We start from the raw sequence: 105,798 nt of genomic DNA, 5'->3' as shown, positions 1-105,798 counted from the left end.
TGGACTATGTGCCTTGATAAAGGAACAAACTGTAAAAGGAAACAAACAATATAGGTTGAAGATCAAGATATAGACCAAAAAAACATACAAAATACGTATAATATTCATACTATAAAGTAATTCAAATGGATTCCAAAAGCTTTTTTAAAAAATTATCTAAATTCACAATTCGTACACAAGTTAGCATAAAACAAAAAGATAGATCAATGTCTATTCTTCATTGTAATGTCAGAGTTTGTTTCTGACAAAGGGGAAGCTTCATACACAATATGATGACATTCTACATGTAGCCATCATATAGTAGAAGGGAACACTTAACTGGTGGATTTAATTGCATGTCTAAACAGGAATAAAAAGTACTATAATATTTATTCTCTGTCCTAACATAGTTTGAACATCCCGGGCAAAGCTTGTGAAGAAGACAATATAAAGCAAATCAGATGTCACACCCTGACCATAGTTTGCTTTGTATGTTTCTATGTTTTGGTTGGTCAGGGTGTGAGCTGAGTGGGCATTCTATGTTACATGTCTAGTTTGTCTAGTTCTATGTTTGGCCTGATATGGTTCTCAATCAGAGGCAGGTGTTCGTCATTGTCTCTGATTGGGAACCATATTTAGGTAGCCTGTTTGGTGTTGGGTTTTGTGGGTGATTGTTCTTGTTCCTGTCTCTGTGTTACTTTGCACCAGTATTAGGCTGTTTTGGTTTTTGTGCTACATTTATTGTTTTTGTATTTGATTCATGTTTACTTTGTTTCATTAAACATGGATCGCAATAGCCATGCCGCATTTTGGTCTGACTCTTTCACATACAGAAAACCGTGACATCAGAGGTATTGAATAAAGGCAATCAAATATTAGCTTGATCAAGCTGCTTATTTATTTGGGAAATTGTAGTGCAGTGAAACGTTAGCTAATGTGAGATGAATGTCTGAGGATGGAGCTAGAACATGATCTACACTAAACACACACAAAAAATATGACCTACCGAATTCAAAATATTAGCCATTATTAGCCATTAGAAACCTCAAAATATAACAAATTGAGTGTTGATAGCCTCAAACTGTGAATAATCTTGAAATACCCATGCCTTTTTTGGGGTGCACATCCCCTAAGTATAGAAATATATAAGTTATATAACTTACCCATTCCTTTGAGACTTAGAAATATAATTAACAGTGACAACATCTTTGAATATCCCATCTTGAGTGGAGAAAGTCTACCCATGTGTACAACACTTCAACAAAGTGCTAATGGGTGATTGGTTGAACTGGACCCGGTCTTCTTTGTTGACTTCTCATTCAGGCGACCATGGTCTTGTGGTCTATTGCACCATACAGAGTCACACAGTCTACTGGCTGGACTCACTGAGACACGGGAAGCTGTAGAACGCAAATAACTGTCTTGAAGGTTTTGCTTGTTTGGTGGTTCGTGGTTTTCTCACCTCCCTGGAGGTCCTTGGGTCAAAATATTAGACTATTTGTTTCCTCACCTCCCTGGAGGTCCCTGGGTCAAAATAGTATACTATTTGTTTCCTCACCTCCCTGGAGGTCCCTGGGTCATAATAGTATACTATTTGTTTCCTCACCTCCCTGGAGGTCCCTGGGTCAAAATAGTAGACTATTTGTTTCCTCACCTCCCTGGAGGTCCCAGGGACCACCAATACTCTTCCTGGAGCTGGCCGCCCGTCCCAACTGAGCAATCGTGGAGAAGAGCCTTGGTCAGGGAGGTGACCAAGAACCCGATGGTCACTCTGACTGAGCTCCAGAGTTCCTCTGTGGAGATGGGAGAACCTTCCAGAAGGACAACCATCTCTGCAGCACTCCACCAATCAAGTCTTTATTGTAGAGTGGCCAGTCGGAAGTTACTCCTCAGTAAAAGGCACATTGGAGTTTGCCAAAAGGCCCCTAAAGGACCCTGACCACGAGAAACAAGATTCTCTGGTCTGATGAAACCAAGATTGAAATATTTGTCCTGAACGCAAGTGTCACATCTGAAACCAGGCACCATCCCTACAGTCAAGCATGGTGGTGTCAGCATCATGCTGTGGGTATATTTTTCAGCTACAGGGATTGAGAAACTAGTCAGGATTGAGGGTAGGATGAACAGAGCAAAGCACAGAGAGATCCTTGATGAAAACCTGCTCCAGAGCGCTCAAGATGTCAAACTGGGGTTCACCTTCCAACAGGACAACGACCCTAAACACACAGCCAAGACAACGCAGGAGTGGCTTCGGGACAAGTCTCTGAATGTCTTTGAGTGGCCCAGCCAGAGCCCAGACTTGATTGAATATCTCTGGAGAAACCTGAAAATAGCTGTGTAGTGACACTCCCCGTCCAACCTGACAGAGCTTTGAGAGGATCTGCAGAGATGAATGGGAGAAACTACCCAAATACAGGTGTGCCAAGTTTGTAGAATCATACCCAAGAAAACTTGAAGCTGCAATCGCTGTCAAAGCTGCTTCAACAAAGTACTGAGTAAAGGGTCTGAATACTTGTTTAAATGTGATTTTTCAGTTTTACATTTTTTATAAATTTGAAAAACATTCCACAAACCTGTTTTTGCTAAGTCATTATGGGGTATTGTGTGTAGATTGATGAGGAAAAAACGACAATTTAATCAATTTTAGAATAAGGCTGTAACGTAAAAAAATGTGGAAAAAGTCAAGGGGTCTGAACACTTTCCGAATGCACTGTATACGGTCTACTAGTCAAGGCCTATCCTAATGAACTATTGCTGGAGATATACTATTCTATTCTATTCTTCCGGTATACTACATATTATATCCATATACTGTCCATATTGTCTATACATCCCATCATGCATTTATACTCCGCAATCTGACATTAATCGTCCCAACATTTCTGTTTCTTAATTCCATTCTTTTACTTTTGAGATTTGTGTGTATTGTTGTGTATTGTTAGATATTACTGCACTGTTGGAGCTAGGAAGACAAACATTTCTCTACACCCGCAATAACATCTGCTAAATGGTCCAAGCGGTACCGGAGCATCAAGTCTAGGTCCAAGAGGCTTCTAAACAGCTTCTACCCCCAAGCCATAAGACTCCTGAACATCTAGTCAAATGGCTACCCAGTATATTTGCATTGCCCCCCCCCCCCGTTCTCCACACCATTGCCACTCTCTGTTGTCATCTATGCATAGTCACTTTAATAACTCCACCAACATGTACATACTACCTCAACTAACCGGTGCCCCCACACATTGACTCTGTACCGGCACCCCCCTGTATATATTGTTATTTTTTAACTGCTAATCTAATTACTTGTGACTTTTATCTCTTAGTCGTATTTTTTTTAAACTGCACTGTTGGTTAGGGGCTCGCAAGTAAGCATTTCACATTTCACTGTTGTATTCGGCTCAAGTGACGACTAATAACAGTAACAGTAACACATGCAACAGTAACACGCGTGAAAACAACAGATAGACATCCTGCTAAAAACCACAGAGACACAGATAGCAGGTCCTGTGTGTACAAGGCCAGCAGGCCGGACCAAAGCCTAGATAAGGCCTTGTATTTAGAGCAGACCGCAAGTACCTGTGAACTTGTTAGATGTGTGGGTGGATGTGAGTGTCATGCTATCAACATGTCTAAAAGAAGGTCAAGACATTTCAAAGGAGATATGACTTGAAACAATAGGTTGTATGCCTTACTCATGCAAAGACTCCCTGGAACTCAATTACAAAAGTACACACTCAAACAAATGAGTCATTGTCTTCATCATACATAGATCACTCTACTACCGGTTTCATTTTGAGTGATTGTTGCTCTTTGTTACTGAGCTACACTTTATTATAACCATGTTGAGGTTAGTAGTAATTTACATTTTTGGCAAAAGTTTGACTGCCATTTAGGCTGGACACATGAACTATCATATAAAAGCACGCTGTTAATGATACTTCATCAAATTCGTGGACATTATGAACCCTTCTACAAGTTGCTGCCAACTCTGCTGTTGAGACAGTTATGGGGACTTCCACGTTCACTTCTGCTCCCTGTTGAAAAAGAAACGGATTGCAGTTCTGCAGGGTGCACTTATACATATTCACATATCGTCAATAGTTTGTGAAAACTGCTCAGTTACAATGTCAACATTGTCATATTTGAAATCAGTCTCTCAACCATATAAATTCTGTTCAAAGTATATTCCGCTAAGTTTATTTTTAGTTTACTTATCTCATGGAGCAGTGGTAATTCCTCAGTGGAGAAGGGATTTCATGAGAATAAAAACATTTCAAAAGTTGTAATTTTTTAGATAAAACTATACTAAATATAATCAAATCACCAAATAATTGATTTTAAAAAACGATTTCGCAAAGGTCTGCAGTAGCTTCAACAGCACTCAGTAGGGTAACACCATGGTGTAGCTGGTGGACAGCTAGCTTTCGTCCTACTCTGGGTACATTGATTTCAATACAAAACCTAGGAGGCTCATGGTTTTCACCCCCATCCATAGACTTACACAGTAATTAAAATAACTTCCGGAGGATGTCCTCCAACCTATCTGAGCTCTTGCAGCATGAACTGACATGTTGTCCAACCAATCAAAGGATCAGACGATTAATCTAAAACTGAAAGCATATGCTACAGCTAGCTAGCACTGCAGTGCATAACATCTGGTGAGTAGTTGACTCAAAGAGAGAGAAAGACAATAGTTGAACAGTTTTGAACAAATTAATTTATTCCAAAATGAAGGATTTTTTTTCTTCACTTTTCAGTTTCACTTACTTAGCTAGCAAATGGGGCTAGCTAGTTTAGCCTACTGATACACCCTGCTCAAACAGAGGGATGCTATGTTAGCTAGCTGGCTATGACTATCCAACACAATACTGGAACTCTTCCAATCTTCCAAGTCAAGGTAAGCTTTTGGTTTTAATAATTTATTGTCACCGGGGCCCGCCGGGGTAACTGCTTACACTGCCGTACACTGTAACGTTAATGCATGATTGTAGCTAGTTTACTAACGCGTTAGTTCTATTAGCTATGCTGACTATGATGTTACTTTAGCTAATATGGTGACAACAATGTAGGCTGTGTGTAGTCCACAAGTGATTCTGTTGAAAAACGTTTCTTAAATGGTAGCAAACAGAACAAAAAGTGGATTAACATACTTGAATTTGTCCAATAGAAACTCTCATTTGCAACTGTTGGACTAATGATTTTCTCCTTGTTCAGCTAGATGAAGGCAAGAGTGTGCAAGGCGTATTGAATGTCACTATCTGTCCATGTGTCACTGTCCATCACCTCAAATGTGTCTCTCGACCTGTGTGCACCTACGTTGTAAACTTTCGTTCATATGCTAGGTTGTAGCAACCTCATGATGGGTATAGAGACAATTTGAGTACCATGTAATTGCCTAAACCAATCGCTGTTACATTGAACTGGGTGAATGACAGTCACCCAATATGCTGTAATAGAAATAAGGCCATGCTCATGAAAAAAAAGTCTGAACGCCACTGTCATGAAGAGGCAGAATTGTGTTCTTAGTGAAATGGATCTTTGTTGTTTGGATGCACAGAGGTGTGTAAAGAGAGCGTGGTTAGGATTGACGGTCAATGCTGGGGGTTAGAGTTGAGTTTACGTGAGTGGAACATCTATTTAGGGCAGTCAGAACACCACAGAGAGCTATGATACAGGATACAGCTAAAAGAAGGCAGTTTGAGAGGCTAAAACACCAGCAATAGATACATATTTACAGTTATTATGCAACCAACCATTTTTTTTACATTGATCATCGGCTTGCTATGGTTGTTGCATGCTGAATCTGTGGGTGAAAGTGTAGAAATGTAACGACAAAAATATGAATGCTAATCAAACATTTCCTCTCTATGAAAGCAGTTTAATGTTTTATTTGATGAAAACAGTATCAATGTGAAAATGAGCTTGGCAGATTACAAGTCATTGTAACACACTGAAAAACCCATAATTATACATACAGTGTAGAACACCCAAAATCAATTCAAGTTATTAAAGAGGAAAAGTTAACGTTTCAGTCCATGTTTTGGAGTCACCCCAGAGTACACAGTGTCTGTCTCCATGGCGCTCCTCTGTCTCCCGGACTTTGGTTTCTTGTGGGCGACGTTCAGAGTGGCGTAATGGAGTGTGTCAACACCTTGATCCTGAGAGGAATAGCAAAAATGTAAATCCAATATTTGGTATTAGACTAAACATTGTGGTATTGTGAAATAAAACTTCTAATAAAATTTATATTTTCATATTTTGATTGAAGGAAAAATACATTGATTCAGCAACAACTAAACAAGTGTTAGATCAGGTTACCTGGTTATCATGACTGGGGACTGCAGGAGTACTTGGCTGAAGGTGGGTTCCTTTTAATCAAACACATTAATCAATATAATCATCATCATCATACAATGAAGAGCGTTTATGACCAATTTTGACCAAAACATGTCAACTAATGTAACTGTACCAATAATTGATAAGCATACTGGACCTTGCACAATATTGTCGCTTAAATATGCACTTGCTCATCTTGTACAAAACACAAGTAAGGACAATGATGAGGAGGACACACAGACCCAACGCTACGCCAAGGCAATACATGAACAGAAGATGGTCCTCCTTACAACCATCTGTGAAATATCAAATAGGGATAAAGACACTGAGACCCTGAGGGATAAAGCTATGACAATGTTAGAGACACCAACAAGACTCGGCTTGATCTGAGTCATATTTTATTCTCTCATATACAAAGATATCTAAATGATATAGAAAAACAATGATATCTGAAGGATATAGAAAAACAAGGATATCTGAATGACATAGAAAAACAAAGACATCTGAATGATATAGAAAAACAAGGATATCTGAATGACATAGAAAAACAAAGACATCTGAATGATATAGGAAAAACAAAGATATCTAAATGACATAGAAAAACAATGATATCTGAATGATATAGAAAAACAAGGATATCTGAATGACATAGAAAAACAAAGATATCTGAATGATACAGAAAACAAAGATTTCTGAATGAAAGAGAAAAACAAAAGTAACTGAATGACACCTTGCCTGCAATCTAGATTATAACAAAACACAATGTCACTTACGGTCAATGTCCAGCTTGGTCCCGTTCCCAAACAGTATCTCCCCACATGAGGCCACAGCACAGTAGTAAGTCCCAGCATCAGAGAGGCTGAGGTTCCTCTTGGGGAGGTTGTAGACACAGCTCTGTGTAGGAGACCCAGCCTCAGAGCTCTTCTCACACTGATCACTTCGGTCTCCAATGGAGTAAATTATTCCTGGATGGGATTTTCCTGAGCCATGTCTGAACCAATAGACACTATGTTCTCCTGCACAGGTCTCAGTGTGAATTATACAATTCAGAGACACAGAGTCTCCTGGCTGGACTGATTTAGAGACAGACTGATGTACAACTGTCTTACTGTTGGACTCTGAACCTGAAAAGAAGTGAATATGTTTTATTTTTGTTATTATTTTATTATTCTTTTACCCCTTTTTCTCCACAATTCCGTGATATTCAATTGGTAGTTCAGTATTGTCCCATCGTTCCGTAGAGGGGTGTGCCATAACAGTTTGTAGGCCAAATTGATCGAACACTACAGACGATTTTGTGAGAAGACGGATTTTCAGAATGTCTCATGGTCTGACAAACACCGCTCTAGCTCTGTCACCTTTCACCACAGATGCGGAAGAGCGAGATACGCAGTTGCAGTGGATTGAGACTCATCCAATGCAAAAAAAAAAAGATATCTCAGGCTTAAACTGAAGGATTTATATATGTTTTTGTGTAATATGCTCATTAGAAGACATCAACCTTTTACGTACATTTGATTGTCACAATAATTAAATTTCCTTTAGCTATTATTCTACACTGTTTGTGTACAAGGCGAAGAGGCGAAGGTCGAGAGCCATGCGTCCTCTGAAACACAACCCCGCCAGGCCGCACGGCTTCATGGCACAATGCCGATGTCAGTAAATCTTTTGAATATCCAAAACATCCCTACCTAACATTTGTTGAATAATGATAGGATCTCGTTATGACAATACTTAACCCATAAGAGTCCATTTATTTACAACCCGTTTCTTTTATTTCGGTAACGTTTTTTACTAAAGCCCTGTCTAAGCCGGGGAAGGGGTTGGGGGATTCTACTAAGCTGAATGGACTTGTTTTAAGAAGGTTATACCAAGGATCATGTTGCTATTTCATTTTTAATGTTAAGACTCCTTGAAGTGTCCCACAAAAAATATGAAACAATTATTTGATTGAAAATTGTACTTGGCTTTATTGCTATTAACACATACAAACACATTGAATAACATATTCACTACATGGAACAACAGATAGTCCCCCCCCCCAAAAAAAAAAAATCTTAAGGAAGTTTGTTCTGAAGTGTCTGTCCTCTGTCTAAGAGATATAATATATATATATATATATTTTAACATTTATTTAACCCCTTATTTTTGGCAGTAAACAGTCTCCATATATACCTCCATGCTCTAGACTCAGACGAGTCTAGAGCAATACAACCGACATGTATGTTTTCGTGAAAGTCAGAGGGGTGATATCAGTGAGGACATCAACCTTTTATTTGATTGTCACAATAATTCAATTTCCTTTAGCTACACTCATTGTGTATAATCTAAGATTTTTAACTATCTGAAAATAAGAATTCTCTCTGTACCTTTCACAATGAGAATGGTTCCTTCTCCAAACTCCACCTTGTTTCCATAAGCGCTCCCACAGTAGTATAAGGCTGAATCAGAGAGTTCCATGTCTGAGATTCTTAGGTGATTTTTTCCTTCGTCACTTTCCACTGAGAAGCGAGGGTTACCTTTAAACTCATGGTAGAATGTAGCGCCACTATCATACTTGAAAAAAAATGTTGACATGACGCGAGGAATATTTCCAAAGGGTTGCTTGTACCAGGAGAATGTTACTGCCATGTCACCTTCATAGAAACAGTGCAAAGTCACTGCAAAGTCACAGTCTCCAACATTGGGTGATATGAGATGAATGGCTGAGGATTGTGCTACAGCTGGAACATGATCTATAACACACACAACAACAAAAATGGCTTAGCTACTCACATATATTAGACAGCACATACTTAAAAATGTTATCATGATAGGTGGATTGCCTGAAATCGACTGTAATATCAGGACCCAATAAAAAATCTTATAGTACACGTCACACAAGCAGAGAAATAAAACAATTTGACTTACCTATTTGTTTAAGGAGGAGAAATATCACACACGGTGTGATCATCTTTGAAGGTGTCACCTTGAGTGGAAAAAGTCTAACCATGTGTACAACACTTCAACAATGGGGTCATTGGTGATTGGTCGAACTGGACGCGTCATTTTTGTTTACGCCTCACTCAGACAACCTTTGGTCTTGTATTATACCCTGACTCCTGCAAGAAATTGTGGTTTGTATTTCTCCAATTCACTCTGGTCAGACCTTTGTCAAAATGTAATTTTCTATTTGTTTACCATTTGTGTTCTCGCAGTCACTTTTTTAGGTGCATTTGATGTAGGCTATCTTGTCTCCATTGCATAAGTGCCGCTAAAGATAACATATACTCTTTTGACCAAGTCATTTAATTAGATGACAGGATGAAACAAATCAATTGCATGGCAGTTTCATTCCCTATCATTCACAGAAACATCCACTGCATCACTGATTGGAAACCTCAGCCAATCACTCTCTGGTGAATGTTGTTCTCATAGGAGGGAATCTATCAAAAGGAGGTTCCTCCTCTTTTGGTCTTCTTCCAGAGGACCCTGCAGTAGTCCTTGTGCCTCACAATAGATGTCTGATTGCGAATGTACTGAAAATTCTCCCATGACATCATCACTAACTTGTCCCTCCCCCCTGGACTGAGATTGTTAACTCAGACGGTTGAAACAGAGTTCATTAGCAGGTCGTTGTGGTTTGGAACTGATTTCAGATAACTATAGACATAGAGTAGGTTTACGGCTGCAAATTGTCAGTGGCAACAAGTAAAGATTGTAAGAACAACAAACTTACATCAAATAGACATCCTGCTGAAAACCACAAGGAGACACAGAGTGCATGTAGCAGGGTAGATACGGCCTCATCTTGCTTAGAGCGGACCGCAGTGTACCTGTGATCTGGTTCTGTGTGTGTACAGTGCCTTGCGAAAGTATTCGGCCCCCTTGAACTTTGCGACCTTTTGCCACATTTCAGGCTTCAAACATAAAGATATAAAACTGTATTTTTTTGTGAAGAATCAACAACAAGTGGGACACAATCATGAAGTGGAATGACATTTATTGGATATTTCAAATTTTTTAAACAAATCAAAAACTGAAAAATTGGGCGTGCAAAATTATTCAGCCCCTTTACTTTCAGTGCAGGAAACTCTCCCCAGAAGTTCAGTGAGGATCTCTGAATGATCCAATGTTGACCTAAATGACTAATGATGATAAATACAATCCACATGTGTGTAATCAAGTCTCCGTATAAATGCACCTGCACTGTGATAGTCTCAGAGGTCCGTTAAAAGCGCAGAGAGCATCATGAAGAACAAGGAACACACCAGGCAGGTCCGAGACACTGTTGTGAAGAAGTTTAAAGCCGGATTTGGATACAAAAATATTTCCCAAGCTTTAAACATCCCAAGGAGCACTGTGCAAGCGATAATATTGAAATGGAAGGAGTATCAGACCACTGCAAATCTACCAAGACCTGGCCGTCCCTCTAAACTTTCAGCTCATACAAGGAGAAGACTGATCAGAGATGCAGCCAAGAGGCCCATGATCACTCTGGATGAACTGCAGAGATCTACAGCTGAGGTGGGAGACTCTGTCCATAGGACAACAATCAGTCGTATATTGCACAAATCTGGCCTTTATGGAAGAGTGGCAAGAAGAAAGGCATTTCTTAAAGATATCCATAAAAAGTGTTGTTTAAAGTTTGCCACAAGCCACCTGGGAGACACACCAAACATGTGGAAGAAGGTGCTCTGGTCAGATGAAACCAAAATGGAACTTTTTGGCAACAATGCAAAACGTTATGTTTGGCGTAAAAGCAACACAGCTGAACACACCATCCCCACTGTCAAACATGGTGGTGGCAGCATCATGGTTTGGGCCTGCTTTTCTTCAGCAGGGACAGGGAAGATGGTTAAAATTGATGGGAAGATGGATGGAGCCAAATACAGGACCATTCTGGAAGAAAACCTGATGGAGTCTGCAAAAGACCTGAGACTGGGACGGAGATTTGTCTTCCAACAAGACAATGATCCAAAACATAAAGCAAAATCTACAATGGAATGGTTCAAAAATAAACATATCCAGGTGTTAGAATGGCCAAGTCAAAGTCCAGACCTGAATCCAATCGAGAATCTGTGGAAAGAACTGAAAACTGCTGTTCACAAATGCTCTCCATCCAACCTCACTGAGCTCGAGCTGTTTTGCAAGGAGGAATGGGAAAAAATGTCAGTCTCTCGATGTGCAAAACTGATAGAGAAATACCCCAAGCAACTTACAGCTGTAATCGCAGCAAAAGGTGGCGCTACAAAGTATTAACTTAAGGGGGCTGAATAATTTTGCACGCCCAATTTTTCAGTTTTTGATTTGTTAAAAAAGTTTGAAATATCCAATAAATGTCGTTCCACTTCATGATTGTGTCCCACTTGTTGTTGATTCTTCACAAAAAGATACAGTTTTATATGTTTATGTTTGAAGCCTGAAATGTGGCAAAAGGTCGCAGAGTTCAAGGGGGCCGAATACTTTCGCAAGGCACTGTAGGTGGGTGTGAGTGGTATGATATGGAGACGTCTGAAAGAAGACAAAACATTTCAGAGGAGGGGCCTCCCGGGTGGCGCAGTGGTCTAAGGCACTGCATCGAACCCAGAATCTTTACTTCTGGGTTCGAGCCCAGGCTCTGTCGCAGCCAGCCGCAACCGGGAGGCCCATGGGGCGATTGGCCCAGCGTCGTCTGGGTTAGGGAGGGCTTGCCCGGCAGGGATATCTCTGTCTCATCGCGCACTAGTGACTCCCATGGTGGGCTGGGCGCAGTGCAGTGCTTTGTTGGGTTGTGTTTCGGAGGACGCACGGCTCTTGACCTTCGCCTCTCCCGAGTCCGTATGGGAGTTGCAGCAATGAGACAAGACAGTAACTACTACAGATTGGATACCACGAAAAAGGGGGCAAAATGTTTAAATGTAAAAAAATAAACATGTTCCATGGGTGATATGAGGATTGTGTGCAAAGACCTCAATTTAAAAACAACACACAAAAATTGCTGTCTTCGTCATATCGCTCTGTTTCATTTTGAGTGATTGTGGCTCATGATTACTTATTTGACATAAGTAGTTAGATTAGATTCAATGAGGAGGACAGTTTGACCTGTCAGATCCTGGCTATTCTATGAAGCTGAAAGAGATTTATAACATGTTATAAATGTGTAAAACAATTGTTAACATTTAAACTGCATTTAAAAAAAAAATGGTTTTCCATTAAAACAATAAGAAAAATTTCCCAATGCAGCATTGCTGTTGCCAGCAACGCTTTGGGTTCACGGTGTGTCCCTTTCAGATGGCTAAGCGTTGCACCTTTACTACTATTACAGTATCTCAATTCCACCTCGCAAAGTTAGCATTTTCTTCTCGTTAAACCTCTCAAATTATTGTCATACAGGACTTTGCTGCTGTCGCTTGCCTTTCTCTGCGATTTTTCCAACTGTTAATGACTTTGACGTAGTGGTGGAGAGTCTACACCAAAATAATTGACTGCTCGACTCCTGACTTCCGCTAGGAATCGACTCCTAAGATTCAGTGTTTTTGGAACGGAGGAAACTGATTAGTTACTGTACTTCTGATGCCTGTACACATTGTGATGTATTTCATTACACCTTATGTCATCTTTACGGAGTCTTGCCCCACTATACGGAACGGACAAGTGTAGTGTTTCTAACGCAAGTCTCTTGTCAGAGATCACATTTATTTTGGGAGATTGCAAAATATTACCTTTTTCATTCAAAACAGGAAAAATATATTGTTTCATGTGATAATAAAACATGTTTTGTTTAGTTAATTATTCCTCGAGCTAGCTTGCACGGAAGAGCAGCTAGCTAAAAGCTAGGCTAGATTAAAGACACCACTAGTAGCTAGGAACCTCTACCTAATAATTATCATCAAAAACAAACATCATTACCATCACAAAAAAATTAAACAGGAGGCAGCAGTCATATAATATAATTGGCATAACGGCCAATGTGTATTTTTTAAAAATTAGTACTGAAAAAATAACTCACTTATAGGAATGGGTAAATGTTTACAAGTTGGCAGCTATCCAATAAAACCCATCACCGAAAACCACATATTTTCATCTTCTTCTGTGGTTTGGTAACTTCCTGTTCTTAAATATACTCTGGCAGGACGGAAGACGACGCAAAGTTTGAACATTTCTAAGTATGCCGTGTCTGTCTCGCAACGGAATCTTCAACTGTCTCGCAACGGAATCTTCAACTGCAAGGGTGCGTTGCGATTCCACTCCATTGTGGATGTTCCCATTTAAATGCATGACAACCGGCGCAACCTAATAGAGTTCTTATGGGTAATGTGAACTAGGCTTGAGAACATAAACACTGGCATCTTTCATAGCGAACTAGCGAGGGACAGAGAGAGAGGGAAGGCAGGCAGACAGTCAGGCACCTGAATCCATGCACTAGACCTATCTATGGGAAAATCAAAAGCTGTAACTCGCAATGGAATGCTGTATATCACAATTTCTTGGCTTGCAGTGTCTAGAAACTTCAGTAAAGCAGGGCCTATCTTTGATGAATAGGCTAGAAAAACGCTGAAGACTTAACACACTCACTGAAGACTGAACACACTGGCATTATTAGTGAAGAGAAAGAGCAGGCAAGCCAGTTTGAGGCTGTATCGCATTAGTGGAAAGCAAGGCTGTTCTCAGGACTGGTCTGCAGACTTTTTGTAGCAGGTTAGGAGAACTTACGCAGCAGGTTAAGATAATTGACATGGCAGGTTCGGAGTATTAATGTGGCAGGTCAGGAGAATTAGGTTAAGGTTAGAAAAAATGCCCCCAAAAAATCCAGATGACGTGACTTCAGAATAATATTGTCTATTGTATAATTTGTTGGACCACTATTTCTACTAGACTCATGAGATTCCACAGGAAAGTGAGTTCAATGATTGTTCATCATCTTAGTCAACTTTTTGACAACTTCTACAAGTTGCTGCCAACTCTATTCCTGAGGCAGTCATGGGGACTTCCATAATAGGACACTGCTGCACCCTATTGAACGATACATGAATTGCAGTCCTTCATTCTGCACAGATACATACACTATATGTCCACAAGTATGTGGACACCCCTTCAAATTAGTGGATTCTACTATTTCTGCCACACCTGTTGCTGACAGGTGTATAAAATTGAGCACACAGCCAGGCAATCTCCATAGACAAACATTGGCAATAGAACGGGACCGGCGAGTGCAATACTCACTACCGAGTTCCAAACTCCCTCTGGAAGCAATGATCGCACAAGAACTGTTCCTCTGGAGCTTCATGAAATGGGTTTCCATGGCCCGAGCAGCCACACACAAGCCTAAGATCACCATGAGCAATGCCAAGCGTTGGCTGGAGTGGTGTAAAGTTCACCGCCATTGGACTCTGGAGCAGTGGAAACGCAGTCTCTGGAGGGATGAATCACGCTTCACCATCTGACAGTCCGACGGACGAATCTGAGTTTGGCGGATGCCAGGAGAACGCAACCTGCTCGAATGCATACTGAAAACTGTAAAGTTTGGTGTAGGAAGATTGATGGGCTGGGGCTGTTTTTCATGGTTCAGGCTAGACCCCTTAGTTCCAATGAAGGAAATCTTAATGCCAGAGCATATAATAACATTCTAGACGATTCTGTTCTTCCAACTTTGTGGTAACAGTTTGGGGAAGGCCCTTTCCTGTTTCAGTATGACAATTCCCCCGTGCACAAAGCGAGGTCCATACAGAAATGGTTTGTCGAGATCGTTGTGGAAGAACTTGACTGGCCTGCACAGAGCCCTGATCTCAACCCCATCGAACACTTTTGGGATGAACTGAAACGCTGACTGTCAGCCAGGCCTAATCACTTAACATCAGTGCCCGACCTCACTAAATCTCTTGTGGCTGAATGAAAGCAGGTCCTCGCAGCAATGTTCCAACATCTAGTGGACAATCCTCCCAGAAGAGTGGAGGCTGTTACAAAGCAAAGGGGAGACCTACTCCATATTAATGCCCATGATTTTGGAATGAGATTTTCAAAGAGCAGATGTCCACATACCTTTGGTAATGTATTGTATGTAGGGTGAACATGGGTGAAGCATTACTGTGAGGGTATATGGGGGAAACACTTACAGAGAGAAAGTCAGTCTCATCCCTGTCATTCATGTACTAACTCAAGTGTAGGCTACTAGTTGAGCGTTTGGTAGGGGTGTACCTCATGGATAGGCCTCTTCACTGTAGCCTAATATACATTAATACAATTGTTTAACTCAGTAAACAAATGATTGTAGTTTGAATTAATTAAACCTATGATCTTGTAAGTGACAAGATATAGGCTACATGACATACAGTATACAGTATATCTAAGTGGGCTGTGTTGCTAATTGTCATGGTTGTGAACAACAATGAAAGAATGAGAGAAAACAGACTGCCACCACATAGACATCCTGCTGAAAACCACATAGAGACACAGGGTATGTAGGCCTGTCCAAAGCGTAGAGACGGCCTTGTTTTGTGTTCACAGCAGACCACAGTGGGCAGGTTGGTACTTGTGAAGATTTCGCTGTGTGGGTGTATGCATGGGTGGGTTTTGTATTTATCAGTAGGTTGGGTCTGCAGAAGCCCTCTGCACACATTCATACAGACATACTGAACAGAACACAAGAGAAGAAACAAGTCTATTTTAGTCAGTCAGTTGCTTAAATGGATATTTATTAGTACTAAAAGAAGAAGCATACTCAGGGATTTCTGAAGAGCTATTTATTCAACTGACATCAACTTTTTAAACGAGGTCGCAAGTCATTAGATTAAAAAAAAAATGCAATATTAAACAACTCAGAAATCTCAATAAATATTCATTTTCAATACATAAGGGATAAAATTTCCAACATTTAATGCAAAAAGTCGATCAACATCTATCTTTGATGTATTTCCTGGTGGTGTAGATGATGATGAAGATGGTCAGACAGTGGAGGAGAACTCCAGTTCTTATGACAGAAAGAAGGACCAGGATTCTCATCTGTGGATCGTCAGAGTGACCACACTCAACATCCAGCACAGTTGTCACGTTCTGACCTTAGTTATTTTGTTACTTAGGTAGCTTTTTCCCACCTGTGTGGTGTGGGTGATTGTTTTCTGTTTCGTGTATTCACCATACAGGACTGTTTCGTTTTGTTCGTTCTCGTTATCTTGTTTTTGTGTTCATGATAATAAATTATCAATATGGACACTTACCACGCTGGGCATTGGTCCTCCTCTTCTTCCACCATAGATGAGCATTACAAAAGTAGTAAGTTCCAGCATCGGAGAGGGTGAGGTTCCTCTTGTGGAGGTTGTAGACACAGCTCTGTGTAGGAGACTCAGCATCAGGGCTGTTCTCACACTGATCACTCCTGTCTACATGGGTGTATTTGTATTTGTCATTGATCCCTGTTAGCTGCTGCAAAGGCAGTAAAGGATTAGTCCTTCCAACAGGACAACGACTCTAAGCACACAGCCAAGACAACGCAGGAGTGGCTTTGGGACAAGTCTCTGAATATCCAAACAATTTTTAGAAACATCTCAAGGATGATCAATGGAAACAGGATGCGATGCACCTGAGCTCTATAGCAAATGGTCTGAATACTTGTGTAAATAAGATATTTCTGTTGTTTACATTTGAAAACATTTTCAAAAACCTGTTTTTGCTTTGTCTTTAGGGGGTATTGTGTGTAGGTTGATGAGGGATTTTTTTTTAGAATAAGGCTGTAACGTAACAAAATGTGGAAAAAGGGAAGAGGTCTGAAATCTTTCCGAATGCACTATACAAATACAGGTGTGCCAAGCTTGTAGTGTTTTGGCATATAGATTTGATATTTCAGTCATTTATTTCTAATACATTTGCAAGCATTTATAAAAATCTGTTTTTGCTTTGTCATTATGAGGTATTGTGTGCAGATCAGGGTACTGAAAAAATAGTTTAGCTTGTTTGTTTCCAAAAGTGTTTTTTTAGCTGTCCCAATAGGATAGCCCTTTTTGGTTACAGCTAAAACCATTTTCAAAGAGGGTTCAACATAGAACCCAAAGGGGATCTACCTGGAACCAAAAAGGGTTCTCCAAAGGCTTCTCCTATGGGGACAGCCAAATAACCCTATCAGGTTCTAGATAGGACTTTTTTTAAAGAGTGTACTTAGCACATTTAACTGAGGGGGAGAGGTCCGGAGTTATCGTCCAGATGAACAGATGAAGCGAGGTGTGAAAAGAGCGTGTGGTTTTGATGCACTGAGAGGTGTGGTGAGAGCTGAATGCCAGTCTTCCTGTAGTGCAGGTTGCTTGTCTTCAGCAGAAAGAGAGAGAAAGAGAAAGAAAGAAAACGTGAGAGAGAGAGAGAGAGAGAGAGAGAATGACGCATGTAAGGCTCACCACAGTGGAAAATAACAGTTGGTCAGTGTCACTGTCTAACCCCCTTAAATCATCCCCTCATTTACAGTCACTTAAATACTTTGCCCATTAAAAAAGAGATTCAACAGCGAGAGAGAGCGAGAGGAAATACTAAGGGACGAATAACATCATGACAAAGGCAATTTAAGTTTAACTCTTTATTTATCTTTAGAAGTGACAAATACTGCTGGGTACTTTTGGCACTCAGGGTCACCCTATAAAAAAATACCAATTCACTAACACACACAACAGAGATCTAAGTTAAGAGAGGTCAAAAGAGGCATCTATTCCCCTGTGACCATTAAACAGTTGTGTTTTGACTTCTAACTCCTCTCTAACCACACCCTGAACCACTGAGCTGTGTGACCTACCTGCGTTGGAGAAGGCTACAGTGGCCCTGAGGTACAACTCACAAACACTCCAGAGTTATTTTTTTATTTATGTTTCAAAACATTTAATTTATCTACACATACAATATAGCAAGATTTAAACTTGTATTCAAAGATATGGCAAATCAATGTATTCAAAGATATGGCCAACCAATTTCCCTCCCGTTCCATCCTCCTGTACTATGGAGCTGTGTGGCCTAACTTAGTTGGAGAGGGCTACAGTAGCCCTGAGGGACAACTAACAAACGTACACTGCAGAGATTGATTTATTTACATTTAAATCCATTTAATATAACTACACAGATTCAATATAGCAAGATTTAAACTTGTATTCAAAGATATGGCAAATCAATCTATTCAAAGATATGGCCAACCAAACTTCCATCCTCCTCCACTTTGTCATCTTGTAGCAGCATACACTACATGGGTGTCCAGCTCCTTCTCTCTTCTCCTCTCCATCTTCCTCTTCTTGGAGGTGAAATTCAGGGTGGCATAATTCAATGAATCTGGATATTAGTTCTGTATAACATCATGAAAGTGGCTGAAGTTGTAATTTTCTGTTTCTGAATTGCTTACAAAATAATGTCATTGAAAATAGAGTATTTAACAATACAGTATTTACCTGATCATTTTGTGGTTGTCTTTGAGAATCAGGTCCTGAATATGATATAAAAGAGAGACGAGAGAACGGATTAATGGATCATTCCATTCTAGTGAGCACACTGTCTCTTCTGATAGTCAGTGTGCAGCATATAATAGGAAAACGTTCACATTCGAAGTGTAGTTCACAGGTCGCATATTATCATGAAATGGGTTTCTACCTGTGTTGTGTCTGTTTGTGTCTCGTCTGATCTTGAGGACCAGGATGAGGATGACTATCAGTTGAACAGCATTCACAACACCCAGGATCACAACCAGGGGAAGGAGGTACATGGTTCCATCATCATACTGTCCTACCCGACCAATAGTTAAACTAGACCCCATTAATCTAACAATTACTAGCTCACATTAAAGATATGGGTTGAAATTGATGTTTTAAATGATTTTCACCATACAATAACAGACTAAGCATACCTTCAGGACATTGCTCTGGCTCTTTGTCAGAATCCTTGTAACCTTTTGGATGAATAGGAGAGTTTAATAGAGTTTAATATTCCAGCTACATAAAAGTTGATTGAACGCTAACTTGTTTCCAACTCTTTTATGTGCATCCCTATAGCACAACATTTCATTGCATCCAGTTGTCACAGCTGAGAAATTATTGAAAAGATTACCTTGAACCATCAGGAAAGTCATGTTGGTGAAGATGAAGTACTGATCGTACATTCCACAGCAGTACAGACCAGAATCAGCTACATTCACCTCTGTGATTTTGAGGACGATTGTTCTATTGCTGATGAACATTTCCATATGGCTGGGCTGAAAACCATTGTGATGCTTGACAAAAGGCTGAGAGCTGTACATCGACGCGATGCACAGAGGCTCTGAGACGTAGACTTGTTTGAACCAAGCAACGTGTCCTGGACCTTTAAGGCCATTAGTGCACTGTAGGGTGACATTATCCCCAGGATGGACCACCACTGAGGGTGGCGGAGAGACCAAGATGACAGGGGTCAAACCTGAAAGAGAGAAAACAAATTTAGAAACATAACTTTCCGTGTAATTCTCATGGAATGTACAGCATATCTGGTGTGATTTAATAAAAAAGCTATTGTTCACACACAAAATCATTTTTGCACACATATACTACATACACACCTAGACACAGTCACACATGTTTGAATGACCAAATCTATTAAAATCTGAACTGAAGATAGAGTAACTTACAGAAGCCGTAGAGGACCAGAGCTGGTACATATATACGTGCCATTCTGTGTGTATGTCTGCATTGAGATACCATTAAGGAAGGACTGAATCTTCAAATAAGAGAGACAAATGTAATTTCTGATAATGGGCGGGACATAGTGTAACAACCATATAGCTGCATACACCACAGATTATTAACAAGTCACTGGTTTTCCACTTTTGCATTTGGTTTGAGAGAGAGAACGATAAGATATTTTAATTGTAGACTGACTTATATCATTATCATAGGGGTTCCCAAAATTTAAAATTGTAAATATTCAAAATTGATCAAATGCATTTCAGTAGACCAGTTAGTTAAACATATTTTGTTCATTCAAATTAATAACTTTGGAAAAAAGAGTCTGTATTAGAGTATATATTCCAAGTATGCTGGGCATCTCAATGATGATGCCCAGCATGGCTGGATCTAATAATTGTATTGGTCATAAGACCCCCTGGAGTGGGTAAGTATTGGCTGGAATTTGTGGTGGTTAACCAATAGGGGGCACTCTTCTGACTGCACGATGTAGATCACTTAACTTAGGAACTCTTACTGTTGGCAGGAGCCGAGGGCGGACAAGCCATCTGGCATTTCGGGAAAATGTCAGGTGGGCTGGTCCATCTTTAGCCCAATGGGCCTGTCTTAAGTTGTTTTTTTTGCACAAAATGATCATTATCTGGCTAGTAATGAAATTCATGACACTGACAACTTACTAACATCAGAAAACATTCAATTTCTGGCCATCTCTGAAAGACACATAGATAATTAGACGATGCAGTAGCAGCTGTGCATGGTTATAGCATATACAGGAAAGATAGGAATGCAAAAGAAGGAGGTCTTGCTATGTATGGCCAGAGAGACATATGTTGTTGTTTTTTTACATTAGATAAAAGTATAGACTCAGAGCTAGAACATGTTTGAGAAACAATGGGAAGGTAATTCTGTTTTGGAAGTAGATAAACTTGAAACCTCCCTTTTGAGAAACCCTGCCATTAATTGTTTCAGTGCACCTACTGGAGAGCTCTTCTTTATCCACACCCATTAGGCATTGTTCACACCCGCTAAAGCCTTAGCCCCACCCATCTCTTTAAGGATTCACATGTGTGACCATGTACAGAACAACCAAAGACTGAAAGACTTAAAATTGGTTTATACTACAGGTGTGTTCGTAAATTTAATCTGGAGTGCCAGAGTGTGCTCTGGGCGTTCGGAAACTCAGAGTGTTGTCAGATTGTCCGTTTAGAAATTCAGAGCATTTCGCTCTTGGAGCGGGCATAGCGCACACTGGACGCTCTGGCCGAGGAGTAGGGTTGATCCGAGCGTTCTGACTTAACAACAGCAGTCAGGCACTCAAGCTAACTGGCTAACGTATACTAGCTACTTCCAGACACAAATTAGAGAACAGTTCACTCTGACCATTTTACTTGCCCTAGCAGCGTTGGTTAGGCTGTTCTTATGAGCATTGGTGACTGCAACTATGCTGCGGGCAACAATTGAATTATGAACTTTTGTTATCATTTACTGACACCAGCCAAATTCAACGGGTGTTGAGCGTTCGTAAATTCGTCAGTTATTCTGCGCTCTCGCACATTCAGACGAGAGTGCTCTGAAATCGGGGTTGATAGCCAGAGCGAATTTACCAGTAACGTCTATCGACAGTTAACTGGTAAGTTCATGAACATTCTATTGAAATGGTTACTTGTAGAGTGGATTATTTTGTCTAGACAAGTAGCTAGCTAGCTAAACAATTAAAAGATAATCCCAACTCATAATGGTACTACCCTGCATGAATATTCAGGTAGCTAACCAACCAGGTTCAATGTTAGCTAGCTAACATTAGGCTATAAGTAGCAATGCAAATGGCTCTGAGATATAAATAATATTACTACTCCGTAACTTTAATGTATCGACTTGACTCAGACTCGGGAATCATTGACTTGTACTTTATTTCTGGTCTCTCAAGCATAGCCTTGTCAGCTCGGGTATTCAATCTCGCAACCTTTCGGTTACAAGTCCAATGCTCTAACCCCTAGGCTACCTGCCGCCCCTAATCTATGCATTATAACGTAACAAAACATTATCTAGTACTCAAAATAAAGTATCTCTTGTATACAGTATTAACGAATTTTCCAACAACAACATACTGTAATGTTTATTTTCTACTTTCTTTAAACTACCAACCATAACTCTGGATACATTGCTCTGGCTACATTGCTTAACTCTTTTGTTAACAATGTTTATTTGCCAAGAATTCTTGCCGGAACTTTCCGTGATGGCTAGGGGTAGACTGCCCTACCATTGAGACTGTGCCAGAGATTATTCTGCTCCATTCTGGCAACATATCTATCTAACATAGTCCTTCAGGTGCACAACTTGTTGCATTGACTTTTCATGGTCAAGACTGTAGTTGAATGGCCTCGTCAGGTGCAGTCACTTGTCTAGGCAGTGTGTCAGACTCTGCCACTTGTAGTCCATTGTCCTGACTGTGGTTGTATCAAAAGTTTCACAAAATAAACGTCTCATGATGCTTTTGTGAGTCTTCTCAGTGGTTTAGATATGGTTGTCAGATTAGGGTTAAATCTACCACAGTAGTTTACTAGCCGTTCTTCGAGGCAATGTAACTCATGAACTCTATCTCCTTCAGTTAGAATTCACATTTGTCGGTTTTATAATTTTGTATGGCAGGTGTGTTTGTGACTTGATTTACATTCAGTTTTGTCTTTGTCCTGTACATTTTGGAGAAATGTCCATCTCTGTCACATTGTTTACCTTGTGTGATGGAACATGCCCGTCCAGTATGGCCCTCCTGACCACATCTGAAACATTTAACAGTTTGGTCATCATTAGATGGCTTGATGGATGAAGCAAATATTGTTTTCCTTTTTTATATTTTGCTCCATTCCCGTCTGGGTTGTTTTTGTTCACTTTTCCCCTGTTGAATTGCATTGACATTTAGTCTTTCCATTCTGTCCACCTGCTGGTCAACAGCCTCCATTGCTCTTGCTTCATCCATTAGAGCGGTGAGAGTGAGGTCTCTCATGCGCAGAAACCATTTGCGCAACACATTTGAGTGACAATTGTCAATCACTTGGTCCTTTATGTAATCATATTTCACATCTCCATAATCACATGTAGCAGCCAACTGTTTCAGTCTGCCCACAAACGTGTCCAATGATTCCGCCTTTGCTTGTTCAGCTTGCCTAAACAAATGTCACTCGAATGTGTTGCGCAAATGGTTTCTGCGCAAGAGGGACCTTACTCTCACCACTCTAATGGATGAAGCAAGAGCAATGGAGGCTGTTGACCAGCAGGGCTGCATCTTTGACTCCTGAAGCAGTGATGAACAGTTTGAAACTATTAAGACATTTTTCCCATCGCAAACCAACACTGGCTGGGTTGGAATGCACATCAAACAGCGGGAGAGAAGGTAAGCTCAGTGCCTTTATTCTTAGTTTCTTTTGCAAGCGCACTTGTTTGCTTGTTAGCTGTGTTAACTGAACATATTCACTTTTCCTGCACTCTCCCAGCTTCTTGAGTGGATAAGGTTTATTTTAAATCCATATCCTCGTCGCTAGTTGTAATGAATCGACTTGACTCAGACATCATTGACTTGTACTTTATTCCTGATCTCTCAGGCTCAGCCTCCTTCTGTTCCTCCAGTGACTCCTTATGCCCCGCTGGTATTGCACTACTAGGTGTCGCTAATACACTACAGTAACGTTAGCTAGCGAGCCAGCCAGCTAACATTAGCTAGCTAGCTAACAGTACACTTTAACTTGAAAATAAAATGACTTTCTGACAAAAATAGAAACTTGTAACATCTGATTTTTTTTAATTAATATTTACAGATGGCATACACGTTTGTTAATAAGGCACATGAAAGTTCACATGTTCCAGAAGGCATTTCTGCCCCAAAAAAACGCATTTTGATGAAACAAAAGAAAGGTTCACGTTCAAATGGCTCTCCTGTGAAGTAGTGACGTGCAACATTTCCTGAGCCTCGTTTCCTGAAACAAGTTACATAGTCCTTATAGGCTGAGAAGGGACCTGATCTCAGATGATGTGGATGTAATATTTGCCTCACTCAGGTTCATTTGCCTCACCTAAAACCTATTTTCGTGGGAAGATGCTATAGACCGCCAAGTGCCAAAAGTCAGTATTTGGACTTTATGTGTGAAATGCTCAACAATGCATGTGATATCAACAGAGAGTTATATTGTCTGAGTGACGTAAATGTTGACTGGTGGTCATCAAGCTGTCCACTCAAAAAGAAGCTTCAAGCTGAAACCGATGCCTGCAATTTTGTTCAGGTGGTCTGTCAACCTACCAATGTAATTACAAACAGAAGAGGAACTAAATCCTCCACGTGTATTAACCACATATTTACTAATTTGGCAGAAATCTGCTCTAAATCAGTATCCACACCCATTGGATGTAGTGATCAGAATATAATAGCCATATATAGACTGGGACTAAAATTGTGTATTAGTGATCAAAGGGTTCCAAAAGGGTTCTTCAGCTGTCGCCATAGGAGAACCGATTTTGGGTTCCATGAAGAAACCCTCTGTGTAAAGGGTTCTACATGGAACTCAAAAGGGTTCTACCTGGAACCAAAAATGGTTATTCAAAGGGTTTTCCTATTGGGACATCCGAAGAACCCTTTTAGGTTCTAGATAGCACCTTCTTTTCTGAGTGTACAAGAGGTTATACAGTGATTCCTATGTCAAAGACATGAAACATATTTGTTGGTTTGATGTGTGTAATGAGGGACAACCTGACGATGCACTTGAAGCATTTACTGTATGAAAATGCTCCTTCCGGTTACTGAAAGGCATACGCCAATCAAGAAACTGACTATTAGAACTGCCAAATCCCCATGGATAGATGATTCATTAAAAAACTGTATGGCTGAGAGGGATGAGGCAAAGGGAAGAGCAAATAAGTCTGACAACATAGCAGATTGGCAAACATTCAGTAAATTGAGAAATCCTGTAACTAAACTAAACAAAAATAAGAAGTAACTATAATATGGAACAAAGATACAATTATATAAATAATTCTTAATTGAGACAGATGGCCTTTTCATCACAAAGCCCTTTGATAATGCAAACCACTGTAATTAGTGCGCTGAGAGTCAGGAAGCAACTTCAGGTTGTGAGTGTTTTAATAAATAAATGAAACAATTAACACGTAACACAAACAAAGCACCGACATGAAAACAGAGTAAATAACAGGAAAGGACAAAGGGGAGTGACAGATATAGGGAAGATAATCAAGGAGGTGATGTAGTTCAGTTGAGTGTCTTTAGGAGCAGGTGCACGAGACGATGGTGACAGGTGTGCGGGACAATCAGCAGCTTGATGACCTAGAGGCCAGAGAGGGAGTATACATGACAGTACCCCCTCCCCGATGTACCCCGTCCCCCAGTACCCCCTCCCCGATACCAGCTGAGGCACGGGAACCTGTCGAGTCAGCTGGGGAGTGGGAACCTGACAGATCAGTTGAGGAAGGGGAGCCTGGCGATCCGGCTGAGGCATGAGAACCTGACGAGCGGGTGGTAGCAGGTGTCATGACGTTAGCCTGGGGGTAGGTTTATGACAGTCATAAATACCTCTTCCCCTCTTTTTCCTCTCTCTATCCTACTGATGTTACATTTGCAAACCCCTTGGTTAACATAGAGATTATGGGAACATTAGAAGGTGGGGGGAAATGAACTATATTCTGGTAATCCGACCTATTGAACATATGAGGTGGTACTTAATGAATATGATGTCAGTTCGGTTGTCATCTGAGACATTCTCATCAATGATAAGATGACATAAACGCTACAGTGGGAAGTCTAAACATCAGAGTTATCGGATTCACATGGAATTGTTGTTCAATTTATATGTTTGAATATGAAATTATTCGTGATGGGATGAAATGTGATTTTATCTTCTAAAATGTGAGAATTGGAATGATGTCAGAATGGTTCAGATAATAACTACAGAACGAAGCCAACATCAGCGTGAGCTTTGGTTGCAAATGGTATGAACTTTGAACTCTTATTCACTACAGAAGTGATACCTCCAAGCCGTTGAGTTAGCAACAGCAGCTGCAAACGAGGGTTAGGAAGGAACAGACAGAGTATCCGGTCTATCACACTACGACGTTACTACAACGGATCCAATTGACCACCAGAGACATTCTTCAAAGGACAAAGGACAAAGGTTTGGCAACACGACCTTCCATCTATCACCAACCTACCGAATATTTATTGCATTTTCCTTTTCCAAATGGGCAGTAATTTAGAATGCATAAGATACTGTATTTACGATAGCACAGCTTCTTCCTTTGTTACTCAGTCTTCCCGCTCTTTCACTCAAACCCAGCCCTTTTCTTTTGTGTAACAGGCTGTCATATCTGTTCCGCCCGCCAGGGACGTTTTCCTTTATGACGTAATTTGTAATCAAGTTATGATTAATTATGTGTATGTGTAATTCTGTGTGATTAGTTAGGTATTTAGTAAATAAATAATTGAACCCAATTTTGTATTGCTGATTCAACTTGTTAGCCAGGGTTCATGAAGATAACCAAGAATTTACAACTTTCAGATGAGACTGAATTAAGGTGGCGATTAATATTGACTGCTATTGATGTAAAATATTACTAGATCTTTAAGAGTTTATTCAGAACATAACAGCTCTATAAATATTATTTTGTGGTGTCTCGACTCTCTAGTTAATTACATTTACATGATTAGCTCAATCAGGTAATATTAATTACGGATAAATTATTTTATAGAATAGCATGTCATATCACTTAATCCGGCAAAGCCAAAGACACGACACAGGGGAGCCTGACGAGCCGGCTGAGGCAGGGAAGCCTGGCAATCTGGTTGAGGCATGAGAGCCTGTAGAAGTTCCCGACCCGACGTCATTACTCTGACACAAAAAATAAAAAAACACTTCCCTGATTACCTTCCCTATATTTGTCACTCCCTTTGGTTCCTTCCCAAAGGCGTCATTGTTTCTGTTTCTGTGTCATGTCTGTGTGCGGGTTGGCAGCGGAATACTTTATGAATTCTATTTTCTTCATCTTCAATTTAGGCCTAGCAGACGGTGTGTTCCTTTAGGCCTGGAGGGAGGCAAAGGTCATTCCACTGCCCAAGAATAGAAAAACACCATTTACTGGTTCAAACAGCCAACCAATCAACATGTTAATGGTGTTGATGCAAACTTTTAAAAATCCTGTTTGACCAAATATAATGTTATTTAACAGAAAACAGAAAAACAACAGACTTTCAGCATGCTTACTGGGAAGGGCACTCAACATGTTTGGTTGGCACTGACACAAATGACTAATGATTGGCTGAAAGAAATGAATAATAATACGATTGTGGGAGCTGTTTTGTAAAACTTAGGTGCAACTTTTGATATCATTGACTACTTTCAACCGATTGCTGAAAAAAACATAGGTTTTTACAGGCTCTGCCTTGTCATGCATTGACCATTACCTATCTCATAGAAAACAGAGGGTTTTCTTTAATTGAACTCTCTCTAATACACATTTGGTATGGTGTAACACAGGGCAGCCAGGCCATTATTGTTTTCTGTTTTTAATAATGACCTTCCAATGACCTTAAATATAGCCTGCTTGTCTATGTATGCTGACAACTCAACCGTATACACCAGACCTGGGCAAAGGCTGGCCCGGGGGCATATGTGGCCCGCGACCTGATTCAATATGCCCCGTGGAATCATGCTCAGATCACATTAAGAATTTGCGATAGTAAAGTTTTGAAAAACGTATTAGTTATTCAAATTAAAAGCCCAATTAATACACGCCTTTGTGTAATGATTTATCTCCCACCGCTTGTGGGACATTTATTTTGAAGACACGTATAAATAACAACTGCACAAGGACAGACAGTGACTGACAGGCTGACACACACGTCACAGTCACAAGTAGTAGCTAGCTAGAAATTGCGCAAAAGAGTTTTTCTTAGATTTCAAAGAAAACAAAAGTAGACAATGAATTTAGGGTGTTCCAGCAAGAGTGGACATCGAAATATTTCTTTATTGAGTTATCAGGGAAAGTTGTGTGCTTATTGTGCAAAGAGAGCATCGCTGTCTTGAAAGACTACAACTTATCCCGACACTTCCAGACAAATCATGCAGAGAAATATAGGAATATGTCTTCTGAGCAGGAGGCAAGTGCATTGAAAGAGTTGCTTTTTCAGTTGCAAAATCAGCACGGACTTTTCACAAAAGCGCATTCAGCAAACAACGGAATTGCGAGAGCTAGATATGTACTGTCCCACAAAATTGCTAAACATAGCAAGCCATTCGCTGAGGGCGAATTCATTAAAGAGTGCTTAATTGACTCTGCAGCCATAATTTGCCCGACAAGAAAGAGCTGTTTGAAAATGTTTCCCTGTCAAGATGAACAGTGACACGGCGTGTTGAGGACATTTCAGAGAATATGGAACAACAGTTGAAAAACAAGGTAAAGGATTTCACCTATTTCTCCTTGGCCCTGGATGAGAGCGGTGAGGCAGGTGACACGGCTCAGTTGTTGATATTCTTACGAGGCATAACCCCAGACTTTGTTATTACAGAGGAGAGTGCTTCAGTGCAGTCAATGAAGAGCACAACCACAGGGAAATATTTATTGGAGGAGGTTAATAAGTGTGTGGCAAAGCTGGTACTGAGTTTTGAAAAGTTATCCACTGCGATCACTGATGGGTACCCAAACTTGACAGGAAAAAACGTTGGCCTTTTGAAAAGGATACAACATCAAGTAGCTGAGCTGAACCCAGATCAGAAAAGGATTTTCCTGCATTGCATTATTCATCAGGAGGTGCTCTGTAAATGTGTTCTGAAAATGAGCCATGTTGAGGATACAGTCACTGAAGTGGTAATCTTCATAAGAGCAAACTCTTTAAACCACATACAGTTTGTCTCGCTGCTGGAAGAAACAGTCGGGTCATGCAGGTCTCTCCTACCACAATAACGTGAGATGGCTGAGTTTGGGGAAGGTGCTTAAAAGGGTGTGGGACCTGAAGTCAGAGATTGCTGAGTTTTTACAAATGAAAGGAAAATATGTGGATTTCCCTTAACTGCAAGAATAAGAATGGTTGGCTGATTTTGCCTTCACCGTGGACATCATGACCCTCATGAATGAACTGACTTCCAAACTACAAGGGAAGGGCCTTTTTACACATCAGATGTACAGCCTTGTCAAAGCCTTCAAGGGAAAATGACTCCACCTGACCCGCCAAGTAGAAGCCCACAATCTCATCCACCTTTCTACACTACTAGTCTGTTCCTTATCAGATGACCAGCGGGAGAAGTATACATCGCTGCTGCATGCCTTGAACGGTGAGTTTTCTTGTCGTTTTTGGGGATTTGGAAAATGACACGCTGTTGGTTTCCTTTCACCTTCAATGTGGATAACACTCCCACTGACCTGCAACTTGAGCTTATCGATCTTCAGTCTGATGCAGTGATTTGAGAACTATTCAAAACAATGCCACTGACGAGGTTCTATGCGTCTCTCGATGAACAAAGCTTTCCAACTATTAGGAGTCATGCTCAGAAGATGTTTGTACTGTTTTGGCAACCTATGTATTTTCAGTGATGAAATGTACCAAGTCAAGGCACAGACCATCTCTTACTGACTCTCACCTCTCAGCAATCCTGCGCATAGCGACATCAGAAACTATAGCCGACTTCACTGCTCTAGTCAATGCCCATCAGAGGCTTCACTCCTCACACTGATTGAGTAGTTTACATGTACTGTTGAGCTCTCTCTCTTTCTAGTGTTTTTGTGCACACCCATTGACAAGAGTTCTGTCCGTGGTGCTGAATGCACAGTGTAGTTTTCCCTCGGTGTAGTTCATTGCATGTTTAATAAAAAAATACTTACCAAAAGGAGAATGTGGAGGTGGTTTATTTCTGTGCATGTTAAAAAAGGTAAAATAAGTTGCATACCTGGATGTGATTTACAGTAGATATATCTGTCAACACAGTCAAACACATGATGTATAATCCTGTAATATCATTCTGGCCCGTGATGGCCAAAATATATTCTAATGTGGCCCTCCATGGAAAATAATTGCCCAGGTCTGGTATACATGTTTGCTATGACAGTAAAAAAATAACTGCCACCATTAAGTGGGAAGTGGTCTGTACATTATAAGGCATTGCTCAGCTTTCTTGACATCTCAATCAACCAAATTGGTCCTACAGGCACTAGTTTTGTTGAACCTGGACTCCTGACTCGTTGTGTGGTCATGTGCGGCAAAGAAGTACAAAGGCAAATTGACGTTGGTCCACAACAGAGCAGCATATATTGCACTTAGACGTACACAGAGGGTGAATGTCAACAGCATGCACGTCAGTCTCGCATGGCTCAAAGTTGATGGGAGTTTGACTGCATCACTATTGGTCTTTGTGTGAGTTGTCACACAAGACATGCAACTAGAGGTCTCTTCACAGTCCCCAGGTCCAGAACAGAGTTTTAAATAGATCCATGACTGCATGGAACTCTATGCCACCTCAAGTACCTCAAGCTAGCAATAAAAACAGATTCCAAATCCAGAAGAAGAAAAACAAATTGCTCTGTGAAGGGAGTAGTACACAGAGTTGTACCAGATCTTCAGTTTCTTGCTAATTTCTCACAAGGAATAGCTTTCATTTCTCAGAACAAGAATAGACGGATGAGTTTCAGAAGAAAGTTATTTGATTCTGGCCCATTTGAGCCTGTAATCGAACCCAAAAATGCTGATGCTCCAGATACTCAACTAGTCTAAAGAAGGCCAGTTTTATTGCTTCTTTAATCAAGACAACAGTTTTCAGCTGCGCTAACATAATTGCAAAAGGGTTTTCTAATGATCAATTAGCCTTTTAAAATGACAAACTTGGATTAGCTAACACAACGTGCCATTGGAACATAGGAGTGATGGTTGCTGATAATGGGTCTCTGTTCGTCTCTTATAGATGTTTGATTAAAAATCAGCCATTTCCAGCTACAATAGTCATTTACCACATTAACAATGTCTACACTGTATTTCTAATCAATTTGATGTTATATTAATGGACAAAAGACATTTCTAAGTGACTGTAAACTTTTGAATTGTAGTGTATAGAATGGTCCTGTATTTGGCTCCATCCATCTTCCCATCAATTTTAACCATCTTCCCTGTCCCTGCTGAAGAAAAGCAGGCCCAAACCATGATGCTGCCACCACCATGTTTGACAGTGGGGATGGTGTGTTCAGGGTGATGAGCTGTGTTGCTTTTACGCCAAACATAACGTTTTGCATTGTTGCCAAAAAGTTCCATTTTGGTTTCATCTGACCAGAGCACCTTCTTCCACATGTTTGGTGTGTCTCCCAGGTGGCTTGTGGCAAACTTTAAACAACACTTTTTATGGATATCTTTAAGAAATGGCTTTCTTCTTGCCACTCTTCCATAAAGGCCAGATTTGTGCAATCCTTGTATGAGCTGAAAGTTTAGAGGGACGGCCAGGTCTTGGTAGATTTGCAGTGGTCTGATACTCCTTCCATTTCAATATTATCGCTTGCACAGTGCTCCTTGGGATGTTTAAAGCTTGGGAAATCTTTTTGTATCCAAATCCGGCTTTAAACTTCTTCACAACAGTATCTCGGACCTGTCTGGTGTGTTCCTTGTTCTTCATGATGCTCTATGCGCTTTTAACGGACCTCTGAGACTATCACAGTGCAGGTGCATTTATACGGAGACTTGATTACACACAGGTGGATTGTATTTATCATCATTAGTCATTTAGGTCAACATTGGATCATTCAGAGATCCTCACTGAACTTCTGGAGAGAGTTTGCTGCACTGAAAGTAAAGGGGCTGAATAATTTTGCACGCCCAGTTTTTGATTTGTTAAAAAAGTTTGAAATATCCAATAAATGTCATTCCACTTCATGATTGTGTCCCACTTGTTGTTGATTCTTCACAAAAAAAATACAGTTTTATATCTTTATGTTTGAAGCCTGAAATGTGGCAAAAGGTCGCAAAGTTCAAGGGGGCCGAATACTTTCGCAATGCACTGTATATTTCTCTTTGACCTGCTGCTGCTGACTATCAGGCAGTGAGCAGGCTGTGAGTGAGTGAGTGAGTGAGTGAGTGAGTGAGTGAAGGGTGGAGAGGACGGTGTGTGTTGCAGGGGGGGTGTGTGTTGCATTGTGAGCACTGGTTGAGAGAGTGCTGCAAACATCCGTAGCCATGAAAAAAAGCCATGAAGTGCTTTGAAAGGCTGGTAATGGCTCACATCAACACCATCTTCCCAGAAAACCTAGACCCACTCCAATTTGCATACCGCCCAAACAGATCCACAGATGATGCAATCTCTATTGCACTCCACACTGCCCTTTCCCACCTGGACAAAAGGAACAACTATGTGAGAATGCTATTCAATGACTACAGCTCAGCGTTCAACACCATGGTATCCTCAAAGCTCATCACTAAGCTAAGGATCCTGGGACTAAACACCTCCCTCTGCAACTGGATCCTGGACTTCCTGACAGGCTGCCCCCAGGTGGTGAGGGTAGGTAGCAACACATCTTCCATGCTGATCCTCAACACTGGAGCCCCTCAGGGGTGCATGCTCAGTCCCCTCCTGTACTCCCTGTTCACCCACGGCTGCATGGCCAGGCACGACTCCAACACCATCATTAAGTTTGCAGACAACACAACAGTGGTAGGCCTGATCACCGACAACGACGAGACAGCCTATAGGGAGGAGGTCAGAGACCTGGTCGGGTGGGGCCATATAATTGTGGACTGTCGACGGGGCTGTAGTGGAGCAGGTTGAGAGATTCAATTTCCTTGGTGTCCATAGCCCCAACAAACTAGAATGGTCCAAACACACCAAGACAGTTGTGTCAGATCCTCAAAAGGTTCTACAGCTGCAACATCGAGAGCATCCTGTTGGTTGCATAACTGCCTGGTACGGCAATTGCTCAGCCTCTGACCGCAAGACACTTAAGAGGGTAGTGTGTACGGCCCAGTACATCACTGGGGCTAAGCTGCCTGCCATCCAGGACCTCTACACCAGGCGGTGTCAGAGGAAGGCCCTAAAAATTGACAAAGACCCCAGCCATCCCAGTCATAGACTGTTCTCGCTACTACTGCATGGCAAGCGGTACCGAGTGCCAAGTCTAGGACGAAAAGGCTTCTCAACAGTTTTTATCCCCAAGCCATAAGACTCCAGAACAGGAAATCAAATGGCTACCCAGACTATTTGCATTGTGTGCCCCCCAACCCCTCTTTTACGCTGCTGCTACTCTCTGTTCATCATATATGCATAGTCACTTTAACTATACATTCATGTACATACTAACTCAATTGGCCTGCACATTGACTAACCGGGCTATCTGCATTGTGTCTCACCACCCACCACCCGCCAACCCCTCTTTTACACTACTGCTACTCTCTGTTTATCATATATGCATAGTCACTTTATCCATATCTATATGTACATACTACCTCAATCAGCCCGACTAACCGGTGTCTGTATATAGCCTCGCTACTGTTATAGCCTCGCAACTGTATATAGCCTCGCTGCTGTTATTTTTCACTGTCTTTTTACAGTTGTTTTTATTTCTTTATTGTTCACCTAATACCTTTTTGCACTGTTGGTTAGAGCCTGTAAATAAGCATTTCACTGAGGTTAAAGTCTATACCTGTTGTATTCAGCACACATGACAAATAAACTTTGATTTGATTTGAGCAGAGGCAGCTGAGTCACTGAGACAGAGCAGCACACGACCATGTCATGACAACTTTTTACCAGTTGTAGGTAGGCTATTTAGATAGGTCATCATCAAGCGAAGGGTTTTACTCATGCTCCGATCTTGTGTCTGGAGCGCTGGCCGAGTGGAAGTTATGGAACTCCCTTGCATGCTTGTGTTATGGGAAAAAGTCCACAATGAAAATAACATTAAATGTGGAGAGTGATAGGCTACATTTGCGTCTGATAGCCATCAAGTAGGCTATTAATTTATATGCCATTGTATGCTACTGTAGCCTACCAGTTGATACAATAAAAATAAATAATTGCATCAATTTGTGCCACTTGTGTAGCCTACCTGGTGCTGGCAAACGGATTTAATAAATAACCTATAACTCAGTTTGTTCTTGTAGCATTGTGTAATTATGCAATTTTAAAGGCCATGTTTAGTTAATTAAATTGCAAGTTATCAATTGTGATCATGGTCACAGACCTATCAAAAATATAGCATTCTCCACATTTAATGTCATTTCATGTAATTTCATGTCATTTCATTGTGGTCTTTTCCCTGAAATGAGATGTTGGCAAATTGGCCTATGAGGGGCTATAAGCTACCTGTATCTAGCTCATCAAACCATCGCAAAGTTGAATTGAAATAAAAAAACTGATATTAGTCAGTAACCTTTGCCCATTGAAATAACAAGTCAATCTTACAAATAGGCAATTTATAACTACCTCTGACGGTTTAGAGCAGTATGGCTAGATGGTGCACTGTCCTTCTCGCAACACATATCAAGGCTGCAGGCTAAAGTTAAATCTAGACTTGGTTTCCTCTATTGTAATCGCTTCTTTTTCACCCCAGCTGCCAAACTAACCCTGATTCAGATGACCATCCTATCCATGCTAGGTTACAGAGACAGAATTTATAGATCGGCAGGTAAGTGTGCTCTCGAGCGGCTAGACGTTCTTTACCATTCGGCCATCAGATTTGTCTCCATATAGGACACATCACTCCACTCTATACTCCTCTGTAAACTGGTCATCTCTGTATACCTGTCTCAAGACCCACTGGTTCATGCTTATTCATAAAACCCTCTTAGGCCTCACTCCCTCTTATCTTAGATATCTACTGCAGCCCTCATCATCCACAGCAACACACGTTCTGCCAGTCACATTCTGTTAAAGGTCCCCAAAGCACACACAACCCTGGGTCGCTAGCGACTGAAACGAGCTGCTACAAACACTCAAACTGGACAGTTTCATCTCAATCTCTTCATTCAAAGACTCAATCATGGACACTCTTACTGACAGTTGTGGCTGTTTGTGTGATGTATTGTTGTTTCTACCTTCTTGACCTTTGTGCTGTTGATAGTGCCCAATAATGTTTTTACCACGTTTTGTGCTGCTACCATGTTGTGTTGCTACCATGTTGTTGCTATGTAATGTTGCTACCATGCTGTGTTGTCATGTATTGATGCCTTGCTATGTTGTTGTTTTAAGTCTCTCTTTATGTAGTGATGTATTGTCTCTCTTGTTGTGATGTGTGTTTTGTCCCATATTTATTTTGTATTTTTTTGTAAAAAAAGAATTATCCCGCAGGAGGCCTTTTGCCTTTTGGTAGGCTGTCATTGTAAATAAGAATTTGTTCTTAACTGACTTGCCTAGTTAATTAAAGGTTAAGTACAAAGAATGTACGGTTTGTAGGCTTAACACCTGGCACATAATAACGGCACAGCTGCCAGAAAATACCATAGCATACATTTAGTCTTCCAAGTGTTTCTTGCACAGAGATTTCGAGATCCTTTATCCAACTTTCATCACTCAAACTCTCCTGTCAGATTTATCTATAGTTATGCACATGAGCGAAAGGGATTTATTTACAATTTTAAACTGGATGGTTTGAGCCCTGGATGCTGATTGGTTGAAAGCCATGGTATATCATACATGTACCACAGGAATGACAAAAACATACATTTTACTATTCTAATTAAATTTGTAACCAGTTTATAATAGCAATAAGGCACCTTAGGGGTTTGTGGTATATGGCCAATATATCACGGTTAAGGGCTGTTCTTTGTGATATATGGCCAATATACCATGGCTAAGGGCTATGTATTAAGAACAGCCCTTAGCAATGGTATATGAGCCATATACCACACCTCCTCTCCTCGGGCCTTATTGCTTAATCACAGCAGTCAAGACAAGTTAAATCGACATCCATTAATGGAAAATTATCTGGAGACTTTTTTTAGGCAATTTATCTTTTCTCTTGCAACATATTCTTAAACTCACAAGAGTTTCAATGATATTCCTTCTTAATTTGCTCGATAACGTTATGGAAAATGGTTTATTGGATAAATGTGGCAACTCCTCTCTTGCTGCCAAAACATTTTTGGGGATAGTTTTCAGACCTTGTGTGCAGGTTTTCACTCCTTGGAGAAGCCTGCAACTGTTGTTGCAGGGAATTCCCATGGGCGGGTAATGTCCTGAAGGGTGATCACAACAGACTCATCCTCACTGGGATGGGGAGCGCTGTGTGTGGACTACTCGTAAAATTGGGGGATTGGTCAACAGCTCTAAGTGCACTGCATATCAATTTCCTGGAGCTACTTGCTGAGGCATTTTCTTCTAATATTGGAGGGCCAGCATGTGTTGGTAAGGTCCGACAACAGGATGGAGGTGGCGTACAAAACAAGCAGGGGGAGCTCTCTCTCACTCCTGAACCTGACCCGTTATCTGCTCATAGCGAGCAGTATGCATATCCTGTCACTCAGGGTGACATACCTTTCCGGATCTCTTGTGTGGGTGCCGATCTACTTTCTTCTCAATGAGGGATCTGGACACTCCGTAGGGAAAGAAGGCTTTGGCAAATCAGTGGCGTTGGGCTTGGCTTAATGCTTTTCCTCCAGGGGACCTGATTCAGGCCACTTTGGAAAGGGTACATCAGGAGGGTTTGTTGTTGATTTATGGGGGCTCCCCGTTGGCCCGTGGAGAGTTCCGTGTTGTTGGGCTCTGTTGTCACAGGAGGGTTTGGCACCCACGACCTCAGATATAGAATCTGTGGGTTTGGCTGAAATTGACGGCTAGGTGTTTAACCTCAAACTTGATTACGACTCTACAGTTGGAGCGAGCGCCCTCTGTGAGGGGGTCGTAAACGTATACATGGCACACGTTTGAGTGTTGGGTGTCAGATTAATAGAGTTTATGCTTTTCAGAGCTCTTTAGTGGACATTATGATGTTTTTGGTAGAGCTTTTTTAGATTATTTTTTTACATTGAAAGTTTATGTGGCAGCCATTTCGGTGTGTCATGATCATGAAGGGGTTGATGGCTCGAAACCGGGTCTCATCCTCTGGGGGTGCAGTTCCTGAAAGGCAAGCGTTGGCTCAGACCAGTATCTAAGCATATGGCACTGACCTGTGATCTGGCTTTGGTCCTAACCCCTCTGTGTGATTCTAATTTAGAACAAATAGAGTATCTTGACCTGGAGGTCCTTCCCATAAGATTGGCACAACAGCCATGAGCAATCTCCAAGGAATTTCAGTACACTTTCCCTGTTTGGAGTTTGCTACTGGCGACTCCAAGGTGATGTTACGTCCTAATGCAGCTTTTGCTTGTTATGCATACAGTGGGGCAAAAAAGTATTTAGTCAGCCACCAATTGTGCAAGTTCTCCCACTTAAAAAGATGAGAGAGGCCTGTAATTTTCATCATAGGTACACTTCAACTATGAGACAAAATGAGAAAAGAAAATCCAGAAAATCACATTGTAGGATTTTTTATAAATTTATTTGCAAATTATGGTGGAAAATAAGTATTTGGTCAATAACAAAAGTTTCTAAATACTTTGTTATATACCCTTTGTTGGCAATGACAGAGGTCAAACGTTTTCTGTAAGTCTTCACAAGGTTTTCACACACTGTTGCTGGTATTTTGGCCCATTCCTCCATGCAGATCTCCTCTAGAGCAGTGATGTTTTGGAGCTGTTGCTGGGCAACACGGACTTTCAACTCCCTCCAAAGATTTTCTATGGGGTTGAGATCTGGAGACTGGCTAGGCCACTCCAGGAACTTGAAGTGCTTCTTACGAAGACACTCTTTTGTTGCACGGGCGTTGTGTTTGGGATCATTGTCATGCTGAAAGACCCAGCCACGTTTCATCTTCAATGCCCTTGCTGATGGAAGGAGGTTTTCAATCAGAATCTCACGATACATGGACCCATTCATTCTTTCCTTTACACAGATCAGTCGTCCTTGTCCCTTTGCAGAAAAACAGCCTGCAGAGAAGGTTGTCCTTCTGGAAGGTTCTCCATCTCCACAGAGGAACTCTGGAGCCCTGTCAGAGAGACCATCGGGTTATTGGTCACCTCCCTGACCAAGGCGCTTCTCCCCTGATTGCTCAGTTTGGCCGGGCGGCTAGCTCTAAGAAGAGTCTTCCAGACTTCTTCCATTTCCAGTCTTCCTTTCTAAAACATGTCCAATCAATTGAATTTCCCACAGATGGACTCCAATCAAGTTGTAGAAACATCTCAAGGATGATAAACGGAAACCTGAGCTCAATTTTGAGTCTCATAGCAAAAGGTCTGAATACTTTTGTAAATTAGGTATTTCTATTTTTTTATTTGTAATACATTTGCTAAAGTTTCTAAAAACCTGTTTTCACTTTGTCATTATGGGGTATTGTGTATAGATTTATGAGGATTTAAAAACATCTATTTTACAATAAGGCTGTAATGTAACAAAATGTGGAAAAGGGAAGGGGTCTGAACACTTTCCAAATGCACTCTATTATTGGTCCTTGACTCCCCATATAATGATATACTTCATTCTCTCCTACAGGGAACAGTAGTTATATCCATATCTGTATGTTTTGTTCTGACCATTTCAGATGCAAGGCAGTAAGATATTGGGATGTGTTACTTTGCTACACAGGATCATGAAACTGTGATCTTCGGGAAAGGTGTGTTCTTGCAGTATGATGGTAAGTAACACAGAAGTTTAATAATATGTGGAATATCATTATTATTTAATATATGTGGAAATTATGAAATTCATATGGAGCCTTGACTTTATTGCAAAAGGTGCAGATTCCAGGACCCAGCATCTCATTCAGCACCTCAAGTCTAAGTCAGTCCAGCCAAGAGACTCTATGACTCTGAACTACAATACACACTGAGACCTGTGCAGGACAACAGTGTCTATTGGTTCGGACATGGCTCAGGAGAATCCCATCCAGGAATCATTTACACCCATGGATACAAGAGTGATCAGCGTGAGAAGATGCCTGATGCTGGGTCCTACACAGAGCTGTGTCTACAACCTCTCTAAGAGGAACCTCAGCCTCTTTGATGCCTGGACTTAATACTGTCCTGCGGCCATGTAGGAAAATACTGTTTTGGAACAAGACCAAGCTGGACATTGAAGGTAATTTATTTTACTTACTTGACCAATTGACCATTTATAGAGTTGTATGGCATGCATATGTGTAACCTGTATTGTAAGATAAAGTGTACTGTTACCTGATAATCTTCCAATAAAACATTTATTAGAAATGAGCAGATTGAAATTTTCAAATCCTTTGGTTTCAGAATATGCTTTTCCCCTGACTCTTACCGCTCTGGCACTGGTTGTGATTGTGATCATTCTACTGTCATGGGGAATATGCAAGGAAAGTAACAAAGGACCTAGAGGTATAGAAAGACTCATCATTTGCATCTAACATGCATATTAATAGCTACTAATTAATATACTGTTATTTTTCACAGTAATGTTCGATGTGTCCATGTAAGAGGAAAATGTACTGCGTTAATAAGATGGCTTGTATACTGTACTTCATGTCATTTTTATCCTTCCTGTTTTTAATCTGAATTGATAAATTACCATCCGCACCTGTCGGTCAGGTAAACTTTGGCACATAATCTCCCCCATAGAAGTTATTTTATTATTAGTTACATTATTATATTTTAGCAACCTGATCTGTAAATAACACGCTGTATAAAATGTTTTAAAAAATGTGATAATATAATTTTCTCTTCACACGGGGCACCAAATATAGGTAAAGGTATTATTAACCTCTCTAGGGTGCGTGGGACAGTAGCGTCCCACCTGGCCGACATCCAGTAAAATTGCAAAGCGCGAAATTCGAAAAATACTAAATTCAAATATTTAACATTCTTGAAAATATGTGTTATACTTCAAAATAAAGCTTAACTTCTTGTTAATCCAGCCACCATGTCTGATTTCAAAAAGGCTTTACGGCGAAAGCAAACCATGCAATTATCTGAGGACAGCACCCCGCATACAAACACATGAAAATCATATTTCAACCAAGCAGGTGTGACACGAAAGTCAGAAATAGCGATGTAAAAATGCCTTACCTTTGATCTTCTTCAAAAGGTCCCTGTTACATCACAAATGGTCCCTTTGTTCGATAATGTCTTTCTTTATAACCATAAATACTCCATTTAGCTGGCGCGCTTCAGTCAATAATCCACTCAGTTTCCCTCCATCAAAATGCATACAAAATGAATTCCAAACGTTACTAATGAACTAATGAAAGTCAAACAACCTTTATAATCAAACCTTAGGTATCATAATATGCAAATAAACGACAAAATTTAAGATGGAGAATAGTATGTTCATTACCGGAGATAAATAAGAAAGAACGCTCTTTCCTCCACGTGCTAGGAAACACTACAGCCAAAATGGGAGCCACCTAGAAAAACTACAATTTCTGGCTCATTTTTCCAAAAACCAGCCTGAAACTCTTTCTAAAGACTGTTGACATCTAGTGGAAGCCATAAGAACTGCAATCTGGGAGGACTTGACCTTATAATTAAAGTCATAGCCATTGAAAATAGAGGTAGGCTGACATTGTTTTGGGGGGGGGATGGTTTGTCCTCGGGGTTTCGCCTGCCATATCAGTTCTGTTATATGCACAGACATAATTTTAACAGTTTTAGAAACTTTAGAGTGTTTTCTGTCCACATCTACCAATTATATGCATATCCTAGCACCTGGGCCTGAGTAACAGGCAGTTTACTTTGGGCACGCTTTTCGTCCGGAGGTGAAAATAGTGCCCCCTACCATAGTGAGGTTAACTATAACATTTGTTTTGGTCAGCAACCTTACCAATTCCTTCATTTGAAACATATATATTAATTTCTCCTTCTCAATAGAATCAAACCTGTTTGCTGAACTACATAACATTTGTTTTGGTTGTTATCATTATGATCTTGATCATAACAAGTTACATTCTCAAGTAGAATTTCAACCAGGAATCCAAGAGGCCAGATAGACAGACCTGAGCGTCCTGTTGGGCTGACAGTGCTGTGTTTATCTTCTATGATCAAATATAATGCAGAAAAGCTTAGAATACCTTTAAGGTATACTATAGTGTGACTAAAAACAATTATCCTGCCAACCGCATGAGTTCTTCAGTTCAGTGATCTACTTGGTGCAGTCAGAGGAGAGACACCTATTGGTTAACAACAATCAACTCCAGCCAATTGTAATCCACCCCAGGGGGAATGCCCAATAGAATGATTAGACCCAATTGTTCACTGTGAAAACAGATTTTTATATTTACTGTAATCCAGACCCTTTATTTAAATGTGATTTGACCAACTTAAAATGTTCAATTCTAGGAACCTCTATGATGATAAACTAAAGTCTATAACTAATATCTTATCATTCTCTCTCTCTCAAACCAAATGTTCAAGTGGAAAATCAGTGGAGTGGTATAACAATAATTATCTCTGGTCATTGTATGCAGCTATGGCTCTCACACCATGTCCCGCCCCTAATCACAAATTACATTCATCTCAAGATGTAGTCCTTCCTTCATGGTCTGACAGTGTAGATCTAAACACAGAATGGTACACATAAATTTATCAGCTCTTGTCATCTACGGCTTGTGTAAGTTATCTAAGTCATTACGAGTTTGTGATTCATAGTTAAGACTAGGTTTAGGTATAGTAGTGCATGAGTGAACAGAAAGTTCTATGTTTGGAAATGTTTCTAAACCTTTGTTTTCTCTTTTTAAGGTCTGACCCCTGTTGTGTCTGCCTTTCCTCCTCCCTCAGTGGTAGCCCAACCTGGAGATAATGTCACTTTTCACTGCACGGATGTCACTGGTGCTCCAGGACATGTTGGCTGGTTCAAGCAAGACAACGGTTCAGAGCCCATATGCATCGCGTCTATGTACAGCTCTGAGCCAACTGTCCAACGTCATAATGGTTTTCAGCCCAGCCATATGGAAATGTTCATCAGCCATAGAAAAATTTTCCTCAAAATCACAGAGGTGGATGTAGCTGATTCTGGTGTTTACTTCTGTGGAATGTTTGATAAATACATCATCTTCACCAATGTGACTGTTCTGAAGGTCCAAGGTAATCTTTTCAATAACTTGTCTGTTGTGACTCCAACTGCACTAACATGTATTTGAGCTATCAGAGATATTATTGAGAAAATGTTGGAAATATAATACTATCTATCGTACTACGGTGGGAATAACAGCGGGAATATTTGTCTCTCCTAATCGTCCAAAAGGTCACAAAGATTCTGAAAAGGACCAAACAGAGCACTGTGAAGAAGGTATGTTTTTTTTAAGTGACAATCTTTTGTAAATTAATTAATATGCTATATCATAAAAGTACCACAAAATGGAAATAAAGTGCAACTGCATCGCATAGTAACCTAGCCAGAGAATACTTGCTATTTCAGTTGCTGATCCACAGATGAGAATCCTGGTCCTTCTCTCCATCATAAGAACTGGAGTTCTCCTCTGCTGTCTGACCATCTTCATCATCATCTACACCACCAGGAAATAGAGTGTTTTCTAGCCAGAGAATACTTGCTATTTCAGTTGCTGATCCACAGATGAGAATCCTGGTCCTTCTCTCCATCATAAGAACTGGAGTTCTCCTCTGCTGTCTGACCATCTTCATCATCATCTACACCACCAGGAAATAGATAAAGCTAAGGCCAATGTCAGTAGAGTATATGTAGTTACTTGCTTCACCAAATCCCAACGTACACGGCCTGTTGGGTATGGCAGGGTATCACAGTTAAACATGTAAAAGTAGGCTACAAAAAAAGTAGACTAAAATCATTCTAATCCTGATTCAAATACAACAGATGTTTAGCATTTTGCCTGGCAGGCTTTAGGACCATCCGGAGCATCGGAGCATCGCTAGGGGAGAATCTGCCAGCCAGTGCACCTTTCTCTCACTTTAAGAAAACAGAGACAGTGCCAGACAGTTTGATTTGCTGGTCAGCCTTTTAGGAAGTTCACTGATAGCTTTGATTTTGATGTCACATTTAGCTAATTATCTATATAATTACTCGTGCCTACACGGAATTAAATAAAATCATTCAAAACACAACACCAGAGAGCATGATTTGGCCACAGAGTATCATCTTATTTAGAAAATGGTCTGTGGATTGTTTTAAGCGTGCAATTTGAACAGTGTACGTGGCAAGACAAACAGCCTAACAAATTGCTTATTGTTGAGTCGTGGTAGTCAGTGAAAAGCTGTTATATAAGCCTAGGCCTATCTAGCATTATTTCAAAATACAATCGTAAAAGAAATACATATTTCAGAAAGAGAATGAGAAAAGAGAACACATTAAAAAGAGTAATCTGTCTCTACCAATTGAGCGAAAAGTAGTTGTCCGTGTCAGCAGAGTAGGTAACGTAGGAAACGTTTCTGATTAGGCGCTCAGGTTCGCATTGTTCAGAACTGTCTGCTTTGTAAAAGTGATTGAGAAATGTGATTCTAGATGCATGAAATCCTTTAAATATAAAGGTGCAATTTTATGGTGAAAATATATCTTCACCAAACTATGGATGTCGGCCTTGTTGTGACTTGATAGCGTGCATTATGCATCTATTTCACATTGCACTGTATGTGCTGTTCCACAAGGTTTAAGTCAATTTATGATAAGATTGAGTATATAATACAGTGTTTGACATTGTATTCCTGGGGTCATTTGTTTTTGCTGTTCTCCAAATAGTCATTTAGAGTTTATAAATGGTGTAGGAAAAAAATCCCCCCCACCCCACTTTGTCATACCCTAAGTTTAGCTGAACTGACGTAGGCTACCAAAATATTTGATCAACTTCCAACAGGCAAAATTCTTCCCATGTTTGCAACTTCTGTTAGCACCTCTACTTGCTCTATGCCACTGCGCAAATGTGATGATATGCATTAACTGCTTTACTACAAAGATACTTTTCTTTTACCCGTTCCTGTACTTCAGAGCCCCGGCATGTCCCGATTTACAACTTAAGCACTGTGTATAAGCATTAACAAATATCACTGTGAACATTGATACTGACTGAAGTTGTTTTTCATGAAGGGAAAGAGTTGGCAAATCGATAAATAAATGATACTTTTTTTGTTGTCAAGTTACAAGGTATCTGTACTTTGTGGTCTTTTTGAATGCTTTATAGTACGGGAAATACTTTTATATTCTTGGTATTTTAAAAATTTATATTTTGAACATCTAATTGAGCAGCAGGGGTCTGCTTTAGAGTTTATCATACAGATGAACAGATGAAGAGAGGTGTGAAAAGAACATGTGTGGTTTTGATGCACTGAGAGGTGTGGTGAGCGTTGAGAACTGAAGGCCAGTCTTCCTGTGGTGCAGGTATTTTTGTCTTTAGCAGAGAGAGAGAGAGAATGATGCATGTTAAGTCTACCGCAATGGAAAATGACGGTTGGTCAGTGTCTCTGTCTCACATCCCCTTATCTCCAATCCCCCTAAAATCACACATGTACACTCAAATGCTTAACCAACCTTACTGATGTGTTGGCAGGTGGACTGCAAATCGAGAGAGAGAGAGAGAGAGAGAGAGAGAGAGAGAGCGAGAGAGAGAGAGAGAGAGAGAGAGAGAGAGAGAGAGAGAGAGAGAGAGAGAGAGAGAGAGAGAGAGAGAGAGAGAGAGAGAGAGAGAGAGAGAGAGAGAGAGAGAGAGAGAGAGAGAGAGAGAGAATAAAGGCCATGTCATCCCCCGGTGTTAGTCTATGAGAGGCCCAGTGATGTTCAACTCAGCAGGTCTCACTCATCACCGAGCTGCTCCTTCCTGTCACTCATTCCACAGGAAGTGATGTGTTGCTCAATGGTGCCTCCTCTACCTCAGAGCCCAATCCCATTCTCCCTAACCCTATCCCTAACGTTAACCAGAGCCCTAACCTTGACCATAGCTGTATAGCCCTAACCATTTTAGCTCATGACCAGAGCCAATAACTAATAATATCAGGTCATCACTGTCTCACTGTGATTGATGCACTTAGACAATGAAGTACAAACAGCAAAAAATGGGCATTAGCTGACATCTGTAGAGGACCTTTTCACACATTTGAGTCAAGGTACACCTATAGGGTTTATTCAGGAATTTCATATAACTTCACAGGTCACTGTTCGAAGCAGGACTGATGATACAGCAGACTCAAAGACATTCTCAAAGAGAACCAAGAAATTATCCTGCAAATACGGTTTGATTTAGGGCCAGAAGCATACTACCCTGCATCCCACTGCTGTTTCCTCTGAAGTTAAGTAGAGTTGTCTCTAGTCGGTCTTTGGATGGGAGACAAGATGCAGACAGAAGTGGTGTTGGAGGGCCTGTAGGGAGCACTCTTTCTTCTGGTCTAAAATAAAATATTAAAATTCCACAGGGCAGTGATTGGGGACATTTCCCTATGTAGGGTGCAGTCTTTTGGATGAGATGTTAAACGGGTGTCCTGACTCTCTGTGGTCACTAAAGATCCCATGGCACTTATTGTAAGAGTAGGGGTGTTAACCCTGGTGTCTTGGTTAAATTCCCAATCTGGCCCCTCATACCATAATGGCCAATGAATCATCCCCAGCTTCCAATTGGCTCATTCCTCTCCCTGTAACTATTCCCCAGATCATTGCTGTAAATGAGAAAGTGTTCTCAGTCAACTTACACTGAAGGCTGTTGTATAAAGCACCTGTCTCTGGATTACATCTTCAAACTAAGGGCAACCATGGCATCCATGACAGAAAGGGAGAAGCATTCATCCATGTATACGGGTAAGAGAGTCCAGCTAGCTATTTTGTCAGATATTATACGTTTCTAATTGTCAGAAAGTCATTTTTCATTGCAAGTTAAAGCGTACTGTTAGCTAGCTCGCTAAAGTTAGCTGGCTGTAGATTCATGCAGGGTAGTAACGTTATGAGTTGGCATAATGGTTCATTGTTTAGCTAGCTAGCTAGCTACATGTCTAAACAAAAGACTCCACTAGTAAGGGTGTAGTTAGAGAGGAAGCGTTAGAAGTCAAAATGCAACCGTTTAATGGCCGCAGAGGAGTAGGTGCTTCTTCTGGCCTCTTTTAACTTAGATCTATGTTGTGTATATTAGTGATTTAGTTATTTATAATAAGGTGGCTTTAAAGGGCAAAGTACCCAGCAGGTGACAATTGTATTGTATTGTATTAGTCACTTATAAAGACAAATAAAGAGTTAAATCAAAATTGTCATTCTCATGATATTATTCGTCCTTTTAGTATTTCCTGTTTTTACTTTGCACTGATCACAGCCCCCTATTCTGAGAAGCAGCTAGTCGCCTTTTAAGGAGAATACGGGTCAGAGGTAGAGGAGGGGCCAGTGAGGAGGAGCAACTCAGTGTTGTGTGAGACCTGCTGAGGTGAACATCCCTGGGCCTCTCACAGACTAACAGGGAGAGATGAGATGGCCCTCAGGTAGTGTATGTAGTTGGTGAAGCATCTAGTAGTTGAGTCTCTTTTTTTTAAATTGGCAAAATATTTAAGTATGTAAGTGTAAATGCGTAGGTGATTTGAGGCGGAGGGGGGGTCATAAATAAGGGGCTTAACATGCATCTTTCTCTGCTGAAGACGGGCACCCTGCACTACAGGAAGACTGGCATTCTGTTCTCACCGCACCTCTCATCTCAGTGCATCAAAACCACGAGCTCTTTTCACACCACTCTTCATCTGTTAATCTGGGCGAAAACACCAGACCCCAGCTGCTCAATTAAGGTGTAGAGTATAGAGTGTTTGAAGAATACAAAAAAACAAGCTAAAAGCATTTCCCATACCATAAATCATTCAACAAGAATACAATGTACATTTTCTCTCACTTTTCAGGGGAAAAAAGTATCATATTAATAACTCTTTCTCTTCATGAAAATCTCTGTCGTCTCAGGGTCCAATGCAGCCATTTTTATCTCAATATACAATAATTGAAGGATAACAATTAATTAAGTACCTTACTTTGATGGTTTACAATGAAAATAAACAAAAATAGCTTCATATCAAAGTACATTTCTCAGAATAATATTGCTAGGACTGTCTGGGAGCAGTCTTAGTGGGGACTGAAAACTAGCTGTTATTTGGTGGAGAGGTCAGGAACTCTCTTTCTTGTATTGATCTATTACCTAACTCACAGCCTGGTGATGTCACCAGGCAGGACAAAGCTCCATCCCACCAAAACTGGCTGACATTTAAAACAGCTTAAACAGCTCTTACACTAAAAGGGCATTATATAATTTTCACAATTACACAGTATTATTCCAACCTCATAGTGTGGAATTTAAATGTGACCAGTGACAGGAACTGAGGCGTTCCTGTCAAAATAGGGCTGTTTGGAAAAATACAGTGCATTCAGAAAGTATTCACACTTTTTCCACATTTTGTAAGGTTACTGTAACTGTCGTCGTATGAAGGAGACTACCAAAGTGCAGCGTGGTAAGTGTTCATCTTGTTTTTTAATAAGAAGAGTGAACACTGAAATAAAAATTAAAAAAACGACAAACGAACAGTCCTGAATGGTGAAATAAAACACAGAACAGAAAATAATCACCCACGACACACAGGTGGGAAAAGGCTACCTAAGTATGATTCTCAATCAGAGACAACTAACGACATCTGCCTCTGATTGAGAACCATACCAGGCCAAACACAGAAATGCCAAATCATAGAAAACGCACATAGACTGCCCACCCCAACTCACGCCCTGACCATACTAAAACCAAGACAAAACAAAGGAACTAAGGTCAGAACATGACAGTTACAGCCTTATTCTAAAATTGATTCAATTGCTTTTCCCCCTCTCCAATCTACACACAATAACCCATAATGACAAAGCAAAAACAGGTTTTTAGAAATGTTAGCATATGTTTAAAAAAATACAAAACTGAAATATCACATTTACACAAGTATTCAGACCCTTTACTCAGTACTTTGTTGAATCACCTTTGGCAGTGATTACAGCCTCGAGTCTTCTTTGGAATGACGCTACAAGCTTGGCACACTTGTATTTGGAGAGTTTCTCCCATTCTTCTCTTCAGATCCGCTCAAGCTCTGTCAAGTTGGAAGGGGAGCGTCGCTGCACAGCTATTTTCAGGTCACTCCAGAGATGTTAGATCGGGTTCAAGTCCGAGCTCTGGCTGGGCCACTCAAGGACATTCAGAGACTTGTCCCGAACTTGTCCTGTGTTGTCTTGGCTGTGTGCCAAGGTCCTGAGGTCCTGAGTGCTCTGCAGCAGGATTTCATCAAGGATCTCTCTGTACTTTGTGTCGTACATTTTTCCCTCGATCCTGACTAACCAATCCCTTCCGCTGAAAAACATGGTGGTGATGATGCCACCACCATGCTTCACCGTAGGGATGGTGCCAGGTTTCCTCCAGATGTAATGCTTGGCATTCAGGCCAAAGAGTTCAATATAGGTTTCATCAGACCAGAGAATCTTGTTTCTCATGTGTTTTAGGTGCCTTTTGGCAAACTCTAATTGGGCTGTCATGTGCCTTTTACTGAAAAGTGGCTTCCGTCTGGCCACTCTTGCATAAAAGCCTAATTGGTGGAGTGCTGCAGAAATAGTTGTCCTTCTGGAAGGTTCTCCCATCTCCACAGAGGAGTGCTTTGGAGTTCTGTCAGAGTGACAATCGGGTTCTTGGTCACCTCCTTGACCAAGGCCCTTCTCCTTCTCGATTGCTCAGTTTGGACGGGCGGCCAGCTCTAAGAAAAGTCTTGGTGGTTCCAAACTTCTTCCATGTAAGAATGATGGAGTCAACTGTGTTCTTGGGGACCATCAATACTGCTGAAATGTGTGGTAATCTTCCCCAGATCTGTGCCTAAACCTCATGGCTTGGTTTTTGCTCTGACATGCACTGTCAACTGTGTGACCTTATATAGACAGGTGTGTACCTTTCCAAATCATGTCCAATCAATTGAATTTACCACAGGTGGAATCCAATCAAGTTGTAGAAACATCCCAAGGATGATCAATGGAAACAGGATGCACCTGAGCTCAATTTTGAGTCTCATCGCAAAGGGTCTGAATACTTATGTATATAAGTTGTTTCTGTTTTTTATTTGTAACAAATTTGCTAACATTTCTAAAAACCTATTTTCACTTTGTCGTTATAGGGTAATGTGTGTGAATTCATGAGGAAAATGTTATATTTAATCCATTTTAGCATAAGACTGCAAAGTAACAAAATCTGGAAAAAGTCAAGGGGTGTAAATACTTTCCGAATGCACTGTATAAATAAATATATATATATTTGTTGTTGTTGCAGAAATGCCTTCTTGAACATGTGAACATTATTTAAAAACTTGTATTGGATCTGTTAATATGAATAAAGATGTTCAGTTATGAGCTCTGAGCTATACAGAGAGAAATAAATTATCCAGGCTAGTCATGATTGGCTGAGAGAGTCCTGCTTGGTCTGTCATGTCAGGATTCTGTCTATAAAAGATTGGGGGCTTTGCTGTTCTGTATATATACAGTGCCTTGCGAAAGTATTCGGCCCCCTTGAACTTTGCGACCTTTTGCCACATTTCAGGCTTCAAACATAAAGATATAAAACTGTATTTTTTTGTGAAGAATCAACAACAAGTGGGACACAATCATGAAGTGGAACGACATTTATTGGATATTTCAAACTTTTTTAACAAATCAAAAACTGAAAAATTGTGCGTGCAAAATTATTCAGCCCCCTTAAGTTAATACTTTGTAGCGCCACCTTTTGCTGCGATTACAGCTGTAAGTCGCTTGGGGTATGTATGCAGTTTTCCACTCATCTCCTCCCCGGATACGCACCAGATTATACGCGCTCCTCAGGTCCAGTTTTGTGAAGAAGCGCGCCCCGTGAAATGATTCCACCGCCGTAGCGATGAGAGGTAGTGGGTAACTAAACCCCACTGTGATGGAATTTAGACCTCTATAATCAATGCACGGACGCAGACCTCCATCCTTCTTCTTCACAAAAAAGAAGCTTGAGGAGACGGGTGATGCGGAGGGCCGAATGTACCCCTGTCTCAGCGATTCAGCAACGTATGTTTCCATCGCTACCGTCTCCTCCTGGGACAATGGATACACGTGACTCCTAGGAAGTGCAGCGTTCTCCAGAAGGTTTATCACGCAGTCCTCTCGACGATGAGGTGGTAATTGGGTCGCCTTCCTTTTACTGAAGGCGATAGCCAAATCGGCATATTCAGAGGGAATGCGCACGGTGGAGACTTGGTCTGGACTCTCCACCGTAGTCGCACCAACGGCAACTCCTCTACACCTACCTGAACACTCCTCTGACCACCCCTTAAGAGCCCCTTGTCGCCAGGAAATCACCGGATTGTGTTGAGCTAACCAGGGAACCCCCAACACCACTGGAAACGCAGGTGAATCTATAAGGAACAGACTAATCTGCTCCTTATGATCCCCCTGCGTTACCATGTCCAGTGGCACCGTAGCCTCCCTAATCACTCCTGACCCTAATGGTCGGCTATCTAAGGAGTGCACGGGGAAGGGTTGGTCTAACGACACCAGGGGAATCCCTAGCCTTAACGCAAGCCCACGATCCATGAAATTCCCAGCTGCGCCTGAATCGACTAGCGCCTTATGCTGTAGAGAGGGAAAAAACCCAGGGAAAGAAGTCAATACATACACATGACCGACAGGAGGCTCTGGGTGAGTCTGGTGCTTACTCACCTGGGGTGATCGAGCAGTGCTCCGCCTGCCATCCCGACTCCCAGACGAGTTCCTCCAGCACCGGTCTGACGTGTGCCCTCGTCGACCACAACTGGTGCAGGAGGACACTCCTCCTCCGGTCCCCCTCGAAGCTGCCCCTCCTAATTCCATAGGGATAGGGGCAGGAGGGCTGGGAAGTGGAAACGACAGGGCCTGATCCGAACGCCCGCGGGCAGCCAGCAGATTGTCGAGACGGATAGCCAAGTCAATGAGCTCATCCAGTGTGCAGGTGGTGTCCCGACATGCCAGCTCCCTGCGGACGTCCTCCCTGAGACTGCATCTGAAATGATCGACCAAGGCCCTGTCGTTCCATCCTGCTCCTGCGGCCAAGGTCCTGAACTCCAGAGCGAAGTCCTGTGCGCTCCTCGTCTCCTGCCGCAGGTGGAACAGCTGTTCACCCGCCGCCCGACCCTCTGGTGGATGGTCAAAAACAGCTCGGAATCGGCGGGTGAACTCTGGGTAATTATCCCTCGCCGAGTCCGGACCATTCCACACTGCGTTGGCCCACTCGAGGGCTCGCCCAGTCAAGCAGGAGACGAGGGCGCTCACACTCTCCTCTCCAGAGGGAGCAGGACGCACGGTAGCCAGGTATAGTTCCAGTTGAAGGAGGAAACCCTGGCACCCAGCCGCCGTTCCGTCATACTCCCGTGGGAGTGTCAACCGAAGAGCCCCGGAGCCCGATGTGGTCGCAGGAACAGGAGGTGCTGGAGAAGGGGGTGCTAGCGATGATGTGGGAAGACCACTCCTCTCCCATCGATCCATCCTCTCCATCATTTGGTCCATGGCAGAACCAATCCGATGAAGCACGCTGGTGTGGTGGAGGACTCTCTCCTCCATCGATGGGAGAGGAGACGCGGCTGCTCCTGCTGATTCCATGGGTGGTGCGGGATTCTGTCACGTAATATCAAGGTGGGTGGAATCAGGCGCAGAGAGCAGGTTACAGTGAGTCGATAGTTATTTATTCTCCGAAAACCAAACACGGTCAACCCAAATATGCAGGGTGAAATAATCCAACACAGGATCAAAATATTATCGGAGAAAATAACACACACGTATTAACCCAAAATACATGAATCCAAAACAATCCCGCACAAAACAAGGGCGGGACAACCTACTACATATAAGGACGTTAATTAAACTAAAATACACACAGGTGAAACTAATAAGACAAAACCAACAGACAAACGAAAAAGGGATCGGTGGTGGCTAGTAGGACGGTGACGACGACCGCCGAGCACCGCCCGAACAGGCAGGAGAGCCAACCTCGGCGGAAGTCGTGACACTTACAGCCGCCTACCCTTAGTTAATATGGCTAAGAACTATAAACTCCATCACATTTATCAATTACACAAATTACACAAATTTCCAAGAAAACAGTATTAAAAATTACCTTAAATTCATTATCCAAATGGCTTTCCAATGAGGGTGATCAAGCCACAATGGAAAGTCATGACAGAGGTCATAGGTCATACAAACCCTTCAAAGAAAAGTTTCTTACTATGTTAGACAAAAATTTTTTAAATTGTCAAACATTTCCTACATATTGTATCCCAGGTTCCCAGAACATTTCTTTATCAAAAGAATTCACGTTTAATTAAAACTCAGAAAATAAAAAATTCCATGTGCGTGCGTGCCCCTATAAGATGCTTTGGCACTAAAACAAATGGAAAACTCACCAAACCCAAAGGAATTATTTTTTAAACAAATCAGACATAGTATTTTAAAAACACCAACAAATAGTCATAACAAATGTGTTGTATGTGTGTATTTGCAAACCTTAAGGTAAAAACACACAAAAACATCCAGGCCCTTTTCAATTTGGTAGTTTACGGCCTCAATCTCACTCACTCTCCCCAAGATTATAGTCCCAGGAAACATTTCAAAGAGAGACAATGAAACACTCATTTTCCCAGAAAAAACACAACACTTCGTTAGCATTCATTATACTACACCGATTCAGAAGCCAAAAATTAACTATAAACAAAACCTAATAATAATGATAATTCCACTGTACCTCAAATTATTAATCATACATTTTAATCTACACCAAGGAAAAGCACCGTTAGTCAATCTGCTTTCAGTGTAAGAGCTTCCCATGTCTGGAATACCCTGCCATTAGACACACACAACTGTGATTAATGATGCACTGACCCTGTAAAAATAAAAACTAGTCAAACTGCAGTCAACTTTAATGACCTGACATTGTTCCACATAATGGAAACCGATTATGATGTTAGAATACATGAACTTCCTGCTCAAATTCACTGGTGTTACCTAAACAATAAATCCAAGAATCAATCATCAGAATACATTATCACAAAATGTTTCCTTACTCACACCTGAATCACTTTCAGCTCAACATATCTCAATGCACACAACTCTCCTATTTTTTACCAGTGGGTAAAAATATAACCCCTACCTCTATCGTAAGATTAAAACCAAACTTTACAACTTTCTCTTCTCCTTCGGCTTCACACTTATGAAATGTCCAAGACTTTAAAAATAACATGTAAAACACCAAATTTAGTTATTAGATTTAGGTAACTGTCTCTTCCTTGATTCAGTTATTTAAATACGACTCCTATTTTTTCCTAATGTTATTTCCGCAGACCATTTAGGCAACATCGCCTCCCTATTTAAGTTGAATGAATTCGTCTTTCAATTTGAACCAAACAACCTATTTAAAACGTTCAGTTTATATCTTAACCAAACACTAGTGACTGTATCTTTCCAGGTAAAACATACCAATAGTTGAATTACACTCAGAAACTCAGATTTTAGTCAGTGCATTGGCTGGGAAACTAACCCGGGTCAACTGCTTGGAAGGCAGCTATGCTCACCACTATACCACCAACACTATTTGAATGACTAAGACTCCCTGCAAGTAAACCCACTTTACAATTGTCTGTTGTCGCAAAATCAGGAACGTACTACCGAGACAATTCCAAGAAAATAGCGTTACTCCGTCGATGATTCTCACAGGCCAAATGAATAGACTAGCAGTCAAAGAGTCAAATCGACATTCATTGACTACATTCATTGACATTCATTGATATTGCGCCTTTTAATCAAAATAGTTTGTTTTCTCATGCAACGAATTTCAATTACTTTACTACATCACATTTAGTCATGCCATGATGTTTAGTTTGATGGATACCCTAGGCTTTTGTTACGACATTATAAATTACATAGTTTCCATCTTAATTCGCTCTAACTTTATGGAAAATTGTTAATTCAATAAATCCCGCAACACCTCTCATACTGGGAAGAAAGAAATGTTTCAGGTAGCCTTCCACAAGCTTCCAAAAATAAGTTGGGTGAATTTTGGCCCATTACTCCTGACAGAGCTGGTGTAACTGAGTCAGGTTTGTAGGCCTCCTTGCTCGCACACGCTTTTTAAGTTATGCTCACACATTTTCTATAGGATTGAGGCCATGGCTTTGTGATGGCCACTCCAATACCTTGACTTTATTGTCCTTAAGCCATTTTGCCACAACTCTGGAAGTATGCTTGGGGTCGTTGTTCTTTTGAAAGACCCATGTGCGACCAAGCTTTAAATTCCTGACTGATGTCTTGAGATGTTGCTTCAATATTTCCCCATAATTTTCCTACCTCATGACGCCATCTATTTTGTGAAGTGTACCAGTCCCTCCTGCAGCAAAGCACCCCACAACATGATGCTGCCTCCCCCGTGCCTCACTGTTTGGATGGTTTTCTCCTCCAAACATAATGATTGTCATTATGGCCAAACAATTATATTTTCGTTTCATCAGACCAAAGGACATTTCTCTGAAAAGTCCGATCCTTGTCCCTATGTGCAGTTGCAAACCGTAGTCTGTTTTTTTTTATGGCGGTTTTGGAGCAGTGTCTTCTTCCTTGCTGAGCGGCCTTTCAGGTTGTGTCGATATAGGACTCGTTTTACTGTGTATATAGATACTTTTCTACTTGTTTCCTCCAGCATCTTCACAAGGTCCTTTGCTGTTGTTCTGGGATTTATTTGCACTTTTCGCACCAAAGTATGTTCAACTCTAGGAGACAGGACGCATCTTCTTCCTGAGCGGTATGACGGCTGTGTGGTCCCATGGTGTTTAGACTTCAAATCAAATCAAATCAAATTTTATTTGTCACATACACATGGTTAGCAGATGTTAATGCGTGTGTAGCGAAATGCTTGTGCTTCTAGTTCCGACAATGCAGTAATAACCAACAAGTAAACTAACTAACAATTCCAAAACTACTGTCTTATACACAGTGTAAGGGGATAAAGAATATGTACATAAAGATATATGAATGAGTGATGGTACAGAGCAGCATAGGCAAGATACAGTAGATGGTATCGAGTACAGTATATACATATGAGATGAGTATGTAAACAAAGTGGCATAGTTAAAGTGGCTAGTGATACATGTATTACATAAGGATGCAGTAGATGATATAGAGTACAGTATATACGTATACTTATGAGATGAATAATGTAGGGTATGTAAACATTATATTAGGTAGCATTGTTTAAAGTGGCTAGTGATATTTTACATCATTTCCCATCAATTCCCATTATTAAAGTGGCTGGAGTTGAGTCAGTGTGTTGGCAGCAGCCACTCAATGTTAGTGATGGCTGTTTAACAGTCTGATGGCCTTGAGATAGAAGCTGTTTTCCAGTCTCTCGGTCCCAGCTTTGATGCACCTGTACTGACCTCGCCTTCTGGATGATAGCGGGGTGAACAGGCAGTGGCTCGGGTGGTTGTTGTCCTTGATGATCTTTATGGCCTTCCTGTAACATCGGGTGGTGTAGGTGTCCTGGAGGGCAGGTAGATTGCCCCCGGTGATGCGTTGTGCAGACCTCACTACACTCTGGAGAGCCTTACGGTTGTGGGCGGAGCAGTTGCCGTACCAGGCGGTGATACAGCCCGCCAGGATGCTCTCGATTGTGCATCTGTAGAAGTTTGTGAGTGCTTTTTTCGAATTTCTTCAGCCTCCTGAGGTTGAAGAGGCGCTGCTGCGCCTTCTTCACGATGCTGTCTGTGTGAGTGGACCAATTCAGTTTGTCTGTGATGTGTATGCCGAGGAAAAAAAGTTATTTAGTCTGCCTGGGAGCAAGACATCCTGGTCCGTGACTGGGCTGGTTTTCTTCTTGTAGTCCGTGATTGACTGTAGACCCTGCAGTTAGAATAACAAGTTAGAATAACAATGATCCAAGGTTTTTCCAGCCCTGGTTGCGCAATCGATATGCTGATACAATTTAGGGAGTCTTGTTTTCAGACTAGCCTTGTTAAAATCCCCAGCTATAATGAATGCAGCCTCAGGATGTATGGATTCCAGTTTGCAAAGTGTCAAATAAAGTTTGTTCAGAGCCATCGATGTGTCTGCTTGGGGGGGAATATATACGGCTGTGATTATAATCGAAGAGAATTGTCTTGGTAGATAATGCGGTCGACATTTGATTGTGAGGAATTCTAAATCAGGTGAACAGAAGGATTTGAGTTCCTTTATGTTTCTGTGATCACACCACGTCTCGTTAGCCATAAGGCATACGCCTCCGCCCCTCTTCTTACCAGAAAGATGTTTGTTTCTGTCGGCGCGATGCATGGAGAAACCCGCTGGCTGCACCGCCTCCGATAGCGTCTCTCCAGTTAGCCATGTTTCCGTGAAGCAAAGAACGTTACAGTCTCTGATGTCCCTCTGGAATGCTACCCTTGCTCGGATTTCATCAACCTTGTTGTCAAGAGACTGGACATTGGCGAGAAGAATGCTAGGGAGTGGTGCACGATGTGCCCGTCTCCGGAGTCTGACCAGAAGACCGCCTCGTTTCCCTCTTTTACGGACTCGTTTTTTTGGGTCGCCGGCTGGGATCCATTCCGTTGTCCTGGTTGAAAGGCAGAACACAGAATCCGCTTCGCGAAAATCATATTCTTGGTTGTACTGATGGTGAGTTGACGCTGATCTTATATTCAGTATTTCTTCTCGACTGTATGTAATGAAACCTAAGATGACCTGGGGTACTAATGTAAGAAATAACACGTAAAAAAAACAAAAAACTGCATAGTTTCCTAGGAACACGAAGCGAGGCGGCCATCTCTGTCGGCTTACTTGCGTACTGTTGTTTGCACAGATGATTATGGTACCTTCAAACATTTGGAAATTTCTCCCAATGATGAACCAAACTTGAGGAGGTCTTGGCTGATTTCTTTTGATTTTCCCATGATGTCAAGCAAAGAAGCACTGAGTTTGAAGGTAGGCCTTGAAATACATCCACAGGTACACCTTCAATTGACTCAAATGATGTCAATTAACCTATCAGAAGCTTCTAAAGCCATGACATCATTTTCTGGAATTTTCCAAGCTGTTAAAAGACACAGTCAACTTAGTGTATGTAAACTTCTGACCAAAGGACGCATTGGAAGGGAGTCAGTCTGGTGGAGGTGTGACGAAGTGAGTTATGGTCGCCCAGGGATGGAACTGGTCCCACTCCCCCTGTCAGTCCTGGCAGTGACTCCTTAGGAACCCCCCCAGCTCCTGGTTGGTCCTCTCCATCTGCCCGTTAGACTGAGGCCGGTACCCAGATGTGAGACTGACCCCCAGCTTCTCCATAAATGCTTTCCAGACCTGCGAAGTGAATTGGGGACCACGGTCATAAACGATGTCCTCCGGAAGGCCATAGTGTCGGAAGACCTGCTGGAATAGTGCCTCAGCAACATTGAGAGCGGTAGATGGACCAGAAAGGGGATAAAACAGCATGGTTTGGAGACTCAACAACAACCACAAAAATGGTAAAACCATCCGAAAGGGAGAGATCTGTTAAAAGTCTATGGACAGATGTGACCGAGGCCGCTGAGGCACGGGATTGAAAGTGATTTCCCTGCTGGAGCTTGCCAGGGAGAGTTGGATTGAGTACATACAGAACATGAGTTGACAGTGGGCGAAATCCTGACATGGAGTAGATGACCCTGTTCCTCGACCGTTTTGAAGATGGTGTAATCTGCTGCTTCCACAATTTCTGAGGCAGTATTCTGTAATGTATATGCAGGCAGCAGGTGCAGAAGGTGAGTCTAATAATAATAAACATGAAGAAAATACAAATTTGGAGAAGCGTACTGAACGTAACCAAAACCAATACAGCCTGATGACTGAGGTTGTTGAGGGCTATAAGAAGGTAGAGTAATCAGGGTGGGGATAAAGTCCAGCTGTGCTTAACGATGGGTATTTATTTAAATTAATTTAACTAGTCAAGTCAGTTAAGAACACATTTGTATTTACAATGATGGCCTAAGAACAGTGGGTTAACTGCCTTGCTCAGGGGCAGAATGACCTATTTTTACCTTGGGATTCAATCTAGCAACCTTTCGGTCACTGGCCCAACGCAGGTGTGCACAAATTGACTGTATTGAATTGAATGTATATTTTCCAATCTGCTATGTTTTCCAATCTGCTATGTTATCAGAATGATTTGCTATTCCCTTTGCCTCGTCCCTTTAAGCCATAGAGTTTTTCAATTCGTCATCTATCCATGAGGATTTGGCAGTTCTAAAAGTCAATTTCTTGATGAGCGCATGCCTATCAGTAACCGGAAGTAGCAATTTTACAAGTGCTTCAAGTGTGGAATCAGGTTGTTCCTCATTACACACCTCATACCAGCAAATATTTTTCATATCTTAGACATAGGAATCGTTTCAAAACCTCTTGTATGATCGCTTAAATGATCACACTTTGGAACCTTGGAATTTCAACATATACAGTCTTGTGCAGGTTTACAATTTTATCCCTGATGTCCTTACACAGCTCTCTGGTATTGGCCATTGTGGAGAGGTTGGAGTCTGTTTGATTGAGTGTGTGGACAGGTGTCTTTTATACAGGTAACAAGTTAAAACAGGTGCAGTTAATACAGGTAATGAGTGGAGAACAGGAGGGCTTCTTAAAGAAAAACTAACAGGTCTGTGAGAGCCAGAAATCTTACTGGTTGGTAGGTGATCAAATACTTATGTCATGCAATAAAATGCAAATGAATTACTTAAAAATCATACAATGTGATTTTCTGGATTTTGGTTTAGATTCCGTCTCTCACAGTTGAAGAGTACCTATGATAAAAATGACAGACCTCTACATGCTTTGTTAAGTAGGGTAACCTGCAAAATCGGCAGTGTATCAAATACTTGTTCTCCCCACTGTAGCTATTATATTATGATAACAACATCTGATGGGTGTGGATTCTGCTTTAGAGCAGATATCTGCCACATTAGTAAATACCCTGGCTGGTTGACTGATAACCTGAACCACATTGCAGGCATCGGTTACAACTTGAAGCTTCATTTTGAGAGGACAGTTTGATGACAACCAGTCAATATTTAGGTCACCTAGAAAATATACCTCTGATATTACATATATTATTGAGCATTTCACACATATAGTCCAAATACGGACTTTTAGCACTCGGTGGTCTATAGAAACTTCTAACAAGAATAGGCTTTACGTGAGGCCGATGAACCTGTAGTCATATTACTTCCACATCATCTGACATCAGATCCTCTCTCAGCATAACACGAACATGACTCTGGACATATACAGCAACACCTCCTCCATTTGCATTCCTATCTTTCCTGTATATGCTACAATCATGTATAGCTACTACTGCATCATCAACATTAATCTTCGAAGTGTGTTTCAGACATGTACAGAACATGAATGTTTTCTGATGTTAGTAAATTGTCAATTACATGAATTTCATTATTAGCCAGATAATGACCATTTTGTGCAACAAAAAAAAAGTTATAGAGGCCCAATGTGGCTAAAGACGGACAAGTCCATCTGGCATTTGCCTGAAATGCCAGATGGACAGTCCATTATGGCTTCTGCAAACCGTAAGAGATTCTAAGTTTAGTGATCTACTTAGTGCAGTCAGAATAGTGCCCCCTTTTGGCCAACCACCACCAATTCCAGCCAATACCTACCAACTCCAGGGTGTCTCCTGACCAACACAGTTATTAGATCCAACCATGCTGGGCATCATCATTGACAAAACAGATTCAGATTTTAAGTATTTGTTTTCATCCAGACTTTTTTCCAAGGGTTATTACTTTAAAATGGACAAAATGTGGTCTATTGCAAAACATTTGATAAATTCTGAGTATTTACAATGTTACATTCTGGGAACCTCTATGATCATGATAAAATATAATTCTCTCTCTCAAACCAAATGCAAAAATTGAAAACCAGTAGCTTGTTATCAATCTGTGGTGTATGCAGCTATATGATTGTTACACTATGTCCCGCCCATAATTACAAGTTACTTTCATCTCTCATATTTGAAGATTCAGTCCTTCCTTAATGGTCTGGCAGTGTGGAGGTACACACAGAATGGCACGAATATGTGTACCAGCTCTGGTCCTCTACAGCTTCTGTAAGTTACTATCTTCAGTTCAGATTTTAATAGATTTGGTCTTTCAAATAGTCGTGACTGTGTGTGTGTGTAGTATATGTGTGTGTGCAAAATATTTTGCATGTGAACAACAGCTTTTTATTAAATCACACCAGATGTATATTCCGTAATAATTTCACAGAAATGTGTGCTTATAAATCTGTTCTCTCTCTCTTTCAGGTTTGACCCCTGTCATCTCGGTCTCTCTGCCACCCTCAGTGGTGGTCCACCCTGGGGATAATGTCACCCTACAGTGCACTGATGTCCTTAAAGTCCCAGGGCACGTTGCTTGGTTCAAACAAGTCAACGTCTCAGAGCCTCTGTGCATCGCGTCGATGTACAGCTCTCACCCATATGCCCAGCATCACAATGGTTTTCAGCCCAGCCATGTGGAAATGTTATTTGGGAATAGAATATTCTTCCTCAAAATCACAGAGGTGGATGTAGCTGATTCTGGTCTGTACTTCTGTGGAATGTACAATCATTATTTCATCTTCACCAACATGACTGTCCTGATGGTTCAAGGTAATCTTTTAAACGATTTCTCAGCTGTGACAACTGAATGCTAGGAAAGTTTGTGCTATAGGTATGCACATAAAAGGGTTGGAAACAAGGCAACGTTCAATCAACTTTTATTGTAGTCAGAATATTAAACTCTACTATTCATCCAAAAGGTTACAAGGATTCTGACAAAGAGGCAGAGCAATGTCCTGAAGGTATGCTTAGTCTGTTATTGTATGGTGAAAATCATTTCAAACATCAATTTTAACCCATATCTTCGATATAAGCTAATAGTTGTTAGATTTAAATGGGTATGGTTTTTATACTTGTGATTCTAAATGAATTGTTTTGATAAGAGAGGATGATAGATCAATGAACCTTTTCCCACTGGTTGTGATGGGGGGTAGTGTAATGGAACTATCGGTATTGTAGGAGAGCATAATGATGGAACCATGTACCTCCTTCCCCTGGTTGTGATCCTGGGTGTTGTGACTGCTGTTCTACCTATAGTCATCCTCATCCTGGTCCTCAAGATCAGACAAGACGCAAACAGACACAACGCAGGTAGAAACCCATTTCATGATAATATGCGACCTGTGAACTACACTTCAAATGTGGATGTTTTTCTCATGAGGAGTAAGTGTGCACATTTAAAAAGAATGATCCATTCTCTCGTCTCTCTTTTATATCATTTTCAGGACCTGATTCTCAAAGACAACCACAAAATGATCAGGTAACACTGGACAGGTAAATAGTGCACGATTAAATACTGAAATATAAGCAATTCAGCACTCGTGAAAATAACATGTTGGCAAATCTACAGAACCAAGATCCAGATACACTGAATTATGCAGCTCTGAATTTCACCTCCAAGAAGAGGTAGATGGAGAAGAGAAGAGAGAAGGAGCTGGACCCCCATGTAGTGTATGCTGCTACAAGATGACAAAGTGGAGGAGGATGGAAGAGGAAAATTGGTTGTCCATATCTTTGAAAATATTGATTTGCCAAATCTTAGAATTCAAGTTTAAATCTTGCTATTTTCTATCTGTGTAGTTATATTAAATGTATTGAAATGTAAATCAATTAGTCTCTGCAGTGTACGTTTGTGAGCTGTACCTCAGGCCCACTGTAGCTCTCTCCAACTCAGTTAGGCCACACAGCTCAGTGGTACAGGGTGTGGTTACAAATGAGGAGTTAGAAGACAAAATACAATTGTTTAATGGCCGCAGAGTAGTTGCCTCTTTTAGCCTCTCTTAGCTTAGAACTCTGTTGTGTCTGTTAGTGATTTGGTTATTTTTTAAATGGAATTTACCTTGAATGTTCAGCTTGGTTCCATTCCCAAACATTATCTCCCCACATGAGGCCACTGCACAGTAGTGAGTCCCAGCATCAGAGAAGCGGAGGTTCCTCTGGGGAGGTTGTAGACACAGCTCTGTATAGGAGACTCAGCATCAGGGCTCTTCTCACACTAATCATTCCTGTCTCCATGAGAGTGAAGGATTCCTGGACGCGATTCTGCTGAGCCATGTCTGAACCAATAGACACTGTTCTCCTACACAGGTCTCAGTGTTTATTGTACAGTTCAGAGTCACAGAGTCTCCTGGCTGGACTGACTCAGACACAGGCTGCTGGAGTACAGATATGTTTCTGGACCCTTATCCTGACAAGATCGATAAATGCATTGAATCTCTATAATATTACTGTAGAAAGTGTTCAAACTCAACATTGTTTAAATAAACATCTCATCTGATTAAGATATTACCTCATATTTACACCGTATATCTGTAAATTCAGTTTTACAAAAACATATATTTTACTATGATAATGGCTCCTTCTACAAACTCCACCTTGTTGACATAAGTGCTTCCACAGTAGTATGTGCTTGAATCAGAGAGCTGCATGTCTGAGATCCTTAGGTGATTATTTTTTGGGCCATTTTCCACTGAAAACCGAGGGTTATCCTTAAGCTGATGTTAAAATGTTGTGTTCCTGTCAAACTTAGACAGTTGATAAGAGTTTAAGCTTATCTCCCAAGGGTTGCTTGTACCAGGAGAAATGCATGGCTATGTGGCCTTTATAGAAGCAGTGCACAATCACTGTGTTTCCAACGTTGGCTGATACGAGACCACAGTCCTGAAGTATGGATGAGGATTCAGTACCAGCTACCACCTATTAAGCTACCATCTATTAAGGAACATGAACAACATACACTGCTCAAAAAAATTAAGGGAACACTAAAATAACACATCCTAGATCTGAATGAATGAAATATTCTTATTGAATACTTTTTTCTTTACATAGTTGAATGTGCTGACAACAAAATCACACAAAAAATTATCAATGGAAATCAAATGTATCAACCCATGGAGGTCTGGATTTGGAGTCACACTCAAAATTAAAGTGGAAAAGCACACTACAGGCTGATCCAACTTTGATGTAATGTCCTTAAAACAAGTCAAAATGAGGCTCAGTAGTGTGTGTGGCCTCCACGTGCCTGTATGACCTCCCTACAACGCCTGGGCATGCTCCTGATGAGGTGGCGGATGGTCTACTGAGACCTGGACTAAAGCATCCGCCAACTCCTGGACAGTCTGTGGTGCAACGTGGCATTGGTGGATGGAGCGAGACATGATGCCCAGATGTGCTCAATTGGATTCAGGTCTGGGGAACGGGCCGGCCAGTCCATAGCATCAATGCCTTCCTCTTGCAGGAACTGCTGACACACTCCAGCGACATGAGGTCTAGCATTGTCTTGCATTAGGAGGAACCCAGGGCCAACCGCACCAGCATATGGTCTCACAAGGGGTCTCAGGATCTCATCTCGGTACCTAGTGGCAGTCAGGCTACCTCTGGCGAGCACATGGAGGTGCTGTGCGGCCCCCCAAAGAAATGCCACCCCACACCATGACTGACCCACCGCCAAACCGGTCATTCTGGAGGATGCTGCAGGCAGCAGAACGTTCTCCACGGCGTCTCCAGACTCTGTCACGTCTGTCACATGTGCTCAGTGTGAACCTGCTTTCATCTGTGAAGAGCACAGGGTGCCAGTGGCGAATTTGCCAATCTTGGTGTTCTCTGGCAAAAGCCAAACGTCCTGCACGGTGTTGGGCTGTAAACACAACCCCCACCTGTGGACGTCGGGCCCTCATACTACCCTCATGGAGTCTGTTTCTGTCCGTTTGAGCAGAAACATGCACATTTTTGGCCTGCTGGAGGTCATTTTGCAGGGCTCTAGCAGTGCTCCTCCTGCTCCTCCTTGCACAAAGGCGGAGGTAGCGGTCTTGCTGCTGGGTTGTTGCCCTCCTACGGCCTCCTCCACGTCTCCTGATGTACAGGCCTGTCTCCTGGTAGCGCCTCCATGCTCTGGACACTACGCTGACAGACACAGCAAACCTTCTTGCCACAGCTCGCATTGATGTTCCATCCTGGATGAGCTGCACTACCTGAGCCACTTTTGTAGACTCTTTTTTTGTTTGTAGACTCTGTCTCATGCTACCACTAGAGTGAAAGCGGCAGGGTAGCCTAGTGGTTAGAGCGTTGGACTAGTAACCAGAAGGTTGCAAGTTCAAATCCCCGAGCTGACAAGGTCCAAATCTGTCGTTCTGCCCCTGAACAGACAGTTAACCCACCGTTCCTAGGCCGTCATTGAAAATAAGAATTTGTTATTAACTGACTTGCCTAGTTAAATAAAGATAAAATAAAAAAGCACTGCCAGCATTCAAAAGTAACCAAAACATCAGCCAGGAAGCATAGGAAGTGGTCTGTGGTCACCACCTGCAGAACCACTCCTTGATTGGGGGTGTCTTGCTAATTGCCTATAATTTCCACCTGTTGTCTATTCCATTTGCACAATAGCATGTGAAATTGTCAATCAGTGTTGCTTCCTAAGTGGACAGTTTGATTTCACAGAAGTGACTTGGAGTTACATTGTGTTGTTTAAGTGTTTATTTTTTTGGTAGTGTAGTATATTTGATGTTACATACTCAAAATACAACATAGCATATTCAAAGTATCTGTAAATTATTACATATGATATCTCAAGCATCCAAATCAAGGGCGGACATCTCATAAGCAGAGAGAAATAAAAGTTGGACTTAACCATCTCTACAAGAAGTGGAATTACCAGACACAGTGTGATCCTCTTTGAAGTTGTCCTCCTCCTCACAACCTGTTTTTGGTGTAAAAAGTCCACCTATGCTGACAACGCTTAAAAAATGTTACAGGTGATTGGTCGAACTGGACGCATCATTTTTGTTGACGCCTTATTCTGGAAGGACAATCTTCACATTGTACAGAGTCACAGGCTGGACTAAATCAGACAAAGATTGTATTTTATTCTTATCCTTATAGATTTTGTACAAATTTAGTTTGGCATCCCTTATTCTTTATCACTACAGCTACTATGGTCAACATCAAGAGACTCATTTGTGATGCATGCAATGACACTGTCATCCACTAGGGCTTCTATCACCACACAGTCACTTCACCTCACTAAAAAATATCTATGGAAAAAATATAATTCAGGACTTACACTCAATTGTATTGGCTAGATAGAATCCCTTCCCATGATTTTGTTATTGAGGAGGCAGATTCCTCTAGGCCTATAGGTGATGATAATACTTCACTGTTAAAACTGTGTTGTGTTTGACTACAGATCTAGTTGAAAAAACCTAATAAATAGCTCATTGTGTTTCACAGATTTCAGTCGACTATGTGTTGATAAGCTGCCTCATCAAAAGAGTTGGTTTACTGTTGTTAAAATGGTCAACTTGAAGAGCAAGTAGTATAGCTAAGAGCTCTGAGACAGCCGGCTGAAAACCACAGAAAGAGAGAAACAGAAAGAGAGAGAGAGCGAGAAGAGCAGAGAGAAAGAAAGAGAGCAGAGGGTCCTGTGTACAAAGCCAACAGGCCCTAAAAAAAGTGAAGATACATTCTCATCTTGTGTTCATCACAGACCACAGAGTAACTGTAAATAGGTTGCTGTGTGTTTGAGGGCGTGTTAGCGGCATGATAAGAGAAAAAACGGTTTAACACTACAAATTAAAGCTGCAATGTGTAACTTTGACGACCTGACCAAATTCACGTTCAGTTGTGTGTGTGTATACATATATATATATATATATACACACACACATCCTTCTTCATTGACATTTTCAACCTGTCCTTGGCCGAGTCTGTAATACCTACATGTTTCAAGCAGAACACCATAGTCCCTGTGCCCAAGAATGCCAAGTTAAGAGAGCACAAACAGTAATCAGTCAATTGATCTCAGGTGAGCTCATCAGTAGTGGCTGTACTGCAGCCCACCTCCAGGAGAGGGTGCAGTCGGACCACTTGATCCGGCTGATCACTTCCAAAGGTTTATAAGTCAGTAAATCTGTTCCCAATATTGTGTCCCAACTTAACATTGTTGAAATCATACACAGTCATATCGGATTATGCAAATACAGCATAATTAAGCCATCGTATCCAAAACGTGTGGAAAAAGCCCTCAAGATTATAGTTGCAGAACATTAGTTACTATTTCCTTTCTCTCTAAATTCAGATGTTGAACGACGACTCCTAAAAACTGTCATAAGAGTTCCCACAATAGTATGTGGCTGAATCAGAGAGCTGCATGTCTGAGATCTTTAGGTGATTCATTCCTTCACCGCTTTGCACTGAGAAGCGAGTGTTACCCTTAAATTCATGGAAAAATTTTGCATTCTTGTTATACTTGTAAAAGACTGATAAGATTTGAAGATTGTCACCCAATGTTTGCTTGTACCACATAAAGTACAGTGCCATGTTGCCTTTAGAGTAAAGTATCTGTCTCTCCAACATTGGCCATAATAAGATGCATTTCCAAGGATTGTGCAGCAGCTAAAATACACACGGAGACATGATCCATTACTTACACAAGTCCTTAATATACCCCCAAAATTAATCTATGAATTGTATCAATAAAGAACCAGAGTCTACATCCCTTAAGCAGAGAAATTGGACTTCCTCATATCTACAAGAAGTGCCAGTATGTCCTCTTCACAACTTGTGTCTTGAGTGGAAAAAGTCCACCAATGCAGACAACACTTCAACTATGGGGTTATTGGTGATTGGTCAAACTGGACATGTCATTTTTGTTAACAACTTATTCAGCCAACCATGGTCTTCGTAAGTGAAAATCACTCATTTAATCCATGCAAAGCGAACCAATGCTTACTGTGTAGGATATTTTATTGAGGATAGGTGAAACATACACACTTTGTGGTGTCTAGATGATAATTACTTTTTATTTATTTTTTGACATTATATTGTTTGCTATGTGGGCACCAACTGAATCAAATATGTCCAATACTGAGGCCGTGTGAAAATAGAATATTTGAATGTCCCTTATTAAAGTGGGTTAAAATGATCTTATCTGGTAAGTATGCAATACATTTTCAAGCATACATTACACATACATAAACCTGTATCCTCTTGTTGTCAAACTCAGTTGTGTACCTTAGATAGATTTAGCCCCTCCCCATGTAACAGTTACAGGCAGTACTCCTGATGACCTATAGGAGCGCTGTTATACATAGAACATATACTGATTTGTAAGGTGAACAGGGGTGGAGCATTACTGTGAGGGTATGTGGAGGAAACACCTCCAGAATGAAAGTCAGTCTTATCCCAGTCATTCATGTACTAACTCAAGGGTAACCTTCTTCGCTGTACATTGATACAATTTCTACTTTAAACTCTGTAAACAAATGATTGTAGTTTGAATGAATTAAACCTATGATCTTGTAAGCGACAAGATACAGGCTACATGACCTACAGTACATATGTGGACTGTGTTGCTAATTGTCATGGTTGTGAACAACAATGAAAGAATGAGAGAAAACAGTGACACCACATAGACATCCTGCTGAAAACCACATAGAGACACAGGGTGTGTAAAAGGCCAGCAGGCCTGTCCAAAGCGTAGAGACGGCCTTGTTTTGTGTTCACAGCAGACCACAGAGTGCAGGTACCTGTGAACATCTCGCTGTGTGGGTGCATGCATGGGTGGGTTTAGCATTTATCAGTAGGTTGGGTAAGCAGAAGCCCTCTGCACACATTCATACTGACATACTTTATGTACAGAACACAAGAGAAGGAACAAGTCTATTTTATTCAGTATCAGTTGTTAAAATGTATATTTCTTAATGCTAAAATAAGCAACATATACATGGATTTCAAAAGTACAATTTAATCAACAAGGTCACAGCCCATTCATTTAAAAAAAATGCAATATGAAACGACTCAGCAATCTCAATAAATACTACTTTTCAATACTTTGTGATGATATTTCCAACATTTACTGCAAAACCAAAGTCCATCAACATTTGTCTTAGATTGATGTATTTCCTGGTGGTGTAGATTATGATGAAGATGGTCAGACAGCAGAGGAGAACTCCAGTTCTTGACAGAGAGAAGGACCAGGATTCTCATCTGTGGATCATCAGAGTGACCACACTCAACATCCAGCTTGGTCCCATTCCCAAACAGTATCTCTCCACATGAGGCCACAACACAGTAGTAAGTCCCAGCATCAGAGAGGCTGAGGATCCTCTTGGGGAGGTTGTAAACACAGCTCTGTGTAGGGGACCCAGCCCCAGGGCTGTTCTCACACTGATCACTCCTGTCTCCATGGGAGGAAATTAGTCCTGGATGGTATTCACCTGAGCTACGTCTGAACCAATATACACTGTGTTCTCCTTCCCAGGTCTCAGTTTGTATTGTACAGTTCAGAGTCACTGAGTCTCTTGGCTGGACAGATTTAGACACGGACTGCTGTAGAACTGTCTTGCTGTTGGAAAATAAATATGATGTCATTAAATCTCTTTTTTTTTAATAATATTTTTATTGTATTTTTTTGTGCAATTTTTCCTCCCCAATTGGTAGTTACAGTATTGTCGAATTGCTGCAACTCCCGTACTGACTCGGGAGAGGCGAAGGTCAGCAGCCGTGCATTCCCCGAAACACAACCCCGCCAGCACAGTAGACCTAGCGACCGTGTCAGCGTGCAGTGCACCCAGCTTGCCACAGGAGTCGCTAGTGCATGATGGGACAAGGACAACCCGGTCAGCCAAACCCTCCCCTAACGCAGACAATTGTGCGCCGCCTCATGGGTCTTCCGGTCGCTGCTGGCTGCGACACTGCCTGGGATCAAACCTGGATCTGCAGGGACGCAGCAAGCACTGCTTTGCAGTGCCTTAGGCCGCTGCACCGCTATTTTTTTAAACATTTATTTAACCCCTTATTTTTGGCAGTAAACAGTCTCCATATATACTTCCATTTATTTTTTTCAACTGGTATTGGGGGACATTCAGACAAGTCTAGAGCAAAGCTACCGACATCTATGTTTTCGTGGGAGTTTCGCCTTTCTACAGAGGGGTCATATTAGTGTGTAGCTTTTTTACGTGTTATTTCTTACATTAGTACCCCAGCTCATCTTAGGTTTCATTACATACAGTCGAGAAGAACTACTGAATATAAGATCAGCATCAACTCACCATCAGTACTACCAAGAATATGTTTTTCGCGACGCGGATCCTGTGTTCTGCCTTACAAACAGGACAACTGAGTGGATTCCATGCAGCGACCCAAAAAAAAAACAACTCCGAAAAAGAGGGAAACGAGGCGGTCTTCTGGTCAGACTCCGGAGACGGGCACATCGTGCACCACTCCCTAGCATTCTTCTTGCCAATGTCCAGTCTCTTGACAACAAGGTTGATGAAATCCGAGCAAGGGTAGCATTCCAGAGGGACATCAGAGACTGTAACGTTCTTTGCTTCACGGAAACGTGGCTCACTGGAGTGACTCTATCCGAAGCGGTGCAGCCAACGGGTTTCTCCACACATCGCGCAGACAGAAACAAACAACTTTCTGGTAAGAAGAGGCGCGGCGGCGTATGCCTTATGACTAACGTGACATGGTGTGATGAAAGAAACATACAGGAACTCAAATCCTTCTGTTCACCTGATTTAGAATTCCTCACAATCAAATGTAGACCGCATTATCTACCAAGAGAATTCTCTTCGATTATAATCACAGCCGTATACATCCCCCCCCAAGCAGACACATCGATGGCTCTGAACAAACTTTATTTAACTCTTTGCAAACTGGAAACCATTCATCCGGAGGCTGCATTCATTGTAGCTGGGGATTTTAACAAGGCTAATCTGAAAACAAGACTCCCTAAATTTTATCAGCATATCGATTGCGCAACCAGGGGTGGAAAGACCTTGGATCATTGTTACTCTAACTTCCGCGACGCATATAAGGCCCTGCCCCGCCCCCCTTTCGGAAAAGCTGACCACGACTCCATTTTGTTGATCCCTGCCTACAGACAGAAACTAAAACAAGAGGCTCCCACGCTGAGGTCTGTCCAACGCTGGTCCGACCAAGCTGACTCCACACTCCAAGACTGCTTCCACCACGTGGACTGGGACATGTTTCGTATTGTGTCAGACAACAACATTGACGAATACGCTGATTCGGTGTGTGAGTTCATTAGAACGTGCGTTGAAGATGTCGTTCCCATAGCAACGATTAAAACATTCCCTAACCAGAAACCGTGGATTGATGGCAGCATTCGCGTGAAACTGAAAGCGCGAACCACTGCTTTTAATCAGGGGAAGGTGTCTGGTAACATGACCGAATACAAACAGTGCAGCTATTCCCTCCGCAAGGCTATCAAACAAGCTAAGCGTCAGTACAGAGACAAAGTAGAATCTCAATTCAACGGCTCAGACACAAGAGGCATGTGGCAGGGTCTACAGTCAATCACGGACTACAGGAAGAAATCCAGCCCAGTCACGGACCAGGATGTCCTGCTCCCAGGCAGACTAAACAACTTTTTTGCCCGCTTTGAGGACAATACAGTGCCACTGACACGGCCGGCAACGAAAACATGCGGTCTCTCCTTCACTGCAGCCGAGGTGAGTAAGACATTTAAACGTGTTAACCCTCGCAAGGCTGCAGGCCCAGACGGCATCCCCAGCCGCGCCCTCAGAGCATGCGCAGACCAGCTGGCCGGTGTGTTTACGGACATATTCAATCAATCCCTATACCAGTCTGCTGTTCCCACATGCTTCAAGAGGGCCACCATTGTTCCTGTTCCCAAGAAAGCTAAGGTAACTGAGCTAAACGACTACCGCCCCGTAGCACTCACTTCCGTCATCATGAAGTGCTTTGAGAGACTAGTCAAGGACCATATCACCTCCACCCTACCTGACACCCTAGACCCACTCCAATTTGCTTACCGCCCAAATAGGTCCACAGACGATGCAATCTCAACCACACTGCACACCGCCCTAACCCATCTGGACAAGAGGAATACCTATGTGAGAATGCTGTTCATTGACTACAGCTCGGCATTCAACACCATAGTACCCTCCAAGCTCGTCATCAAGCTCGAGACCCTGGGTCTCGACCCCGCCCTGTGCAACTGGGTACTGGACTTCCTGACGGGCCGCCCCCAGGTGGTGAGGGTAGGCAACAACATCTCCTCCCCGCTGATCCTCAACACTGGGGCCCCACAAGGGTGCGTTCTGAGCCCTCTCCTGTACTCCCTGTTCACCCACGACTGCGTGGCCACGCACGCCTCCAACTCAATCATCAAGTTTGCGGACGACACAACAGTGGTAGGCTTGATTACCAACAACGACGAGACGGCCTACAGGGAGGAGGTGAGGGCCCTCGGAGTGTGGTGTCAGGAAAATAACCTCACACTCAACGTCAACAAAACTAAGGAGATGATTGTGGACTTCAGGAAACAGCAGAGGGAACACCCCCCTATCCACATCGATGGAACAGTAGTGGAGAGGGTAGCAAGTTTTAAGTTCCTCGGCATACACATCACAGACAAACTGAATTGGTCCACTCACACAGACAGCATTGTGAAGAAGGCGCAGCAGCGCCTCTTCAACCTCAGGAGGCTGAAGAAATTTGGCTTGTCACCAAAAGCACTCACAAACTTCTACAGATGCACAATCGAGAGCATCCTGGCGGGCTGTATCACCGCCTGGTACGGCAACTGCTCCGCCCTCAACCGTAAGGCTCTCCAGAGGGTGGTGAGGTCTGCACAACGCATCACCGGGGGCAAACTACCTGCCCTCCAGGACACCTACACCACCCGATGTCACAGGAAGGCCATAAAGATCATCAAGGACATCAACCACCCGAGCCACTGCCTGTTCACCCCGCTATCATCCAGAAGGCGAGGTCAGTACAGGTGCATCAAAGCTGGGACCGAGAGACTGAAAAACAGCTTCTATCTCAAGGCCATCAGACTGTTAAACAGCCACCACTAACATTGAGTGGCTGCTGCCAACACACTGACACTGACTCAACTCCAGCCACTTTAATAATGGGAATTGATGGGAAATGATGTAAATATATCACTAGCCACTTTAAACAATGCTACCTTATATAATGTTACTTACCCTACATTATTCATCTCATATGCATACGTATATACTGTACTCTATATCATCGACTGTATCCTTATGTAATACATGTATCACTAGCCACTTTAAACTATGCCACTTTGTTTACATACTCATCTCATTTGTACATACTGTACTCGATACCATCTACTGTATCTTGCCTATGCTGCTCTGTACCATCACTCATTCATATATCCTTATGTACATATTCTTTATCCCCTTACACTGTGTACAAGACAGTAGTTTTGGAATTGTTAGTTAGATTACTTGTTGGTTATTACTGCATTGTCGGAACTAGAAGCACAAGCATTTCGCTACACTCGCATTAACATCTGCTAACCATGTGTATGTGACAAATAAAATTTGATTTGATTTGATTTGAAACTGTTTGGACGTTACATACAGAAGTTGGCAAATCGGCTGTACCGACTGCAGACGAGTCCGAAGATGCTTGTGGGGGCCGTAGAGCAAAATGGAGAACACCATCATGTTCGTGAGAGTATCATCGTTCAATAGAGGGGTAGGCCATAACAGCTTGTAGGCCAAATCGATCGAATGATACAAAATCGTCTGTGAGAAGACCAATTTTTGGAATGTCTCATGGTCTGACAAACACCACTCTAGCTCTGTCACCTTTCACCACAGATGCTGAAGACCAACAGAGGTGGATGCAGTGGATTGGGACTCATCCAATACAACAACAAAAAACATATCTCTAGCTTAAATTGAAGGATATGTATAGGCTAATTATATTTCAGCTGGGGCGCGGACATCAACCTTTTATGTACATTTCATTGTCAAAATAATTGAATTTACTTTAGCTATTCTTCTACACCCTTTGTGTATAATATAAGATGTTTAACTATCTGAAAATAAGAATTCTCTCTGTACCTTTCACAATGAGAACGGTTCCTTCTCCAAACTCCACCTTGTTTCCATAAGCGCTCCCACAGTAGTATAAGGCTGAATCAGAGAGTTCCATGTCTGAAATTCTTGGGTGATTTTTTTCCTTTGTCACTTTCCACTGAGAAGCGAGGGTTACCTTTAAACTCATGGTAGAATGTAGAACCACTGTCAAATGTTGACATGACCTGGGGAATATCATGTCACCTTCATACATAGATACAGAGCAATGTCACTGTGTCTCTAACATTGGGTGAGGTGAATGGCTGATGATTGTGCCACAGCTGGAGCATGATCTATACCACACACAAAATAAACATTAGTTACCTACAGTTGAAGTCAGAAGTTTACATACACCTTAGCCAAACACATTTAAACTCAGTTTTTCACAACTCCTGACATTTAATCCTAGTAAACATTCCCTGTTTTAGGTCAGTTAGGATCACCACTGTATTTTAAGAATGTGAAATGTCAGAATAATAGTAGAGAGAATTATTTATTTCAGCTTTAATTTCTTTCGTCACATTCCCAGTATGTCAGAAGTTTACATACACTCAATTAGTATTTGGTAGCATTGCCTTTAAATTGTTTAACTTCAGTCAAACTTTTCGGGTAGCCTTCCACAAGCTTGGGGGAATTTTGGCACATTCCTCCTGACAGAGCTGGGATAACTGAGTCATGTTTGTAGGCCTCCTTGCTCACATACACTTTTTCAGTTCTGCCCACAAATTTTCTATATGATTGAGGTCAGGGCTTTGTGATGGCCACTCAAATACCTTGACTTTGTTGTCCTTAAGCCATTTTGCCACAACTTTGGAAGTATGCTAGAGGTCATTGTCCATTTGGAAGACCCATTTGTGACCAAGCTTTAACCTCCTGACTGATGTCTTGAGATGTTGCTTCAATATATCCACACAATTTCCCTTCCTCATGATGCCATCTATTTTGTGAAGTGCACCAGTCACTCCTGCAGCAAGCAACCCCACAACATGATGCTGCCACCCCCATGCTTCACAGTTGGGATGGTGTTCTTCGGGTTGTAAGCATCCCCCTATTTTCTCCAAACATAACAACGGTCAATATGGCCAAACACTTCTATTTTTGTTTCATCAGACCAGAGGACATTTCTCCAAAAAGTTCGATCTTAGTCCCGATGTGCAGTTGCAAACCGTAGTCTGGCTTTTTTTATTGTGGTTCTGGAGCAGTGGCTTCTTCCTTGCTGAGCTGCCTTTCAGGTTATGTCGATATAGAACTGGTTTTACTGTGGATTTACGTACTTTTGTACCTGTTCGCTTCAGCATCTTCACAAAGTCCTTTGCTGTTGTTCTGGGATTGATTTGCAATTCACACCAAAGTACGATCATCTCCAGGAGACAAAACGTGTCTCCTTCCTGAGAGGTATGACAGCTGTGTGATACCATGGTGTTTATACTTGCGTACTATTGTTTGTACAGATGAATGTGGTACCTTCAGGCGTTTGGAAATTGCTCCCAATGATGAACCAGACTTGTGGAGGTCTACAATTGTTTTTCTGAGGTCTTGGTTGATTTCTTTTGATTTTCCCATGATGTCAAGCAAAGAGGCACTGAGTTTGAAGGTAGTCCTCGAAATACATCCACAGGAAGCACCTCCAATTGACTCAAATTCTGTCAATTAGCCTATCAGAAGCTTCTTGAGCCATGACATCATTTTCTGGAATTTTCCAAGCTGCTTAAAGGCACAGTCAGCTTAGTGAATGTAAACTTCTGACCCACTGGAATTGTGATACGGTGAATTAGAAGTGAAATGATCTATCTGTAAACAATTGTTGGAAAAATGACTTGTGTCATGCACAAAGTAGATGTCCTAACCGACTTGCTGAAACTATAGTTTGTTAACAAGACATTTGTGGAGTGGTTGAAAGACGAGCTTTAATGACTCCAACCTAAGTGTATGTAAACTTCTGACTTCAACTGTATATTAGCCATCACATACTTAAAAATGCAATCATTCAATGTGGATTGCCTGACATCGACTGTAATATTTATACCCAATGTATTTTTTCATTGTACACATCACACGAGCAGATAAATATAAGGGCGAGAAATATCATAGACAATGTGACCATCTTTGAAGGTATCATCTTCAGTGGAGAATGTCTACCCATGTGTATAACACTTCAACAATGGGGTTATTGTTGATTGGTCGAACTGGACGTGTCATTTTTGTTTACGCCTCACTCAGACAACCTTTGGTCTTGTATTGTACCCTGACTCCTGAATGGTCTTGCAAGTAATTGTCATTTGTATTTCTCACATTCACTCTGGCCAGACCTGTGTGAAAATTGTATTTTCAGTTTGTTTACCATTTGTGTTCTAACAGTCACTTTTTTAGGTGCACGTGATTTAAGCTATCTTGTCTCCATTGCACAGGTTAAAATAAATCAAGTGCCCCTTAAGTTAACAAATACTCTTTTGACCAAGTAATTTAACAGTTCCAGTACATCAGATGACAGGATAAAACAAGTAAATTGTATGTTAATCTGATTCCCTATGATTCACTGAAACATCCAATAACTGAAGTGTAACACCCGAGAGTGCGTGTCTTATTGAAAGCTTCAGCCAACCACTACATGACATGTTATTTACTCTGTTTCACTCTCTGGTTAATAATGTTGTTCTCATAGGAGGCAATCTATCAGAAGGCGATTCCTCCTCTTTTGGTTGTCTTACAGAGGACTCGGCAGTAGTCTTTGCGCTTCACAAAAACTGTCTGATTGAGAAAGTACTGAAAATTCTCCCATGACATCATCACAAACAGGTCCCTCCCCCCTGGCCTCTACGATCTAGAATAGACGGTGCTGTATCACACATAAGACGGTTAACCCAGGGGGTTCAAATAGAGTTCATTAGCAGTTCCTTGTGGTTTGGAACTGATTTCAGATCAGATAATAGACACATATCCAAGTAAGTTCATGGCTGCAAACTCTCAGTGGCAACATTAACAACAAGTAAAGATTGTAAGAAAAAAAGTCTTACACCAAGTAGACATCCTTCTGAAAACCACAATGAGACAAAGAGAGCAGGTTGCAGAGTCCCGTGTGTACAAGGCCAGCAGACCTGACGAAAGCATCGATAAGGCCCCATCTTGCAGACCGCAAGTACCTATAAACTGGTTCCCTGCATGTAGGTTGGTGTGAGTGGCATGATATCGACACATCTGAAAGAGGACAAAACGTTTCCGTGGAGAGGTGACTTGAAGAAATAGAGTATGTGCCTTACACAAAGACAAAGTTTTTTATTTGTAATAAATTTGCTATAATTATTTGTTTAAACAGTTTTTGCTTTGTCAGTATGGGGTATTGTGTGTAGATTGAGATATTTTTTTTAGATCCATTGTAGAATAAGTCTTTAACAAAACAAAATGTGGAAAAAGTCAAGGGGTCTGAATTACTTTCCAAACGCACTGTATTTACAAAAGTATGTGGACATGCCTTCAAATTTGTGGATTTGATTATTTCAACCACATCCGTTGCTGACAGGGGTATAGAATCGAGCGTACAGCCATGCAATCTCAATAGGCAAACATTGGCAGAACAGTCATGGACAAAAGTTTGAGAATGACACAAATATTAAATTTCACAAAGTCTGCTGCCTCAGTTTGTATGATGGCAATTTGCATATACACCAGAATGTTATGAAGAGTGGTCAGATGAATTGCAATTAATTGCAAAGTCCCTCTTTGCCATGCAAATGAACTGAATCCCTAAAAAACATTTCCACTGCATTTCACCCCCGCATTTAGACACTTAAATATTTTGCCCATTATAAAAAGTGATTCAACAATTAAATGCTTCACCAACCAGCCATGCTGTTGTGTTGGCAATTGGATTGTAAATCTGGTGAGACATACTGAGAGAGAGAGAGTCTATGATGATAGAACCAGTGATATTCTCCTTAGCAGGTCTCATGAGCTGCTCACTGGCCCCTCCTCTACCTAAGACCCCCCATCATATTCTGAGAATAAGGGGCTGTGATCAGTGCAAAACCAAGACAGGAAATAATAAAGGGTGAAAACCAATGACAAAGGCAATTTTGGTTTAACTCTTTATGTGTCTTCATAAGTGATCAATACAATGCAATTGTCTACTGCTGGGTACTTTGGACCTCAGGGTCACCCTATAAAAAAAATACCAATTCACTAAAACACACAACAGAGATCTAAGTTAAGAGAGGCCAAAAGAGGCAACTATTCCCCTGTGACCATTAAACAGTTGTGTTTTGACTTCTAACTCCTCTCTAACCACACCATGAACCACTGAGCTGTGTGACATAACTGTGTTGGAAAAGGCTACAGTGGCTCTGAGGTACAACTCACAAACACTCCAGAGTTATTTTCTGATTTACGTTTCAAAACATTTCATTTATCTACACAAACAATATAGCAAGATTTAAACTTGTATTCAAAGATATAGCAAATCAATGTATTCAAAGACATGGCCAACCAATTTCCCTCCCGTTCCATCCTCCTGTACTACGGAGCTCTAACTTAGTTGGAGAGGGCTACAGTAGCCCTGCGGGACAACTAACAAACATACACTGCAGAGACTGATTGATTTACATTTAAATCCATCAATCCATTTAATATAACGACACAGATTCAATGTAGCAAGATTTAAACTTGTATTCAAAGATATGGCAAATCAATCTATTCAAAGATATGGCCAACCAAACTTCCATCCTCCTCCACTTTGTCATCTTGTAGCAGCATACACTACATGGGGGTCCAGCTCCTTCTCTCTTCTCCTCTCCATCTTCCTCTTCTTGGAGGTGAAATTCAGGGTGGCATAATTCAATGCATCTGGATCTTGGTTCTGTAGATTTGCAAACATCATGAAATAGGCTACAGTTGTAATTTTCTGTTTCTGAATTGCTTACAAAATAATGTCATTAAAAATAGAGTATTTAACGATACAGTATTTACCTGATCATTTTGTGGTTGTCTTTGAGAATCAGGTCCTGAATATGATATAAAAGAGAGACGAGAGAACGGATTAATGGATCATTCCATTCTAGTGAGCACACTGTCTCTTCTGATAGTCAGTGTGCAGTATATAATGGGAAAAATGTTCACATTTGAAGTGTAGTTCACAGGTCGCATATTATCATGAAATGGGCTTCTACCTGTGTTGTGTCTGTTTGTGTCTCGTCTGATCTTAAGGACCAGGATGAGGATGACTATCAGTAGAACAGCAGTCACAACACCCAGGATCACAACCAGGGGAAGGAGGTACATGGTTCCATCATCATCCTGTCCTACCAGACCAATAGTTAAACTAGACCCCATTAATCTAACAATTACTAGCTCACATTAAAGATATGGGTTGAAATTGATGTTTGAAATTATTTTCACCATACAATAACAGACTAAGCATACCTTCAGGACATTGCTCTGCCTCTTTGTCAGAATCCTTGTAACCTTTTGGATGAATAGGAGAGTTTAATAGAGTTTAATATTCCAGCTACATAAAAGTTGATTGAACGTTGGCTTGTTTCCAACTCTTTTATGTGCATACCTATAGCACAACATTTCATTGCATCCAGTAGTCACAGCTGAGAAATAATTGAAAAGATTACCTTGAACCATCAGGAAAGTCATGTTGGTGAAGATGAAGTACTGATTGTACATTCCACAGCAGTACAGACCAGAATCAGCTACATCCACCTCTGTGATTTTGAGGACGATTATTCTATTGCTGATGAACATTTCCACATGGCTGGGCTGAAAACCATTGTGATGCTTGACATACGGCTCAGAGCTGTACATCGACGCGATGCACAGAGGCTCTGAGACGTTGACTTGTTTGAACCAGGCAACGTGTCCTGGACCTTTAAGGCCATTAGTGCACTGTAGGGTGACATTATCCCCAGGATGGACCACCACTGAGGGTGGCGGAGAGACCAAGATGACAGGGGTCAAATCTGAAGGAGAGAAAACAGATTTAGAAACATAACTTTTGTGTAATTCTTATGGAATGTATATCTGGTGTGGTTTAATAAAAAGCTATTGTTCACATACAACAATGTTTTTGCACACATATACTACATACACACCTAGACACAGTCACAACTATTTGAATGACCAAATCTATTAAAATCTGAACTGAAGATAGAGAAACTTACAGAAGCCATAGTGGACCAGAGCTGATACATATATACGTGCCATTCTGTGTGTAGGTCTGCATTGAGATACCATTAAGGAAGGACTGAATCTTCAAATAAGAGAGACGAATGTAATTTCTGATAATGGGCGGGACATAGTGTGACAACCAAACAGCTGCATACACCACAATTTAATAGTTGGGTTGAGAGAGAGAATGGGTAAGATATTTTAATTGTAGACTGATGTTTATCAATCATAGAGGTTTTCAAAATATACAATTGTAAATTCTCAAAATGTATAACATTTATTTCAGTAGACCAGCTGGTTAATGATATTTCATCCATTTTAAAGTAATAACCTTTGAAAAAAAGAGAGTATGAGAGCATATATTCCAAATCTGAATGTGTTTTCTCAATGATGATGAATTGAATTGGATCTAATAATTGTATTGGTCAGGAGACCCCCTGGAGTGGGTAAGTATTGGCTGGAGTTAGTGGTAGTTAACTATTAGGGGGCACTCTTCTGACTGCACCAAGTTGATCACTAAACTTAGGAACTCTTACAGTTGGCAGGACCCAGGGGCTGGTTCATCTTTAGCCCAATGGGTCTGACTAACTCGTTTTATTTACACAAAATTATTATTATCTACTTAATAATTAAATTCATGAAATTTAAAACTTACTAACATCAGAAAACATTCATATTCTGTCCATCTCTGAAACACAATTAGATAATTCCTTTGACGATGCAGTAGCAGCTACAGTGCCTTGCGAAAGTATTCGGCCCCCTTGAACTTTGCGACCTTTTGCCACATTTCAGGCTTCAAACATAAAGATATAAACCTGTATTTTTTTGTGAAGAATCAACAACAAGTGGGACACAATCATGAAGTGGAACAACATTTATTGGATATTTCAAACTTTTTTAACAAATCAAAAACTGAAAAATTGGCCGTGCAAAATTATTCAGCCCCTTTACTTTGAGTGCAACAAACTCTCTCCAGAAGTTCAGTGAGGATCTCTGAATGATCCAATGTTGACCTAAATGACTAATGATGATAAATACAATCCACCTGTGTGTAATCAAGTCTCCGTATAAATGCACCTGCACTGTGATAGTCTCAGAGGTCCGTTAAAAGCGCAGAGAACATCATAAAGAACAAGGAACACACCAGGCAGGTCCGAGATACTGTTGTGAAGAAGTTTAAAGCCGGATTTGGATACAAAAAGATTTCCCAAGCTTTAAACATCCCAAGGAGCACTGTGCAAGCGATAATATTGAAATGGAAGGAGTATCAGACCACTGAAAATCTACCAAGACCTGGCCGTCCCTCTAAACTTTCAGCTCATACAAGGATAAGATTGATCAGAGATGCAGCCAAGAGGCCCATGATCACTCTGGATGAACTGCAGAGATCTACAGCTGAGGTGGGAGACTCTGTCCATAGGACAACAATCAGTCGTATATTGCACAAATCTGGCCTTTATGGAAGAGTGGCAAGAAGAAAGCCATTGCTTAAAGATATCCATAAAAAGTTTGCCACAAGCCACCTGGGAGACACACCAAACATGTGGAAGAAGGTGCTCTGGTCAGATGAAACCAAAATTGAACTTTTTGGCAACAATGCAAAACGCTATGTTTGGCGTAAAAGCAACACAGCTGAACACACCATCCCCACTGTCAAACATGGTGGTGGCAGCATCATGGTTTGGGCCTGCTTTTCTTCAGCAGGGACAGGGAAGATGGTTAAAATTGATGGGAAGATGGATGGAGCCAAATACAGGACCATTCTGGAAGAAAACCTGATGGAGTCTGCAAAAGACCTGAGACTGGGAAGGAGATTTGTCTTCCAACAAGACAATGATCCAAAACATAAAGCAAAATCTACAATGGAATGGTTCAAAAATAAACATATCCAGGTGTTAGAATGGCCAAGTCAAAGTCCAGACCTGAATCCAATCGAGAATCTGTGGAAAGAACTGAAAACTGCTGTTCACAAATGCTCTCCATCCAACCTCACTGAGCTCGAGCTGTTTTGCAAGGAGGAATGGGAAAAAAATTCAGTCTCTCGATGTGCAAAACTGATAGAGACATACCCCAAGCGACTTACAGCTGTAATCGCAGCAAAAGGTGGCGCTACAAAATATTAACTTAAGGGGGCTGAATAATTTTGCACGCCCAATTTTTCAGTTTTTGATTTGTTAAAAAAGTTTGAAATATCCAATAAATGTCGTTCCACTTCATGATTGTGTCCCACTTGTTGTTGATTCTTCACAAAAAAATACAGTTTTATATCTTTATGTTTGAAGCATGAAATGTGGCAAAAGGTCGCAAAGTTCAAGGGGGCCGAATACTTTCGCAAGGCACTGTATACATGGTTATAGCATATACAGGGAAGATAGGAATGCAAATGAAGGAGGTGTTGCTATGTGGCCAGAGTCATATGTGACCGACCGGATCGATTTGGTCCTATGTAGAAACATTTGAAATTGTGTTTTTTACATTGGAGAAAAGTAGAGACTCAAAGCTACAAAATGGTATATCATACACTACAGTTGAGGAACAATGGGAAAGTAGTTCTTTTTTGAAAGTTGATAACCTTGTAACCTCACTTTTTAGAAAATGGCCCTTGAATATTTTTATACACCTACTGGGGAGCTCTTCTTTGTCTACACCCATTCAGCATCGTTCACACCCTCTAAACCCATCGCTTTAAGGATTCACATGTGAGGCCGTGTACTAAACAACCAAATATTTAAAGACTAAAGACTGGTTTACACTATGGGTGTCTTCATAAATTCAATATGCAGTGCCAGAGTGTGCTCTGGACGTTCGTAAACTCAGAGCGTTGTCAGATTGTCCGTTTGGAAATTCGGAGTGTTTCGCTCTTGGAGCCTTCAGAGCACATACCGGATGCTCTGGCCGAGGAGTAGGGTTAATCCGAGCGTTCTGACCTAACAACAGTCAAGCACCCAAGCTAACTGGCTAATGTTGGCTAGCTACTTCCAGACACAAATGAGAGCTGGTTGGCTGTTTTTATGTCATTCAGAGTGACTGAAACTGTGCTGCTGGCAACAATTTAATTGTGCTCTTTTGCTAGAGTTACTGACCCCGGACATATTCAACAGGTGTTGAGCGTTCGTAAATTCGTCAGTTATTCTGCACTCTCAGACGATAGTGCTCTGAAATCGGAGTATATAGCCAGAGCGAATATACCAGATATGTCAATTCACAGTTGTCACAGTGACATCATGGACATTCTATTGAAATGGTTAATTGTATAGTGGAGTCTTTTGTTTAGACATGTAGCTAGCTAGCTAAACAATTAACCATAATCCCAACTCATAACGTTACTACCCTGCATGAATATTCAGGTAGCTAACCAACCAGGTTCAATGTTAGCTAGCTAACATTAGGCTACAACTAGTAATGCAAATGGCTCTGAGATACGAATACTATTGCTACACAGATAATACACGTATCGACTTGACTCAGACTCGGGAATCATTGACTTGTACTTTATTCCTGGTCTCTCAAGCATAGCCTCCCTCTGTTTCTCTCGTGACTTCTCGTGCCCTGCTGGTATTGCATCACTAGGTGTCGCTAATACACTACATCCCTCCTCTTCTTAGATGTTTGACTAACCATTATAAACTGCAGATCTATGCATTATAACATAGCAAAACATTGTCTAGTACTCAAAATAAAATATATCTTGTAGTCAGTATTAACATATTTTCCAACAACAACATACTGTAATGTTTACTTTCTTTAAACTACCAACAACAACTCTGGTTACATTGCTGGAACTCTTTTGTTAGCTATGTTTATTTGACAAGAATTCTTGGAAGAACATTTCTGGGGTAGACTGCCCTGACATTGAGACTGTAACAGAGATTATTCTGCTCCATTTTGGCAACATGTCTATCTAACATAGCCCTTCAGATCCACAACTTGTTGTCTTGAGTCTTTGGGGTCAAGGCTGTAGTTGAATGGCCTTGTCAGGAGCAGGCACTTGTCTTGGCAGTGTATCAGGCTCTCCCTGGTTTGTGTCTCTGTCACTTGTAGTCCATTGTCCTAACTGTGGTTGTATCCACCATTTCACAAAAGAATGTCGCATGATGCTCTGTGAGTCTTCTCAGCGATCCGGATGTGGTTGCCAGATAAATCTGCCACAGTAGTTTACTAGTCCAAAGAAACTCCTTACTTCAGTAGCGTTTGTCGGTCTGCGTGTGTTCTGCACCGCTTCCACCTTTTACTGTACTGCCGTTCTTCGAGAGAACGTGGCCCAAGAACTCCATCTCCGTCGGTTGGAATTCACATTTGTCTGTTTTATCATTTTGTATAGCAGGTGTGTTTGTGACTTGACTTGATACAATCAGTTTTATCTTTGTGCTGCACATTTTGGAGAAATGTCCATCTTTGCCACATGTTTTGCATTGTTTACCTTGTGTGATGGAACATACCCGTCCAGTATGTCCCTCCTGACCACATCTGAAGCATTTAACAATTTGGTCATCATTAGATGGCTTGATGGATGAAGCAAATATTGTTATCATTTTTTTTTATTTTGTTCCATTCCCGTCTGGCTTGTTTTTGTTCTCCCCTTTAAATTGCATTGACATTTAGTCTTTCCATTCTGGCCGCCTGCTGATCCACAGCCTCCAATGCTCTTGCTATATCCATTAGAGTGGTGAGAGTGAAGTCCCTCTCGCACAGAAAATGTTTGCGCAACACATTTGAGTGACACTTGACAATCAGTTGGTCCCTTATGAAATCGTCTTTGAAATTTCCACAATCACATGTAGCAGCCAACTGTTTCAGTTTGCTCACAAACGTGTCCACTGATTTCCCCCTGCACTTGTTCAGCTTGCCTAAACAAATGTCTCTCGTAGGGAATGTTTTTTTGTGTAGTGAAGTACTCGTTTAGCTTAGTCAACGCGATCTCGTAGTCCTTGTCTTCCCCCGCGTCATCTAATGTGGTGAATATATCCTGCACATCCTAACCTCCCAAGTGCAATAAAATAGCTTGTTTTCGTGCTCAATCTTTGACTCCTGAAGCAGTGATGAACAGTTTGAAACTATTAATACATTTCGCCCATCGCAAACCAACACTGGCTGGGTCGGAATGCAGATCAAATGGCGAGAGAGAAGGTAAACTCAGTGCCATTATTCTTAGCTTCTTTTGTTATCTAGCGCACTTGTTTGCTGGTTAGCTGTGTTAACTGAACGGCTAGGTTTTCATGAAAAGTCCCTTTACAAATTCACTTTTCCTGCACTAACCCAGCTTCTTGAGTGGATAAGGTTTATTTTATTTCCATATTTTCGGCGCCAGTTTTAATGTATCGACTTGACTCAAGCATAGCCTTCCTCTGTTCCTCCTGTGACTCCTCGTGCTCCGCTGGTATTGCACCACTGAGTGTCGCTAATACACCGCTAATACACCACAGTAACGTTAGCCAGCAACCCAGCCAACTAACATTAGCTAGCTTTAATTGGAATGAAAACAATTTTCTAACAAAATTAGAAAGTTGTACAACTGAATGCATTCAACTGAAATGTGTTTTGAGTATTTAACTCAACCCCCCTGAATCAGAGAGGTGCGGGGGGGCTTCCATAATCAACATCCATGTCTTCAGCGCCTGGGGAAAAGTGGGTTAACTGCCTTGCTCAGGGGCAGAACAACAGATTTGGCCAAATGCTCTAACCACTAGGCTACCTGCCGCTGTGTAATATCTGAAAATGTAGCTAACTAGACTATCTTACTATACATGGATGGACGCTTCTCCCTCTCTGTCACAGACGCCATGGTTGCCCTTAGTTTGAAGATGTAATCTGGAGACAGGTGTTTTATACAACAGCCTGTGTGTTCTATGTGTTCTCTTTTCGACTCTGTCTGCATATTTGCAATCAAATGGTGGAACTCTAATTCCGCTGATTTCAAAACGCTGTCCTCCAGAAAGTGGAGAGCAACACTTATGCAGTTCTACTACGTGATGTCTGCCAAAAAAGCAGCATAAGAAATAATTACCTACACATACAGACCAGCTCATGTTATAGACAGAAGTGTGCTACATGGCTGACCAATCCAAACTCATCTCTCGGCATATCCAACCCACTCATTATCTCAGCCAATACTGGCTAGGGGGAAGGTTGATTACTTTTTCTGTGGCTAAACCAACTAGGCTCAAATGGCTCTACTGGTAAGTAGTGACACATGAAATATGTCTAGTTTCCTGAAATGAGTCAAATATTCCTGTTAGGCTGAGATGATGTGGAAGTAATATGGCTACAGGTTCATTTTCCTCACCTAAAGCCTATTTTCTTAGGAAGATGCTATAAACCACAGAGTGCTAAAAATCAGTATTTGGACTATATGTGTGAAATGCTCGATAATGCATGCGATATCACCAGAGAGTTATATTTTCTGGGTGACCTAAATATTGACTGGTTGTCTTCAAGCTGTCCACTCAAAAATAAGCTTCAAGCTTTATTCTCTATGTTTGGTTGGTCAGGGTGTGACTCGGGTGGGAAACTATGTTCTTTGTTTCTATGTTTTGCCCGGGGATGGTTCTCAATCAGGGACAGCTGTCTATCGTTGTCTCTGATTGGGAATAATACTTAAGCAGCCTTTTTTCCTTTTGTATTGGTGGGTAGTTGTCTTTGTTAGTGGCATTATAGCTTAAGTAAGCTTCACGGTCGTTTCCTTGTTCTTTGTCTTGTTGGTGACATTTATCAATAAAAGAAACGTACGCTCACCATGCTGCACCTTGGTCCGGTCATTTCCACGGTGACAGCAATCGTGACAACTGGAACTAAAATTGGGTGTAAGTGATGAAAAGGGTTCTTCAGCTGTCGCCATAGGAGAACCCATTTGGTTCCAGCGAGAACTCTTTTGGGTTCCATGAAGAATCCTCTGTGTAAAGGGTTCTACTTGAAACTCAATAGAGTTTTACCTGGAACCAAAAAGGGTTCTTCAAAGGGTTATCCTATGGGGACAGCCGAAGAACAATTTTAGGTTCTAGATAGCTCCTTATTTTCTGAGTGTACAAGAGCTTTTTTTGTTGGTTTGATGTGTGTTATGAGGGACAACCTGATGCTGCACTTGAAGCATTTATGAAATTGCTTCTTCCGGTTACTGATAGGCATACACCCATCAGGAAACTGACTATTAGAACTGCCAACTCCCCAAACTGTATGGCTGAGAGGGATGAGGCAAAGGGAAGAGCAAATAAGTCTGACAACATAGCAGATTGGCAAACATTCAGTAAATTGAGAAAGCATTTAACTAAGCTAAACATTTATTTATTTTTTATTTCACCTTTATTTAACCAGGTAGGCTAGTTGAGAACAAGTTCTCATTTACAACTGCGACCAGGCCAAGATAAAGCATAGCAGTGTGAACAGACAACACAGAGTTACACATGGAGTAAACAATTAACAAGTCAATAACACAGTAGAAAAAAAAAGAAAGAAAGAGAGTCTACATACATTGTGTTTAAAAGGCATGAGGAGGTAGGAGAATAATTACAATTTAGCAGATTAACACTGGAGTGATAGATGATCAGATGGTCATGTACAGGTAGAGATACTGGTGTGCAAAAGAGCAGAAAAGTAAATAAATATAAACAGTATGGGGATGAGGTAGGTAAATTGGGTGGGCTATTTACCGATAGACTATGTACAGCTGCAGCGATCAGTTAGCTGCTCAGATAGCAGATGTTTGGAATTGGTGAGGGAGATAAAAGTCTCCAACTTCAGCGATTTTTGCAATTCATTCCAGTCACAGGCAGCAGAGAACTGGAACGAAATGCGACCAAATGAGGTGTTGGCTTTAGGGATGATCAGTGAGATACACCTGCTGGAGCGCGTGCTACGGGTGGGTGTTGCCATCGTGACCAGTGAACTGAGATAAGGCGGAGCTTTACCTAGCATGGACTTGTAGCTGACCTGGAGCCAGTGGGTCTGGTGACGAATATGTAGCGAGGGCCAGCCGACTAGAGCATACAGGTCGAAGTGGTGGGTGATATAAGGTGCTTTAGTAACAAAACGGATGGCACTGTGCTAAACTGCATCCAGTTTGCCGAGTAGAGTATTGGAAGCTCTTCTGTAGATGACATCGCTGAAGCTGAGGATCGGTAGGATAGTCAGTTTTACTAGGGTAAGTTTGGCGGCGTGAGTGAAGGAGGCTTTGTTGCGGAATAGAAAGCCGACTCTAGATTTGATTTTAGATTGGAGATGTTTGATATGAGTCTGGGAGGAGAGTTTACAGTCTAGCCAGACACCTAGGTACTTATAGATGTCCACATATTCTAGGTCGGAACCATCCAGGGTGGTGATGCTAGTCGGGCGTGCGGGTGCAGGCAGCGAACGGTTTTACTAGCGTTTAAGAGCAGTTGGAGGCCACGGAAGGAGTGTTGTATGGCATTGAAGCTCGTTTGGAGTTTAGATAGCACAGTGTCCAAGGAAGGGCCAGAAGTATACAGAATGGTGTCGTCTGCGTAGAGGTGGATCAGGGAATCGCCCGCAGCAAGAGCAACATCATTGATATAAACAGAGATAAGAGTCGGCCCGAGAATTTAACCCTGTGGCACCCCCAAAGAAGAAGAAACTATACTGTAATATGGAACAAAGATAAATTATATAAAGAAAGCTTAAAAACCTGTAGTGACACCCCATCCTGTGAACGGGACCGTTGTCATCATCTGACACTAATTAGCATAACGCAACGGACATAAATCTTCCTAGAAAATCTTCCTAGTCATGAAAATCACCACAAGTGAAATATATTGGAACACAGCTTAGCCTTTTGTTAATCACCCTGTCATCTCAGATTTTCAAAATATGCTTTACAGCCAACGCTAGACAAGCATTTGTGTAAGTTTATCATAGCCTAGCATAGCATTATGCCTTGCTAGCAGCAGGCAACCTTGTCACGGAAATCAGAAAATTAATCAAATTAAATAGTTTACCTTTGATGAACTTCGGATGTTTTCACTCAGGAGACTCCCAGGTAGATAGCCAAAGTTCATTTTTTCTCAAAATATTATTTTTTTAAGGCGAAATAGCTCCGTTTGTTCTTCACATTTGGCTGAGAAATCGCCCGGAAATTGCGGTCACCACAACGCCGAAAAATATTCCAAATTAGCTCCATAATATCGACAGAAATATGGCAAACGTTGTATATAATCAATCCTCAAGGTGTTTTTCTAATATCTATTCGATAATATATCCGTCGGGACAATTCGTTTTTCGGTAGGACCGATTGGAGTAATGGCTACCTCTGTATTTTACACGAGAATCTCTATCTGAGCCACCATGTGACCACTTACGCAATGTGGCCGCCTACGGCTATTCTTCAACAGAAATGCGTAAAACTACGTCAGAATGCTGTAGACACCTTTAGGAATACGTAGAAAGCGTAAGCTCGTTGATGGTACATTCTTAGCTGAATAGGGAGTCATTGGAACTCAGCGCTTTCAAAACCTGGGGCACTTCCTGATTGGATTTTTCTCAGGCTTTTGCCTGCAACATCAGTTCTGTTATACTCACAGACAATATCTTTACAGTTTTGGAAACGTTAGAGTGTTTTCTATCCAAATATGTCAATTATATGCATATTCTAGCATCTTTTCCTGACAAAATATCCCGTTTAAAACGGGAACGTTTTTTTTCCAAAAATGAAACCAAGTACCAAGAGGTTATTAAAAGGGGAAAGAGGTCTGTCGATGATAAGACGTTGCTCTGCTTTCTTCACATCTCAACCAGACATGTCCTATAGGCCCTAGTTTTGTTGAACCTGGATTACTGACCAGTTGTGTGGTCATGTGCAGCAAAGAAGGACAAAGGTCAATTGCAGTTGGTCCACAACAGAGCAGCACATATTGTACTTAGATGTACACCGAGAATGAATGTCAACAACATACATGTCAGTCTCCCCTGGCTCAAAGTTGAGGAGAGATTGACTGCATCACTATTGGTCTTTGTGCGAGGTGTTGATATGTTGAAGGTACCAAGCAGTTGGCAGACAGTTCAAACTCTCATCGGTACCACACAAGAGATGCAACCAGAGTTATTTTCACAGTCCCCAGGTTCAGAACAGAGTATTAAATAAAGCAATGACTGCAGGGAACTCTTAGCCACCTCATGTACCAAAAACAGATTCAAAAACGAGAAGAAAAAAAAAATTACGGCACTACGGGTACTGTGAGAGACACAGAGATGTTCATATTTTGTATTGTATTTTGCATTGTATTATGTACTGTATTATGTAATGTAGTAATATGTGATGGGAGCATCTGCTAAATGACTAAAGTGTAATGTAAATGTAGTGTTATGTATATTTTAACACAGCGATTGAAATACATGTATAGGAATATTTTGAAGATAAATACACAACGCAGTTTGAGAGGATGAGAGGACGAGAGTACTAAACTAAATATAGTACTGATGGTCAATAGGGAATTGTAAATAGGAGTTGGGTTTCAGTTCAACATCTATTTAGAATCTGTGGAATGTCACTCCTGAACTACGTGTTCTATGTTCTGTACATTGAGTCGGGAGCAGAATACTTGTTATTTGGCCATTGGCCCAATCGTACAGCAAAGACTTCTGATTTGTCAACCCTAGGCTAGTGTGACAAAGTGAAAATATAGAGTTTCCATCAACCTCGCGCGCAATGTAGATATCAAAGAACGGCGCATTTCGTGTGTGGAGTAGTGGGTATCGCAGTTAAACATTTAAAAGTAGGCTACAAAAAAGTGGACTAAAATCACTCTAATTCCGATTAAAATACAAGGGATGTTTAGCGTATAGCCTGGCTGGCTTTAGGACCATGCGGATCATTGCTAGGGGAGAAGCTGCCAGCATGTGTGCCTTTCTCTCACTTTAAGAAAGCAGAGACAGTGCCAGACAGTTTCCTTTGCTGGTCAGCCATTTCTTTGAATTTGATGTCGCATTTGAACTCGGCCATTTAAGCCTTGCCGCCATCTGTTTTATGCACCGGTTGCTTCCAAATTGATGTTGGCATAATTATCTATATAATTACTCATAAAACAGACATAATAAAATCATTCAAAACACAACACCAGAGAGCATGATTTGGTCAGAGAGAATCATCTTATTTAGAAAATGGTCTGTGGATTGTTTTAAGCCTGTCATTTGAGCAGTGCACGTGGCAAGACAAACAGCCTAACTACTTGCTTATTACTGAGTTGAGTTGTGGCACTCAGTGAAAAGCTGTTATATAGGCCTAGGCCTATCGTGTTATTTTTAAATACAGTCATAAGAAATACATAGTTCAGAAAGAAAATGGCTATTGCTGAAAAGAGAACACATTAAAAGGCAAAATTCTTCCCATGTTTGCAACTTCTGTTAGCACCTCTACTTGCTCTATGCCACTGCGCAAATGTGATGATATGCATTAACTGCTTTATTACAAAGGTGCTTTTCTTTTACCCGTTCCTGTACTTCAGAGCCCCGGCATGTCCCGATTTACAACTTAAGCACTGTGTATAAGCATTAACAAATATCACTGTGAACATTGATACTGACTGAAGTTGTTTTTCATGAAGGAAAAGATTTGGCAAATCGATAAATAAATGATACTTTTTTTGTTGTCAAGTTACAAGGTATCTGTACTTTGTGGTCTTTTTGAATGCTTTATAGTACGGGAAAGACTTTTATCTTGTTGGTATTTTTTTTATTTATATTTTGAACATCTAATTGAGCAGCAGGGGTCTGCTCTAGAGTTTATCATACAGATGAACAGATGAAGAGAGGTGTGAAAAGAACATGTGTGGTTTTGATGCACTGAGAGGTGTGGTGAGCGTTGAGAACTGAAGGCCAGTCTTCCTGTGGTGCAGGTATTTTTGTCTTTAGCAGAGAGAGAGAGAGAGAATGATGCATGTTAAGTCTACCGCAATGGAAAATGACGGTTGGTCAGTGTCTCTGTCTCACATCCCCTTATCGCCCCCCCAAAGAAAATCGCCCACACATGTACACTCAAATGCTTAACCAACCTCACTGATGTGGTGGCAGGTGGACTGTAAATCTGGAGAGAGAGAGAGAGAGAGAGAGAGAGAGAGAGAGAGAGAGAGAGAGAGAGAGAGAGAGAGAGAGAGAGAGAGAGGACCATGTCATTCCCCGGTGTTAATCTATGAGAGGCCCAGTGATGTGTTGCTCACTGGTCCATCCTCTACCCCAGAGCCCAATCCTATTCTCCCTACCCCTAACGTTAACCATAGCCCTAACATTAACCATAGCGGTTGCCCTAACCATTTTAGCTCATGATCAAAGCCTGCAGATCTGTCTGGGTGTCAGAGCCAATAACTAATAATATCAGGTCATCACTGTCTCACTGTGGTTGATGCACATATCACATTTATAATGTCAGTCAGAAAATGAAGTACAAACTGCAAAAAAGGAGCGGAAGCTGACACCTACAGAGGACCTTTTCATACATTTGAGTCAAGGTACACCTATAGGGTTTATTCAGGAATTTCATATAACTTCACATGTCACTGTTCGAAGCAGGACTGATGATACAGTAGGCTCAAATACATTCTCAAAGAGAACCAAACAATTATCCGGCAAATATGTTTTGATTAAGGACTAGAGCATACCACCCTGCATCCCACTACTGGCTTGCCTCTGAAGCTAAGCAGAGTTGGTCCTGGTCGGTCTTTGGATGGGAGACCAGATGCAGCCAGAAGTGGTGTTGGAGGGGGCACTCTTTCCTCTGGTCTAAAATAAAATATTCTAATTTCCCAGGGCAGTGATTGGGGGCTGGGTAAGATAGTCTAGCTAGCTACATTTTCTGATATTATACATTTCTAATTTTGTCAGAAAGTAGTTTTCATTGCAAATTAAAGCGTACTGTTAGCTAGCTAGCTAATGTTAGCTGGTTGGCTGGCTAGCTATTGTTATGTGTATGATCTGTGTGGTAATATTATTCGTATCTCAGACCCATTTGCATTCAACCTAACTAGTTGGTTAGCTTTAGCTACCCATAGATTCATGCAGGGTAATTATGGTTAATTGTTTAGCTAGCTAGCTAAAAAAAAACAGTTAGCTAGCTAGCTAGTAAGGGTGTGGTTAGAATGGAGGAGTTAGAAGTCAAAACACAACTGTTTAATGGCCGCAGAAGAGTAGTTGCCTCTTTTGGCCTCTTTTAACTTAGATCTCTGTTGTGTATATTAGCGATTTGGTCATTTCTAATAAGGTGGCCTTAAAGGGCAAAACACCAGGCTGTTGATTATTGTATTGTATTCTATTGTATTGTATTGTAGGGGTCACTTATAAAGACAAAGTTAAATCAAAATTGGCATTCTCATGATGTTATTCGTCCCTTAAGTATTTCCTGTTTTTACTTTGCACTGATCACAGCCCCCTATTCTGAGAAGCAGCTAGTCGCCTTTTAAAGAGAATGTGATATAGGTCAGAGATAGAGGAGGGGCCAGTGTGGTGGAGCAGCTCAGTGTTGCATGAGACCTGCTGAGGTGAACATCCCTGGGCCTCTCACAGACCTCATGTCTCTCTCTCTCTCTCTCTCTCTCTCTCTCTCTCTCTCTCTCTCTCTCTCTCTCTCTCTCTCTCTCTCTCTCTCTCTCTCTCTCTCTCTCTCTCTCTCTCTCTCTCTCTCTCTCTCAATCAGTATGTCTCGACAGATTTCCTGTCCACCTGCCAATAGATTGCGTAGTTGGTGAAGCATCTAGTAGTTTAATCTCTTTTTTTTTAAATTGGCAAAATATTTAAGTATGTAAGTGTAACTGCGTGGATGATTTGAGGAAGGGGGGGTTGACGATAAGGGGCCTAACATGCATCATTCTCTGTCTCTGCTGAAGACGAGCACCCTGCACTACCGGAAGGCCGGCATTCAGTTCTCACCACACCTCTCATCTCAGTGCATAAAAACCACAAGCTCTTTTAACACAACTCTTCATCTGTTAATCTGGGTGAAAACACCAGACCCCAGCTGCTCAATTAAGGTGTAGAGTATAGAGTGTTTGAAGAATACAAAAAACAAGCTAATATCATTTCCCATACCATAAATCATTCAACGAGAGTACAATGTACATTTTATCTCACTTTTTTTTTCTCAATATAAAATCATTTATGGATAACAATTAAGTACCTTACTTTGATTGTTTACATGAAAAATAAACAAATTACATCATAGTGAAGAGCACGTTTGTCATGTCCTGACCATAGAGAGCCCTTATTTTCTATGGTAGAGTAGGTCAGGGCGTGACTGGGGGTTAGTCTAGTTTATTATTTCTATGTGGGGTTCTAGTTTTGTTTTTCTATGTTGGTGATTTTGTATGATTCCCAATTAGAGGCAGCTGGTAATTGTTGTGTCTAATTGGGGAACATATTTAGGTAGCTTTTTTCCACCTGTGTTTTGTGGGATATTGTTAATGTGTAGTTGCATGTTAGCACTCCATTGTCGTCACGGTACGTTTAGTCGTTATTGTTTTGTTGTGTGGTTCACTTATTTCGAATAAAAGATGTGGAACCCAGATCACGCTGCACGTTGGTCCGAGTATGCTTCCAACGATCGTGACAACCTTCTCAAGCTATAATTTTGCTAGGACTGTCTGGGAGTGATCTCAGTGGGGAGGGAAAAACTGCAAACTAGCTGTTATTGGCAGAGAACTGGAACTCTCTTTCTTATTGGTCTATTAACTAATTTACAGCCTGGTGATGTTTCCAGGCAGGACAAAGCTCCTTCCCACCAAAACTGACTGATATTTCAGGAGCTCTTTTTCAACAGCTCTTACACTAAAAGGACATTATATAATTTTCACAATTACACAGTATTCTGGAGCAAGTTTTCATCAAGAATCTCTCTGTACTTTGCTCTCAAGCTCTGTCAGGTTGAAAGGGGAGGGTCACTCCAGAGATGTTCGATCAGGTTCAGGTCCGGGCTCTGACTGGGCCTCTCAAGGACATTCAGAGACTTGTCCCAAAGTCACTCCTGCGTTGTCTTGGCTGTGGGCTTAGTGTTGTTGTCCTGTTGGAAGGTGAATGTTCACCCAAGTCTGAGGTCCTGAGCGCTCTGGAGCAAGTTTTCATCAAGAATCTCTCTGTACTTTGCTCTGTTCATCTTTCCCTCGAACCTGTCTATTCTCCCAGTCCCTGATGCTGAAAAACATCACCACAGCATGACTCTGTTTAACTGTCCTATGTAAAGTATCTAGAAAAGCTAATTTAAGTGGGACCATTCTTCTACTCTTTTCAAACCATCGTATTCCACTACTCGCATCACCCCACTGGGAACCTGGATAGCCTATCTACAAAGAATTATCATCCAGAGCGAATGGAAGGAGAATAAACTTGTAGTTATTTTCAGGACTACATGACAAGTCTCTGGATACCGGATGACTGCAGGGGAGAACAACAGAGAAACCCCTTTTGGACAAAAAGAGCCTTACAAGCATGGCGTGAAAAGGCCCAAACCCCCCTTTCCAAGGCGTCCCCGTTCCCGAGAAGAACCAAGGCATTTTTACGTAAATAAATGAATGATTTCTTACTCCAAGTGGGTGGTGGTTCGTATAGCAGTACTATAAGTATAGGAATACTGTAAGTGAGAGTAGTTTCTAAAACATTCCAGCGATACATGTCTCTGTCCCTCTTTCTCGCCCTCTCCATGTCTTTTGTAACAAGCAGCCATATTGTTGTCAGTCCGCTAGGGACCTGTTTTTAATGTATTAAGTGTGTATGTTTATCTTATCCATTTAGTTAGCTAGTAAACAACAAATTAAAACAATTTGTGTAGAACTGAATCATAAGTAAGGTTCTGGTTTTTGAGGATGAAAGGAGATTATGACTGTTCAGAATGATGATATGATACGAGGTTATGATTAATAAGTTGACTGTTTATAGATGTGATAGGTAAAGTTTAATTCAGGAGATGGTAGCTCTTTAAAGTACCGATCTCGTGGTGCCCCAGGTCCTAATGAGTACTCAGTTTGGCCGGGCGGTTCAAGTCTTGGTGGTTCCAAACTTCTTCCATTTATGAATAATGGAGGCCACTATGTTTTTGGGGACCTTCAATGCTGCAGACATTTTTTGTACCCTTCCCCAGATCTGTGCCTCGACCACATGGCTTGGTTTTTGCTCTGACATGCACCGTTAATTGTGGAATCTTATATAGACAGGTGTTTGCCTTTCCAAATCATGTCCAATCAATTGAATTTTCCACAGGTGGACTCCAATCAAGTTGTAGAAATATCTCAAGGATGATCGTTGGTAACAGTATGCATCTGAGCTCAATTTTGAGTCTCGTAGCAAAGGGTCTGAATACTTATGTAAATAAGTTAGTTCTGTTTTTTATTTTTAATACATTTGCAAAAATGTCTAAAAAAATGTTTTCACTTTGTGGTTGTGTGTAGATTGATGAGAAATGTTTTTTTTTAATTAATTTAATACATTTTAGAATAAGGCTGTAACGTAACAACGTTTGGAAAAAGTCAAGGGGTCTGAATATTTCCCGAATGCACTGTTTATATACTTGTGACTCACCACCTGGATGCGCTCTTATGTAGCAAAATATGAAATTGTGTTTTTTACAATGGATAAAAGTAGAGACTCAGAGCTACAAAATGGTACATCATTCTGCTTTGAGAAAACTCACTTTTCAGGAAATGGCCTTTGAAGGTTTTGGTATCTAGTGAAGAGCACTTGTTTACCTATGGATAACATGAAAACAGCCTAACCAGCTCTGCTTGCAACAATTTCATTACGTTTTTATTCAGATGTTTACTGACACTGTCCATATTCAACGGGTGTTGTACCCTTTTAGCTTAAGACAAGTAGCTAGCTAGGTAAACAATGAACCTAGCTAGGTAAACAACATGTAAGATCACACACGTTATGTCACGTAAGCTAACAAGCCAGCCAGCTAACGTTAGCTAGTTAACCCTTTCATGCGTGAGTTCAAAATATCTCTAACGATCGCCCCAGTGTGAATTATTTTATGCCAGTGATGTTAGAACATTCTCTCCATTCCAGAAAGGGATTGTTACGCAACAGTACATTTAATCCGCACTGCCGTCAAACCAAGGCAAGTTCAAAATATTTTCGAACAAGTTTTTTCTTTTCTAAGAACAGTTTGAATTGAGTTGTGTTCTGCCTCATTCATTCACATAAAAGTAGTCATTTTTTACTTTTGCAGACCAATAAATATTTTTGACATTTCTGACCCGGACAAAATTCCCTAAACACTTTACAATTGTTTGTGCAGTTCAAGTCTGCAGACTTTTGCTCATGTCCCTTCCTGCACACAGGTGTTCACATTTTCCGTCTGTTGCCTGCATCGTAGTCATCGTTACCAATAATAACTTTGGAAATGTATGAGTTTCTATCAAAGTAAGTGCCTTATTGCGTTATAATAGTTTCTGCATGTCTGTCGTTTCTACTGTAGCTAATATTTTTGTGTATATTCCTTATAACCCTGGACACGCGAGGTAATGTTACTCATTTCATAAACGTTATGGTGTTACACTCAATACTTAGGTAGCTAGCTACAATGACTCCCAAGTGGCGCAGCTGACTAAGGCACAGCGTCTCAGTGCTAGAGGCGTCACTACAGACTGTGTTTCTATCAAAGTAAGTGCCTTATTACATTATAATAGTTTCCGTATTTCGTGTTACACCATTTCTACTGTAGCTCACGTGTGTATGGAGCATAATAGATTTGTGTATATTCCTTATAACCGTGGACACGCGAGGTAACCTTACTCATTTCATTACCTTTTTGGTGTTATATTCAATCGTGCTTATGTAGCTAGCTACATTCTTCTATTAGCTCTGTAAAACAATGCTAATTGCGTGAGAGAAGTATTGGCTTGTTGTATTTTGAAGCGACCCTGGAAAAATGTAAAAATATATTCTTATACCACTTGGTCGTTTTATGAGTGCATTTCACAAAGCTGTTTATCATGACCGCCTTAACCAATGCCCCCATTTTGAGGTTAAAGTCGGGCACGCAGTCTGGTTTGATTTTTCTCTCTCCCGTCAGGTGGTCCACCTTCCCTGTGGTCGACATGGTTGCTGTTTGCACAGTGGAGAGGACATGGATGTCTCATTTGTCATGCCACTTTGATGCCAGCTGTTGACATTTTTTACTTTGTATAACGGGTCATTTAGGATGGCAGTAGCATTGCTGATGAAATACAGACATCGCAGCAGAATTAGGAAGCAGTCTTGGGAAAAGAGGGTGGCAAAGAAGGGACTTGCAAACATATGATCTGTGCTCCAGTATTCTCTTAGGTAGTTCTTCTTCTCTTCATGAGAAGGACTGTCATCAGCGATGACAGCATAGCGATTGGTCTCTACTATGTCTCCCACCAGCTCCTCTGTCAGAAACAACTTGAAGCACTCAGTTGGAAATGCCAAGGGGTGTTGCACTCCAGACTGGAACTCATCAAAGCAAACAGCAGGACCAAGAGGGGTGAAATGGCTGGCGTCCTTCCAGCTACCACAGAACTCCTGTACTTCATCCACTGTCGGTCTGCCTCCATCACCACCAGCGTCTTCAAAGGGACCTGGGACTTTGTCAGTGGACAAGGGATCCTCAGATTCAGGGTTCTCAAAAGCTACAAGGTTGTGGTGCAGCTCCTCACTGTCACTGTCAGAATCTGATTCCTGACTTTCATACTTAGACTCATTGTCAGAATTTTAAAAAATCTCCAGATTTTCCACATTTGTGAGTTGTCTCCTTTTGAAAGACATTGCTAATGCTACAGCTTAGCTCACTAGCTACATACATAAACAACAACACTGAATGGCTCAGAGTGGGAGTGAGTGGTTACGTGATTGACTGCTGGCCATGCGCCAGATTGACTGCCGGCACGCGTATCAATAACTCACTATCAGAAAATAATTTGTGTGGTAATTATTTATATATCTACTGTTTTATTCACATGTTTTCAATGACTGTTGACAAACCATGCCTCTGATTCTTACATAGATTGTAATGGGCACATATTACGTGTGTAAAATACTGTTTTGAAGGTTGTACTGATTATGATGAGCTAAGCTAATTCCAGCTGTGTGTAGCCATGTTTGTTGATATACAATGCATTCTGGGTTTCACGTAATCATCTGTTGGACCAAAGATGTTATAATAAAATGAGGTGAGTAAGGGTTCAGTAATTTTTTTGAGGACTTCCGGAAATTAATGGTTGAATGGTTGGATGTGAACGATGGTAGACGACCCCCCCCCCCCCCCCTTCAACATGCATACTATAAACAGACCAAACTCATCTTGTCTCCTCTTAGGTATCTGTGAGGGAAAACAGCATGGCAGCGCGCAGAAACTACCCATCACCGGATTACTTTCGATTTCTAGTGTTTTACTCAATTATTTAGATCAATGGTGAGCTCACCCGTGATGTGATTAATTAAAAATAGTCATTTCTATTAGCTAATTCATATTGTAGTTTGTCAGCGAGAGTTATACAAATATGACCACTTGTGTTAGGTCAATCTTTCCTCAGTTAGCGCTAGTACAAATGTAGCCTACATTTTTCCGGTTTGAATGATTGTGTTATGCTGTAGATACTTGTGTGAATGTTTGAACATTGCATCCAAAAATAAACTGCTCACATTCTGGACATAACTTTACAATAACTGTGTTTGTGCAAAAGGTTTCTGAAAAAAGTGTGGCTAGCTCAAATATTGATTGTTGCTTCATTCGAAACTAGCCGTTCTAAATAAGCGTTCTAATCATACCGGTGTGATCATACGCTAAAGGGACCACTGTAGAATGATCACACCCGTGTGATGTGGTTAATACTGTCATGGCAAATTCCTGTATTACCAAATGAGGAGAGTTACAAACTACACACCAGTCAGAGTTACACTTAAACTTAATCTTAAATAATATGAGCTTCACAATAGTCCTTTGACTTTCTGATCAATTCAGTGTCTATAATGAAAGGGAAGAGAACAGAATGTTGCTACAGCCTTCAAAAGATTTTTGGAAATATCTAGCTTTGGACAACTGCCAACGTGTTGCTACAGCCTTCAAAGCATTGCTTCCCTGAATATAGCTGCGTATAAGTAGAGAGACTACTTTCTGGAGGACAATGCCATGAGGACTCGCATGTGTTTCCATGTGTGGTTGGGGCTAAGGCTTAAGAGGGTGTGAACAATGCTATATGGGCCTAAACAAAGAACAGCTCTCTAAGAAGTGTGAAAAGGTTGTTTTCTCCTACTTGCCCCCTTAGTGGAATAACAAGTTTATCAACTTTAGAGCAGCATAGCTTGCCCATGTTTCCTCCAACTACAGTGTATGATATACAACTTTGAAGCTCTGAATCTTCACTTTTCATTTTTTTTTTTTATAAATCACTGACATTTGATATGAGCGTCAATAGAGAAATCCGGACACATATAAAACATAGGAAATCGCGTTTTTAACTGTACTGGGACTTTAATGCGTCTACAATAGGTGGATGCACAGGGATTGGATGAATGCAAGTACCATACTACATATACTCTGCTTTATTTATTTATTATTTTTCCTGGTGGTGTAGAGGATGATGAATAGGTTCAAGCAGAAGAGAACTCCAGTTCTTATGGCGTAGAGAAGGACCAGGATTCTCATCTGTGGATCAGCAACTGAAATAACAAGTATTCTCTGGCTAGGTTGCTGGTTATTTCTATTCTGTGGTACTTTCATTGTACTTCATATTACTTTATTTGTAAAAGATTCTCATTTAAAATAACAGAATAATCATACCTTCTTCACAGTGCTCTGTAAGGTCCTTTTCAGAACCTTTGTGACCTTTTGGACAATTAGGAGAGTTAAATATTTGGACGATTAGGAGAGTTAAATATTCCCACTGTTATTTACACTGTAGTACGATAGTATTATATCTCCAAGTTTTCCTCATATACATGTTACATGTCTGATTCCTCAGATACATGTTAGTGCAGTTGGAGTCACAGCAGACAAGTTGTTGAAAAGATTACCTTGGACCTTCAGAACAGTCGCATTGGTGAAGTAGATGTATTTATCAAACATTCCACAGAAGTACAGACAAGAATCAGCTTCATCCAACTCTGTTCTTTTCAGGAAAAATATTCTATGGCTGCTTAACATTTCCATATGGTTGGGCTGAAAACCATTATGATGTTGGACATGATGTTGGCTCAGAGCTGTAAATAGATGTGATGCATAGGGGCTCTGAGCCGTTGAATCGCTTGAACCAGCCAACGTGTCCTGGAGCACCAGTGACTTTGGTGCACTGCAAATTTACATTATCTCCAGGATGGTCCAACACTGAGGGAGGAGGAGAGGCAGGCACAACAGGGGTCAGACCTGAAAGAAAGAAGACAAAGGTTTAGAAACAATCCCAAACAGAACTTTCTGTTCACTTATGCACTACTATACCTAAACCTAGTCTTAACTATGAATCACATAATCGTAATGACTTACACAAGCCATAGAGGACAACAGCTGATACAAATATGTATACCATTCTGTGTTTAGATCTATACTGCCAGACTGTGAAGGAAGGACTACATCTTGAGATGAAAGTAATTTGTGATTAAGGGCGGGACATGGTGTGAGAGCCATAGCTGCATACAATGACCACAGATAAGGTTTTCTTATCACCAACCACTGATTTCCACTCTTGCATTTGGATTGAGAGAGCGAAGGATACAATATTATAGTTGCAGGCTGTAGTTTATCATATTGTCCATTTTAAAGTAATGACGTTTAAATAAAGGGGCTGGATGACAGTTAGTAAATATTCAAAATCTGTTTTCACAGTGATGACACCCAGAACGGTTGCTTTGAATAATTGTGTTGGGCGGGAGGAAACCCCTGGTATGGGTAACTTTTCGCTGGAGTTGGTGGTCAGTGGCCAATAGGGGGCACTCTTCTGACTGCACCAAGTAAATCAGTGAACTGAGGAACTCTTGCGGTTGGTAGGAGCATTGGCTTGTTGTCCACCAAATGTGTACCTTAAAGGGGATTGTCCTTTGAAAATGAAGGCCAGACTTTATCTTAACTTCATTTTTAAGACAACAGTATCTGTCCTCGTTTGAAAATGAAGACCAGGCATTAGCTAAATTTCATTCTTCATCCAAAAAAGTGACATTCTGAGCTTCGCTGCATTACATTTGAAAGCATTGATCCAATTGAATCCAAGATGGCATAGCAGTCAGATGTCTTGTCAGATGTCTTGTCGTGTGCTAACCTTTAGCTCGGAAAGCTCTTGCCAGTTCGAACAACGCGACTCTAACCAGAGCATAACGGACCTATTATTTTTATCCCCGGATTCCCACCGCAAACGGAAAATTTTCATCTGGATCTTCACAACTAGCTAACTAGCTAACCGCAACCCCGGAAGACTACTCCTGGCTAGCGTTTCCATCCACTTAGCTTGAAGCTAGCCCGGCCAGAGCTCCTGTGCTACCACCGAAGCACACTCCTGGGCTACAATATCCGGACCCACGACCGGTCTATCGATGTCACCGCATGAAGAGGCATAAACAGACTTAACCCCATCGCGACGTCCCCCAAAGGCTAACTTTCTAGCCCTTGCTATCTGCTTGCTTGTTAATTTGGCCTGCTAACTGCTAGCTTGTTTAGCCCCGGTCTGCTAACTGCTAGCTTGTTTAGCCCCGGCCTTCTAACTGTTTGCTTGTTAGCACAGGCCTGCTAACTGTCTGAATCGCCGCGTCCCCAGCCAGCCCAACCACTCACTGGACCCATATTTACTTTCAATCTCTTTTCGATTTTTAATTCGATTATACCTTCCGGTAGCCTGCCTCACCCAATGTGATACGGAATCGCTATTATTTTTAATTTTTAGAACACATTCAAGAACCTCCAGAAGCTAACCAGCTACAAGCTATTTAGTCATTGTTAGCCACTGCTAGCGGCTTTTACCTTCTGCACAGCCAGCCAGTTTTTTTTTTTTTTTTTGCCTGGATAATACTCGCCAGTCTAGCTTCCCTGTCCCATCCACCGCTGAGATTCTGAGATTTCCATACCCAACTATAGCATTTTCCGTCAAGATAGAACTGCCAAAGGGGGAGGAGTTGCAGTCTACTGCAGAGATAGCCTGCAAAGTACTTTCCAGGTCCATACCCAAACAGTACGAACTACTAATTTTAAAAATTACTCTCTCCAGAAATAAGTCTCTCACTGTTGCCACCTGCTACCGACCCCCCTCAGCTCCCAGCTGTGCCCTGGACACCATTTGTGAATTGATCGCCCCCCATCTAGCTTCAGAGTTTGTTTTGTTAGGTGACCTAAACTGGGATATGCTTAACACCCCGGCAGTCCTACAATCTAAGCTAGATGCCCTCAATCTCACACAAATCATCAAGGAACCCACCAGGTACAACCCTAAATCTGTAAACAAGGGCACCCTCATAGACGTCATCCTGACCAACTGGCCCTCCAAATACACCTCCGCTGTCTTCAACTAGGATCTCAGCGATCACTGCCTCATTGCCTGTATCCGCTACGGATCCGCAGTCAAACGACCGCCCCTCATCACTGTCAAACGCTCCCTAAAACACTTCTGTGAGCAGGCCTTTCTAATCGACCTGGCCTGGGTATCCTGGAAGGATATTGACCTCATCCCGTCAGTTGAGGATGCCTGGCCATTCTTTACAAGTAACTTCCTCACCATTTTAGATAAGGATGCTACGTTCAAAAAATGCAGAACTAAGAACAGATATAGCCCTTGGTTCACTCCAGACCTGACTGCCCTCGACCAGCACAAAAACATCCTGTGGCGGACTGCAATAGCATCGAATAGTCCCCGTGATATGCAACTGTTCAGGGAAGTCAGGAACCAATACACGCAGTCAGTCAAGCAAAGGCCAGCTTCTTCAGGCAGAAATTTGCATCCTGTAGCTCTAATTCCCAAAAGTTCTGGGACACTATGAAGTCCATGGAGAACAAGAGCACCTCCTCCCAGCTGCCCACTGCACTGAGGCTAGGTAACACGGTCACCACCGATAAATCCATGATTATCGAAAACTTCAACAAGCATTTCTCAACGGCTGGGCATGCCTTCCTCCTGGCTACTCCAACCTCAGCCAACAGCTCTGCCCCCCCTGCAGCTACTCGCCCAAGCCTCTCCAGGTTCTCCTTTACCCAAATCCAGATAGCAGATGTTCTGAAAGAGCTGCAAAACCTGGACCCGTACAAATCAGCTGGGCTTGACAAGCTGGACCCTCTATTTCTGAAACTATCCGCCGCCATTGTCGCAACCCCTATTACCAGCCTGTTCAACCTCTCTTTCAGATCATTTGAGATCCCCGAGGATTGGAAAGCTGCCGCAGTCATCCCCCTCTTCAAAGGGGGAGACACCCTGGACCCAAACTGTTACAGACCTATATCCATCCTGCCCTGCCTATCTAAGGTCTTCGAAAGCCAAGTCAACAAACAGGTCACTGACCATCTCGAATCCCACCGTACCTTCTCCGCTGTGCAATCTGGTTTCCGAGCCAGTCACGGGTGCACCTCAGCCACGCTCAAGGTACTAAACGATATCATAACCGCCATCGATAAAAGACAGTGCTGTGCAGCCATCTTCATCGACCTTGCCAAGGCTTTCGACTCTGTCAATCACCATATTCTTATCGGCAGACTCAGTAGCCTCGTTTTTCTGATGACTGCCTTGCCTGGTTCACCAACTACTTTGCAGACAGAGTTCAGTGTGTCAAATCGGAGGGCATGCTGTCCGGTCCTCTGGCAGTCTCTATGGGGCAGACTCTTTTCTCTGTATATATCAATGATGTTCCTCTTGCTGCGGGCGATTCCCTGATCCACCTCTACGCAGACGACACCATTCTGTATACTTCCGGCCCGTCCTTGGACACTGTGCTATCTAACCTCCAAACGAGCTTCAATGCCATACAACACTCCTTCCGTGGCCTCCAACTGCTCTTAAACGCTAGTAAAACCAAATGCATGCTTTTCAACCGTTCGCTGCCTGCACCCGCATGCCCGACTAGCATCACCACCCTGGATGGTTCCGACCTAGAATATGTGGACATCTATAAGTACCTAGGTGTCTGGCTAGACTGTAAACTCTCCTTCCAGACTCATATCAAACATCTCCAATCTAAAATCAAATCTAGAGTCGTCTTTCTATTCCGCAACAAAGCCTCCTTCACTCACACCGCCAAACTTACCCTAGTAAAACTGACTATCCTACCGATCCTCGACTTCGGCGATGTCATCTACAAAATAGCTTCCAACACTCTACTCAGCAAACTGGATGCAGTTTATCACAGTGCCATCCGTTTTGTTACTAAAGCACCTTATACCACCCACCACTGCGACCTGTATGCTCTAGTCGGCTGGCCCTCGCTACATATTCGTCACCAGACCCACTGGCTCCAGGTCATCTACAAGTCCATGCTAGGTAAAGCTCCGCCTTATCTCAGTCACTGTTCACGATGGCAACACCCACCCGTAGCACGCGCTCCAGCAGGTGTATCTCACTGATCATCCCTAAAGCCAACACCTCATTTGGCCGCCTTTCGTTCCAGCTCTCTGCTGCCTGTGACTGGAACGAATTGCAAAAATCGCTGAAGTTGGAGACTTTTATCTCCCTCACCAATTCCAAACATCTGCTATCTGAGCAGCTAACCGATCGCTGTAGCTGTACATAGTCTATCGGTAAATAGCCCACCCAATTTTACCTCCCTCATCCCCATACTGTTTTTATTTATTTACTTTTCTGCTCTTTTTCACACCAATATCTCTACTTGTACATGACCATCTGATCATTTATCACTCCAGTGTTAATATGCAATATTGTAATTATTCGCCTACCTCCTCATGCCTTTTAAACACAATGTATATAGACTCTCTTTTTTTTCTACTGTGTTATTGACTTGTTAACTGTTTACTCCATGTGTAACTCTGTGTTGTCTGTTCACACTGCTATGCTTTATCTTGGCCAGGTCGCAGTTGCAAATGAGAACTTGTTCTCAACTAGCCTACCTGGTTAAATAAAGGTGAAATAAAAATAAATAAAATAAGATAAACACACTAGTGTCAGCCCAACAGGACGCTCAGCTCTATCCATCCGGTCTCTTTTAATCTGGGTTAGGTGAAGCCACCACAGGGGCACTTAGCCAACCACTGGGGAAACTAGAAAATTCTGCTGAAATGCGAAATTACATACCGTAGACTATACAACGCATCTCAGAAACTAATTAGCTTCATTTGAGAAGGGTTGTTCTAACAGGGGTAAACTTTTCCACAGAAGACACAGGTTTTGAAGAGGATGACAGCTATTAAGATGTTCGCACCACTGTGCAAATTTCTTCTTCTTAGAGAGATGGGTAAGTTTTATTAACTTTATTGTGATGGTATGTTCAATAGAACAACATTTACAAAAAAAACTCCAACATGTTTCAGCATACCCTTCATCAGGGAGTACAATGGTACAATTGATTTAATTAACATTCACAGACACTTTGAGGCAACCTAATCTTGCAAATCAAGTCAAGTGTTATCGGTCGCATACACATATTTAGCAGATATTATTGCGGGTGTAGCGAAATGCTTGTGTTCCTAGTTCCAACAGTGCAGTAATATCTAACAATACACAACAAAAACAAAGGTATCATTGTACACTGATTATTCATGTTTTCTTTTAAATCCACAATTTGGAGGATCTAGATTATTTTTCTGACCTCACGGGATTACAACCAAATTATGATAAATG

At 41.5% G+C, this 105,798-nt stretch overlaps 3 protein-coding genes and 3 pseudogenes across 3 annotated transcripts in view; 3 read left to right on the top strand and 3 right to left on the bottom strand.

Moving 5' to 3' along the window:
• Window positions 1-5,944: 5,944 nt before the first annotated feature.
• On the bottom strand, window positions 5,945-20,952 carry LOC110500859 (uncharacterized). Its single transcript, XM_090213373.1, has 10 exons — window positions 20,925-20,952; window positions 19,339-19,683; window positions 19,139-19,180; window positions 18,886-19,017; window positions 16,539-16,652; window positions 8,685-9,050; window positions 7,089-7,439; window positions 6,497-6,611; window positions 6,298-6,349; window positions 5,945-6,137 (listed from the first exon to the last, which is right to left on the bottom strand). Exons 1-10 carry the CDS (start codon window positions 20,950-20,952, stop codon window positions 6,000-6,002), a joined length of 1,683 nt encoding a protein of 560 aa, XP_090069499.1. The 3' UTR covers window positions 5,945-5,999.
• Window positions 20,953-28,373: 7,421 nt separating this feature from the next.
• Window positions 28,374-29,310, top strand: LOC149973233 (general transcription factor II-I repeat domain-containing protein 2A-like; annotated as a pseudogene).
• A 12,216-nt stretch (window positions 29,311-41,526) lies between these two features.
• Window positions 41,527-62,230, top strand: LOC118942805 (uncharacterized). Its single transcript, XM_090213372.1, has 4 exons — window positions 41,527-41,569; window positions 41,698-42,042; window positions 60,255-60,599; window positions 61,008-62,230. Exons 1-4 carry the CDS (start codon window positions 41,527-41,529, stop codon window positions 61,310-61,312), a joined length of 1,038 nt encoding a protein of 345 aa, XP_090069498.1. The 3' UTR covers window positions 61,313-62,230.
• Window positions 61,422-66,005, bottom strand: LOC149973232 (uncharacterized; annotated as a pseudogene).
• A 1,845-nt stretch (window positions 66,006-67,850) lies between these two features.
• LOC149973231 (uncharacterized) lies at window positions 67,851-79,666 on the bottom strand (annotated as a pseudogene).
• A 24,160-nt stretch (window positions 79,667-103,826) lies between these two features.
• Window positions 103,827-105,798, top strand: part of LOC110500858 (uncharacterized) — a 7,731-nt gene continuing 5,759 nt past the window's right edge. Inside the window, exon 1 of the mRNA XM_090214628.1 lies at window positions 103,827-105,412. Within this exon, the coding sequence (XP_090070754.1) occupies window positions 105,355-105,412 (58 nt within the window). The 5' untranslated portion in view covers window positions 103,827-105,354. The remainder of the gene's footprint in view (window positions 105,413-105,798) is intronic.

The sequence above is a fragment of the Oncorhynchus mykiss genome, chromosome 21, assembly GCF_057628025.1.
Source record: "Oncorhynchus mykiss isolate SJ-2025 chromosome 21, ASM5762802v1, whole genome shotgun sequence".
Lineage (NCBI taxonomy): Eukaryota > Metazoa > Chordata > Actinopteri > Salmoniformes > Salmonidae > Oncorhynchus > Oncorhynchus mykiss.
The sequence above is the reverse complement of the archived record's forward strand: the minus strand, read 5'-3'. Positions and strand labels throughout refer to the sequence as shown.

Coding starts and splice junctions, on each gene's coding strand:
- LOC110500859 (XM_090213373.1), bottom strand. CDS start 20,952: ATGGGTGTGGATAAAGAAGAGCTCTCCA. Junction 19,181..19,338: donor GACTTTCCTGATGGTTCAAG/GTAATCTTTTCA, acceptor TTCATCCAAAAG/GTTACAAGGATTCTGACAAA. Junction 19,018..19,138: donor GCCAGAGCAATGTCCTGAAG/GTATGCTTAGTC, acceptor TTGGTCGGGTAG/GACAGTATGATGATGGAACC.
- LOC118942805 (XM_090213372.1), top strand. CDS start 41,527: ATGGTACACATAAATTTATCAGCTCTTGTCATCTACGGCTTGT. Junction 42,043..60,254: donor GACTGTTCTGAAGGTCCAAG/GTAATCTTTTCA, acceptor TCTCTCTTTCAG/GTTTGACCCCTGTCATCTCG. Junction 60,600..61,007: donor GACTGTCCTGATGGTTCAAG/GTAATCTTTTAA, acceptor TCGGTATTGTAG/GAGAGCATAATGATGGAACC.